The following is a 121,896-nucleotide window of genomic DNA, read 5'->3' on the forward strand; positions in this document are numbered from 1 at the left end:
GGTAAACTTATGATTTTTTATCATAATTTTTTAAATCAGTCATATTCTTGGGTGCTACAACAAAGATATGAAACATAATCATCTGCTGAGTCTTCCAGTATGCCCACTCCAGCATGCCCACTTCCCTGAGTCTCCTAATCCCCTCCTCTGTCATCTGCCACAGAAGTCATGGCATTTCATCTATGTTCAGCATGGGCCATCGCTTTTTCCATGTATCCTAATGGCAAGTTTTCACCATCTCTGAGGACTTTGCCAGGACAGCAAACTTTGATCTTGGGAGAATACTTCCAAATCAGTAAACTTTTTCCTATCCAATTTTATGTGTTCTGTTCCCTTGATCAAGCACCTGTCAAATCCAGGCCTATATATGTTCTCCAGGATCATCCTGGTACATGTTACCTAGGTCTTGCAGCTCCTTTGAGATATGTCCATTTCCTCCTTTATCAGTCCCAGCACATCCCTAGCTGAGGTGTACTGAGACTTGAGTTAGAGATTCAGTGGCTAGAAAGGCAGGTAGGGGAAGATCCTGACAGGGGCAGATCTTCTTTGTCTTTCAAAGGAGAAGATTTCACATTGTTTTCTAACACAGGGGGGTGTTAGCTTTTACTAGAAATGGGCGGACCTCTTCTGTAGATCCAAAAGCTTCAAAAGTGTCTGGGGAGTCGAAATCTTTGAGAACAGTCACCCAGATATCTCCATCCTACAGGTCAGGTTCTGAGGTCTTCCAAAACAGAGGCCTGACCTTGGCATAACATACCTGCCTTGATAGGGCATTTAATCTTCTTTGAAGTTCAGCAATCAGACTATTACTAAGTCCCAGCTTGGCCCTCAGCTTTGTTTGCCTTGCATTTGTAGAAGATGAGAGCTTTTTGTATGCACCTGAAGAGGCACCCTGGCTTTCACACCTGGCTTTCAAGTGTATATTACTTACACTCAGTGGTTTCTTTTCTTCCTGAAGAGTATCCGTGGTTCTTAGCAATAAGCAAGCAATCAATTTTTCCTTACATCTGCAAAATTTATCCAAAACTCTTAAATACTTGATACAGTGCATCTGCAAGTGCATTCCCTTCTGACAAACCTTCCCAATTCACCACTGATGAGTTGTAGCAAGTACCATGGGCTGTCTGTGCTCCACTCACCACCAGTAAGGGGTCCTCTTTACCAGACAGGCAGTGAGTCATCCAGTTTCAAAACCCCATTTGGTTTTTCAGACAACTCTTGCTAGCAACCACCATCGGTTAGGTTTTCTAGAAGTAGATGCTGAGATAGAGTTTGGGGTATAAGATGTTTAGGAGGGATCAATACCTGTGAAGGAAGGGTTGAGAGAGCAAATTAGGCAGAAGTTGAACTGTGATGTAGGCCTGACAAAGGCTTGGTCAACATGGTAAAGATCTCTGGAGCAAATATTACCAGTCAGAATGCAGCACTGATATGGTTCGGATTTGTGTCCCTGCCCAAATCTCATGTCAAATTGTAATCCCCAGTGTTGGAGGGGCCTGGTGGGAGATCATAGGGGCAGATTTTCCCCTTGCTGTTCTTGTTACATTGAATGAGCTATCACAAGATCTGCTTGTTTAAAAGTGCAAAGCACCCCTGCTTCTCTCTCTTCCTTCTTCTCCAGCCTTGTAAGACATGCCTGCTTCCCCTTCACCTTCTGCCATGATTGTAAGTTTCCTGAGGCCTCCCCAGGCATGCTTCCTGTATAGCTTGCAGAGCTGTGGTCCATTAAACCTTTTTTCTTAAAAATTACTCAGTTTCAGCCATTTCTTTATAACAGTGTGAGAATGGACTAATACAGAAAATTGTTAGTGGGAGTGAGGCATTGCTATAAAGATAACTGAAAATGTGGAAGCAGCTTTGGAACTGTGTAATGGGCAGAGGTTGGAACAGTTTGGAGAGCTCAGAAGAAGACAGGAAGAGGAGGGAAAGTTTGGAACTTCCTAGAGACTCTGCTAAATTGTTGTGACCAAAAATGCTGATAGTGATATGGACAATGAAGTCCAGGCTGAGGGGGTCTCTGATGAAGATGAGGAACTTATTGGGAACTGGAGCAAAAGTCACTTTTGTTATGCATTAGCAAAGAGACTGGCAGCATTGTGCCCCAACCTAGGGATCCATGGAGTTTTGAACTTGAGAGTGATGATTGAAGGTATCTGGCAAAAGAAATTCTAAGCAGCAAAGAATTCAGGAAGTAGCCTGCCTGCTTCTAAGAGCATTTGGTCATATGCATGAGCAAAGAGATGAACTGAAACTGAAACTCATATTTAAAAGAAAAACATAGCATAAGAGTTTAGAAAATTTGCAGCCTGACCATGTGGTAGAAAAGAAAAGCCCATCTTCTGGAGAAAAATTCAAGCCAGCTGCAAAAATTTGCATAATGAGGAGCTGAATGTTAATAGCCAAGACACTGGGGAAAATGCCTCAAAGGCATTTCAGAGACCTTCATGGCAGCCCCTACCATCACAGGCCCAGAGGCCTAGGAGGGAAGAATGGTTTTGTGGACGGAGTCCAGGGCCCTGCTGCCCTGTGTAACCTCAGGACACTGCTCCCTGAATCCCAGTTGCTCCAGCTCCAGCTATGGCTAAAAGGGTCCTAAATATGTCTCAGGCCACTGTTCCAGAGGATGCAAACTATCAGCTTTGGCTGCATCCACGTGGTGTTAAACCTGCAGGTGTGCAGAGGGCAAGAGTTGAGGTTTGGGAGCATCCACCTAGATTTCAGAGGATGTATGGAAATGCATGTCCAGGCAGAAGTCTGCTGCAGGGTCAAAGATCTCATGGAGAACCTCTACTAGCACAATGCACAGGGGAAATGTGTGGTTGGAGCCCCCACTCAGAGTCCCCACTGGAGCACTACCTAGTGGAGCTGCAAGAAGAGGGTCACCATCCTCCAGACCCCAGAATTGTAGATCCATGAGAAGCTTTCTCTGTGCACCTGAAAAAGCTACAGGGACTCAACACCAGCCATGATTGTGAGTTTCCTGGGGCTTCCCAAGCCATGCTTCCTTTATAGTCTGTGGAGCTGTGAGTCAATTAAACCTCTTTTCTTATAAGTAAACTGGTTTCTGGTATTTCTTTATAGCAGTATGAAAACAATACAGGGACCTCCCCCATTAGGGTGAAATGGCCAGGACTTTATTCCTCCACCTCAGTCACTCACCAGACACAGGCTGCCTTGGAAAAGATATGACCTTGGACGATGCAGTTCACTGAAGCTCAAGCAAATCCCAAAGAAGCTGACAGCTGGAGGTTTCTGTTGACTGCACTCCACCAGTTAGAAAGCAAATCCTTCCTGAAAGGTAGATCTGGGCCATGTATATCCATGTCCACCACCACAAGTATTAATTTTTTAAATTTTATTAAAAAATGAAAAGGCTGAGACAAATACTGAACTACACTGGATGCAAGACAGCATATTGAAATTGTGAATCTTCCAGAAAAACTTGGACATGTGGTCACCCTAGTTCTAAATATACCAATTTCTGGTTCTAGGTCCTCTACCCTGTCCCTCACCATGCAGAAGAAGCTGGCCTTATGCAAACATGCTTTATATCCTTTCCAGCCTTGCCAGATATATGGGAGGACACCTGACCCAAAAGAATGTTAAACCAAAAATTGCCAACAAAATACATTGTGTCCTGGGAGTCCTGGGACAATAATTGAGATCAGCTCATCGATTTCTCTCCCTCAGGAATTTTAACCAAGGAAATAACAAAAGAAAGGTGAGGTCAACAAAATGAAGCAGAAGTGAGACGATCTAATGTAGAAATTGAGCAAGAAAACCACGACAGACCATGTTCAAGCAGAAATTATGAGGGAAACAAAACTATGAATAAGCAGAAGTTAGGAGGAAGATTTAAAAAATTAGAGCAGAGGATCAAGGAGATGTTTGTTATCAAAATAGAGAGAAGCAGATGGACAAAGGCTAAATGAGTCAAATTAAGGGCAGGACACTCCTATTGCTTTGAGTGACTGTAGACCCAACTTCCCATTCCTGTTCTTCCAGAGGCCCAACTGCTTATTTCTAAGTGTGCATGAATCTTTCACCTCCAAGTATATTGATTCCCTCATCAAAAAGGTTACAAACTAGTGCTTCCCAAGCTTCTGTTACAAAATAATTCTCTGGTATTTGCATTAAAACCAAAGATCTCTATTCAGCCTCTCCATTTTTATTTAGAATAAATCTATGGTGTCATGAGGAAGTTTTGTCTTGTTAATATGGCCAAATTCTATACTCTTCTTTCTCATTCCCAAAACAGAAAATAACTCCAACTCTTTCAAAAGAGCTCATTCAGTGGCAATTCTTCCTATTTCATCTGTTATGGCTAGTCAGTTTTGCGCTTACTGAGGCATCTCCTGACCTAGAGACAACTGCACCCATGGCAAGAATACCAACAATGTTATGCTAGATCCCATGGCAAAAGGATAACAAAATTGGATTTTATGACTCCTTATCATTGATTCGCCCTCAACAACACCAATTCTGGGAAGTTCCGATAATACATTTCTGACTGCCTGACCTCATAATGTACAATAGATTCCCTTTCTAGTAAAAGGACTCAGCACCAGATTTCCGTATTTGAATTATATTTCTACACTGTCCTTACAAAAATATCATCCTCGGCCGGGCACGGTGGCTCACGCCTGTAATCCCAGCACTTTGGGAGGCCGAGGCGGGTGGATCATGAGGTCAGGAGATCGAGACCATCCTGGCTAACATGGTGAAACCCCGTCTCTACTAAAAATACAAAAAAACAATAGCCAGGCGTGGTGGCAGGCACGACTCAGGAGGCTGAGACAGGAGAATGGCGTGAACCCAGGAGGCAGAGCTTGCAGTGAGCTGAGATCGCACCACTGCACTCCAGCCTGGGCAACTGAGCAAGACTCCGTCTCAAAAAAAATATATATATATATATATATATTCTCAAGTATTTCAGGTCTAAGGAGCCATCTACTGTTTTAAGAACAAACTGCAATTAATGATCATTTCTCAAACCATAAAAGGCCCAATCAACTAAATTATATTCTCTTTGTCTCTCCCTGTCTCTCTTTCTCTGTCTTCCCCTTCCTTGGCCCCCTGCCTTGTTGTGGTGGTAGTGGTGATGGTGATAATAATGACTCTTTGTTCTCAAGAAATTATGCTGTGCCAAATTCAAGACAGTGTTTTTATTGTGGTTGTGTAAATATGAAAAATGCCTTATAGTTGTTTATTGAATTTTGAATTTTTTTATACACAAGAGTCATGCCCTGTTGGAAATGAGAAGCAAGTTTTCTCTTTGTTGCTTTTAACTGAAGAATATATTATAAGCTCTTTCTCTGGATACATTCTGAAACTGTAAAAACACTTTCAAAATAAAGGTCAGCCATGTGGTCTGTGCAATGTTAATTGCTAAGTGCTGAACTAGCACTGTAGTCACTCTTTGAAGTGGAGCCTGGCTGGGTTGACAGCCTAGGGTGGCTGTCCCATGCTTTCAGAGCAACAAAGGATGTTGCTTGGTCTCTTCAGAAAGAGGCTGCCAGGAAATGAAGTTTCACATGAGAAACTTGCTGCTGTAATGCATTTCAGGCTATTCTTTTCCCTTTGAAAGCCTAGGTGCAATGAGTGAAGAAATCTTTTCTTAAAAACTCCAAATAGGTCTTGAAGTACATGCATGTTCACTGAGGTAGTGATTTCCTCTCCTTCTAGTATCTTGTGCCCATATACAAGAAAAAGAATATGAGTAGTTAGTAAATTTTTTTAAATCATCTCATGTTTATTCCTGATGGACGATTGAAAAAGCTAAGGAAAGAAGAGATGCCTTGAGCTCATGTTAAATGCACTCTGGAAGAACAAAATGTAAAACCACTGATTTTCAATTAAAAGATAATGATTCCAGTGGGTGGTGGCAGTTAAGATGAAGTAAGATGCACCCTGCCTCATTCAATGAAGCAACTAAAAACCCTGCACAGAAGGCAGGGAGCAGTTATCTGGGGACTCTAAAAAGTAAATAATAGCAGGCTGGTTTGAGAGACAAAACAGAACCCAACGTAAGATCAATCCACTGGTGAGTTTTGTCCTCCTCTCCCGCTATTTTCTGACCTTAGATTCAAAAGCATCCCAAAACGCAGAACTCCACAGTAGGTGCAAATAGAAAGAGCTGCAAGAGAAGTCCTCTCGTTCTGGTCCAAAAAGCAGAAAAGGGAGCCTTTAAGGATCAGAGTGAAGAAAATCCCTTGGGGTGTTCTTTTCTGTTCTCTCTTATTGCTGCCGCCAGGCAATCCCCTGGAGCAAGAGACATAGAGGCAGTGGCAGCTGTGCAAGCACCTAAAACTGTAAGGGAAGAGAGCTCTTCTCTCTGGCCAGAACTTGGGTCCCAAAAGCATGGGGGAAATATATGTTGCTTTTTTTTTCCCATCTTCCCATGCCTTGGCTGTGGAAGCAGAGACAGTCACAAGAAGTGAACATAGGAGCAGAAAAACTGCATAATTTTCCCAGCCACAACCCTACACTACTTACACCTGTAATTCCAGGACTTCGGGAGGCCAAGGCTGGTGGATCACCTGAGGTCAAGAGTTCGAGACCAGACTGGCCAACATGGTGAAACCCCATCTCTACTAAAAATACAAAAATTGGTCAGGTGTGGTGGCACACACCTGTAATCCCAGCTACTTGGGGAGGTTAAGGCAAGAGAATCACTTGAATCCAGGAAGTGGAGGTTGCAGTGAGCCGAGATCAGGCCACTACACTCCAGCCTGGGCAACAGAGTGAGACGTGAAAGAAAGAAGGAGAGAGAGAAAGAGAGAACAGATTATTGGCGAACATAGTTATATGCAACTCTGCCATATAACTATGTTAACTAATTTTAATGTACTTGATTTAACAGTTTCTAGGGGGAGTGATTATAGATTTCTCTTCTGAGTAATTCTTCTATATTTTTGCCTTATGTTTTTTTTTTTTTTTTTTTTTGAGATGGAATCTCGCTTTGTCACCCAGGCTGGAGTGCAGTGGCACAATCCCAGCTCACTGCAAGCTCCGCCTCCCAGGCTCATGTCATTCTCCTGCCTCAGCTTCCTGAGTAGCTGGGACTACAGGTGCCCGCCACTACGCCCGGCTAATTTTTTTTTTTGTATTTTTAGTAGAGATGGCGTTTCACCGCGTTAGCCAGGATGGTCTCAATCTCCTGACCTCGTGATCCACCTGCCTCGGCCTCCCAAAGTGCTGGGATTACAGGCGTGAGCCATCATGCCGGGCCTGCCTTATGTATGTTAAGATTATGTTTCTAGGCACATATAGGTTGAGTAATTCCTACATCATCCAGGTAAAATATTCTTTTTTCATTATATTTTGACCCTTTTTACCTCTGTAAAGTTTGCTCCAGTTTGGATACTTGAAAGGACTCACCAGACTTCCTAGAATACAGATGGCTCCTGACTTACAGTGGTTCAACTTAATATTTTTTTTTACTTTATGGATGGTGTGAAAGTGATACACATTCAGTAGAAACTGTACTTTGAGTACCCATACTGTTTCTTACTGTAAATACAGTATTTAATAAGTTACATGAGATTTTTAACACTTTCTTACAAAAAGGCTTCATATTAGATTATTTTGCCCAACTGTAGATGTTAGTTTCTTTCTTTCAATACAGTATTCTGTTTCTTACTTTTTGTTTCTTACTTTCAATACAGTATTTAATGTTACATGAGATTTTTAACACTTTCTTATAAATAGGCTTCATATTAGATTATTTTGCCCAACTGTAGGCATTAGTAAGTGTTCTGAGTACATTTAAGGTAGGCTAGACTAAGCTATGATGTTTGGTAGGTTAGGTATAGTAAATGTATTTTCAACATACAATATTTTCAACTTAAAATAGGTTTATTGGGACATAACCCTATCATAAATTGAGGAGCATCTATATATGCCTGTAGGGCTTTTAAAGACAAAGAACACAGTGTAGCAAAAGAAAGTGATTGCAAGCAAGCTCCTCAGGGCCCAACTTTAACCACCAAGATGTGTGCAAGGAATTTTAGTTTCAGAGGAACTCAAAGAGAAGTTTTCAGTAGGGGGGCTTTAAGTCCTTCTGGCCACAATCAAACCAGCTTGTCACACCAGTTAAGCCAGCTGGAATTCATTGGTAAAGAAACTGACCTTCAGAGTCACTTTAGGAGTTTTGGACCTTAAACGACCCATCACAAATTCCACTGCCCTTATCTTGGCGAAAAGTCAAAAACCAGACATCCAATCATCCCCAGAGATAAACATGATGGTTTTTCTTTCCAGCTGTAAATTAATTCTATCTCCACAATCTCTGATATAGATTTTGCCTGAAAGTCTGTTTGGTGTGAAATTAATATTGCTCTACCACATTAGTCGTAGTTTGTTTTTTCCAAGTGTGCCTTTTTTCATTTCTTCACTCTCAAACTTTCTGTGTCATTACAGTTGTGCCTCTTATAAATGGCATATAGCTAGATATCATATAAATCAGTCTCAGTTTCTTTTCTTTAACTGGTAAATCCAATCTGTGAATATCACTCTATTAGAATATTCCTATCAACATTTTTCTGGTTTGTATCTAGCATTGTTGTCTTTGCTTCTTTTTCTTCTTTTTGCCTTCTATCACTTTAATAGAGGGTTTTTTCCTTTCTCTCTCCTTGCCATTTTTACCCTTTTCTGCTTTAAAAATTGCATATACTCTTTCTATTTAGTTGCTGATATTCCTAAAGTTTACTTACATACTTCATTTAACAAAGCATACCATCTATCAAAAACTATAAAGACCTAAGAAATCAAGAGACCTCACCTCTTGCATGTAATTGTTATAGACAGTTTGTATTTTTGTTCCACTTTATTTTTAAATCCTCCAAAATTAATCATTATTATTGTTATTTAGAGTCAATACTTATTAGTACTAGGTTAGACCATATTAATTTTTTTTTTGAGATGGAGTCTTGCTCTGTTGCCCAGGTTGGAGTACAGTGGTGCAATCTTGGCTCATTGCGACCTCCGCCACTGGGGTCAAGTGATTCTCCTGCCTCAGCCTCCCAAGTAGCTGGGACTACATGAAGCCCCCACCACACCTGGCTAATTTTTGTATTTTTAGTAGAGAAAGGGTCTCACCATGCTGACCAAACTCGTCTCGAACTCCTGACCTCAAGTGATCCATCCTCCTCGGCCTCCCAAAGTGCTGGGATTACAGGCGTAAGCCACCACACCTGGCCTAATTGCTGTTTTTATATTTCAAAATTAGCCAAATGTCAACAATTTTAAGTGACTCCACTTAATATTTACTTTGCATTTTACATCCCACTCCTTCCTTCTGTACTCAGTGCCCCACTTAAGAGTTATTTTTTGTTAGGGTCAGTGAATGTATTATTTTTTGTTAGAGTCAGTGAGCAGTAAAGCCTTTCAGATTTCATCTAAAAATAGCTTTATTTTCACTTTATTCTTACATGATATTTTAGATAGGTTAACAGTTATCTCCCTTCAGTCTTTTGAAGATATTATTTCATTGCTGTCTAGCCTCTACTGTTGCTGAGTATTGATAGTCTGTCAAATTGCCATTACTTTATAAATAATCTGTCGTTTGTCTCTCACCGTTTTTAAGATTTTTCATCTTGTCGTTGGTGTTCTGCAGTTTCTCTGATACATCAAAGCATGAGTTTATTTTTTTATTTTACACAGAATTAGTTGTGTTTATTCAAGCTAAGTTTCATATCTTTCATCAATTTTGAGAAATTGTCAGTCATTATTACTTTGAATAATGCTTCTTCCTTATTCTTTCTATCACCACTTTCTGGATCTTCTCACTCTACCCTCACATTTCTCATTCTTTTTTTTTTCCTCTTCAACCCTAAGTGCTATATTCTATTTAGCTTCCTTAGCTCTCTCTGATGCTACATCTAATCTGCTCTTTAATCCAAATTATTGCATTTTTAATTTCTATGACTGTATATTTTTATTTCTAGAAGATCTAGCTAAGGCAAGGCATGGTGGCTCATGCTTGTAATCCCAGAAGTTTGGGAGGCCAAGGCAGGTGGATTGCTTGAGTCCAGGAGTTCAAGATCAGCCTGACCAACATGACGGAATCCCATCTCAACTAAAAATACAAAAATTAGCTGGGTATGGTAGTGTGCACCTGTAGTCCCAGCTACTCAAGGGGCTGAGGCATGAGAATTACTGGAGCCTTTTGAGATTGAGGATGCTGTAAGCTGTGATCACACCACTGCACTTCAGCCTGGGTAACAGAATGAGACCCTATTCCTGTTTCCCCCCAAAAAAGATCTATCTAGTTATTTTTCACAATATTTATTTTCTATTTTTTACAATATTTATTTTCTTACCCTTTGCTTCAATTTATTTGTATACCAATAATCATATAAAACATGCTTATTTATTTCATGTGGTATGTTAGTCCAATTGTGTCGCTATAAAGGAATACCTGAGACGGGGCAATTTATAAAGAAAGAGGTTTATTTGGCTCACAGTCCTTCAGGCCATACAGTAAGCATCACAGCTGCATCTGCTCGGCTTCTAGTGAGGTCTCAGGAAATTTTTAGTCATGGCAGAAGGGAAAAGGAGCTGGCATGTCACATGGTGGAAGAGGAAGCAAGAGAGAGGAGGAGGTGCCAGGCTCTTTTAAACAACAAGCTCTCACATAAAGTAATAGAGTGAGAACTCACTCATTACCATGGGAAGGGCACCAAGCCATTCATGAGGGATCCACCCCCATAACCCAAATACCTCCCATTAAGCCCCACTTCCAACATTGGGATCACATTTCAACATGAGATTTGAAGGGGACAAATATCCAAACTATCTCATGTGTTTTTTTTTTACTGAGAACTCAACTATAAGCTTTTTAAAATAAGAGCTTTATGTATCTTTCATAAAAATATTTCTTCAAAAGTGTTTTACAGTCATTTCTTCCAGATGCTCCAGAGAGTTCACTAATCTAGGATTGTTTTTATATTAATTTGTTGGCTCAGGTCTCCCACACCACATGAGAACTATAAATTCTGACTAAACCTGGGCATAGTATAGAAATAAGGCTCAGAATTATCACAGCAGCCTTTTTTCTATACAGATCCCAAACCAGATAAAAGCTTTCTTGCAGCTTTATTGAAATACTGGGCAGCTTTTCTTCTCCCTTTTCCAAGAGAGACTGATATTTCAAAGTCCTTGTTTTATGCAGGGATCTAAGGGTTAGGCCCCAGCTTCCCAGCTTTGTGCAATTCTAACAACACATCTTCTGTCCAGGAGGGTGTGATAAAATTGTAGCCTCTCATTTCCAAAGCCTGTATTTGGGTCCTCCAACCACATGGGTAGCCAGAGACACAGCTCGTGCACTTTTCATTCCAATTATCTTTTCCCTATTCATTTCATTGGGAATTATATTTATTTGTTTTTAGCTTTGCTATGGATTTATTTTAATTTTTTGTTGTAGTTTTTCAAACATTTCTATGTGATGTAGTGAGTCCATGCTAGTATAATCAGCCAATTTAGTCCTACAGCTGTCTTCCTATCTGCTAGTTTGAATTTTTTACAATGTCAAACATCCCGTATACCAACCCCTTATATTTATAGGCTCAGCAATTGAAGCTCAAAAAAGTTAGGTGTCTTGCCAAATCATACCAAAATTTAGTAACAGAAACCAAATAAACCTACACAACTAGGTTTTTTCCTCAACCTACAAATTTAGTAATTATTGTCATGTAGATTAAAAGGCCAAGTTTCTATCCAGATGTTTCAAGGTAACATATTGAAGAAGCTGAGCACATTGGGAAGCTGTATTAATTTATACATATCACTAGCGTGCCAAGTAACATCGCTGTAGGGCAACTGACTGCAACTTGAAAATGAAAATGATAATGAGGCTTGGTTTGTAACCAACTTTTCAATAATTTTGATTTTCTTAACACTAAATATGAGATCCTTTGTTTAATTTTTTTCAACTTCTATTATCAATTTCAGTTTCTATTTAGTGTGAAAGCTAAGAAGAAAAAAGACAACCCTTTTTCATCAAGCATAATCATTCTATGAAATAAAATGCTCTCATAGAATATCATGTTAATTTTGCTTAAACTGATAAATAGGTTTTAGAACATCTGTTCACCATAATTAGGTCAACTGAATATCAAAACTACCAAATTTCTTTCCATTCTTTTATTCTATACCCATGAATGTACTAAGGCTTTCAGGACAAAAATGGGAGAGAGGGGTGGTTTTGTGTTGTTGTTGTTTTTATACTTTACACTTTTATTTTTTCACCCAGACAGAATATATAAAGTCCTACATGGGTGGTGACTCTGCATTCATTCATTTGATAACTCTGTATACATTATCTACTATATATCATTTGTTTTATAATCTGCCAATGTTAGAAATCTCTTTCGTCTTTAGTCACAATTAGATGGACACTTCAGACTCTAAGAGCCAGAAACAGGTATACCATCCCTTTATATCCTCTCCGACATAATGCCAAAAAAATACTCAAATGTTGGCTTGCCCTCTGCTATAGGTAGGATTGCTTACTGCCAGAGTTGTCTGGGTCCCCAACCTAGAAGAGCTCAACTGGTTATAAAAACAATGAGAGAGATTTGCTTAAAATCTTAGTCAAGCCATGTGGTCACAACCAGGTACAGTGCTTCAGGGACACAAGGCATTTTGGCAACATTAATTTTTGTTAGGTTAGGTTAGGTTAATGTTATGTCTCCTTGGGCAGACATGATGGGTCTATGTTCTAATCCTATTACAATATTTAGTAAAAGTTTAATGGTTATATCCTATCACAAATTTGTTACCTAATTTGAGGCACTAATGGATAGGGCTCTTATTTTCTTATTTTCCAGTAGATCAAAGTCAAGCCAGTACAACATACAAAAAAAAAATGCTAGGATTCAGCAAGATTTATATTTCTCCATTTTAGTGTTGTTTATCTTCTGGGAAAGGGACACACAAACCTTGGTTTAATAAGTTACAATAATAGGCAAATTAAAAATAATAAACAACAGTCACAGTCTGTTAATTATACCTGCTTCAGGGAAAACGGTAAAATTATTTCATGAGTGACTAAAAATCTTCAAGCTCTTATGAAGGATTTGACAAAAGATTCTCATAACCAGGGTAATCATAATTTATCATCACAACCAGGGGGGCTGTGGGAGTGAAGGGAGTTTATGCTGGGAACACTGGCATAAACTGGGACTATTCTGATCAAACCAGGACATAATCACTTTACTGTGCATTAAAACAAATAACTGGGTTTAAGATAGAGGCCCTGCCCTCACAGAACTCAAAGGCATAGGTCATTAGATGTCACCATGGTGCAATATGGTGAGTAATAAGATAAAGGAATTGTAAAGAAGGGGCTAAGGACCCAAAAACCCTGTGTTGGGGGTCAGGGGTAACACAAGAAAACCATGTGTCATCCAACAGTTCCAGAACTCTGTTTATTATCAGAATCACTTAGGGAATTTATTGGAGAATACAGATTCCTACCTGCCCCCATCCCCTGCGAGAGTCTCATTTAATGGGGGAATGGTATCCCAAGCAGAGGAAATAGCATATACAGAGAACCTGAGGGAGATGAACACCTAACCAATTCTGGGACTTGAAGGCATCACTTATAGTCTCAAAGCCTGGTTTACTCTTCGTATTTATGTCCTAATAGCATACATAACTATAATGTGGATACTCTGGATGTTACTAATATTAACAGGCAAGTGATTAAACTAGTAGTCAAATGATAATTCTTATTCTGAATTGTCCATAGACTACTGCTTTTATGTTAAGGATTTTATTTTCTTTTCCTTTAAAGCAGGCCTGTTGACTTACACATTCCAGTCTGACATGTAAAGAGCTTTGAACTTATCAATTCAGTTCTCAAAACAAGAAAAAAGCTGAACAAACTGAAAACTAACAACCCTTCTTTGATCCGAGAATTGAGCAAACAGGTCAAACTGCTGCTTGGAAAAGAGAGACAGACAGGCATATGCAGAGAATCACAGCTTGGCAGGAGCAAAAGCCTGCAGCTGGAGCCAATATCACTAGGAACACTTTAAACTAAAACTGACAAATTGCTCGAGACTCAATGGTAGACTAGCTTGAGAGTTAAAACTGCAAGGGATCCCAGGCTTAGGGAGAGCCCAACACAGGAAAAGGGGAAAAGTATCCATTTTTAAATATGCCCAGAGGTCTCTGTTCTCCTTAACAAGGTCTCCCCTCAAAGGAAATTTACCAGAGTCTAACTGACTAGAGTTTTACCAGAGCCTAGCCAACCTGGGAGAAGGGAAATAACATCCAGCCCTCTCCAGCCTGTCATGTGAGTTGAGAATACCCAACTCAAGTTCATTAAAAGACTGAGGCCTAATCACAGGCCTATAGAATGCCTTCCCCTCACAACCTTACCAACACATTAATAGGGCTCCTCTATAAAACAGAGGATTACCACTAAAAAACACTGCATGCCTCAGCCTCTGTATAAAGAGTCTCTAGGAAAACCCAAAGACAAGAGGGAACACAAAAACAGGGACACTAATGGAAATTGTAGCCCCTGACACCATAGCTACAGCAAACAATCAATACAGCCTAACTCTGTCTTGCTCTGTCACCCAGGCTGGACTTCAGTGGCTCAGTCTTAGCTCACTGCAGCCTCCAACTTCTGGGCTCTCAAGCAAGCCTCCCACTTCAGCTCCCAAGTAGCTGGGACTACAAGTGAGCACCACTATGCCTGGCTAATTATTTTTAATTTTTTGTAAACATGGGGTCTCATTATATTGTCTAGACTGGTCTTGAATTCCTGGCCTCAAGTGATCCTCCCACTGCAGCCTCCCAAAGTACTGGGAGTACAGGCATGAGCCACTGCACCCAGCCTGTTTTTATTATTCTTAGTTGATCTAACAGTTAACCGTTTATTCAAAATAATAGTAGCAACAATGCATTCAATGACTATAGCTTACAGATAAGTGAAATGAATAGCAGCAAAAAAATTATAAAGGACAGTAGAGAGGAATTGGTATATTCTATCATAAAGTACTTGCACTATTCATGGAGCAGTACAGTATTATTTGAAAGTGGAATTGAATTAGTTGTAAACATATACTGCAAACTGTAGGGCAACCGCTAAAAAAAGTATTAAAGAAGTATAATTGATATGCTAAAATGAGAGAGAAAATGAAATCATATAAAATGTTCAATTAAAACCATAGAAGGCAGAAAAAGTGAAAGGAAAAAAAAAGAAACAAAGAACAAGGAAATAGAGAACAGTTAAAATGTGGTCAGAAATTAATCCAACTATATCAAAAATCACTTCACATTTCAGTGGTCTAAACATACTACTTGAAAGAGAGACTGGCAAAGTGGATGGGAAAAGACCCAACTACAGATTGTCTACAGGAGCAGACTTGTAATAAACAATTAAAGTAAATCACTTCTCCATCAGTTGAATTCCTACCTGGTTTAAATAATATCTGTTGGTATTCACCTGAAAAAAAGGTCTAACATTACAAATATATAAAATTCCAAAATTAAAGCATAAAAATAATATCCTTTTTGTTTTTGGAACAAAAAGAGAACCATACTAAATATAAACATATTAAATTTATGATAAATCCAATGCAATCAAAAATAAGAAAAAGATGAATAGTTGCTATGTGGAGTTGCAATAATTCAGACCATTTGGCAAGATGGGTTTGAATATCCCTATGCTATTTTTCAAAGATTACAACTCCTTTACAAGTCTTTATAATGTAAAATAGTTTTTAATTCTCTATTTAAATAATCCAACAAAAGATATTCACTAAAATGTCACATGAAAGAATGATTAAGGCAAATTTTTTCCTGTTAACCCCACTCCAAAAAAGTACTGATATTATAAGAGGGGAAAATTGATAAAAAATATTAATGTTTATTTGCAAAAGTCTGTACTGTTGTCCAAGAGTGTGACTTTTAATTCTCTGCCACTGACTTTTTTTTTTATCTGCCACTGACTTATCTGATGATTTGCTGATTTGATACGTACACTAGCAGAAACTGAATTTTCATATTCTAGCACCCAAACCACATCTACTTTTCCCAAGCCAAAGGGACAGCATCACAGATTTCATAAATCAAACAGATGGAATGCTACCCAGGAGAACATAGCCACATGAGCACATAAGCACAAGGAGTTTGGCAATAATATATGAAAAAGCAAAGTTAAAAAAAGAGAGAAAGAGAGAGAAATCATCCAGCACACATTCACTATTTGTCTAAAACAAGTTTTCTATATCCTTTTAGTACAGAATCAATACAGAGTCATATAAAATCTCTAACAGCAAATATCATGCTGGGTTTCAAGCAAATCCTGCATCATGAGATCTGAACTGATAATGTGAGACTCATTATCCTTCCTGGGGAAAAAAAAAATGAAAAGTTCCCAAAAGTTGTATCCATCAGCTGAGTTAAGAATTGGCCTTTGCCTTCTTTCTTCTTCATTCCTCCGCCCCGATTCATTCCTTTTAGGAATATGTGGGTCATAAAATTTGTGTTAATAACTTCAAGCTGAAAGAAACTGATCTGTGATTAAGACCTATATTATAATTACTGTAGTTTAAGGCATAAATAAATCCCAGTCTACATGATGAAATTGCATATATTCATTCTTTCTAGAGCTAAGGAATAGAAATGCACGTAGTGGCTGTCCCTACCCTTTCAGATTTTACTGTGTAAAATTTTACTGCTTTAATTCATCCAGATTTTTATGGTCACTCATTTCAGGCTTTGGCATACCATGAAAGTTACACATAATTCCCTGAACAATAGTATAACTCCAGCCTGATTCCCACACATTAGTGGACTAGGATACTTCTGTGGCAGACTGCTGATCTAAGTGTTAGAGAAAAACATGTAAGCAATTAATTTCAATAAAGTGTTAAAAGTTCAAGGACATTATAATCAAAACCAATAGACTTTCCTAACCCAGCCCACTAAGGAACTTTGGTATGTCTCTTCCCCCACCACCGCTCAACCCTATTGTGCAGAAATAAGTCATCAGTGAGCACAGGGAACTAAGGAATCTGACAGGGATTCATAATCCATGGAAGCATGGGGGCTGTGAGAGAACTGGAGGATGAGAAGAATGGGAAAATAACTAGCTTTAAAAGTGGTCCTGTGAATTTTGAATTGGATCTCCATTAATGTTCTTTGAGAGGCATAAGTAAAGGTTTCAATTAATTTTAATTACATACTTTGAACTGATGAACGCTTTCTTTCTTTCTTTCTTTCTTCCTTTTTTTTTTTTTTTTTTTAGATAGGATCTGACTCTGTCACCCAAGCTGGAGTGCAATGGGGCAATTATGGCTCAGCCTCAATCTCCCAGGCTCAAGTGATCCTTCCACCTCAGCCTGCCAAGTAGCTGGGACCACAGGCATGTGTCACCACATCTAGCTAATTTTTTTATTTTTTTGTAGAGATGGGGGTCCCACCAAGTTGCCGAGGCTGATCTCAAACTCCTGGCTTCAACTGATCCTCCCCCATCAGCCCCCCAAAGTGCTGACGTTACAGGCATGAGCTACCATGCCCAGCCTGATCAACTCTTTCTTTGAATGTGGCAGCATGCTGAGACTGGGCAACATGGAGCCTTTGGAATTTACTCACATTACAAGAGAAATATATTTGGACATTGTCTAGGACATGGTAAAGAGAAAGGGTGGAGAGGAAAAGTCAAGAGGTATAGGCCAGGGTTTAACCATGAGGAGTAGTAGCTCTCAGTCACCAGGTTTCTTTTTCTCACTTTCTCTCTACAAAACCTCATATTTTAGTGGAAATGTTCTGGGGACACTATCAGGCTAGGAAGAAGCAAAGCCACATAGAAGGAAGGATAGTGGCACTGTTAAGTATAGGAGGGACTAACTATGCGTATTTGATTGTCCTAATATATCTCAACCAAAGCATGTGTAAGCGTGGCACGATATAGTCAGATTTTGTTCTTCCTATGAAAAAATAACCATTCTCTGTAAACTACCAGAAAATTTACCTGGTCTCATAGGAGAGATAAGAAGAAGCTAAAGTTCTGTGCCTAGAGGAAGCAAAAACTACTAAAATAGGATCCTAGGCATCAGTCTCAGCTGCATTTAATGGTACCAGGAAACTGAAATAATCCTCTTTCTTCTTTCTTTGACATGTTTTAGCAGCTCTACACCTTTCTGAAATTTAGCCCTTCCCACTTTTTTAGAAATGTATTTATCATGTGCAATATAATGTTTTAGAGTATATATACATTGTGGAATAGTTAAATCTAGCTAATTGACAACTGCATTACTTCACATACTTATCATTTTTGTGGTGAGAATGCTTAACATCCACTATTTTTGCATTTTTGAGAATGCAATATATGTTCATTAACTATAGTCACTATGCTGTACAATAGATCTCTTGAATGTATTCCTTCTATCTAATTATATTGATATATCCTTTAACATCTCCCTATCCTCCACTCCCCCTAAGCACCACAGCCTTGGGTAACCACCATTCTGCTGTCTACTACTATGAGTCCAACTTTTTTAGATTCTACGTATGAGTGAGATAATGTGGTATTTATCTTTCTATGGCTGGCTTATTTCACTTCATATAATGTTCTGTGGGTTCATACATGTTGTCACAAATGACGGAATTTTCTTCTTTTTATAGTGGAATAGTATTTCAGAGTATGTATATACCACATTTTCTTTCTCCATTTATGTGTTGATGAACACGAGTTGATTCTCTACCTTGGCTATTGTGAATAGTGCTGCCATAAACATGCAAGTGTAGATACTCTTCAACATACTGACTTTATTGCCTTAGTCATTTCTTTGAATAAGCTTTCTACCCCTTGCTCTTGCTCATCTCCTTCTTGAGTACCAATAATTCTTAGATTTGCTCTTTTGAGGTGGATTTCTTTATCTCGTAGGCAATCTTCATTCCTTTTCATTCTACTTTCTCCTCTGACTGCATTTTCAAATAGTTCACTTATTCTTTCCTCTATTTGATCCATTCCATTAGTTTTTTTTATTATTTCAACCCCTTTGTTAAATTTCTCCAATAAAATTCTGAATTGTTTTTCTGTGTTATCCTGGAGATCACTGAGTTTCCTTAAAACTATTTGAATTCTTAGTCATAGAGTTCAAATATTGCCATCTCTTTAGATTCAGTTGTGGGTTCCTTGCTTTGTCTGTTTGAGGAAGTCATGGTTCCCTATTTGCTGTTGTTTCTTGTGGATATACATCTATGTCTTTGCATTGAAAGATGAGTTATTTATTCCAGTCTTCTCTATCTGGCTCATGTTGGGGTTTATTGGGGTTTTTTTGTTTTGTTTGTTTTAACATGTCTGCTCAGAGTCCTTATATTTTACCTGGTGATTTGTTTTATTTTATTATTTATTTATTTATGTCTGCTAGGTTACTGCCTCTTTTTCAGCACTAGATAGCACATTAAACCCAAGTTTGCCTCAGTTCTAGTATACAATCAGAATGCTGCCCATCCAAATTGGGGGAGATTGCAAATCGGTTATCCCAGTAGTGTAGGAAGGCTGGCTAAGGGTCTCTGCTCAGGCAACCTGTGAAATGAACCTCCTATGGCGTGGTGCTGCTAGCAGTCACTCTGATTTGTCATCTCCTTTGGCCAAGTTACAGAGCAGAGTTTCTACAGCTGGGGTTGGTAGTCCCACTCCCTACTTTGTCTCTGGCTGTCCTCAGGGATATTTCTCCCTTCAGGCCCTCCCAGTGATTCCCACAGATTGAGACAGGAAAAGGTCTCCTGCCAAGGAACCCAGGTGGTGAGGGAGCTCATTGTTCACCTTGATCTTACTATATCCAATGTAGAAACCACGAGTCAGGAAAAATTTTTCCGAGTGCTGGTGCCAGGTAGGTTGGGGGGACAGGCACTGCAGATATGGAACTCCAATTCTTTCACCATCTGCTCAGATTTTTTTACCTCTCAGTGGCCCCAGGAACTGTTTCCTCATTAAATTCTGGGCTATTGCTGGTGATACACTCAGCTATGTATATTTGTTTTAGTTTTCTCAGGGGCAGTGAATCCAGCTTGCTTCTATGCCATCATTATAGAACCAGCAGCTCTTTATTTCATATCCTTTAGATAGACAGACATTGCTCGCCAGTAGCAAGATTTCTGGATCTTACGATAATTTTAATATTTTGAGGAATCACCATATTGTTTTCCATAGCTGCTGTACCATTTTACATTCCTAAGAACAGTGTGCAAGGGTTCCCTTTTCTCCACATCCTTGCCAAAACTTGTTATCTTTTGTCTTTTTTGTCATAGCCATTCTAATAGGAATGAGGTGATACCTCATTGTGGCTTCAACTTGCATTTCCCTGATGATTAGTTATGTTGAGCATTTTTTCATGTACCTGTTGGCCATTTATGTATCTTCTTTTGAGAAATGTCTTTTCAGGTCTTTTGCCCATTTTTAAATCAACTTACCTGTTTTCTTGCTATTGAGTTTCAGATTTTTATATATTTTGGATATTAACTCCTTAGCAGATTTATCATTTACAAATATTTTCTCCCATTCTCTCTGCTGATTCTTTACTGTGCAGAAGCTTTTTAGCTTGACGTAATCCCATTTGTCTGTTTTTACTTTGGTTGCCTATGTTTATGCAGTAATACCTGAAAAATCATTACCCAGATCAATGTCATGGAGTTTTTCCCCTATGTTTTCTTCTAGTATCATTGTTTCAGGTCTTAGCTTTTAACCCTTTAATTCATTTTGAGTTTATTTTTTATACAGTGTGAGATACTGGTCCAATATCATTCTTCTACATGTGGACATGTAGTTTTCCCAACACCATTTAATGAAGAGACGGTCCTTTCACCAACGTGTGTTTTTCCCCATTGTGTGTTCTTGGCACCTTCGTAACTCAGGGAAGTGGGCATGCTGTAGTGGATATAATGAAGGTAATTGGAAGACCCACCAGATGATTATGTTAAATACCTTTATTGCTAGCACAGAAGAATATGATTAATTTTTGACTGTGGTAAAATATGTATGACATAAATTTTAACATTTTAATCCCTTGTAACTGTAAAGTTCAGTGGCAGTAAGTAAATTCACATAGTTGTGCAACCATCATTACCCATCTGCAGAACTTTTTTATCTTCCCAATCTGAAACAGTGTACTCATTAAAAAAAAACTCACTAGTCTCCTTCCCATCCTCATTCTCTGAAAACCCTCCTTCTACCTCTGTCTCTATGAATTGGACTGCTCTAATTTGATTATCTCATGAGAGTAGAATGATATAATTTTTGTCCTTTGTGACTAGATTATTTCAATCCCGATAATATCTTCAAGATTCATCCACGTTGTAGTATGTGTCACAATTTCTGTCCTTTTTAAGGCTGAATAATATTTCATCATATGTAATAACACATTTTGTTGCCCATTTATCTTGGAGTTTTTTTGTTTTGTTCTTTTCTTGATATATTTGCTTAGAGAATCTTTATATTGATGGACAGTCAGATTGCTTTTGCCTTTTGGCTTTTGTGCATAACACTGCTATGAACACGAGTATACAAATATCTGTTTGAGACACTGCTTTAAATTCTTTTGGGTATATACTCAGAAATGAGTTTGCTCTATCATATGATAATTCCATTGTTTAGTTTTTTAAAAATTTTTAATCATGATAAAATGTAATGTAACGGGGGTGGAGCCAAGATGGCTGAATAGGAACAGCTCCTGTCTACAGCTCCCAGCATGAGGGATGCAGAAGACAGGTGATTTCTGCATTTCCAACTGAGGTACCGGATTGATCTCACTGGGGAGTGCCGGACAGTGGGTGCAGGACAGTGGGTACAGCGCACCATGCATGAGCCAAAGCAGGGCGAGGCATCACCTCACCCGGGAAGAGCAAGGGGTCAGGGAATTCCCTTTCCTAGTCAAAGAAAGGGGTGACAGACGGCACCTGGAAAATCAGGTCACTCCCATCCTAATACTGCGCTTTTCCAACAGGCTTAACAAACGGCACACCAGGAGATTATATCCCGCACCTGGCTCAGAGGGTACTATGCCCACAGAGCCTCGCTCATTGCTAGCACAGCAGTCTGAGATCAAACTGCAAGGCGGCAGCGAGGCTGGAGGAGGGGCGCCCGCCATTGCTCAGGCTTGAGTAGTAAACAAAGCAGCTGGGAAGCTCGAACTGGGTGGATCACACCACAGCTCAAGGAGACCTGCCTGCCTCTGTAGGCTCCACCTCTGGGGGCAGGGCACAGACAAACAAAAGGCAGCAGTAACCTCTGCAGACTTAAATGTCCCTGTCTGACAGCTTTGAAGAGAGTAGTGGTTCTCCCAACATGCAGCTGGAGATCTGACAGTGGGCAGACTGCCTCCTCAAGTGGGTCCCTGACCCCCAAGTAGCCTAACTGGGAGGCACCGCACCACTAGGGGTGGACTGACACCTCACACAGCCGGGTACTCCTCTGAGACAAAACTTCCAGAGGAATGATCAGGCAGCAGCATTTGCGGCTCACCAATATCTGCTGTTCTGTAGCCACCGCTGCTGATACCCAGGCAAACAGGGTCTGGAGTGGACCTCCAGCAAACTCCAACAGACCTGCAGCTGAGGGTCCTGACTGTTAGAAGGAAAACTAACAAAAGAAAGGACATCCACACCAAAAACCCATCTGTACATCACCATCATCAAAGAACAAATGTAGATAAAACCACAACGATGGGGAAAAAACAGAGCAGAAAAACTGGAAACTCTAAAAAGCAGAGCGCCTCTCCTCCTTCAAAGGAATGCAGCTCCTCACCAGCAACGGAACAAAGCTGGATGGAAAATGACTTTGACGAGTTGAGAGAAGAAGGCTTCAGAAGATCAAACTACTCCGAGCTAAAGGAGGAAGTTCAAACCAATGGCAAAGAAGTTAAAAACCTTGAAAAAAAATTAGATGAATGGCTAACTAGAATAACCAATGCACAGAAGCCCTTAAGGGACCTGATGGAGCTGAAAACCAAGGCACAAGAACTATGCGATGAATGCACAAGCCTCAGGAGCCGATGCGATGAACTGGAAGAAAGGGTATCCACAATGGAAAATGAAATGAATGAAATGAAGCGACAAGAGAAGTTTAGAGAAAAAAGAATAAAAAGAAATGAACAAAGACCCCAAGAAACATGGGACTATGTGAAAAGAACAAATCTACATCTGATTGGTGTACCTGAAAGTGACACAGAGAATGGAACCAAGTTGGAAAACACTCTGCAGGATATTATCCAGGAGAACTTCCCCAATCTAGCAAGGCAGGCCAACATTCAAATTCAGGAAATACAGAGAACGCCACAAAGATACTCCTCGAGAAGAGCAACTCCAAGACACATAATTGTCAGATTCACCAAAGTTGAAATGAAGGAAAAAATGTTAAGGGCAGCCAGAGAGAAAGGTCGGGTTACCCACAAAGGGAAGCCCATCCGACTAACAGCTGATCTCTTGGCAGAAACTCTACAAGCCAGAAGAGAGTAGGGGCCCATATTCAACATTCTTAAAGAAAAGAATTTTCAACCCAGAATTTCATATCCAGCCAAACTAAGCTTCATAAGTGAAGGAGAAATAAAATACTTTACAGACAAGCAAATGCTGAGAGATTTTGTCACCACCAGGCCTGCCCTAAAAGAGCTCCTGAAGGAAGCACTAAACATGGAAAGGAACAACCAGTATCAGCCACTGCAAAAACATGCCAAATTGTAAAGACCATCGAGGCTAGGAAGAAACTGCATCAACTAATGAGCAAAATAAACAGCTAACATCATAATGACAGGATCAAATTCACACATAACAATATTAACCTTAAATGTAAATGGGCTAAATGCTCCAATTAAAAGACACAGACTGGCAAATTGGATAAAGAGTCAAGACCCATCAGTGTGCTGTATTCAGGAAACCCATCTCATGTGCAGAGACACACATAGACTCAAAATAAAGGGACGTAGGAAGATCTACCAAGCAAATGAAAAACAAAAAAAGGCAGGGGTTGCAATCCTAGTCTCTGATAAAACAGACTTTAAACCAACAAAGATGAAAAGAGTCAAAGAAGGCCATTACATAATGGTAAACGGATCAATTCAACAAGAAGAACTAACTATCCTAAATATATATGCACCCAATACAGGAGCACCCAGATTCATAAAGCAAGTCCTTAGTGACCTACAAGGAGACTTAGACTCCCACACAATAATAATGGGAGATTTTAACACCCCACTGTCAACATTAGACAGATCAACGAGACAGAAAGTTAACAAGGATATCCAGGAATTGAACTCAGCTCTGCACAAAGTGGACCTAATTGACATCTACAGAACTCTCCACCCCAAATCAACAGAATATACATTCTTTTCAGCACCACACCACACCTGTTCCAAAATTGACCACATAGTTGGAAGTAAAGCTCTCCTCAGCAAATGTAAAAGAACAGAAATTATAACAAACTGTCTCTCAGACCACAGTGCAATCAAACTAGAACTCAGGATTAAGAAACTCACTCAAAACCGCTCAACTACATGGAAACTGTGCAACCTGCTCCTGAATGACTACTGGGTACATAACAAAATGAAGGCAGAAATAAAGATGTTGTTTGAAACCAACAAGAACAAAGACACAACAGACAGAATCTCTGGGACACATTGAAAGCAGTGTGTAGATGGAAATTTATAGCACTAAATGCCCACAAGAGAAAGCAGGAAAGATCTAAAATTGACACCCTAACATCACAATTAAAAGAACTAGAGAAGCAAGAGCAAACACATTCAAAAGCTAGCAGAAGGCTAGAAATAACTAAAATCAGAGCAGAACTGAAGGAAATAGAGACACAAAAAACCCTTCAAGAAATCAATGAATCCAGCAGCTGGTTTTTTGAAAAGATCAACAAAATTGATAGACCACTAGCAAGACTAATAAAGAAGAAAAGAGAGAAGAATCAAATAGACACAATAAAAAATGATAAAGGGGATATCACCACCGATCCCACAGAAATACAAACTACCAACAGAGAATACTATAAACACCTCTATGCAAATAAACTAGAAAATCTAGAAGAAATGGATAAATTCCTTGACACATACACCCTCCCAAGACTAAACCAAAAAGAAGTTGAGTCTCTGAATAGACCAATAACAGGCTCTGAAATTGAGGCAATAATTAATAGCTTACCAACCAAAAAAAGTCCAGGACCAGATGGATTCACAGCCAAATTCTACCAGAGGTACGAGGAGGAGCTGGTACCATTCCTTCTGAAACTATTCCAATCAATAGAAAAAGAGGGAATCCTCCCTAACTCATTTTATGAGGCCAGCATCATCCTGATACCAAAGTCTGGCAGAGATACAACAAAAAAGAGAATTTTAGACCAATATCCTTGATGAACATTGATGCAAAAATCCTCAATAAAATACTGGCAAACCGAATCCAGCAGCACATCAAACAGCTTCTCCACCATGATCAAGTGGGCTTCATCCCTTGGATGTAAAGGCTGGTTCAATATATGAAAATCAATAAATGTAATCCAGCATATAAACAGAACCAAAGACAAAAACCACATGATTATCTCAATAGATGCAGAAAAGGCCTTTGACAAAATTCAACAATCCTTCATGCTAAAAACTCTCAATAAATTAGGTATTGATTGGACGTATCTCAAAATAATAAAAGATATCTATGACAAACCCACAGCCAATATCATACTGAATGGACAAAAACTGGAAGCATTCCCTTTGAAAACTGGCGCAACACAGGGATGCCCTCTCTCACCACTCCTATTCAACATAGTGTTGGAAGTTCTGGCCAGGGCAATCAGGCAGGAGAAGGAAATAAAGGACATTCAATTAGGAAAACGGGAAGTCAAATTGTCCCTGTTTGCAGATGACATGATTGTATATCTAGAAAACCCCATCGTCTCAGCCCGAAATCTCCTTAAGCTGATAAGCAACTTCAGCAAAGTCTCAGGATACAAAATCAATGTGCAAAAATCACAAGCATTCTTATACACCAATAACAGACAGAGAGCCAAATCATGAGTGAACTCCCATTCACAATTGCTTCAAAGAGAATAAAATACCTAGGAATCCAACCTATAAGGGACTTGAAGGACTTCTTCAAGGGGAACTACAAACAACTGCTCAATGAAATAAAAGAGAATACAAACAAATGGAAGAACATTCCATGCTCACGGGTAGGAAGAATCAATATTGTGAAAATGGCCATACTGCCCAAGGTAATTTATAGATTCAATGCCATCCCCATCAAGCTACCAATGATTTTCTTCACAGAATTGGAAAAAAACTACTTTAAAGTTCATATGGAACCAAAAAAGAGCCCACATTGCCAAGTCAATCCTAAGCCAAAAGAACAAAGGTGGAAGCATCATGCTACCTGACTTCAGACTATACTACAAGGCTACAGTAACCAAAACAACATGGTACTGGTACCAAAACAGAGATATAGATCAATGGAACAGAACGGAGCCCTCAGAAATAATGCCACATATCTACAACTATCTGATCTTTGACAAACCTGACAAAAACAAGCAATGGGGAAAGGATTCCCTATTTAATAAATGGTACTGGGAAAACTGGCTGGCCATATGTAGAAAGCTGAAACTGGATCCCTTCCTTATATCTTATTCAAAAATTAATTCAAGATGGATTAAAGACTTACATGTTAGACCTAAAACCATAAAAAGCCTAGAAGAAAACCTAGGCAATACCATTCAGGACATAGGCGTGGGCAAGGACTTCATGTCTGAAACACCGAAAGCAATGGCAACAAAAGCCAAAATTGACAAATGGGATCTAATTAAACTAAAGAGCTTCTGCACAGCAAAAGAAACCACCATCAGAGGGAATAGGCAACCTACAGAATGGGAGAAAATTTTCGCAACCTACTCATCTGACAAAGGGCTAATATCCAGAATCTACAATGAACTCAAACAAATTTACAAGAAAAAACAAACAACCCCATCAAAAAGTGGGCAAACGATATGAACAGACACTTCTCGAAAGAACACATTTATGAAGCCAAAACACACATGAAAAAAGGCTCATCATCACTGGCCATCAGAGAAATGCAGATCAAAACCACAATGAGATACCATCTCACACCAGTTAGAATGGCCATCATCAAAAAGTCAGGAAACAACAGGTGCTGGAGAGGATGTGGAGAAATAGGAAGACTTTTACACTGTTGGTGGGACTATAAACTAGTTCAACCATTGTGGAAGTCAGCGTGGCGATTCCTCAGGGATCTGGAACTAGAAATAGCATTTGACCCAGCCATCCCATTACTGGGTATATACCCAAAGGATTATAAATCATGCTGCTACGAAGACACATGCACACATATGTTTATTGTGGTGCTGTTCAAAATAGCAAAGGCGTGGAACCACCCAAATGTCCAGCAATGATAGACTGGATTAAGAAAATGTGGCACATATACACCATGGAATACTATGCAGCCATAAAAAATGATGAGTTCATGTCCTTTGTAGGGACATGGATGAGGCTGGAAACCATCATTCTCAGCAAACTATCACAAGGACAAAAAACCAAACACTGCATGTTCTCACTCATAGGTGGGAACTGAACAATGAGAAGACATGGACACAGGAAGGGGAACATCACACACCGGGGACTGTTGTGGGGTGGGGGGAAGGGGGAGGGATCGCTTTAGGAGATATACCTAATGCTAAATGACAAGTTAATGGGTGCAGAACACCAACATGGCACATGTATACATATGTAACAAACCTGCACATTGTGCACATGTACCCTAAAATTTAAAGTATAATAATAATAAAATTTTTAAAAAATGTAATGTAACACATAATTGACCATCTTAACCATTTTTAAGTTTACAGTTCAATAATTTAAATACATTCATAATGTGCAACCATCACCATCATCCATCTTCATAACTCTCCTTGTCTTGTAAAACTAAAACCCCATACTCATTAACAATAACTCCCATTCCTCTTCTGCCCCACCTCCTGGAAATCATCCTTCTACTTTCTCTCTCTATGATTTTGACTACCTTAAGTTCATCATATAAGTGGAATGATACAGCATTTTTCCATTTGTGACTGATTTATTTCACTTAATATGTCCTCAAAGTTCATCCATGTTGTAGCATATGTCAGAATTTCCTTCCTTTTTCAGGCTGCATAATATTCCATGTATATACCACATTTTGCTTATCTGTTCATCCACTGATGGATACTTAAGTTGCTTCTATCTTTTAGCTGAATGTTTGTTATGAGCGTGAGTGTACAAATTATCTGTTTGAGGCCGTACTTTCATTTCTTTAGAGTATACACCCAGAAGTGAAATTGCCGGATCATGTGGTCATTTTAGTTTTAATTTCTTGAGAAACCACCAAACTGTCTCTACAGTGGCTGTATCAATTTATATTTCAACCAGCAGTGCGCCTAACTTCCAGTTTGCTTAATCTGTGGCCTCAGCCTCCCAAGTAGCTGGGACCACAAGCACATGCCACCATATCTGGCTATTTTTTTTTTCATTTGTAGAGATGGGGTCTCCCTATGTTATCTAGGCTTGTCTCAATCTCCTGGGCTTAAGCAGTCCTCCCACCTTGGCCACTCAAAATGCTGGGGTTCAAGCATGAGCCACAGTGCCCAGCCTTAAACTTTTTTTAATGGATTAGTCTTTTACATCATGTAGAAAACAGAAAGTGGAGTAACAAACTGTTGTTACAATAATACTAGCTTTTATAATTGCCCATGTCCTTGGCTTTTAAGTTTTAATGTCATGCATCTTAGTGTGGTTCTCTAGTAAATTTTTCATTTTAGTTACTATAATTTTCATCACCAGAATTTCTTTTGGTTTCTTTTTAGGTGTTTTCTCTTTATTTATATTTCTATTTTGTTCATACATCATTTTCTTGACTTTCTACACATATTCCTTAGCTCTTTGAGCATTCTTTAAGACAAAGATTTTAAAGTATTTCTTTAGTAGATTTGCCATCATGTCTTTTTATTGGTCAGTTTCTGTTGGTTTTTCTCTTTCCTTTGAGTGAGACATATTTTCCTGTTTCTTTGTATGCCATGTGACTTTTTGGTTGAAAACTGGACATTTGAATCTAATATTGTGGTAATTCTGGAAATTATACTGTGTCCTTTTCCCAGGGCTTGCTGCCTTTTGTTGTTTTTATTATTGTTGTAGGCTATCTATGTGCCAAGGATTAAACTTGTGAGGTATAAACTTCACTGAGGTGCTAACTTAAGGTCTTCTCAATTCTTTTCTGAGCCTGCACCTTTCTCTGGGCATGTGCAGTCACTTTCTAATTCTCCCTGTATATGCAATTGCTTTTTAATGTCCTAGTCTTTCATGTGTAGCTCCCAAACAGAGAAAAAAAATAAGCAGGGAAAAGGTACCAGCCCTTTAAATTCCCTGGAAGTTACTTCAGCCAGAGAGGGAGAGGCTTGCAACAATGTAGGGTGAGAGGAATGCAACCACAATGACTGCCTGCCTCTTTATCTGCATCTCTCTGATCAGAAGCAGCAATCAGCAATCAGAGCACAGATCCCCAACATGTGGAGCACGGGGTCCTTTTTGCCCACTCTGGCTCCTGCAAGTTGTGTGCAGGTTGCTTCAGAAGCACATGCATGTCTGCCTGCCATGTAGCTGAGGGGTAGAGAATGAGTAGTTGCAACCTTACTAAGCCAAAATTGACACAAATTAACTACAATTTACTATTTAAGCCTTCCCCAGAAAGTTGCGAGCCTTCAATAGACTTCAGACTTCCGAAATAGTTGCATCAGATGATTCTGCCAATACAATTGTTGTTAGGTAGAGAGACAGATTCCTGGTGCATCCTACTCAGCCATCTTCCCAGAACCCTCAGATTTCATGTATTTTCCGTTACATTTCCAGTTGTTGCCAAAATTCTTTTTTAATTTTACTTTTATGTTCTAGGATACATGTGCAGAATGTGCAGGTTTTTCACATGGGTATACATGTGCCATGGTGGTTGGCTGCACCTATCAACCCATCATCTAAGGTTTTAAGCCCTGTATGCATTAAGTATTTGTCTTAATGCTCTCCCACCCCTTGCCCCCGACCCCGGACAGGCCCTGGTGTGTGATGTTCCCCTCCCTGTGTCCATGTGTTCTCATTGTTCAACTCCCACTTATGAGTGAGAACATGCAGTGTTTGGTTTTCTGTTCCTGTGTTAGTATGCTGAGAATGATGGCTTCCAGCTTCATCCATGTCCCTGCAAAGGACATGAGCTCAACCTTTTTTTAAGGCTGCATAATATTCCATGGTATATATGTGCCACATTTTCTTTATCCAGTCTATCATTGATGGGCATTTGAGTTGGTTCCAAGTCTTTGCTATTGTAAATACTTTTGCAGTAAACATACGTGTGCATGTGTATTTATAGTAGAATGATTTATACTTCTTTGGGTATATACCCAGTAATGGGATTGCCGGGTCAAACGGTATTTCTGGTTCTAGATCCTTGAGGAATCACCACACTGTCTTCCACAATGGTTGAATTAATTTACACTCCCACCAACAGTGTAAACACATTCCTATTTCTCCACAGCCTAGCCAGCATCTGGGATTTCCTGATTTTTTAATAATCACCATTCTGACTGGCATGAGGTGGCATCTCATTGTGGTTTTGATTTGCATTTCTCTAATGACCAGTGATGATGAGCTTTTTTTCATGTTTATTGGCCACATAAATGTCTTCTTTTGAGAAGTATCTGTTCATATCCTTTGCCCACTTTTTGATGGGGTTATTTTTCTCTTCTAAATTTGTTTAAGTTCCCTGTAGAATCTGGATATTAGCCCTTTGTCAGATGGATAGATTGCAAAAATTTTCTCCCATTCTGTAGGTTGCCTGTTCTTTTTATTTTTATTTTGTTTTAATTTTTTTTTTTGAGACAGGGTCTCACTCTGTTGCCCAGGCTAGAGTGCAGTGGTGTGAAAACAGCTCACTGCAGCCTCAACCTCCTGGGCTCAAGTGATCCTCCCACCTCAGCCTCCCAAGTAGCTAGGACTATAGGCACACACTGCCACACTTGGCTAATTTTTCAAATTTCTTTAGAGACAAAGTCTCACCATGTTTCCCAGGCTGGTCTTGAACTCCTGGGCTCAGCCGATCATCCCACCTCAGCCTCTGAAAGTGCTGGGATTACAATTGTGAGCCACTGTGCCCAGCCCTTAATATATTTTTATTTTAGAAAGCAAAAATGAAAAATTAATTTTAATATTCATTTCCATTTTGCTTTTAGGAAAAAAAGCTAACAACAGATTTTACAGAACCTTTTAAAATTTTTCTTAAAAAGAAATGAAAAGCATACTACCTTACCATTCATGTTCTTTCTACTTTTAAACTTTGTCAGACTTTGATGTTTTAAATCGTTCATAAGCAAAACTGAGTCAAAGCACTATAATCAAGTTAATACCTGACTCCTTCTTGATATCAAGGGGTTTCTCTTGTGCAATTAGCCTCAACTGAAGTGGAGTCAGTAGGTGGGAATGGAGGTGTACAGCTCTTTGTTCACCCTGATTAGCAAGTTCCACTTCCCAACAGTTTCTTGAGAAACCCAGTAAATTATCAAGACCAGTCAAAGTTCTAGTCCATTCACATCAACATTAGTGGAATTCCTGTGCTCTAACCAAAAGAAACATATCAAATGATCTACAAGCATTTAAGGAAAGAGCCTCTACTGTCAACCACTCTTTTAAAGACCAACAGGATCAAGTGAAATGACAAAGCCAGCTCTTAGTCTGAGACGTCATCAAATGGGGCTAGCCATACAAATAGTACTTAATGATTGATCCTCCCTCTCTCTCCCTTCCTGCTTCCATCACTCTCCCGCCTACTATCTTTCTCAATCTGTGTGAGTTTCCGATGGCTACTGTAACAAGTTACCACAAAGCTAGTGGCTTAAAAAACACAAATGTACTATGTTACAGAAGACCAAAGTGGGTCTCACTGGGCTATAATCAATGTGTGATCAAGGCTGCATTCCTCCCGGAGCCTCTATGGCGAATCTGTTTCCTTGCCTTTTCCCACTTCCATATCTCATCTGGATTCTTTGGCTTGCAGCATTTTCTGCATCTTCAAATCAATGATCACAACACTTTGACCACTGCTTTCATCATCACATCTCCTTCTCTGACTCTGACAGACTCCTTGAACTCTCTCTTCTATTTTCAAGGACCCTTGTGATTACATTGGGCGCACCCAGATATCCAAAATAATCTCCCAATTATTAGCAACTATAATTTCATCTACAACTATAATATCCTTTTCCATGTAATTTAACATGATCACAGGTTGCAGAAATTAGCATGTAGACATATTTGAGGGGCTATTATTCTTCCTACCACATCATCTTTCTCCCTCTTAAGCCATTACAAGGCGAAAGTACTTTTTCAGGTCAAAAATAAGTCTAGGATTATGAAAATGTTCTAAAATTACATAGTGGTAAGAGTGGCACAACCTTGTGAAAATCCTAAAAAAAAAAAAAAACACTGGGTTGTATACTTTAAAAGGGTAAATTTTATGGTGCATGAATTATATTTCAATAACATACGTCTCAAAAAATACATTTTAAGTTGACTAAGTTCTATGCATCTTGCTGTTTGCTGTTCTATTGCTTTACCTATACCAAGAACTAATACTCACAGTTACTCCTTCTCTAACTTCCTCGAATTCAACTCTCTCCTGAGTTGGAATAAGATTATTGAATCCAAAAGTATATCAAATTCTAGAAAGATTAAAGAAGAAGCAGATAAGCAATAATACAGTGTGTCTTGGAACTACAGGGAGGTTTTAGCTAACTGACGCTTTCAGACCCAGGATCAAACTCAGTCACGCTCTAGCAGACCTTCTCACTGGGCTCTACGTAATTTAGAATAATCCCCAAGTAAATGAAACACATATTTGAAAATGTCTTGGGAAGGTATATGGAAAAGTTTGAATGGTACATGGTAGTAAATATACTGAAGGAGGAAATAGACACAGTTACCTATCAGCTGCAGCCATACCCCAAAATAAGCAAGTGAAAGTCCTATGTAGCCAGGAAGAATCTCAGGTGGGTTTAATGACACAAAATCATCAAGAAGATACAAGGAGGAAGAGAAGGAGAGGGAGAGGGAGGAGGAGGAGAAAAGGAGCCCAGGAGTTCTTTATCTGAGCCTACAGACTTAAATCAAGTAGACTCAACTAGTAGGCTTTATTCTGACAACAGAACCTGAGCATAGAAGGGAATGTTGATGCAAGTATCCTGGGGATGGCGAAGAGGGAGAGATAAATATTACGTAGATCAGAGGTTTAGAAAACTTATCACTATACACCTCAAAAATCTATACATAGAATATGTGTGGTAATTTGGAGCAAGTTCTCCCAGCTTCGTGTCTCTGGCATCAACTTGGTTAGAAGGAAGAAAATATTAGAAATATATAGGGAGCATAACAACGGAGAAGGTGCAGTGACAGACAACACTGAAAACTGAACCCTTGAACTGCCATTCATGTTGGGGTATCCACAGTAAAACAACCAACCAGTTACCCTGGCTGTCTCCCTTATCTGTCTACTCACCTTAGGGAAAATTCAAAACTGATGTTGAGGAAAATGGCATTTGTATCTATTAAAACTACTTTATTCACTCTGAAAAGTGCCTTTATTTTTCGGAAAATCTCATAACATTTATTAATCCTCCCACACTGCTGACATAAAAGACAAGCCTGGGATAAGCTTTTTTTTTTTTTTTTTTTTGCTTTGAGTTTGCATTTAAAAGAATATGATGATGGAAAGGAGATTTTAAGAATTTACAATGAACTCAGTAAGTTATTTACTGCTGAATTTTTCCTTCATTCTCACCAAGGGAGCACATTTATTATGTTTTCTCTGTGCATTTACATTTCTGAGAAGCCTCCAGAAATGGAAGTGGAGAATTAGTATATTTACTCTGCAGCCAGGAAGACTCTTCATTTTTCAAAAGCTCATAATACCAATGGAATACTTGAGTCAAATGTATTTCTTGGCTAGAGGTTGTGTCAGTCTAGCTTGATTTTTCAAACTGTGATTAATCCATTTCCACATTGCTCCTTCAGCTGGAGCAATTGCTCATTGTACATTGCCCCTAAAATCTCTGAAAACATAGGTTACAAATTTTCTAGTTTTAGATAGGGTGGGAAACCTCTTTGATGTTTTTGAGGTGAAAATTACCCATCAAAGAAGTGGAGTTAAGTATATATTCCAGAAAAAAATTATATCCTAGTAAATTATATCCTTTTTGGAAAAACAAAAACCAAAGATCTGGTAATTTAATGAATACATTTTATTTCAAACTAATTTTATCCCAGTCTCTCATAAATCCAAGGAAATGTTAAGACAATCAAACCAAAATTATCAGTAGGTTTATCACCCAAGTTGTGACTTACCCAAAACAAATTAGGAAACCCAAAATTGCTTCTGCATACAACATTTCTGCCCTATTCCACCTCCCCACCCAAAAAAAAAGCTCACACACGGTATCAATTGGTTAGTCTTTATGGATTGTAATAAAGCTTCATACAGTAAAATCTTATTATGGAATAACTTGCTGTCCCACAGATTTGAGGGACGACATGAAATATATAAGTCATTTCTTTCCCAAACACAAGTAGTTGGGTTTTAATGCAATTAGCCTAAGCTACAAACTGTCAGGAAAATAAAATAATAATCAGTTTCTCAAATAGGTTATCCAAAAGCAGGATTTCTCAACCTTGGCACTATTAACATTTGGGGCCAGATAATGCTACGTTGTGGGAGCTGTCCTGTGTATGGTGGGATGTTTAGCAGCATCCTTGGCTCCCACCCACTAGATGCCAATAAAACCTCCTCAAGTTGTGATAACCAAAAATGCATTCAGACATTACTATAAATCCTCCAAAGAGCAAAATCACCCTCTGTTCAGAACCAGCGATCTAAAGTAATTCAAATGTTAGGTCATTGATTAGGATCATCAACCCTACTGCTCTTCCTCCTTTGCCTACATGAATAACTGGAAGTACATTTTCTCATAGAGTAGTTTAAATGTTAAAGTATATTTTTGCAAAATGGCTTCCTAGACCTACACAGAGCCCAATTCCACACCCAATGGCAATTTCACAGGGCAAACACCTTCTAGATTGACGGTAAAATTACTTTGCTCAGCCGGGCGCAGTGGCTCCCGCCTATAATCCCAGCACTTTGGGAGGCCGAGGCGGGTGGATCACAAGGTCAGGCGTTCCAGACCAGCCTGGCCAACATAGTGAAACCCCATCTCTATTAAAAATACAAAAAATTAGCCAAGCGTGGTGGCGGGTGCCTGTAATCCCAGCTACTCAGGAGGCTGAGGCAAGAGAATTGCTTGAACCTGGGAGGCAGAGGTTGCAGTGAGCCGAGATCGCGCCACCGCACTCCAGCCTGAGTGACAATGCAAGACTCCATCTCAAAAAAAAAAAAAAAAATTGCTTTGCCCACAAATTGTTCAGTAATTCTTTCCTTTTCTCATGTAAGCCCACCTTTTCTATCAGGACAATCAACAAGCCTTTCTCCCTGTGATGGCTTTCAGAACCTTGGGCACCTCTTGCAAATCTCACCCCATACTCTTTCTTGGGCCAACACTGGTTGCCTTACTTTGTAAGCTGTACAGTTCCCCTCAGTTGATTAATATTCAAATTTTCTTGGGAGACACTTTTTCAGTAAAGGGTCTATTAAACACATCATATGTTGCAGTTTAGAGTTTTCTTTTGGTTAGTTTGGGGCTTCTGTAAAATATCTGTATCCTTTTCATTCATGACATACTTGTATATATACGTTATCAACCTAATATAACAACAGAGGGAGTGGCTCTAAAATTAGCTTATTCAGGAATAAATGACAAATTGCAATCCAGGAATACACATGCCATGGTGAACCATGGAGGGGGCGCAGGCCTCTAAGGAGGCAAAGGATGGCAATGGTTTTCAAAGGCAAAATGAGGAAGATTACATACATTATTTTGAAATAATTATCTTTGGCTACAAGGATCAATAACAAGGGTGGCATCAGTTCAAGGCTAACTAGACAGTTGTTGGGCAGATGCACTTCCAGAAGTAGTTGTTGTATAAAGTTGCAGTGGCCTTTGTGCAAGGTTGTGATTTTCAGAGTCTTTCTAATAGTTTTCATCATAGGAATGTGTGTGTGAAAGCCCCTCCTTTATGGCCTTCTGACTTCGTTTTGTTAGGGTTTGGCATAAGTGACTTCATTTTGATTCTAACAACTTTCATTGTGTGTGTGTGTGTGTGTGAATATATATCCTGAGATTGCAAAAAGATGTTTTTAAATAGTCTCAGATCTCCCTAAGCCTTTTTTTAATCTTTTTAGCTATTCCTTTCTTTTATTCTTACAAATAACTGCAATCTATACTAGTACTTTTTCTGAATTTCAGTTTTGCTATGATTTTTTTGTTTTCCCTTTCACTAGAATTGTCAGAGGTGTGTGAACCAGAGCAACTCCATCTTGAATAGGGGCTGGGTAAAAAAAGGCTGAGATGTACTGGACTGCACTCCTCATCTCTACTGAAAATACAAAAATTAGCTATCATGGTGGCGGGTCCCTGTAATCCCAGCTACTCAGGAGGCTGAGGCATGGTCTGAGGGGCAGGTGTGCTCCTTGGCTCCGCTTAAGCATGTGTGTCAATGGCTCTCAAGCATACCCCCATCTTTCAGTATTTCAGAGTCCACAGGGGCGAAAAAGGGGTCATTCTACTGTGACACAAGAGAGCTGTATGTAGGGCAACTGCCCTCTGTCAGCTGCCAGGGGACCTGTTAGCCATGGGAAGCAACACATACTATTGGAGCTGATCTTGCTCTATGTCTTCTCTGTGTGAGTAAAAGCACTGTCCCATCCAGTGCTTGACTGTGTTGTTTTCCTTGGTGACTCCAATGCCAAGTTGGACTTCTCTTCCTGGTGGTTGACATGGTGATGATCTTTGCTATCCTCCATGTAGTTGGTGTCCTCCCTGGCATTAGTAACTAGTGCATGGTGTTCTGCTCTGTACAAAGTGAAAGAAGGAATCCTGGGGCATGATTCAGCTGAAAGAATATGTCCGACATGGATGATCTAGAACTTCAAGGTTTATCTTCAAACAAACATACAGGTGTAGAGAAATAGGGCTTGCAGGAACCCTAGCAGCAGAGCTGTTATCAAACCTGGTCAGAAGAGATGAGGGAAGAAGGGTACTAGAACCCAAAAGGAGAAAGAGTTCGATAGAGAAGGCCACCGTGAGAGACGTAAGGATCTTAATTGAAAGAAACAGCCCTTGTAAGAAGAGGCCAGGAGAATATTAGCCTAACCTCACACTTTTTCTCCCATCCCCAGATGGGTGTCGGTCACACCCTACTGAAAGCCAGAGAGCCTAGGAACCCTGTTTAATTAATCATACTACAGATCAGCCTCCTAGGCTGATCCACAAGATGAATCTCTAGGAGAAAACAGAAGATATTTACATATATAGATATATATATAGATAGATATATAGATATATATATAGATATATAGAGATATATATCTATATCCTAATTGGCCTCCTTGCTTTTAACCTTCTTCCACCCCCACCTCTTTACAGCAATCAGAATGATTCTTCGAAATAAAATTTACTACCCTGATTAAAATGGACTGCCCTTCAGCCTGTCTCATTCCACTGAGAATTCCATAATGAACAATTTTCGTATCTTGCCCTTCAAGATTCTCTCTAAATAATTTGGATCCCACGCATCACTCCACCTCACCTAGTTTCACTTTTCCCCTTGCTTGCTATGCTCTAGTCATATTTATCTGTCAGTTTCTAGAAAATACCAACATTTCCACCCTTAAGTTAAGCCTTTACACTTGCTGATCCATCTTCTTGGGAAGCTCTTCCTTAACTTTTCATGCATCTAGCTATCCTATGGCCATCAAGTTTCTGCATAAATGTCACCTCCTCAGAAAAGACTTCCATGATCGCCCAATCGCAATGCTTGATTATTTCACTAATAACACAGTGGAATGTGCAATTATGTTATTTATTCACTTTTCTACTTGTCTATTGTTTGTCTTGCCTATTAGAACATAAGATCCAGCTGGGCGCAGTGGCTCACGCCTGTAATCCCAGCACTTTGGGAGACCAAGGTGGGCAGATCACCTGAGGTCAGGAGTTCAAGACCAGCCTGACCAACACGGCAAAACCCTGTCTCTACTAAAAATAAAAAATCAGCTGGGCATAGTGGTGCACACCTGTAATCCCAGCTACTCAGGAGGCTGAGGCAGGAGAATCGCTTGAACCGGGAGGCAGAGGTTGCAGTGAGCCAAGATCGTGCCATTGCACTCCAGCCTGGGCAACAAGAGTAAAACTCCATCTCAAAAAAAAAAAAAAAACAAAACCATAAGATCCACAAATCTAAGGAATCTTCCTATCTTGTTCACCAGTGTATCCCCAATTACTAGCATAGTGCATAAAGTAGGTATTCAGAAAACATTTGTTAAAGGAATGAGTGATTTCTAGTCAAAAGGGTCATCTTTAGTAACCCACCTTCATCTTTAATCAATCGTTTATTGATGTTACTAATTTCTTAGTGAGGTGCCTCTGTCACCATTGTGGTACTGATATTAAGTAGTCATCTGTTTAACAAAGATTCATTAGCAGTCATGGTGCCCTGGAAATTCTCAAAGACTAGGAAATGTAATACAGTTCTACAGGGGCTGTTTTTTGAGGGAAAGACTGAGTAAACCTAAGACTTCTGCTTGAGCATTTAAGAAGAAATAGAAGCAAGTCTCAGAAACATTGATCTTCAGTGAACCTCCTAAGAAAAAGAACAGAGGAATATTCTCAGGCTCAGAATACCTACCTGAGAACACAGAAATGGTGTATGTATTCTTTTGTTATTGTGAAAGCCCAGCCTCACACTAAACCACCATCACATTGTCAGGAAAAGGCTTTTATCATTCCTCTGACTCAAAAAAAAAGTGTGCAAAGGGGAAAAGGAAGTCTTCTTTCTACTGCAATATAGAAAACCAATTATAGAAAGTTGTGTAATTAGAGCTTCTACAGAGTCAACTTGTTTGGCCGACAATCACATAGATCCTAAGCAGTGGATGGTGATGAAAGTTTGGCCAAGGGGAACTATCTTAACCATGTACACAACTAACTGATTAGTAGTAGAATGAAGGTCTTCAGACAAATTCTTCATTTCACTTTTTAACCACATCACAATAAAACAATCTTAAAATAAAATGAATAACTTTTTAATATTTCATCATGCTTACTCCATACAAATGTACAAGCCTACATGGTACATAATATTGTCAGTAAAGAGGATACAGAGTTGGCTGGGTATGGTGGCTCATGCCTGTATTCCCAGCACTTTGGGAAGCCAAGGCGTGTGGATCACCTGAGGTCAGGAGTTCGAGATCAGCCTGGCCAACATGGTGAAACCCCATCTCTACTAAAAATAGAAAATTAGCCAGGCGTGGTGGCGGGTGCCTGTAATCCCAGCTACTTGGGAGGCTGAGGCAGAGAATCACTTGAAACCAGGAGGCAGAAGTTGAAGTGAGCTGAGATTGCACCACTGAACTCCAGCCTGGGCAAAAAGAGTGAAACTCTGTCTTAAAAAAAAAAAAAAAGGATACAGAATAAATCAGTTTTCCTCTCAGTTCCATTACATACAGAAAATTATTTAATAGACCCTTTAAGTATTCTGTGGACTTGTTTGTGTGCCAATCTGGGCAGATAAACTCTTAGCTCCGAACCCCAAGGTAATCCTAATTATGCCAAGCCTTTGAACACCTCTAAGAATGTGGCATCCCATACTGCAGCTGACAGTTCTAATGATAACCATCCAATACAGGTCAGTGAATATTTTTCAAAGCCTCTTGACCCAGTGCAGAGGAATGCTTAGTGCCTTTAAGGCAGAGGCATTTCCCAAAAGTCTGGAAAGAAAATTGGAAACCTTTGGTTTTCCATTTATTCCAGACAACGAAAGCAAATCCTGAAATCTTTTTATCTCTCTGCAAATGTCTACAATCTTCACAAAATATTCAGAGACTTGAGATTCATAAGGATGTAGGACTACATATGCCCTTTGGGCACTCCAACAGAAATTTCCTGACTAACTTTCCCAGCCTCGAATTTCTTCCAGAGGGACAGATGATCTCTTCTTCCTGACTTGATTACAGTCCAGTGTAAGCATTTGGGAAGAACACAATGCCATTCTTAAAGTTTTCAGTGGTCAAAAGTCAGCTTGTCCCAACTCTTCATTCATTCTCCATTTACTAAATCATTAATTCAGTTGGCTAGTCAGCAAGCACTTACTGAGAGCTGCTTTATGTGCATGAGGTTAGAGATATAGAAAATAATAGGCAACCTCCATTTAAATAGGAGAATTATAAACATCACACATGCAGCAAGGCCATAGAGAAGCATAGACATTGCTGTTGGTGCAGCCAATAGAGAGATCACTACAAATGGAGTAGACAAGGAAGATTTTATTGAAGAAAAAAAAAACATACCAGGGCTTAGCTTGGACAGGTGATAAATGCATGGATACAGAGAAAAAACAAAACAGATAAATAAAGTATGGAAGTGTACTAAGGCATGAATGCACTGCTAAACCTGCTGCAGAGGGTCCTGATAAGGGTGTAATGGAAGACAGCATTGGAAATGTGTGCTAGAACCAGACTGTGGAAATCCTTGAATGCCAATTTGGGCTTAATCTTCTAAATAACAGAGAAGTTCTAATGTTCTTGAGTAGAAGAATAATAGAATTATAACATATTAGAACTAGGGTTCTCAAAAATAATAAAAATAAAAAATAGAACTAACCACATGATTAAGCAATCCCATTTCTGGCTATATATCCAAAGAAATGAAATCAGTATGTGGAAGAGATATATGTACTCCCATATTTATTGCAGCATTATTTACAGCAGCCAAGATATGGAATCAATCTGTGTCCATTATCAGATGAATGGATTTTTAAAAATGTGCTATATATGTACACAATTGAATACTATTCAGCCTTACAAAAGAAGAAAATCATGTCACTTATAACAACATGGATGAACCTGGAGGACGATATGCTAAGTGAAATAAGCCTGGCACAGAAAAACAAATACTGCATGAGCTCACTTATATGTAAAATCTAAAAAAGTTGAACTCATAGAAGTAGTGTGGGATGGTGTATGGGGCGGCAGGGAGGAGGGGAGTGGGGAGATGTTAGTCAAAGGATACAAAATTTCAATTAGATAGGAAGAATAAGTTCAAGAAATCTATTGTACAACTTGGTGACTGTAGTTAATAACAATGTATTGTAGTCTTGGAAATTGCTAAAACAGATTTTAACTGTTCTCACCACAAAAAAAAAAAGGTGATAAGTATGTGAGGTAATGCATATGTTAATTAGCTCAATTCAGTCATTCCACAAATCATACATATTTCAAAACAACATGTTGTGCATGATAAATATATATAATTTTTTGTCAGTTAAAATCTTTTAAACAAAAAAATCAATTGGAATTGCACAATATAAAACGTAATAATATCTTTGAAATGGAAATGCCTTTAAAGATCTAAGTAGCACCTTTCGAAGACTAATGTGGAAATAATGCCTGGCTAGATTAGAAGACAGGGAGTCTAGAGGTGAGATGGTAAGTGACAGATGATAAGGGTTTAAACTTAGAGTGATGACTTCGAAAGTCAAGAGGAAGAGTCTAATATGGGAGATGTTATGAAGTACGAACTGACAGACTGATCACGATGTAAAAGGAAGAGAGAGGAATCTACAGTAACATCAGTTTCAACCCTTGGTGAACACAGCGATGATAGTACTCACCATTTAAAAAAAAAAAAAGTCTTTTTGTTTTGTTTTGTTTTTTTTTTTTTTTTTTTGAGACGGAGTCTCGCTCTGTCGCCCAGGCTGGAGTGCAGTGGCGCAGTCTCGGCTCACTGCAAGCTCCGCCTCCCGGGTTCACGCCATTCTCCTGCCTCAGCCTCTCCGAGTAGCTGGGACTACAGGCGCCCACCACCACGCCCGGCTAATTTTTTGTATTTTTAGTAGAGACGGGGTTTCACCGTGGTCTCGATCTCCTGACCTCGTGATCCGCCCGCCTCGGCCTCCCAAAGTGCTGGGATTACAAGCGTGAGCCACCGCGCCCGGCCGTCTTTTTGTGAGTAGGGGTGTGATGATGACAGTTTATGGTCAAGTTCAGCTGAGGTGAACAGAGGATCCAAGTGCATTTCCACCAAGTGGTTGGAGATTTATGACTAGAATTCAGAAGTGTTCAAAGCTAGGGATGTGGATTTGGAAGTCATTTGTATAGAGGAAGTTTCTGCCAATATTGAAACTATGGTCCTAGAACAGCTTCTGGCTTCTGAGAAGTCACAGATATTGTGGCTCTTTTATGTGGACACACAAGAAAATCATGCCCTATGTTTTTGTTATCCCAAGAGAGAGAAGAGTAGGCTGAGCATATTCCACTATTAGTATTTTTCATTAAAGAACACAATAAATATAATAAAGTCAATCTGTGTAATGTAAAACAATAAGGACTTCTTATTTGTCTTTGCATTCCCCATGGCTTGCACATAGTAAGTGGTTCCCAAAATACTTGTTGATTGAATTCAGATGAAAGCTAGCTTTTAAGATAATTAATATAACTAAAATAGTTATTGAGAACAGTTTACAATGCTCAGTTTTTATCCTAAGTAAGTACTGTTGGGAAATAGTAGAAAGCCCGAAGAAGCTGGAAAAGTTTGGGTTGTGTATTTCTCAATATGGAAGGAAAAAGATAAAAATTCTTCCTTTTGTGCCCTAATTAATCATTAGCAAAAATTTTAAAACCAAAATATCAACTTTTAATCATTATCATCATTGTTAATCTTCCCAAGCAGTACTTAGATTTGTGCCATAAAATTTAACATCTGCTTATATATTCTTTTCTTTATCCTCAAAATTATAGAAACAAAATTTTAGAACTGGAAAAACTTCAGTGCATGATAAAAATTTAGGATGCTAATAGTTGTTCAACATCCACTATATCTTAGCTCCTGGCCCCAAACTGCACATTTGTGAAGTCTATATTCCTTGCTTGTTTGAAATCTTCCAGGTTAGCAGAATGTTCAGTACATGGTTTTACTGAAGCCTCAAACTCCTGGGCTCAAGCAGTCCTCCCACCTCAGCCTCCTGAATAGCTGAGACTACAGGCACATGCCACCATGCCAGACTATTTTATTTTTTATTTTTTGTAGGGACAGGGGTCTTTCCATATTGCCCAGGCTGATCTCAAACTCCTGCTCTCAAGCAATCATCCCATCTCAGTCCCCAAAAGCACCAGGATTACAGGCATGAGCCCCCACACCTAGCCCAATACAATGATATTTAACAAGCACTTTTTTATTTGTGCACAGGTCCGCCAAGCAAGAATTTTATTTTATTTTATTTTATTTTATTTTTATTTTATTTTGTTTTTATTTTTAGACAGAGTCTCACTCTGTCACCCAGGCTGAAATGCAGTGGCACCATCTTGGCTCATTGTAACCTCTGCCTCTCAAGTTCAAACGATTCTCATGCCTCAGCCTCCCCAGTAGCTAGGATTACAGGTGCATGACCACGCCAACCTAACTTTTGTATTTTTAATAGAGATAGCATTTCACCATGTTGGCCAGGCAAAAGTGATCTGCCTGCCTCAGTCTCCCAAAGTGCTGGGATTACAGGTGTGAGCCACCATGCCTGGCCTGCCAAGCAAGACTTTAAACATACAAATGCCTTCCCTCAAAAAACAAAAAAACAAAAACTATATCTTGCTCAAATTAAGAGCTACAAAGCTTTTTTTGACATTAATCAAGTGATAGAAAAATACTGGTGTCAGTGAAGGTCCTAGGCTTTATGGAATAAGGTAGCAAGGTAAATGCTTTCTTTTTTTTTTTTATGAGAAGGAGTCTCGCTCTGTCGCCCAGGCTGGAGTGCAGTGGCGCAGTCTTGGCTCACTGCAACCTTCGCCACCCGGGTTCAAGCGATTCTCCTGCCTAAGCCTCCCAAGTAGCTGGGACTACAGGTGTACACCACCACACCTGGATAATTTTTGTATTTTTAGTAGAGACGGGGTTTCACCATGTTGGCTAGGATGGTCTCAATCTCCTAACCTCGTGATTTGCCCGCCTCTGCCTCCCAAAATGCTGGGATTACAGGCGTGAGCCACCATGCCTGGCCGTAAATGCTAACTTTCAAATAAAGCAAATAGTAAGTGAGTAGGCTTAAAACTAGTCATTTGGGCATTTTGCCCACGTACCCTCATTTATTATACATATGTTTGCATTTTTTTAGTTTACCAGTGTTCTCCCAGAGACCTACCTATAGATTTGTCTAGAAGTCAGACTGTAGGGGTAGTTTCAACAAGATGTCTTGATCCCTGTGTAAGGGACAACATGTGTAAACCTTGTATACATCTCTTTGTAATTTCACTTCTACATTTAAGGAGTGAAAAGACCAGCATCAGCATCAAGTTCTTGGTTTCCCAGAGGGATACTTCTGAGTCACAACAGCAAAACCAGCAGTTGTCCCAAGCACAAGGCTAGGATTCTCTCACCTTCCTCAGAGGAATCCATCACACAAAATGAAAGGCAGTTATATAAACATTCAGACTAAACATTCAATTGTCCTTCTGATTATGTTGAACACACACACACACACACACACACACACACAAAGTGTTCAGAGGGCATGGAAGCTTTTCAGGAAAGACTTGTAAATTTAACAAGCACAACTTCAAACAAAGCATTTCATATTAGACTGCAGAATCCAGTTAAGAATCAGCAAGATTAGTATTAATTTAATAAATAGTGCTGCTCTGCCCCTCTGTGGGAATATTGAGAAGTGCATGAGAAGATGCTCAGAATTCAGAATCAACTAATACAGATACCATTAGTTAGAGAAAGAGGCTAAGTACAAATAAAATCCAGAGGCTTCTCTTTTAATAAGAAATCCATGCCAAATATTTATATTTTCTGAGTATAGTGTCACTAGATGCAAAACGATAAGATATAAATGACTTGGAAAGTGATTTGCAAATGTCAGTTTTAAATTCATCCACTTTTAAAGTTGAATTTAATGTATCTATATACTCATTTTCTATTTCTTCCATGTGAAATGTCACTTGGTGGTGTATAAAACACGGTTACAAGTTTAAAAGTGAAACACAGGGATAACAGTAATAATTAACATTGATTGAGTGATTGCTATATGTCAGGCACCAGGCAAATATTAATTCTTTTAATCTTCATACACAACACTCTGAGGGAGACAGGAAACCTCATGGTACACAGGACACCTCAAAGACCTTTAGGTAAATACATAAGCCCGAGACCACTTCTCAAGTGAGAGTCAGAATCCAAGTCCAAGTATCCTACCTCCTAGTGCAGCAGTTATTTCACTTACACAACGATGTTTGGTTCATAGCCCTGAAGAGAAACCATTTACCATACTAACCTTGATTAAGAAATGTCTATCAAAACTGAATAAACAGAAAGTATTGCAACTGCATCTGACAATTACATGTTTTCTTCCTACTGTTTTTAATATTGAAAGAAAAAGATGCTGACAAAATTATAAAAAAGCATGACAATTATTTATTCCATTATATATTAAGCAGGCTCAGTTTAAAGTAAGTTGATTAGCATTAAAGTCTTATCTGAAGGCCCACAATGAACTTGAAGTGATCCTACTTTCCCAAAGTTTATGTATTTTCCCCCATGATCTAACATAATTAAATCCTGTTTCTAAAATCTGGACATCCATATGAGAGTTCCCAAGGAGTTCCTATGGCTTGGTCTTCACAAGGCATCTACTTTCTGCCTGGTTCTTATTTGTTTGCTTATTTATTTGTTTTTGGATTTTGTTTTGTTTAGTTTTTTTGCTTTGGTTTTTGTTTTGTCTAGTGTTTTTGTTTTTGTTTGGTTTTGTTTCTTTGGTCACTATGGAGCTAACACCAACCATCATTTAGATTTGTAAACTTCGATCTTGTGAACACGTTTTGAAAACTCCAGACTAAATTTTTATTTCTTCAGTAAGCTCCTGGAAATCAAGATATTTTATATTTTCAAAAATAAAATTCCTACCCCCAGACTGACTGTGCTCATGGCAGTTTACGACTACTACCAGGAATGAACAAATAAAAGGACTAGGATCAAGTTAACACCAACTTCATAGAACATAGTTTCAAACTTATAAGTGGGTTACAAAAAGTTAATTGGCCAGTCAATTGAATGGAAATTGCGATGGGTTTTCCCATTCATTTACTTATTTTTTTTCTATTTACATTATGGCTTACAAAATAATAAATAATTTTTTTTTTTTTTTTGAGACAGAGTTTTGCTCTTGTTGCCCAGGCTGGAGTGCAATGGCACTATCTCGGCTCACCACAACCTCTGCCTCCCAGGTTCAAGCAATTCTCCTGCCTCAGCCTCCCAAGTAGCTGAGATTACAGGCATGTGCCACCATGCCTGGCTAATTTTGTATTTTTAGTAGAGACGGGATTTCTCCATATTGGTGAGGCTGGTGTCGAACTCCCGACCTCAGGTGATCCGCCCGCCTCGGCATCCCAAAGTGCTGGGATTACAGGCACGAGCCACCGCGCCCAGCAATAATAAATAAATTTGCAAAAGCTTTTTTTTTCCCCAGATTGGGTCTTACTCTGTTACCCATGCTGGAGTGCAGTGACACGATCTCGACTAACTGCAGCCTCAACCACCGGTGCTCAAGCGATCCTCTCGCCTCAGCCTCCCAAGTAGTTGAGATTGCAGGTGCCTGCCACCGCGCCCATCTAATTTTTGTATTTTTAGTAGAGACGAGGTTTCGCCATGTTTGCCAGGGTGGTCTCGAACTCCTGACCTCAACTGACCCACACGCCTCAGCCTCCCAGAGTGCTGGGATTACGGGACCCACCGCGCCTGGCTAATTTGTTATTTTTCGTGGAGACGGGTTCTCATTATGTCGCCCAGGCTGGTCTCCAACCCCTTGGCCTCAAGCGATCCACTCGCCTCGGCTTCCTAAAGTACTAAGATTACAGGTTTGACCACCGCGCCCCGCTGGGTTTTCCCATTTAAAACCTAATAGTAATAGCATTTACTTTTAGTAAAGCTTGTTGTTGTCGTTACAAAATGTTTAATCATTAGGCCCCTCCCCCGGGCCCCACACCTTGAGGTTCTGCTCCGAACCTGCTCCTGCTCACCCCTCTGCCTGTGCCTGGAGCTAGGAAATCACAGGGACGTGGGACATGCCCACCCAGAGTCGGCCCCTTCTACAGGTACCTGCGCTGCCTAGCGTGCAGGGTGCGTAAGCAGGGAGGTGTCTGGTGGAGAGATGGAGGAAGCATGGTCAAGAGAGTTGCAGTGTCCGCACGCTGTGCACGAGCCCCTCGCTATGCGGTGCTGGGCAAAGCTGCCACTGGAACAGAAGGAAAAAGGGGGCGGCCCTGGACTTGGAGCTGCATTGGGAGTCAGCCCTCCCTGCAGAGCCACATTCAGAAATCCCCTGAGTCTGAAACATCTGAACCTAGCCTTCCAGATCCTTACTAAGGTATATGAGCTAGGAAGGAAGCCAGAACAGAATGTTTTAATCAAGTGTTAGCTAGATTTTTTAAAAGAAAGGATCAAACAAAACGGCAAAATACAGAACCAGGCAACCCACATTAGAAGCACTATTAACGACTAATATATGAAAATCTGTTCAACCTGGGGAAAATGGAATACAAATTAGTCAATAGGAAGCCCTTGGTCAGGCACGGTGGCTCACACCTGTAATCCCAGCACTTTAGGAGGCTGCAGCAGGCTGATCTCTTGACCCCAGGAGTTCGAGACCAGCCTGGGCAATATGGTGAGGCCCTTTCTCTACCAAATATTCAAAAAAAAACACACACACAAAACAAAACAAAACAAAAAAGCCGGGCATGGTGGTGCACACCTGTGGTCCCAGCTACTTGGGAGGCTGAGGTGGGAGGATCACCTGAGCCTGAGGGGCGGAGGTTGCAGTGAGCAAGATCACTGCCACTGCACTCCAGCCTAGGTGACAGAGCGAGACTGTCTCCCAGAAAAATAAAAAGAAAACTCACAATGAGATACCACCTCACACCCACTAGAATGGCTAGAACTAAAAAGACAGACAATAACAAGTGTTCATGAGGATACAGAGAAATTGAAACCCTTGCTGATGAGAATGTAAAATGGTACAGCCACTATGGAAAATTTGACAGTTTCTCAAAAAGTTTATATAGAGTTACTATGTACGGCAATTCCACTCCTAGAGAAACAAAAACATATGTCCACAAAAAAACTTACCCACAAATATTCATAGCAGCATTTTCATAGCAGCCAAAAAGTGGAAACAACCCAGATGTCCATTAACTGATGAATAGATAAACAAAATGTGATATATCCATTCAATGGAATATTATTCAGTACTAAAAAGGAATGAAGTACTGATATAAGCTACAACATGGATAAACCTTGAAAATGTATGCTAAGTGAAAGAAGCCAGAAACAAAAGACCATATGCTGTATGATTCTGCTTATGTGAAATGCCCAAAGTAGGCAACCCTGTAGAGACAGAAAGTAGATTAGTATTGCCTAGTGCCTGGAGACTCGCAGTTGGGAGAAAGTAGAGTGACTGCTAAGGGGTACATGGTTTCTTTTTGGAGTAAAGAAAGTATTCTAAAATTCGAGTGTGGCAATGATGGCACATCTCTGTGAACATACTAAAGACCAATGAATTGTATACTTTCAGCAGGTGGATTTTATGGTATGTGAATTATATTTCAATAAAGCTGTAATTTTTAAAAATGCATTATTGGTAATGGTACTGGATAACTGATGTCTCATATACCCATGGAAATACACAGCCTTTCAAGAGGGCAGTTTCTCTTTGAAAAGGTAAAATATACATATGCTTTGATATAGAAATTCCAAATCTAGATAGCTCTCCTGTTTGCACATATCTACACATAATTACAAAAATGTGTATAAAGATGTTAGTTGCAGGATGTAGTAATAGTTAAATATAGAAATCAACCCAAAGTCTCATCAGTAGGAGAGTGATTAAATAGATTATGGTACTTTCATGCTATTGTTAAAGAGTGAAATTTTGTGTCTTGTTTTGAAAAATAAATCTATGTAACACACCTGCATGTGTACCTCCTAAATCTAAACTAAAAGTTGAAATTTTTTAAAAACAATTTTAAAATTAAAAGATAAAATAAATATTTTAGAGACACAAAATTTTTAAACTTGGTTCAACTGACAAGAAGAAAAGGCTATCTACAATTCTGAGTCTAGATATTTTCCATTGCCTGGGAAGATAATTTACATAATGTATATATCAATGTATTATTTATAAGAAGATGAGTGAGATCATATTAATGGGTAAATTATCACAAAGTTAGTGAAAATTTTTAATCTCCTGAACAAATACAATTCCATGGAGCAAATTATAATTTCCTACAAAAAGTCTACTCTGTATTTACTTAAGCTTATCGGTTATAACCTTTAATAGCTGCTATCACACATTGAAATTTCAAAGAAACAGGCCAGGTGTGGTGGCTCATGCCTGTAATCTCAGCACTTTAGGAGTACTAAGTGGGAGGATCACTTGAGCTGGGGAGTTTGAGACCAGCTAGGGCACCATAGTGAGACCTCACCTCTACAAGGTCTACTTTTTAAAATAATAATTTTTAAAAATTAGCCAGGCATGGTGGTGCACACGTCCGGTCCTAGCTACCAAGGAGGCTGAGGCAGGAAAATCATTTGAGTCTAAGAGGTTGAAGCTGCAGTGAGTGGTGATTGTACCCTGCACTCCAGTTTGGGCAACAGAGTAAGGTCCCATCTCAAAAAATAAAAAATGAAAAAAACTAAATTAAACTACTAACCTTAAAGAATTTTTGGATGCAAATCTTGTCCACTATGTTCTTAGGATCACCAAATATAAGCATACTTTATCTTCCTTCATTTCCTTCCTTTTGGAAATTAACTTGATAAACAGCTTCATCCTTTTATTTTCTTCAAGATTTCTTATTATATACCATTGAGACTTGAAAACTATGGTTCTCTTTACTCTCATTTTAACCAAAGCTGAACTTTTGTTTATAATTTTTGATTTCCACCTAATGTGATATCATGCAACAATTTTTTTTTTTTTTTGAGACAGAGTCTCGCTCTGTTGCCCAGGCTGGAATGCAGTGGAGCAATCTCGGCTCACTGCAACCTCCACCTCCCGGGTTCAAGCAATTCTCCTCCCTCAGCCTCCCGAGTAGCTGGGATTACAGGTGCGTGCAACCACTCCTGGTTAATTTTTGTATTTTTAGTAGAGAGAGGGTTTTGCCATGTTCGCGAGACTGGTCTCGAACTCCTGACCTCAGATGATCCGCTTACCTTGGCCTCCGAAAGTGCCGGGATTACAGACATGAGCCACCATGCCCGGCCTCATGCAACAATTTATTTAAATTTTAACTAATCAATATCTTCAAAACACAGTATTAAGTGAAAAATGTGTGTGTGCTTAGATCTATGGAGGGGAAAGAAATTAAGAAGATACATAACTGGCCGGGCACGGTGGCTCACGCTTGTAATCCCAGCACTTTGGGAGGCCGAGGCGGGCAGATCACAAGGTCAGGAGATCGAGACCACGGTGAAACCCCGTCTCTACTAAAAATACAAAAAATTAGCCGGGCGTGGTGGCGGGCGCCTGTAGTCCCAGCTACTAGGAGAGGCTGAGGCAGGAGAATGGCGTGAACCCAGGGGGCGGAGCTTACAGTGAGCCGAGATTGCGCCACTGCACTCCAGCCTGGGCGACAGAGCGAGACCCTGCCTCAAGAAAAAAAATAAAAAAAAGAAGATACATAACTGGATTACATTTTTACTCATATATACCCAAATTGTTTGACTTTCTATAATGTACATTAACTCAAGAATTTTTTATATAATCTAAATAAGTAAATATGATGTAGCTGAATAGATTATCCTGAGAGCAGAGTTCCATGTGACCCAGGAAGAATAAGCAAAAGGACTCACTCACCCTGTCTAGAAATGACTGTCTTTTAACTCTCCAGATTTTTCATATTTTTAATGATAATACTTCTTCACCCAAATAAATATTCATCTGTAGAAATTAATGCAGTTAAAAACAAAACATGACATGGACAACTAAGGAAGAATGGTGCAAATTTTTTAGAGAAAAGTGTAACGGTGTAAAAGGGTATGTACGGATGAAGTTGAGCTCCCTCTCCCTTTTTCTGGTTTTCCCACCTGCTCCCCCTTCTCTTCTGAGCCAGAGACTACCTGACATTCCAAGTTCTACCACAGGCAGTAAGATTCTCACAAGCAGTGAAGGGTGTGCATGCACACACATGTCTTTTTATAAGACACTTATAGAGTAGTTACAATCAACACTTTCCTCCTAACTTTAAAATAACAAATTTTATTCATCCGATGTCAGAAAAACTGACATCCCACCCTTAGCCTCTCTATAGCATTCAGCTAAGCAAGTTTGCATACACAATCTAAAAAGAGACTAACATTCCTAAAAGCCTTGCATTCCAAGAAAAGCCATGAATGCTAGAACATTCTAGCTTCCTTTAACAAAACAGAGGCACATCTTATATTTTTTCTAAATCAAAACTGACTCAAATGTCATCTAACTAGAATTGTGGATTGCCATTTTTATAAGCTATAAATAGTTTGTTGTTTCAATTTAGTGAGCGAGTATTTCTGAAAGCTAGACTCCCTTGCAAACAATACAAGAGGTAATGGGGAGGGGGAGACACACAATATATACTTTTACATAATAAGCAATATTCTTTATATATATATACTTTAAGTTCTAGGGTACATGTGCACAACATTCAGGTTTGTTACATAGGTTTACATGTGCCATGTTGGTTTGCTGCACCCATCAACGCGTTATTTACATTAGGTATTTCTCCTGTTATCCTTCCCCAGCCCCCCACCCCCCAACAGGCCCCGGTGTGTGATGTTCCCCACCCTCTGTACATTTGTTATTGTTCAACTCCCACTTATGAGTGAGAACATGCAGTGTTTGGTATTCTGCCTTGTGATAGTTTGCTCAGAATGATGGTTTCCAGCTTCATCCATGTCCCTGCAAAGGACATGAACTCATCCTTTTTTATGACTGCATAGTATTCAATGGTGTATATGTGCCACATTTTCTTTATCTAGTCTATTATTGATGGACATTTGGGTTGGTTCCAAGTCTTTACTATTGTGAATAGTGCCATAATAAACGTATGTGTGCATGTGTCTTTATACTGGCATGATTTATAATCCCTTGGGTATTGACAGGTTTGTCAAAGATCAGATGGTTGTAGATGTGTGGTATTGTTTCTGAGGGCTGTGCTCTGTTCCATTGGTCTATATCTGTGTTTTGGTACCAGTACCATGCTGTTTTGGTTACTATAGCCTTGTAGTATAGTTTGAAGTCAGGTAGCATGATGCCTCCAGCTTTGTTCTTTTGGCTTAGGATTGACTTGGCAATGCGGGCTCTTTTTTGGTTCCATATGAACTTTAAAGTAGTTTTTTCCAATTCTGTGAAGAAAGTCATTGGTACCTTGGTCGGTATGGCATTGAATCTATACATTACATTGGGCAGTATGGCCATTTTCATGATATTGATTCTTCCTACCCATGAGCATGGAATATTCTTCCATTTGTTTGTATCCTCTTTTATTTCATTGAGCAGTGGTTTGTAGTTCTCCTTGAAGAGGCCCTTCATGTTCCTTGTAAGTTAGATTCCTAGGTATTTTATTCTCTTTGAAGCAATTGTGAATGGGAGTTCACTCATGATTTGGCTCTCTGTTTGTCTGTTCTTGGTGTATAGGAATGCTTGTGATTTTTGCACATTGATTTTGTCTCCTGAGACTTTGCTGACGTTGCCTATCAGCTTAAGGAGATTTTGGGCTGAGAGGATGGGGTTTTCTAGATATGCAATCATGTCATCTGCAAACAGGGACAACTTGACTTCCTCTTTTCCTAATTGAATGCCCTTTATTTCTTTCTCCTGCATGATTGCCCTGGCCAGAACTTCCAACACTATGTTGAATAGGAGTGATGAGAGAGGGCATCCCTGTCTGTGCCAGTTTTCAGCAGGACTGCTTCCAGTTTTTGCCCATTCAGTATGATATTGGCTGTGGGTTTGTCATAGATAGCTCTTATTATTTTGAGATACGTCCCATCAATACCTAATTTATTGAGAGTTTTTAGCATGAAGGGTTGTTGAATTTTGTCAAAGGCCTTTTCTGTATCTATTGAGATAATCGTATGGTTTTTGTCATTGGTTCTGTTTATATGCTGGATTACGTTTATTGATTTGTGTATGTTGAACCAGCCTTGCATCCCAGGGATGAAGCCCACTTGATCATAGTGGATAAGCTTCTTGATATGCTGCTGGATTCGGTTTGCCAGTATTTTACTGAGGATTTTTTGCATCGATGTTCATCAGGGATATTGGTCTAAAATTCTCTTTTTTAGTCCTGTCTCTGCCAGGCTTTGGTATCAGGATGATGCGGGCCTCATAAAATGAGTTAGCGAGGATTCCCTCTGTTTCTTTTGATTGGAATAGTTTCAGAAGGAAACGTACCAGCTCCTCCTTGTACCTCTGGTAGAATTCGGCTGTGAATCCATCTGATCCTGGACTTTTTTTGGTTGGTAAGCCATTAATTATTGCCTCAATTTCAGATCCTGTTATTGGTCTATTCAGAGATTCAACTTCTTCCTGGTTTAGTCTTGGGAGGGTATATGTCTTGAGGAATTTATCCATTTCTTCTAGATTTTCTAGTGTATTCGCGTAGAGGTGTTTGTAGTATTATCTGATGGTAGTTTGTATTTCTGTGGGATCGGTGGTGATATCCCCTTTATCATTTTTTGTTGCATCTATTTGATTCTTCTCTCTTTTCTTCTTTATTAGTCTTGCTAGCGGTCTATCAATTTTGTTGATCTTTTCAAAAAACCAGCTCCTGGATTCATTGGTTTTTTTAACGATTTTTTGTATCTCTGTCTCCTTCAGTTCTGCTCTCATCTTAGTTATTTCTTGCCTTCTGCTAGCTTTTGAATGTGTTTGCTCTTGCTTCTCTAGTTCTTTTAATTGTGATGTTAGGGTGTCAATTTTAGATCTTTCCTGCTTTCTCTTGTGGGCATTTAGTGCTATAAATTTCCCTCTACACACTGCATTGAATGTGTTCCAGAGATTCTGGTATGTTATATCTTTGTTCTCATTGGTTTCAAAGAACATCTTTATTTCTGCCTTCATTTCGTTATGTACCCAGTAGTCATTCAGGATCAGGTTGTTCAGTTTCCATGTAGTTGAGCAGTTTTGAGTGAGTTTCTTAATCCTGAGTTCTAGTTTGATTGCACTGTGGTCTGAGAGACAGTTTGTTATAATTTCTGTTAATTTGCATTTGCTGAGGAGTGCTTTACTTCCAACTAAGTGGTCGATTTTGGAATAAGTGCGATTTGGTGCTGAGAAGAATGTATATTCTGTTGATTTGGGGTGGAGAGTTCTGTAGATGTCTATTAGGTCTGCTTGGTGCAGAGCTGAGTTCAATTCCTGGATATCCTTGTTAACTTTCTGTCTCGTTGATCTGTCTAATGTTGACAGTGGGGTGTTAAAGTCTCCCATTATTATTGTGTGGGAGTCTAAGTCTCCTTGTAGGTCACTAAGGACTTGCTTTATGAATCTGGGTGCTCCTGTATATATGCTCCTGGGTGCATATATATTTAGGATAGTTAGTTCTTCTTGTTGAATGGATCCCTTTACCATTATGTAATGGCCTTCTTTGTCTCTTTTGATCTTTGTTGGTTTAAAGTCTGTTTTATCTGAGACTAGGATTGCAACCCCTGCCTTTTTTTGTTTTCCATTTGCTTGGTAGATCTTCCTTTATCCCTTTATTTTGAGCCTATGTGTGTCTCTGCATGCGAGATGAGTTTCCTGAATACAGCACACTGATGGGTCTTGACTCTTTATCCAATTTGCCAGTCTGTGTCTTTTAATTGGAGCACTTAGCCCATTTACATTTAAGGTTAATATTGTTATGTGTGAATTTGATCCTGTCATTGTGATGTTACCTGGTTATTTTGCTCGTTAATTGATGCAGTTTCTTCCTAGCCTCAATGGTCTTTACAATTTGGCATGTTTTTGCAGTGGCTGGTACCAGTTATTCCTTTCCATGTTTAGTGCTTCCTTCAGGAGCTCTTTTAGGGCAGGCCTGGTGGTGACAAAATCTCTCAGCATTTGCTTGTCTGTAAAGTATTTTATTTCTCCTTCACTTATGAAGCTTAGTTTGGCTGGATATGAAATTCTGGGTTGAAAATTCTTTTCTTTAAGAATGTTGAATATCGGCCCCCACTCTCTTCTGACTTGTAGAGTTGCTCCCGAGAGATCAGCTGTTAGTCTGATGGGCTTTCCTTTGTGGGTAACCCGACCTTTCTCTCTGGCTGCCCTTAACATTTTTTCTTCATTTCAACTTTGGTGAATCTGACAATTACGTGTCTTGGAGTTGCTCTTCTCAAAGAGTATCTTTGTGGCGTTCTCTGTATTTCCTGACTTTGAATGTTGGCCTGCCTTGCTAGATTAGGGAAGTTCTCCTGGATAATATACTGCAGAGTGTTTTCCAACTTGGTTCCATTCTCTGTGTCACTTTCAGGTACACCAATTGGACATAGATTTGTTCTTTCCACATAGTCCCATATTTCTTGGAGGCTTTGTTCATTTCTTTTTATTACTTTTTCTCAAAACTTCTCTTCTCCCTTCATTTCATTCATTTCATCTTCCATCACTGATACCCTTTCTTCCAGTTGATTGAATTGGCTACTGAGGCTTGTGCATTCATCACGTAGTTCTTGTACCTTGGTTTTCAGCTCCATCAGGTCCTTTAAGGACTTCTCTGCATTGGTTATTCTAGTTAGCCATTCGTCTAATTTTTTTTCTAGGTTTTTAACTTCTTTGCCATGGGTTTGAACTTCCTCCTTTAGCTCGGAGTAGTTTCATCGTCTGAAGCCTTCTTCTCTCAACTCATCAAAGTCATTCTCTGTCCAGCTTTGTTCCGTTGCTGGTGAGGAGCTGCATTCCTTTGGAGGAGGAGAGGCACTCTGATTTTTAGAGTTTCCAGTTTTTCTGCTCTGTTTTTTCCCCATCTTTGTGGTTTTATCTACCTTTGGTCTTTGTTGATGGTGATGTACAGATGGGATTTTGGTGTGGATGTCCTTTCTGTATGTTAGTTTTACTTCTAACAGTCAGGACCCTCAGCTGGAGGTCTATTGGAGTTTGCTGGAGGTCCATGCCAGACCCTGTTTGCCTGGATATCAGCACCAGAGGCTGCAGAACAGCAGATATTGGTGAACAGCAGATGTTGCTGCCTGATCGTTCCTCTGGAAGTTTTGTCTCAGAAGAGTACCGGCCGGGTGAGGTGTCAGTCTGCCCCTACTGGGGGGTGCCTCCCAGTTAGGCTACTCAGGGGTCAGGGACCCACTTGAGGAGGCAGTCTGTCCATTCTCAGATGTCCAGCTGCATGCTGGGAGAACCACTATTCTCTTCAAGGCTGGCTGACAGGGACATTTAAGTCTGCAGAGGATTCTACTGCCTTTTGTTTGGCTGTGCCCTGCCCCAAGAGGTGGAGTCTACAGAGGCAGGCAGGCCTCCTTGAGCTGCGGTGGACTCCACCCAGTTCGAGCTTCCTGGCTGCTTTGTTTACCTACTCAAGACTCGGCAATGGCGGGCGCCCCTCCCCCAGCCAGGCTGCCACCTTGCAGTTTGATCTGAGACTGCTGTGCTAGCAATGAGCAAGGCTCCATGGGCATAGGCCCCTCCGAGCCAGGCATGGGATATAATCTCCTGGTGTGGCATTTGCTAAGACCGTTGGAAAAGTGCAGTATTAGGGTGGGAGTGACCTGATTTTCCAGGTGCCGTCTGTCATCCTTTTCTTTGACTAGGAAAGGGAATTCCCTGACCCCTTGTGCTTCCCAGGTGAGGCGATACCTCGCCCTGCTTCGGCTCACACTCGGTGCGCTGCACCCACTGTCCTGCACCCACTTTCCGACACTCCCCAGTGAGGTGAACCCAGTACCTCAGTTGGAAATGCAGAAATCTCCCGTCTTCTGTGTCACTCACGCTGGGAGCTGTAGACTGGACAGCAGTTAGTGTTTAATAGGTACAGAGTTTCAGTTTTGCAAGATGAAAAAGTTCTGGAGCTCTGTTTCACAGCAATGTGAATATACTTAAAACTATAGTACTATATAATTGTATACTAATAAATGGTTAAGATGATAAATTTTATACTATGTGTATGTTAAAACAATTTAAAGTTTTCTTAAAATTAAAAAATTAAAAGGCAATAAAATCAAATTTCCTGGTTTTGGTAATATATAATTAAGTAAGATATTACCGGCTGGATGCAGTAGCTCACACCTGTGAGCTGAGGCAGGCAGATCACCTGAGTCCAGGAGTTTGAGACCAGCCTGGGCAACATGGCAAAACCCCATCTCAACAAAAAATACAAGAAATTAGCTGCACATGGTGGTGCACACCTGTAGTTCTAGCTACTCAGGAGGCTGAGGCAGCAAGGATTGCTTGAGCCCCAGAGGTGGAGGTTGCAATGAGCCACACATGATGATACCACTGCACCCCAGCCTGGATGACAAAGCATATTAAGACTCTGTCTCAAAAAAAAAAAAAAAGTTACCATTGTGGAAAGCTGGAGAATGGGTACTTACCATTGTGGGAAGCTGGAGAATGGTACTATGAATGTTGTCAGAATCAAAACAGGATCACTAATGTTAAGAAAACCCTGACAAATAGAACCAAGGAAGGCCATGAAAAGATGTTCTCATGCTTGTATGCTTGATAACAAATCTACAACAAAAAACACAACCTTGCACAAAGGCCATCACAACCTTACACAAAAAAAATTTTCTGCAATAATATCCTGCCCAGCGACTGCCTGTCCAACCTCAAACTAGTGTCACCCTTGGTATTTATCTTTTTAACCAAGGATAATTATTTCAAAACAATTATGAAATCCTCCTCATTTTTTCCTTTAAAAACCTTTGTCTTCCTTTACTGCCCCCCTCAAAATATGCAAGTAGTTTACTATGGCATGTGCATGACCATTTTAATGCTCTATTCCCAAAAAAATTTCTTTCAGAGAGCATCTTTCTGTTTGTTATTTAGGTTGACAGTGCACAGAATCTCCCTGTGCTGTGCTGTAACTTTTTATGAGTGTATAATTAGTTCCAAAGTAAAAGTCTTTAAAGTAATAAATACTCAAACATAATCACTTTCTAATTATTTTACTACAACTCTGCTATTATCTACGTTCTTGACATTATTTCTATTGTGTTTGCGTGGTGGACATACTATGTAATGGTGTGCTACTGTACATCTCCTCTCAACTTCGCTTTCAGTTGGCAGCTTGAAATCAGCCACAGTGGGAGGATGTATACCGCAGAAATCAGCACACACTACAAGTGTGATCTTCCTCCTACACAGCAGCCAGTTGTTAAGACTTTACCTGTGGCCCAGGTGCCCTCATGATTAAAATCAGGTTATCACTGAAGTTCTAGCTTGTGAGGGGATGAGAAATAAGTGGGGACTAACTGACTTTTGGCAGTTGCTTAGAAAGTTTAGAATTGAGGAATTACAATCTATAGATTCAATGTCAATCAAAATCCAAGCAAGTTATTTTGTGATTATCGACAAACTGATTCTTATGTTTATATGGAGACAAGAAAGACCCAGAATAGCCAACAAGATATTGAAGGAGAAGAAAAGTCAGCAGACTAACAGTATCCAACTTCGTTCAGGATTTACTATAAAGCTACATTAGTCAAGACAGTGTGCTACTGGAGAAAGAATAGACAGATCCATGGAATGGAGTGGAGAGCCCAGAAAAAGATTCACATAAATATAGCCAGCTGGTATTTTTTTCTTTGCTTACCTCTTCTACCTCCTCAACTGATCTTTGACAAAGAAGCAAAGGCAATACAATAGAGAAAAGAAATTCTTTTCAACAAATGGTGCTGTAACAACTGGACATCCACATGCAAAAGAAAAAAAAGAGTTTACACTCAGACCTTTCATCACTCACAAAAATTAACTCAAATTGGATTACAGACGAAAATGTAAAACACAAAGCTATAAAACCTCTGGAATATAACACAAGAGAAAATCTAGATGACCTTGGGTTTGGCAATGACATTTTAGCTACAACATCAAAGGCACAATCCTTGAAAGAAATAATTGATAAGCTGGAATTCATTAAAATTAAAAATTTCTACTCTGTGAAAGACACTGTCAAGAGAATAAAATGACAAACCACAGACTAGGAAAAAATATTTGCAAAAGACATCTCTGACAAGGGATTTTTATCCAGAATATACAAAGATCTCTTAAAACTCAACAAGAAAACAAACAACCCAATTAAAAATGGACAAAAGGGCCAGGTGCAGTGTCTCCCACCTGTAATCCCAGCACTTTGGGAGGCCGAGACGGGCGGATCACCTGAGGTCAGGAGTTCGAGACCAGCCTGGCCAACATGGTGAAACACCGTCTCTACTAAAAATACAAAAATTAGCCAGGCATAGTGGCACGTGCCTGTAATCCCAGCTACTCAGGAGGCTGAGGCAGAAGAATCACTTGAACCCAGGAGGCATAGGTTGCAGTAAGCTGAGATCATGCCACTGCACTCCAGCCTCAGCGACAGAGTGAGATTCCATCTCAAAAAAAGAAAAAAAAAAGAAAAGAAAAAAAGAAAATGGGCAAAAGGGCAAGGCGCAGTGGCTCATGCCTGTAATCCCAGCACTTTGGGAGGCCGAGGCGGGTGGATCACCTGAGGTCGGGAGTTCAAGACCAGCCTGACCAAAGTGGAGAAACCCCGTCTCTACTAAAAATACAAAAATTAACTGGGCATGGTGGCAGGTGCCTGTAACCCCAGCTACTCAGGAGGCTGAGGCGGGAGAAACGCTTGAACCTGGGAGGTGGAGATTACATGAGCCGAGATTGCACCACTGCATTCCAGCCTGGGTGACAGAGGGATACTCTGTCTCAAAAAAAAAAAAAAAAAAAAAAAGCCACTAACTATGAGAATGGCCAAAAACCAAAACACCAACACCACCAAATGCTGGTGAGGATGAGGAGCATCAGGAACTCTCATTCATTGCTGCTGAGAATACAAAATGGTACAGCCCCTTTGGAGGACAACTTGGCAGTTTCTTACAAAACTAGACCTACTCTTACAAAAAACAATGCGGCAATCATGCTCCTAGGTGCTTACTTAAATGAGTTGAAAACTTATGCCCACAGAAAAACCTGCACATGGATTTTTATAGCAGCTTTATTCAGAATTGCCAAAATCTGGAAGCAAACTAAGATGTCCTTCAGTAGGTGAATGAATAAATAAAATGTGATACATCCAGACAATGGAATATTATTCAGTGCTAAAAAGAAATGAGCATCAAAACACAAAAAGACCTGGAAGAATTTTAAATGCATATTGCTAAGTGAAAGAAGCCAACTGAAAAGGGTATATCTTTTTTAACTCCAGTTACTTGACATTCTGGAAAAGGCAAAACTATGTATGGAGACAGTAAAAAGATGAGTGGTTGCCAAGAGTTAGTGGGGAGGAAGGAATGAAAAAGTAGAGCCTAGAGGATTTTTAGAACAGTGAAACTGTCTGTATGATACTGTAACATGTTATTATATTTTGTCAAAACCCATACAACACCAAGAGTAAACTGTAACATAAAACTATGGACTTTGGGTGGTAATGATGTGTCAATGTAGCTTCATGGATTATAAGAAAGTACCAATTTGGTGCAGAATGTTGATAGTGGTGGAGGATGTACATAAAGTCCAGGAGAGGTATGTAGGAACTGTCTGTACTTTCCAGTCAATTTTGCTGTGAATCTAAAACTGCTCTAAAAAATAAAGGTTATTTTTAAAAAATTCATATAGAAATGCAAGTCAAGTAATCTTTAAAGGTTATTTTTTAAAATTCATATAGAAATGCAAGTCAAGTAATCTTTAAAGGTTGTTTTTTAAAATTCATATAGAAATGCAAGTAATATTTAAAAAGAACAACGTTGGAGGACTCACACTTCTGAGTTTCAAAAGTTAAGACTACAGGAATTAAGACACTGTGGTATGGACATAAGTATAAACACACAGGTCAACAAGATAGAATGGAGATTCCGGAATTAAAGCCTCGCATTTATAAAGTCAGTTGATTTTGACAAGGGTGCCAAGACAATAGGGAAAGACTAGTCTTTTCGAATGATACTGAAACAACTGGACAGCCACATGCAAAACAATGAAGTCGAACCTCAAGCAACATACAAAGACCTAACTCATAATAGATCAAAGATGTACATTTAAGACTTAAGATTATAAAAGGTTTTGAAGAAAATATAGGTATAAAACTCTGTTATTAAGTAATGGTTTCTTACATAGGATACCAAAAGCTGCTGAGATTGTAAAGCGGCTCAGCCACTTTGGAAAGGTTTCGCAGTTCCTCAAAACGTTAAATGCAGAGTAACCATATGACCAACTGAGTAACCATAAAAGCAAGTCCACTCCTAGGCATACAACTAAGAGAAATGAAAACATATATCCACACAAAAAATTGCCCACAAATGTTCATAGCATCATACATAATAGCTGAATGTGAAACAACCCCCAAGTCCCTCAACTGATGAATAGATAAACAAATGTGGCATATCTAAACAACAGAATATTATTTAGCAAGAAAAAAGAATGAAGTTACTGATATCACATCATGGATGCTAAATGAAAGAAGCCAGTCATAAAAGACCATATATCCTGCATTATTCCATTTATATAAAATATTCAGGATAGGCAAATCCATTAAAAGAGAACCATCATTCTCAGCAAACTAACACAGGAACAGAAAACGAGACACCACATGTTCTCACTGATAAGTGGGAGTTGAACAATGAGAACATATGGGCACAGGGAGGGGAACATCACACATTGGGTTGGGGGCAAGGGGAGGGATAGCATTAGGAGAAGTACCTAATGTAGATGATGGGTTGATGGATGCAGAAATCATCATGGCACATGTATACCTATGTAACAAACCTGCACATTCTGCACATGTATCCCAGAACTTAAAGTATAATAAAAAAAAATTTTTTAAAAAACAGAAAACAGATTAGTGATTGCCTAGGGCTGGGGATAGGTAGGTTTGAGAGGAAATGGGGAGTGACTCTTTATGGGTAAGTTGCAGAAATCTTTAAACTTCATTTTATCCCTAAATACTTAGTGATGCATCCCCTAAGAATAAAGACATTCTCCTATAAAACCACAACCAATTATCTACCCAGGAAAATTAACAAATCAATAATGTCATCTAATACACAATTTACATTCAAATCTCTCTAACTGTCCCAGAAATGTCTTTTATTAGCTTGTATAGCTGTTTTTTAATCCAAGATTTGATCATTGTTAGTACATTACATTACATTAAGTCTCTTTTGCCTCTTTTAATCTAGAACAGTTCTCATACCTTTTGGTGGTAGTGTTTGTAGTTTATGAAGTTGGTATTGGTGGTGATACTGATATTTCTCATGATATTGACTTTTTGTTTTAACAGTTCAGCCCAATGTTCTTATAAAATGCCCCACATTCTGGATTTGAGGGTTTATTAATATCTGATTGTTTCCCCATGATTAGATTCAGATTAAACATTCCTAGCAAGAATAATACCTAGATGATGTTGTGTATTTTATTGTATCACCATTAGTGATGCTATTTTTGTTAACATATTTAATGTGCTATCAGACCTCTTCACCATAAATGAAGTATATCTTTCCCCTTTGTAATTAATAAATTACTTGGAAGTGATACTTTGAGACCATGTCCCCCAAATTTTTCACCCGATGGTATTAGCATGCATTGATACTCCTTGCCTGAATCAATTTTTATGTTGTGAGTTGAAAAATAGATATTTTTTGCAAATCAAAACCACAATGAGATATTATCTCATGCCAGTTAGAATGGTGATGATTAAAAAGTCAGGAAAAAACAGATGCTGGAGAGGATGTGGAGAAATAGTAATGCTTTTACAGTGTTGGTGGGAGTGTAAATTAGTTCAACCATTGTGGAAGACAGTGTGGTGATTCCTCAAGAATCTAGAACTAGAAATACCATTTCACCCAGCGATCCCATTACTGGGTACATACCCAAAGGAGTATAAATCATGCTACTATAAAGACACATGCACACGTATGTTTATTGTGGCACTATTCACAATAGCAAAGACTTGGAACCAACCCAAATGTCCATCAATGATAGATTGGATTAAGAAAACGTGGCACATATACAACATGGAATACTATGCAGCCATAAAAAGAGAACAGGTTCATGTCCTTTGCACGGACATGGATGAAGCTGGAAACCATCATCCTCAGCAAACTACCACAAGGACAGAAAACCAAACACCACATGTTCTCACTCATAGGTGGGAATTGAACAATGATGGACAGAGGGCGGGGAACATCACACACCAGGGCCTGTTGGGGAGTGGGGGCTGGGGGAGGGATAGCATTAGGAGAAATACCTAATGTAAACGATGATTGATGGGTGCAGCACACCAACATGGCACATGTATACCTATGTAACAAACCTGCACATTGTGCACATGTACCCTTGAACTCATAGTATAATTTAAGAAAAAAGAGAAGAAAAATAGTTATTTTTTTCATTTGATCATTTCTTTTATGTTTACTAGTTGGAACTTTATTTTTAAAAAAAAGCATTTCTCTCTTTCATATCAATGTAGATTTACAGATTTATTTCTTTGTATATTATGACCATTATTAATTTCTTTCTCTTTTTGAGACAAGGTCTCACTCCATCACCCAGGCTGGAGTGCAGTGGTCTGATTTCGGCTCACTGCAACCTCCGCCTCTTGGGCTCAGACCATCCTCCGGCCTCAGCCCCCCAAGTAGCTGGGATTACAGGCGCATGCCAGCATGCCTGGCTAATTTTTGTATTTTTAGTAGAGACAGGGTTTTACCATGTTACCCAGGCTGGTGTCAAACTCCTGAGGTCAAGCAATCCACCCGCTTCAGCTTCCCAAAGTGCTGGGATTAAAAGCACTTATTTTTAACGCTTTTAAAATGCCCAGGCCATTATTAATCATTATTATGCTCATGTTGTCCCAAATTTGGCCAAAGGGAACCCGTTCAACCTAACTCCTATGTCTTTTTGACATAACCTCTCAGTCTTTGAGCACTTCCACTTCCCAGGCTACAACCACAGCAAGACGCTCTATACTCACCTTGAACTTTCCCTGCCCCACACCTGGAATCAGCCGTTTCTTTCACAGAAACTTAATGCCTTCTAGTAGAGAATGGTATTTAAAAACCAAGAGCTTAGTGTTATGTAGCATTTACTGTGACTAGGCCTGGACAGTAAGGAGAGCTAGATTTTCTTTTTTCAAAAAAAGTCATCAGTATAGACATACTTCTCAACTTTACGGGGGTTCTTTATCAACTTTTCCATATCACGTGTTTATCTCCCTTCTTCCATAATGAAAACCTTGATTCCCATTCAAACCAATATCTTTACTCATTTGGACTATCTACTATACAGACAAAAAATAATTTCACCATTACAACAACAACAAGGTTATGAAATAAAATTCAAAATTTATTTGCATTTGTTCCTTGTCCTTAGAATTTGTCCTAGTAAGGATATAGGGTCAGTATGCTGTGTTCAAAAGAAACTTGAATTATATTTTCTGTGTGTTTATGTTTTTAATATTTATACACTGTTTACTTCATTTGGTTCTCTTCGTGTTTGATTTTAGGGTCTGCTTTTCTATCTTCTTTATTTACTTTTAGATTATTAACTCCTGGGTGTTTCCAGTCTTTCTTCATCCCTATCCATAATAGAAGGCTCATGCCTGTAGTCCCAGCACTTTGGGAGGCCGAGGCAAGCGGATCACTTGAGGTCAGGAGTTCGAGACCAGCCTGGCCGACATGGTGAAACCCATCTCTACTAAAAATACAAAAGTAGCCAGGCATGGTGGCACATGCCTGTAATCCCAGCTACTCAGGAGGCTGAGGCACAAGAATCACTTGAACCTGGGAGGCGGAGGCTGCAATGAGCCAAGATCATGCCACTGCACTCCATCCTGGGCAACAGAGTGAGACTTTGTCTCAAAAATAATAATAATAATAATAATAATAATAATAATAATAAGAGAAGGTGCTAGTTTTGCCTGGCAATTTTTCTTTTTAAAGTTCTAAGGATGGTCCCAATGTACCATTTAGGATCTCTTGGGATCTTCTAATATACAATTATAAAGAAAGAGGGAGAGAAATAAATGCAAGAGGTGCATGGAAGGAAGTTAATCAGGTATGAGAGAGTTCCCTTTCCATTTAAAGAGAGAGGCACAGGCATAGCTGTAGTATATAAGAGAAGTAATTAAGAAAGAGTCTTCAAGCAACCAAAAATAGCTTCCACACGAGAGAAAAGGCCACTTCAGCTGAAAAGGGAGGCTCAGTAGGTTGGGAATTTGAGGTAGTGTGAGTCAGCCAAATTCTCCAACTTAGCTCATTCTAAATATTTAGATACCGCTCTTTCCTGATCAACATCCTGGCTTCCTCATAAGAGACTATATATAAGTCCATGAATTAAACCAATAAAATTTGGCAACCCTGAGGATCAAACACTATCTGGCCTACAGTTGTTTCAGTTCTTCAGCTGCAAGAATTTATGTCTTGCAAAATCTCTTACAGATTTTTGTAGCAGAGCCACAGAAGTTCCCTGGGTTTCTCTGATAACTCGAGCTAATAACTTAGAAATCTTGGCTTTTTTTTTTCGCCCCCAGGCTGGAGTACAATGGCCCCAACTCAGCTGACTGCAACCTCTGCGCCCAGGTTCAAGTGATTCTCGTGCCTCAGCCTCCCGAGTAGCTGGGACTACAGGCACCAGGCACCCACTACCACACCTAGCTAATTTTTGTATTTTTAGTAGAAACGGGGTTTCACTATATTGGCCAGCCTGTCTCGAACTCCTGACCTCAAGTGATCCACCCACCTCGGCCTCCCAAAGTGCTGGGATTACAGGTGTGAGACATGGCACCCAGCCTTGTTATTACTTTTTAAGATGTTCAGCAATATTAGAAGCAGTCACAACACCTGCGCAATCCTCAAATTCCATGCCTACCCTTTATATGATCCTATGGCAATAGGATTTGGAAACCCAAAGCCTTGCCTTCAATTGGCATGTCACTGCAGGTGATCAAATAAATGATTTAATTAGCTATTTTGAGCCAAGTGTGGTAGCATGGGCCTATCATCCCAATTACTTGGGAGGCTGAGTTGGAAGGGTCACTTTTGAGCCTAGGAGTTCAAGGCTGCAGTGAGCTATAATCTCCACTGCACTCCAGCCTGGGTGACAGAGGGAGACCTTGTCGCAAAAAAACAAACAAACAAACAAAAAACACATAGAACCAGAGAACCAGTCTATTGGTATGCTGCTAACACTGCCACTGAACACAGGAACTGCAGTTTGCACTGTCATCATCCCTGGTATTCAACATTGGATCCAAGGGTTGGCAACACAGACACTGTTGTGCTTGCCAACTTGATGCTGTTGCCACTGACACCAGAAAGAAATCTCCACTGTTCTTGTTTCTTTGTGTCATTAGTTTCAAATTCAAAATCCCAGATGAGTGCATCTGATCAGCAGAGCCTAAGTCAAGGGCCTACATCCCAGCTGGCAGAGGAGCTAGAATACTAGGTATCTGTTCATTTCAGCTTCTCTTTTGGGAGGCAACGAATCCCTCAAATAGGAAGGGAGTTCAAAAGCTGGATGTTGATAATTACAAATGTCCATTACACATATGCTCTGTGCAAATGCCACGGGATATAACATGTACACGGAGTTGTTTTTAGAAATACTTCATTTTGTTTTTGAGACAGGGTCTAGCTCTGTCACCAGGCTGGAGTCCAGTGGTGCTATCTCGGCTCGCTGCAACCTCTGCCTCCCGGGTTCAAGAGATTCTCCTGCCTCAGCCTGCTGAGTAGCTGGGATTACAGGCACACACCTCCACATTCAGCTAATTTTTGTATTTTTAGTAGAAACTGGGTTCCACCATGTTGGCCAGGATGGTCTCGATCTCCTGACCTCGTGATCTGCCCACCTCGGCCTCCCAAAGTCCTGGGATTACAGGCGTGAGCCACTGTGCCCGGCCAGCAATACTATTTTTAATGCATATAACACAGTGCCTGTCTCATAGTGAGCATTAAACAAATAGTTTAATGTTATCATAGTGCTTTCATAATTACTATCATAATCATGGTCATCATTATTACAAAACATCAACCTACAGGGATCAATGAAAAAGGATTAAATAAGGTAACAAAAGTCTCAGGTAAACTGTAGGGACCAATGACAAAGAGGACTAGATGGCTTCTCCGGATCCCATGGCACTATATAAGACCCTCCAGAAATTAAGTACCACCCCAGGGATGGGAGGGGGAAAACTCCAAATTGACTAAAAGTAAGTATCTTTCACCATAATGGATCAGAGACTCAAAACAGAAAAGTTGTTACAAAAAAACAAAAAGAGGTATATTTATTACACACTTGAATGGCAGGCTGATATTTGTAACCACTATACCAATTTTCAGTTGTACTGTACTGGTCAAGCAAGATGCCTGTTGGACCCTTTCAGGAAAGCTTCAGAGGACTTGCCACACACCCTGTCCCCTTCTATAAGTTTTTGTTTGTTTGTTTGTTTGTTTCTTTTTGAGACGGAGCCTCCCTCTGTCGCCCAGGCTGAAGTGCAATGGCACAATCTCGGCTCACTGCAACCTCTGCCTCCTACGTTCAAGCGATTCTCCCGCCTCAGCCTCCAAAGTAGCTGGGATTACAGGCACCCACCGTCATGCCTGGCTAATTTGTTTTGTTTTGTTTTGTTTTTGTAGAGACAGGGTTTCACAATGTTGGCCAGGCTGGTCTTGAACTCCTGACCTCAGGTGATCCGCCCGCCTCAGCCCTCCCAAAGCGCTGGGATTACAGGCATGAACCACCGCGCCCGGTCCCTTTCTATAAGCCTTTAAGAGGTCTGTACACACTGGCCACCATACCAGATTGCCTCACTGCAGTGAACACTGATCAGTCGTTTGCAGGGTGATCTGGCCCCTGAGGTTTATGCCTCAGGGGCCCCTGTCCTCAAAGTATGAACTCAAGTCACACAAAGACACAGAAACCATTAGTCTTAATGGCAGGAGAGAAAGTAGCTGAGTCAACAGCATAATGGTGGTAGGGTAGACTCTTTAATGGCTCTATCTTCCTCCCATCCTAGTATGCATGCCCCTTTGCAATGTGACCTTTCTCCTTCTCACATGCAGACATGAGCTCTATTTCTCAAAACCTTTCAACCTAGGCTGGCCTTTTAACTTGTGGTGGAATGTGGTGGAAGTGATGCTATGCAAGTTCTGAAGCCTACACCTCAAGAGATATTCCAGCATTTCTTTGACCTCTTGGATTGCTGCTCTGGGAACAGTAATCTGTGTAGAAGCTTAAGGTGAAAGACAACATGGAAAGAAACCAAACTGAGACAGAATAGGGACAGGGTTTGGCTTTAGCTCACCCCAAGAGCATTCTTTCATGATTCCCACTGATCACAGAATCCACACCACAACTTCACTGACACCATTTCCGCTAATAGTCGTATACAGAAAATAGCCAGTCTATATTGTTCTTTTGTGCACTTCTAATGTTTAACCATGCCTTTTACTTAAACAATTCCAGAAACTGGTTTAGATCTAAAATCGAACAAAGGTTGCAGAGTGTCTCACCTGGGAAAGGAATGCTGAACAATAATTGATGTACAGCTTCGTTGCCGCTGGCCAGACCACCAGGTGGCCCATTACTCAATATAAGCATTGCAACCAGATATGGGAACCTGCATACCCTGCCCCCACGTGTTCTGCCCAGCCCAGCCTTCGCACCCTACCCCGATGTCAATTCCCGCACTTTGCCTGATAAAATTAAAATTCCCTACAGGCTTTTGTCAGAGTCAGCTGGAGGATCCTTGCGCCTCTGTTGTTTCCCTTGTTTTCTTTCTTTTTTTTTTTTTGAGACGGAGTTTCGCTCTTGTTGCCCAGGCTGGAGTGCAATGGCGTTATCTCAGCTCACCGCAACCTCCGCCTCCTGGGTTCAAGCGATTCTCCTGCCTCAGCCTCCTGAGTAGCTGGGAAGCTGGGATTACAGGCATGCGCCACCATGCCAGGCTAATTTTGTATTTTTAGTAGTGGGTTCCTCCATCTTGGTCAGGCTGGTCTTGAACTCTCGACCTCAGGTGATCCACCCGCCTCGGCCTCCCAAAGTGCTGGAATTACAGGCATGAGCCACCGTGCCCAGGCTTTCCCTTGTTTTCAAGCACAAGCCCAGAAAAAAAAAAGGCTTGTCTGGGAAATCTGCTTGTCTCCCTGTTAATTTCCATTACATGGGGAGCCAAAGAGCCTGTGGTGTGTAACTAAACCATGCCAACTGTCCCAGCTAAATCCATCCCCCTGCAACCCCCTAGCTGAATGTAGCTGCATGAGTGAGCCCAGGTGAAATAAGTAGAACTGCCCAAATGACTCACAGAATCATAAGGAATAATAAATTGTAATTAAACTAAGTTTGGGATTGTTTATTACTGTGTGACCTCAATGTAAGGAAACAAGAGACTGAGGGGCCCTAGAGATTGGACTCCAGAGACCCCAGCTGACTGCAAGTACCAACCATGATACATCTGAGTGAGGTCATCTTGGACTTTCTAACCCCCAACAGAACAGTATGATAAAGCACCAGAAATGAGTGCAGCAAAGAAGGAGCTTTGCTTGGAATTACAGTTGCACCCACTATTCACAGAAAATAGAGGATGGTCAACAAAATACCTCCTGGTCTTGACTCAGTGTTGGAGAAACGAGTAAATATAGCCAAACTGCAACTACCTAATCAGTCCTTTCAGCACCTTGGCAAGGTCTAAGAATGCCTGGCTGCTTTTCCACAGTCATGAACACTGGCTATCAGTGACGGGGGATATATTGTGACCTACCTGTCAGTATCGACTCTAGATTTATTCCTTTCTAGTTTAATTCTGGGCGGCAAGATACCCAACCTGTCTTATATCTTGGGGTGACCAATAATACATAAGCAGAAGGTCTTGAAGGACTTCCGTAAAAGCTCTTTTTAAAAGGGACATAATGCTGAGATGACTTTTTGACATTTTGCTTCCCTCTCTTTTTGATTGCTGGGGGAATCTGAGAGCTGGAGCTGCATCAATCCATGCATCATGAAGTGACCTTGAGGATATAAAGGATGGTAGAGAAGAAAGATAGGAGCCTGAATTCTTGCTGATGTCATGAAGGTGACAAAAGAGCCCTGGATTGCCACCTTAGGGGGTTCTATAACTTGAAAGAAAAAAATAAGCCTTTATTATCCCATTTAAAGCTTTTGTTTTTTTGTTTTTGTATTATGTAGGCTAATTCTAACCTACATAAATGAAAAACACGCTTTTTTTTTTTTTTGGTAGACAGGGTCTCGCCTGCCACGCAGGTTGGAGTGCAGTGGCATGATCTTGGCTCAGTGCAACCTCTGCCTCCCAGGCTAAAGCAATCCTCCCACCACAGTCTCCCAGCACCTCAGCCTCCCAAGCAGCTGGAACTACAGGCGCACACCACCATACAGTCAATTTTTTTTTTTTTTCTATTTTTTGTAGAGATGAGGTTTCATCATGTTGCCCAGGCTGGTCTTGACTCCTGGGCTCAAGCGATCCTTCCACCTTGGTCTCCCAAAGTGTTGAGGTTACAGGTGTGAGCCCCCACACCTGGCAAGAATACATATAGTTTAAAATAAAGATTAAAATAAAGATTAAAGATCATCTTGATTTTCTCAGTGGCTTACTCAAGGAAATTATTTCAATGATAAACTAAGTTCCTTAAATGACCTGAACTTATCACTTCAGTTCTGAAATATAACATTTAATATTAAAGATAAGTCATTTCTCACATAGCCTCCTCAGATCAGTTCAATCAAGATGTGGTATTGGCTGGGTGCATGGCCCACGCCTGTAATCCCAGCACTTTGGGAGGCCGAGGGGAGCAGATCATCTGAGGTCAGGAGTTTGAGACTAGCCTGGCCAACATGGTGAAACCCTGTCTCTACTAAAAATTAAAAAAAAAAAAATTAGCTGGGAGTGGTGGTACACATCTGTAATCTCAGCTACTCAGGAGGCTGAGGCAGGAGAATTGCTTGAACCTGGGAGGCAGAGGTTGCAGTGAGCTGAGACGGTGCCATTGCACTCCAGCCTGGACAACAAGAGCGAGACTCAGTCTCAAAAAAAAAAAAAGTACTAGGAAAAAAAAGAGTAACATTTTAAAATCCTCTTAGGGTGGGAAAGGCTTATGAAATAAATTTAAGATGGATGTATTAACTATATAAACATTTTAAACACCATAAACAAAGGAGACAAATGACGAATTGGGAAAAAATTATGTGTTGCACATAAAGAGCCAATTTCCCTTCCCTCCCCACCTCAAAAAATATATATATTTTTAAAAATCACTAACAGGAAATAAAATTTTAAGAAAAACAACTTTCAAGGAAATGTGTCAAAACCCTACAACAATCTTTTTAGAGACTAAAAATGGAAGGCTGGGCACAGAGGCCGAGGCGGGTGTATCACCTGAGGTCAGGAGTGCAAGACCAGCCTGGCCAACATGGTGAAACCTAATCTCTACCAAAAATACAAAAATTAGCTGGGCGTGGTGGCACACGCCAGTAATCCCAGCTACTCGGGAGGCTGAGTGAGGCAGAATCGCTTGAACCCAGGAGGTGGAGGTTGCATTGAGCTGAGATCACACCACTGCACTGCAGCCTGGGCGAAACAGCGAGACTCTGTCTCAAAAAAAAGAATTTTTAAAAATAGAACCTTAGAAAGGCCAGGGTACATGATGAGACTAAACACAAAAGGTTGGTTGTCAGTCTACACGAAAACTCAGACCCTGACAAGTTCCCTTTCCTACTCTATATGACGTAGCCAGATTCGTGCACAACTTAAATATGTTTATTAATGTGTGCATACACATTTAGAACAGTCGGGTTTCAATTGGAAAAATGAATTCTAGGTAAAATGTTTGCAAGTCTTTATAATAAATATTCAGATGGAGTTTAAATAGCAAGGAAATACCAATGTATGGCTTCACATGGTCATCAAAGATTGTGTGACAAACCTACTTTCATCCCTTCCAAATATGGCCCAGAGTCCAGGGGCAATGTGGGCTGAACATAAAGCATTGTTTCTAAACCCCAAATGGTCAATTTCCTGTGTTCTTGGAAAATGTGAGAATTAGCTTAAAAATCTAATTTGGACCAATTTTAGCCTGGAAAGATATTTCAAAGTTAAAGCTAAATTTATAAACTCTCATTATTTGTCTTCAAAGACTAGTAACACCATTAAAACAATGCCATGTTCATATGTTGAGTCCTCCTTGGGAAGAAAAAGCAAGAAATGTCCAAAATTATAAACCCACCTTCACATATTCCAACAAATATATTTTTAAAATAACAAATCAAATGCAACATTCAGAGAGACATAAGCCATGCAACAATGTCTTTTATTATGTATGCAGTTTTAAAATTATTTCTTGAATCTCTCCGTACACAGGCAAAAGTAAGAGTGTTACTTAACATACTGGAACTTGTCTAACTTAATCATTGCCTAGAGAAGAGAAAATTATCCCCAAAACATGCTTAACCAGGAGGCCAATGCATCTGCCGACCTCCAAGAACATGGAGATGAACGTGATAGACCGACTGTCCACCATCTGAACCTTCATTCACTACCATTCGATAACCCTTATTCAGGCCCAGATCAGCAGCACATTTCTTGCCAACAATCATTAAGTGTCCAAGAAGCTGGAAAAGGAAAAAAAAAGTTTCTTAGGCATAGGCAATTTATTACTTCTTGCCATTAAATAACAAACTGTCAAGCTGAAATATCAAATCTTAAAACTCTCATTGAAACACACCCCTTTGAGCAAGTATTTGGAAACTCTTAATCCCAACAGAGCATAATCTACAACTGGAGACCCATTAAGATTAGGTATTTATCATTACTAATTTCAAGAAACAAATTAGAAATAAAATCTGCTGTTCAATTAAACTATTTTTTTTTTAAGAGACGGGGTCTTGCTCTGTCACTCAGGCTGGAGTGCAGTGGCACAATCTCAGCTCACTGCAGCCTCGACCTCCCAGGTTGAAGTGATCCTCCTGCCTCACCTACCCAAGGAGCTAGGGACTACAGGCACATGCCACCACACCCAGCTAATTTTTGTATTTTTTTTGTAGAGATGGGGCTTCTCCAATGTTGCCCAGGCTGGTCTCGAACTCCTGCGCTTGGGCAATCTGCCCAGCTTAATCTCCGAAGTGCTGGGATTACAGGCACAAGGCACTATGCCCAACCAAAAAAAAAATTTAATTATATTCCAAGTGGTGTTTAAGTTTTCTTAATAAAGCAAGACATCTTGCTTTCTTTATGACTTCCTTATGACCATTATGGATTTTCCTGTGAACACTTCCAGATCTATTGCATTGTCTGGGGACTTGTAGGATCCTGTGGCAAATACCTAGTCTCACTCTGTGTCATCCTGTTTGTTTTTTGGTTGTATCTACAGTCAATTTGTCTCTATTTACACATGGAGTCCACTTGTGTGTTGCCAGCTTTCTTCCCTAACAAAAGTTAAAGGGGAGAAGGTTGGCAAGAGAAAAGAACTTTAACTCCCATTTCACTGCTTACGCTTTGCCACTGTGAGAGAAAAAAGTTGGGAGGGTTAACTTCAACATTCTAAAAAGCTCTCAGGAAAGGGAACTCCTTTAATTCCTTTGGCAAGAAAACAGGGAAGGGAGACAGTCTTACATTTCTATTCCCACTACCTTAGGAAGCCCCAGGACAGTGGACTCCACTTACCTTACTCACGCAGTAAGGTCCCATTGCACAGATGGACAATGGACAAAAATTGTAAGTTGGGGAAATTATTATTTTTCAACTTTACAATGGTGTGGAAGCAATATGCATTCAGGAAAAACCATACTTCGAATTTTGATCCTTTTCCAGACTGGTGATATGCAGTAAAATACTCTTACATGAGATATTCAACACTGTTACAGAATAGGCTCTGTATTAGATGATTTTGCCCAAATGTAGGTTAATGTTAAGTGTTCTGAGCAAGTTTAAGGTAGACTAGGCTAGGCTATAATGTTCAGTAAGTTAGGTGTATTACATGTATTTTCAACAGACATACAATATTTTCAACTTATGATGGGTTTATCAGTATGTAACCCCATCTTAAGTTGATTAGCATCTATATAAAATTTTGTACAGCAGGTACCTATACTGGTCACAACATTTAATTATGAATTAGCACAGTTTTAAAGCTGGTTCAGTAAATGTTTCCTGGCAAACAACTGTCTTCTAAGTAAAAGAGATGACCTTAAAACACTAATTTAGAATGTTAACTGAGTAAAAATTAACATTTCATTATCCTTACAGAAAAGAGCTGCATTTGAGTAAGAAGCTCTGATCTTAAAATGTCATGACTGTCTAATTATACTAAATGTTAAAAATTTGTATTCTGGGGCTGGGCGTGGTGGCTCACAGCTGTAATCCCAGCACTTTGGGAGGCCAAGGCGGGCAGATCACCTGAGGTTGGGAGTTCAAGACTAGCCTGACCAACATGGAGAAAATCCCATCTCTACTAAAAATACAGAATTAGCCAGGCGTGATGGCACATGCCTGTAATCCCAGCTACTCAGGAGGCTGAGGCAGGGGAATCACTTGTACCCAGAATCGCTTGTGCCCGGGAGGCAGAGGTTGCGGTGAGCCGAGATCATGCCATTGCACTCCAGCCTGGGCAACAAGAATGAAACTCCGTCTCAAAAAAGAAAAAAATGTATTCTGAGGTTTTAATGTTACTGCATATAAGATGGTATTTTACCATTAAGTACTCGCTCTAATCTTTGAACTCTGTGATTTGTACAAATATATTGAATTAAAAATTAATGCCCTGAAGTTTCTAAGTTTCAGAAATAATATCTCACTTTAAAAAGGTATCCCCAAGTAAATACAACTGACCCTTGCACAACATGGGTTTGACCTGTGCGGGTCTACTCATATGCAAATTTTCTTCTGCTTCTGCCACCCCTTAGACAGCTACAGCTAGACCAACCCCTCGTCTTCCTCAGCCTACTCAACATGAAGATGACAGGGAGGAAGACCTTTATGATTCACTCCACTTAATGAATAGTAAATATATTTTCTCTTCCTTGTGATTTTCTTAATAACCTTTCCTCTAGCTTACTTTAAGAATATAATAGGCCAGGAATGGTGGCTCACACCTATAATCCCAGCACTTTGGGAGGCCAAGGAGGGTGGATCACAAGGTCAGGAGATCGAGACCATCCTGACTAACACGGTGAAACCCATCTCTACTAAAAATACAAAAAATTAGCCGGGCGTGGTGGCGGGCGCCTGTAGTCCCAGCTACTCGGGAGGCTGAGGCAGAAGAATGGTGTGAATCAGGGAGGCAGAGCTTGCAGTGAGCCGAGATCGTGCCACTGCACTCCAGCCTGGGCGACAAAGCAAAAAAAAAAAAAAAAAGATAATAGCAAGTGTTGATAGGGATATGGAGAAGATGGAACGCTCATCCATTGCTGGTGGGATACAAAATGATGCAGTAACTTTGGAAAACAGCTGGGCAATTGAAGTCCTAATGGTTTTTCTGGGTTTTCCTTAGTAATGACCTTAGGAAGATGAAAATGTGACAGCACTTTAAGGACAAAATTAATCTCACAATTTAAAAAGCAAGAAAATAAATCATGTTAGAAATGTACTTACACTTTCATCATCATCTTCTGCCGCAGAAATCTGGGATATATGTTTCTTGGGTATCACCAGAAAATGTGTTGGTGCCTGAGGGGAAATGTCATGGAAAGCAAGGCACTAGGGAAAAGGGAAATAAATAAATAAATAAAACTTTTAGTATATTGGTAGGATAAAACTTACTTCAACAAGTATTTACTGAGCAGTAACTACAGGGGGGCACTAGATGCCAAGAAAACAGAAGTGTACACATTACAAATGGTGCCGTGGTCCTTTCCATGGAAGCCTTTTTTTTTTTTTTTTTTTTTTGAGATGGAGTCTTACTCTGCCACCCAGGCTGGAGTGCAATGGCATGATCTCAGCTCACTGCAACCTCTGCCTCCTGGGTTCAAACGATTCTCTTGCCTCAGCCTCCCAAGTAGCTGGGATTACAGGCACGTGCCATCATGCCCAGCTAATTTTTGTGTTTTTGTAGAGACGGGGTTTCACCATGTTGTCCAGGCTGGTCTCGAACTCTTGACCTCAGGTGATCCACCCGGTTCGGCCTCCCAAGGTGCTGGAATTACAGGCGTGAGCCACTGCACTCAGACTCTATGGAAGTCTTATGGGAAGACCAACTTTAAATAAAGGTATAATCACCAAAGGTCACACATGTTACAAAGGAAAAGTAAAGGATAACACGAATGATTATTACAGGAAAAGCCTGATTTAGATTAAGTGTTTAGGGACAACTCTGAGGCAGTGACATTTAAACTGGGAGCCAATGAATGCATAGAAATTGGCCATGCTAATCCTTGTCTGCCTCTCCAGATCTCCTGCAGCTCTTCACATGGAACTGGCCTTCTGAGCTCTCTGCCCTCAGAGCTTTTTCAATGATCCTCTCCCCCTCCAAACCCCAACTTCCGTCTAACTTAAACTGCTAGTCATTCCGCCATTCCATTCCCAGCACATACATGATTTCTGAGAGAAAAAAGAAAAAACAGAAAAAAACCTCTGATTCCCCTCCCTGTCCCATTACTCCCAGGTCAGAGTCCTAGTTGTGCAATTTCCTGTTTTTTTTTTTCTTTATGATAGCAATAAGTTTTGTAACTACATATTTGTCTGATAGTTGATTAATATCTATTCTCACTTTACTCAACTATTTAAGAAATATACCTATCCTTTTGTGTAAAGCTGAAGAGTATATATATGATAGACTCTTCAGCATTTAGACTAATTATTTAACACAGTGTCTGTAAATACACATGTGACATGAATATTTTCGTATCTCTTGCTCACTGCTAAAGTGAAAGCTGTTTTAATAAAACCCATCCACACTTATTTGTCTCAGGAGTAATTCCACTGGGTACTCCCTACGAAATGCTGATTCATTTAGAATGCTTCCTGCTGTTATACAGTTGGACTTCGGTGGTTCAAATGTAAATTTTTCAACAACCATTTCTCAAAGGCAACTTCAAACTTTAAAAAATATTTTTTCTAAAACAAAGAATTTCCCCGGAGTAGAGACAAAGTATTTTTTTAAAAATTCACCTAGAGGAACCTAATTAAATCTTTGATAACGTTTTGAATCTAACTAAACGACACTAGTACAATGTTTTTCTTATATTTTATATTTCCTAAATTTAACTGTTTACAAAATTTGTTCTATCTAAATCAGCCAATCTGCCCAGCTTTATCTGAGATCCAATCCCAAAAATACAACTGTCCACTAAATAATTTACACAAGATATCTCAAAGTCACATCAACTGGGATTTCACCTACAAGAAGTCAACAAAAACTACAGTCTTAGTCTCTTGGCGTAAAATTACTTCCTGATGAATACAAAAAGAATCATTCGGCTGTTTGTAAGTCGAAAATGTTCAGCGGGAGAGGTCATCGGAAAGCAAATCCCAGACGCGGGCCCACTTCTTATCTCAGGAGATGGCCTCGCTAGACCAGGGTAGGCCTTGGGGTGGAGATAGGGATAGGGGTAGGGATGAGGGTGGCAAGCCGCACCCCGCGGAGGAAGCCGGCAGGCCCAGCCGGTCCGCGCACCTCCCAGCGCCCCTGGGGCCCTCGAGCACAATGCCTTGCTGAGCAGCGCCCAGGAACGCCCGGCCCTGGCAGGCCGGCTGTGCGCGGGAGATCGCGGAGATTGGGCCTGAGTAAGGGCGCGATCGGATTTCTCTCTGTCAGGCAGAGCGCTGGCGAGATTTCGAGATTCCTGATACAGGCAAGGACCGAGGCAGCCGGGGAGCCGGCGGGCTTCCACGCGGGGGCCCCAGTGCGCCCCGACACGCGCCCAGGCCCCGAGGTGCTGCACCCAGGGCGCCCGGCGGCCTGGCCCGCGCCCGGGGCAGATAACGAGTAACCGGAGCGCCGGCACGCGCCGGCAGGCCGCCTCGGAGTGCCCGGGCCCTGTCCGCTGGCTGGGGGCCCGCTGGGCCAGGGCGGCCAAGTCCCCTCCCGTCACCGCTGCACTCGCGACCCCTCCTCTCACTCCGCGAAAAACCCGAAGATCCGCGGACGATACCCCCGCCTCAGCAGGCGAGCGAGGTGGTGCCCAGTACCTACCTGGTCATCCTCAAAAATGATTTTGGCTGGTATTTCCTTGCGGATGATCTTCCCGAAGATCGTGTCGCCACCAGGCCGAGCGACCTGAGCCTTGGCAATCTCATCTGCCATCTCGGCCTCCCTCCCGCGTGGCGGCCAGAGGAGGGGCTCGGAAGGAGGGAGGAACCCGCGGAGCGTGCGGCGCGAGAGGGCGCAGCCAAGCCTGCGCAGGTGCCCCGGCTCTGGCGCCCCAGCTAATCTTGCGCGTGCGTACTGGCGACCTGGGCTGCGAGTGCGGCCAGCGCGTCGGAGCGCCGCAGAAACTGCGGCAGGGACCGGCTTGGGGAAGTTCCTGGTCTTGAGCTCCAAGGAGATTCCTAAGTCGTTTTTCTATCCTCCTTTCTTGTCTCCTGGGGAATGCAGTTACTGGTATAAACCCTTCGTCTCCCTATGGACGCTTGTAGGGAAAGTTGGATACTGTAACTGACAAGATTTGATAATTTAAGTGGTGCCGGCTGCAACTTAGCACTTACATTATTTAAGGTCTTGCTGCTGCAGCAGATTGTAAGTCCTCTCTTCCACAGATTTTTTTTCTCTCTCTACCAGTGGTTCTCAATCTTGACTACACATTAAGATCACTTGGGGAGCTTTTAAAAATCCCCGTGAACCTGGCTGCACCCCAGATCCATTAAATAAGAATCTTTGGAGATGAGCTCCAGGCATCAGTAGTTTGTAAACCTCCCTAGACTGCTCTGCAAATAATTTTTTCCAGCAGCAATCAACATAATGTATTAATAAAATGACCCACTTTAAAAAAACAAAACCTTCCTTAATCCCACATCCCCCCTCCATATCTTTGCTCGTTTTATAAAGAAGTTTTCTACATACCATGTCTGCTTTCTTATCTTTCATTTTTCAGTCCATTTCCCTCTTGTCAAGGTCACTAAGGACATCCATTTATAAAATCCTATAGACAATTCCAGTTATCATACTAGACCTCTAAGTGTACATATTAAGAAAAAGTATACCTCCTCAATGCCTTTTTTTTTTTTAAGATAGATTCTTGCTCCGTCGCCCAGGCTCGACTGCAGTGGCACAATCTCGGCTCATTGCAACCTCTGCCTCCCGAGTTCAAGCGATTCTCATGCCTCAGCCTCCCAAGTAGCTAGGACTACAGGCGCGCACCACCACACCCAGCTAATTTTTGTATTTTTAGTAGAGACAGGGTTTCCCCATGCTGGCCAGGCTGTTCTCAAACTTCTGACCTCAGGTATTCCACCCGCCTCAGCCTCCCAAACTGCTGGGATTACAGGTGTGAGCTCAACTGCCTTTTATGATTACACTACTACCCTGTCTTGGCAAAATTATTGAATGTGGTTCCCTTTAATCTCAAAAGTGTCCATTTGGTACTTTTGCTATCAAAGACATTACTGGGAAAATTGGTAAAATCTAAATAATGCCTATAAATTAGATAATAGTTTTGAAGTCATGTTAATTTCCTTTCATAACCACAGAAAAATTGTGAAAATCAGTTGGTCTAGGGTGGGGCCGTACAAGTTAGGTTTCTAACTTTCCAGGTGATACAGTTGCTGCTGGCCCTGGAACCATACTTTAAGAACTACTGATACAAGGGAATGTCTTTGTAGGAAAAACCCACTGAAGTATTTAAGGCTATGGGTATCATGTCTGCAACTTACTTTCAAATAGTTCAGAGAAAAAGTGTCTGTCTATAGGTAAGTAGAGAAATAGAAAAGGATAAAGCAATTACAATAAAATGTTAACATTTGGAGAATCTGAGTGAAAGGCATATGCAAATTCTATGTATTATTCTTGCAACTTTTATGTGTCTGAAATTGTCAAAATAAAAAAATGTGTGTTGGTTTGGATAATAAATAATATGGTCAGCTTTCATTCCATCTGAAGGCTTTACCATCTATAGAGTAGTGACTCTCAAGTATTTGTCTCTTGACCTACCTCTTCCCTTAATTCCAGACTGGTCTGTGATATACATTACAGCCTATTGACCACCTCCGCTTAGATGGCTACCAGGCACTGCGATTTTATTTTGACTCCCTCTACAACAAACAAACCAAAACCTCCTTTTGCAGGATTCTGTATCTGCTGTATCACCATTCACCCAGTTACTCCAGCCAAAAAGCCTTGAAATCATCCTTAAATCTTCTCTCTGTACTTTCAACACATATCACTAAGGATCTAATCACTTCTTATCTCCTCTACCTCCACTACTCTAATCCAAGCTACTAACGTCTCTTTCCTGGAGTACTTTGAAAGGCTTCTAGTTGGATAACCTATCTGCTTCCATTGCAGTTAATTTGCCACATAGCACCCAAAATGATCTTTATAAATCATAATGTCACTCTCCTGCTGGTAATATGCTAGTGTATAACATCACAATAAAATCCAACATCCTTACCTTGGCTTATAGGGCCCTGTGTGATCAGGCCCATTGCTGCTGCTTCTACCTCATTTATTTCCGTTTCAACCTTATTGACTGGCATCACGCAAACTCAGTGTGCTAGGCAGAAGATGCCCATGTCCTAATCCCTGGAGCCTGTGAATATGTTACTTTACATGGTAAGTGGGATTTTGTGGATGTGATTAAGCTAAGGATCTTGGAATAGGGAGGTTCCTGCATTATCTAGATGGGCCCAAAGTAATCACAACAGCCCTTGTAAGTGAAAGAGACACAGAAAAGTGAGGGTAAGAGAAGGAGATGTGACCACAGAGGCAGAGGTGAGAGTCTGAGATTTGAAAATGCTCCGCCGGGTGTGGTGACTCACAACTGTAATCCCAGCACTTTGGGAGGCCGAGGTGGGCGATCATGAGGTCAGGCGTTTGAGACCAGCCCAGGCAACATGGTGAAACCCTGCCTCTACTAAAAATACCAAAAATATCTGGGCATGGTGGCAGGCGTCTGTAATCCCAGCTACTCGGGAGGCTGAGGCAGGAGAATTGTTTGAACCCGGGAGGCGGAGGTTGCAGTGAGCCGAGATCGCGCCATTGCAGCCTTGGCAACAGGGTAAAACTCTGTCTCAAAAAAAGAAAAAAAAAAAAAAAGCTCCATTATTGGCTTTGAAAATGGAAGGAGTTGGGCCGGGCGCAGTGGCTCATGCCTGTAATCCCAGCACTTTGGGAGGCCAAAGCAGGTGGATCACGAGGTCAGGAGATTGAGACCATCCTGGCTAACACGGTCAAACCCCGTCTTTACTAAAAATACAAAAAATTCGCCAGGCGTGGTGGCAGGCGCCTGTAGTCCCAGATAATCAGGAGGCTGAGGCAGGAGAACGGCGTGAACACGGGAGGCGGAGCTTGCAGTGAGCTGAGATCCTGCCACTGCACTCCAGCCTGGGCGACAGTAGGAGACTGCTTTTCAAAAAAAAAAAAAAAAAAAAAAGAAACAAGAAAAAGAAAATGGAAGGAGCCAAAAACAGGTAGCATTTTGTAAGTCAGAAGTCCAAATTGAGTTTCACTGAGCTAAAATCAAGTGTTGGCAAGGGTGCATTCCTTCTGGATGCTCTAGGGAAGAAATCATTCCCTCACCTTTTCCAATTTCTAGAGGAGGCTTGCTTGGTTTGTGGCCCCTTCCTCCATCTTCCTCCATCTTCAAAGCCAGCAGCAGAACATCTTCAAACTTCTCCCTGACTCTGCTTCCTTCTTTCACTTATAAGGATCCTTGTGATTACACTGAGTCCACCAGACAATCCAGGATAATCTTCCCATCTCAAAATACTTAATTTAATGACATCCTCAAAGCCTCTTGTCATATATAACATAGTCAGAGCTTCCGGAATCTGAACACAGACATCTTCTGGAGGCCATTATTCTGCCTACTACATAGCTCTATGAACTTACATGATGAACATGCTGGAATTTCCTGTTCAGTTCTGCGACTTATACTTTGAGATGCAAACTTTAAAAAGACAATGAAATTTCAGAACCTTCCAAATTTATTAAGCCAAGGGGGCAAAGTTAAGCCTTGAAAACTGAGTCACGTAATACAGCTGTTTTTCTTCTCTGGTGCATGAGTATTGTTGCTTCCCGACCTTCGTGTTGAGATGTTATACATTAATCAGACTCCCTATTCTTCATTTCAAACCTAGACTACATAATATTAGAGCTGTAGACCCTTGTGATTGTTACTTTTTTACAATAGAATATTAAGCAACCACCTTAGAGTGTAATCAATACTAGGCAATCAGATCTTAAATCTGGATGTTATCCATTGTTTGGAAAATGTTGTAATTCTGTTCGGCATCTCCATCTTGTCTTATATAAACCATCTTCAATTTTCCTTACACTGGAAGCACTGATCACCATTCTTTGGTGTCTACATGTTCCCATATGACTGCCCTCACACTTTACAGTTGAATAAACCTTTTTAACTGGATCCTTAGCCTTTTGATTATTTTGGGGTGACAAGACAAACCAGGCCATGTTCCCAGAACAACTAGAATAGTGAAGAGCCCACCTCCTATGTGGAACAGTTAAAGGAGACATGCAGATTTATTTAAGAAAAGAGGAGCCACAGAACTGAATAATTCTGTCATTATAGAACTGTTTTAAAATATCAGCAGATGAGGGACTTTAGTTAACTGAATGCAGGACAGTAGCTAGCAAGAAATCATCACAATAAGTTATGAATTTTCAGGAAGCTGCACTATGAGTCTACACTGAAAATGGGGGAGCGGGGACGGGGCATCTTTTAAATCACTGTCAGCATTCAGAAGGCACAATGCAAGGCCCAAGATCATCTAGTTTATTGTTTCTCAGATAAAAGACAATATCCAGTATACTTGATTTAATCGCTTCATTACGTTAAATGTTCTGCAAATCGAATGCATCTTAATTTTAAAAAAATCGATTATCTTGTTATTCTCAGAATGACTTGCAATAATTCCTTAAAATAACATAGATTACAGAGAAGGAAAAGGGCCTTGGAAATCCATTGGTCCAGATCTTTCATTTTTAATAAGAAGTCAATTTTACCTAAAAGTTAACCTGAAAGGCTATACGGGTAGGGAAAGAGAACAATTATGCAGTAGGAACAATAGGAAAAGGTTGTGGCGCGTTAGTAACGTGACTACAGAGTTGTTTCTGGATGCTTGCAAGGTCATAAGTTAAAACGCACTTAAATACTTATGATTGTTTCTAATTATGATGCTGCTGATTAATTACCCATTTCTGACCTCCTTATCAGCAAAACCAAGGAGTAGAGAGAGTTGAAGAGGCAAAATGTAAAGGGTAAGACTAAGCTTTACGGTCAGGCACAGCGGATTTGCATCCCAGATCTCCATTTACTAGCTGTGCGAACTTCAGCAAGTAATTTAACCTCACCTTCTGAGGAAATGAATGAGAGAATATACGCATAAAATTTATAGGAGTCAGTGTTCCAATCAATGCCCGCTACAGTTGTTAGGACTTGGCTTTTATTTATGCACATTTTTAAAGAGATAGTCGCAACTGGGAAACGTTAAAATAAAGGTTCTTTTACAGACGCGGGTGCCGACTCCATCCACTAAATACAAACCCAGTCCGCCTAGCAGAGGATCCCTGCGCCGGAAGTGATTGTGCCCCTAACTAACATGGCGTCCAGGTGATTTCCGTTCTCTTCTGGCCAGTAATTGGGCTCTGCGGCTCCTCGCGATTTTACCAGTTCCCATCCGTTTAGCAAACGCCTTTCGCAAACGCCCGTTTAGCAAACACCTCCTCCGTCCTTTGGGGGAGGGCGGGGCTAAAAGGGAGATGCTGCCTGGTGATTGGTTGTGTCGCGTTAGTAACGCGGCTACAGGGAGTTGAACAGTTCAGTCTTTGATTGGTTGCTGAGAGGCGGGGCTACTCGACTGCTCCGGAGGTAGCGGCCGCGGTGAGGAGAGCCATGGGACAGGCAGTCAAGGTGACGGGGCCCGGGAAGGGGAGGGTATAGTGCCGTCGGGGAGGGCATGTTCGCGACCTTGAGAAAACTGTCTGGAGTCTCTGGAGGCTGGGGCTCCGGACCCTTTACGGAGGATGTGGCTGTTACCCCAAAGAAGCCAGATGACCAACTCCGAGGGGCAGTTGAGGGTTTGTGCAGGTGCGGAGGAGAGCGGGAGGCACCAGTGTGGTTCCTACTTCTTGATACTAACTTGGTACGCAGTGTTTATCCATGATACAAATCCGCGACTTGAGTTCTGCCCTCGTTTCATCTTCAGACCGAGTATTTGTCTGAGGGACCCATTTCACATCCCTGGGAAGTATAGGAGACGCCAAAGGCTGACCTGAGCAACAGCAGTTCAATAAGGTGGAAGTTTATTCAGACAAACAGAAGGTGCACAGAAGTCTAGCAGCCAAGGAAACCGAATCCCAGCAAAATTACTTGTCAAAAGTAACATAGCAAGACAGAGCAGGGACTGGTGAGACCTGAGCTCACTGAATGAGCTTGGGATGTGGTGGCTGTGCTCGGATCATCTCTCTGAGTACCTACCTCGTCTCAGATTCATTTATTACTCCCAAGCATGATGCACGTTCCTGCCCGGCGCACGATTCTCATTGGCAGCCATCCTTTAACGTTTGACATCAGCATGGCCAATTGGGATCTGTGGTTGTCATTGGCTGAAACATAAACATGGGGAAATGGCCTGCTATAATATGGTGAAGAAAAGCAGTGTTTACATCTAGTCAATAATAGGGAACCACCAAGCAGTCCTCATGTACTTTTGTACGTAATGTCACAGCACCAATAGAAACAGAATTGCTCAGGGTTATTCATTCAAAAATTTCTTTGAATGTCCATAGTAGCTATTATTATAGCCAACAACCAACATTTAGCCTATATTGTCTAAGCATAGTGGATGCAACAATAAGCTGAACATCCTTGCCTTCATAAATAAATCTAGCAGGTGGGGAGACCTTAAACAGTTACTTAATTACAGTTGTAATAAATGCTTTGATTTGAAACTACAGTGTTTTGTGAGCATATAACTAGGATTTCACATACGATCTCTCAAGGGGCTGGGTGCAGTGGCTCACACCTGTAATCCTAGCACTTTGGGAGGCCGAGGCAGGAGGACCACATGAGGTCAAGAGTTCGAGACCAGCCTGGGAAACATGGTGAAACCCCATCTCTACTAAAGATACAAAAATTAGCTGGGCATAGGGGTGACTGCCTGTAATCCCGCTACTCGGGAGGCTGAGGCACAAGAGTTTGTTGAACCTGGGAGGTGGAGGTTGCAGTGAGCCGAGACTGCGCCACTACACTCTAGCCTGGGTGACAGAGCAAAACTTCATCTCAAAAAATAAGTAAATAAATAAATAATCTCTCAAGGAAGTTCAGACCTGACGTTTGATTAGAAATTAGCTAGAGGAAAGAAAAAAGCATTCCAGAAAGGGCAACTAGCACATGGAAAGTCCTTGAAGTGGGGATTTGGTTGGAAAACTTGGATACAAATGGAATTAAGTAGGATTAATTCCAAAAACACTTTTGGTAGAGCCTACAGTGTATAGAAGGCACGTATGCTACATGTGGGAAGATACAAAGGTGACCAGTCCAACAAGGGTGACAACAAGACCCTATGTCCAAAAAAATATATATGGGAAAGTGAAACCTAGCACAGAAATTATAACCCTTAAAATTAATCCATTATTCAAGAAAATTGAGGCAAAAAGGCTGTTACTTGTCCAAGCTTACCTTAAGTGACAATCTCAGATTCAAACTCATCTAACTATAAAGAATCCACTTTTCATCTACACTGCCTGAATTGTCCAATCAGTATAAGTAAATGAGGAAGAGAATACAGTCTGTGACGTGGCTTTCTGCATTTTAATAAAAGTTTATCTGCTCCAAGGTAATGTTAACTCCAATAGTGCTATGGCAATAATGATAACATTTTCTTACACTAGTCCTCTTAAATTAGGGTCGCTAATTTGTTGTACTAATGTTGTACTTTAAATAGCATGTAAAACCATTAGGTTTACTTACTTCTCATTTTTTTAATCCCATGCAACATGTCTTCTCTGCTCTTGCAGTATTAAAGTGCCTGGGATTCTATGATGCTTGCAAAGTCCATATTTTTACCAACAATCTCTTCAAGGGAATCCAGGCTTTTACTATCAAGCACCTCAGAATTATTCCAGCCTCTGCACATTACTCAATTCCAAAGCCACTTCCACGTTTTTAGATACAGGCATACCTAGGTGATGCTGCGGGTTTGGTTCAAGCCCACAACAACAAAGTATATATTGCAGTGAAGCGAGTAACACAAGTTTTTTGGTCCCAGTGCATATAAAAGTTATGTTTGCACTATAATGTAGTCTGTTAAGTGTGCAGTAGTATTATGTCTTTAGAAAGGACATACGTTGGCTGGGAAAGGTGGCTCACGCCTGTAATCCCAGCACTTTGGGAGGCCCAGGTGGGCGGATCACGAGGTCAGGAGTTCGAGACCAATCTGGCCAACACAGTGAAACCCCATCTCTACTAAAAATACAAAAATTAGCTAGGCTTGGTGGCACGTGTCTGTAATCCCAGCTATTTGGGAGGCTGAGGCAGGAGAATCCCTTGAACCCAGGAGGCAGAGGGTGCAGTGAGCGGAGTTCGCACCATTGCATTCCAGCCTGGGCAACAAGAGCGAAATTCCATCTCAAAAAAATAAAAAGGAAGTACGTACCTTAAATAAAAAACACTTATTTGCTACAAAATCCTAACAATTATTTGAGCTTTCAGAAAGTTGTAATCTTTTTGCTGATGAATGATTTTGTCTCGATGTTGATGGCTGCTAATTGATCAGATTGGTGGTTGCTAAGGGTTAAGATGACTGTGACAGTTTCTTAAAATAAGACTACAGTAAAGTTGACCACATTGATTGACTGTCTCATACACGAAAGATTTATCTGTAGCATGCAATGCTGTTTGATAGCATTTTACCCACAGTAGAGCATCTTTCAAATTGGATTCAATCCTATTAACCCCAGCCACTACTTTATCAACTGAGTTTATATAATATTCTAAATCCTTTGTTGTTATTTCAACAATGTTTACAGCATCTTCACCGGGAGTGAAGTGATGTGAGTGATGGTCTTCATAAACTCAAGAATCCACTTTCTTTGCTCATCCATAAGAAGCAACTCCTCATGCATTTAAGTTTTATCGAGATTGCAGCAATTCAGTCACATCTTAAGGCTCCGCTTCTTATCCTAGTTTCACTTGCACTTTCCACATATCTGCAGTTAATTCCTCCACTGAAGTCTTGAACCCCTCAAAGTCATCCATGAGTGTTCAAATAAGTTTCTTCCAAATGCCTGTTATTGTTGCTATTTTGACCTCCTCTCTTGAATTCTCTGAATGGCATCTAGAATGGTGAATCCTTCCCAAGAGGTTTTCAATTTACTTTGCCTAAATTCATTAGAGGAATCACTATCTATGGCAGCTATAGCCTTATGAGTCTTTTAAATAAGACTTAGAAGTCTGGCTCACGCCTCTAATCCCAGCACTATGGGAGGCTGAGGTGGGCAGATTGCCTGAGTCAGGAATTCAAGACCAGCCTGGGCAACATGGCAAAACCTGTCTCTACAAAAAGTACAAAAATTAGCTCAATGTGGTGGCATGAGCCTGTGCTCCCAGCAACTTTAGAGGCTGAGGTGGGAGAATCGCTTGAGCCCAGGAGATCGAGGCTTCAGTAAGCCATGATCGTACCACTGCACTCGAACCTGGGTGACAGAACAAGGCCCTGTCTCAAAAAAAAAGGACTTGAAAGCCAAAATTACTACTTGACCTTGACCTGTGGGGCTGCAAAATGGATGTTGTATTGGCAGTCGTGAAAACAGTATTAATTTCCTTTTACATCTCCATCAGAGCTCTTGGGTGATGAGGTGTGTTGTCAGTGAGCAGTAATATTTTGAAAGGAATCTTTTTTTTTCTGAGCAGATCTCAACAGTGGGCTTAAAATATCAGTGAACCATGCTTTAAACAGATGTGCTTTGTTGATTTGTAGAGCACAGGTAGAGTAGATTTAGCATAATTCTTAAGGGTCCTAGGATTTTGGAATGACAAATTGTCATTGGCTTCAACTCAAAGTCACCAGCTGCAATCTCTTTTTTTTTTTTTTTTTTTTTTTGGTGACGGAGTTTCTCTATTGTTGCCCAGGGTGGTGTGCAGTGGTGCAATCTCGGCTCACCGCAACCCCCGCCTCCCGGGGTTCAAGTGATTCACCTGCCTCAGCCTCCCGAGTGGCTGGGATTGCAGGCATGTGCTGCCATGCCTGGCTAATTTTGTATTTTTAGTAGAGATGGGGTTTCTCTATGTTGGTCAGGCTGGTCTCAAACTCCCGACTTCAGGTGATCTGCCTGCCGTGACCTCCCAAAGTGCTAGGATTACAGGCATGAGCAACCGCGCTCGGCCTTTTTTGGGTGTGTTTGTTTGTTTGTTTTGTTTTGTTTTGAGACAGGGTCTCACTCTGTCACCCAGCCTGGAGTGCAGTGGCGTCATCTTGGCTTGCCGCAACCTCTGCCTCCCAAGCTCAAGAGATCCTCCCACCTCAGCCTCCCGACTAGCTGGGACTACAAGCACCCTCCACCATGCCTGGCTAATTTTTTTATTTTTTGTAGAGACAGGGTTTGGCCATGTTGCCCAGGCTGGTTTTTTTTGTTTTGTTTTGTTTTGTTTTATTTTAGACGGAATCTCACTCTGTCACCCAGGCTGGAGTGCAGTGGCACCATCTCGACTCACTGCAAGCGCCACCTCCCAGGTTCAAGCAATTCTCCTGCCTCAACCTCCTGAGTAGCTGGGATTACAGATGCCCACCACTACGCCCAGCTAATTTTTTGTATTTTTTAGTAGAGACAAGGTTTCACCATGTTGGCCAGGCTGGTCTTGAACTCCTGAGCTCAAGCGATCCACCCACCTCAACTTCCCAAAGGGCTGAGATTACAGGCGTGAGCCACTGCATCCAGCCTGTATTAGCTTATTAAGAGCTAATTAAGCTCTTATTAATAAGGATATTTCACATTTCACTTCCCCGTTCATGAGTTCATGGACATTTAGGTTATTTCTACTTTTTCACTATTATGAATAATACTACCATGAACATTAGCATACATGTTTTTGTGTGAACATGTTTTCATTTGTCTTGAGTATATACCTAGTAGTAGAATTTCTGGGTCATAAGATAACTGTAGGTTTAACTTTTTTTAGCAGCTGCCAAACTGTTTCCCAAAGCAGCTGTACCATTTTAAATGCCAAACATTGTATAAGAATTCCTATTTTTCCATGTCCTTGTCAACTCTTTTTATTGACTGTCTTTTTTATGGTAGCCATTCTACTGGGATGAAATGGTATCTGATTGAGGTTTAGATTTGTATTTCCGGATGGCACATGACATTGAACATCTTTTCATGGCTTATTGGCCATTTATGGGTTTTGTTTTGTTTTGTTTTCGAGAAATATCTATTCAAATCCTTTGACTTTTTATTTTTCTTAATTTTATTTTAGATTCAGAGAGTGCATATGCAGGTTTATTACATGGGTAAATTACATAATGGTGAGGTTTGGGCTTCTAGTGAACCCATCACCCAAATAATGAATATTGTACCCAGTAGGTAATTTTTCCACCCTCAACCCCTTCCTATCCTCCTCCCTTTTGGAGTCCCCAGTGTCTATTATTTCCATCGTTCTGTCCATGTATACCCTTTGTTTAGCACCTACTTATAAGTGAGAATATGCAGTACTTGGTTTTCTGTTTCTGAGTTATTTCATTTAGGATAATGGTCTCCAGCAGCTGCTGCAAAGGACATGATTTCATTCTTTTTTAGTATTCCATGATGTATATATACCACCTTTTCTCATTTGTGTCCTAAAAAGCAAACATCTGCCCTCACAGTTCTACTAGCACCTAGTAGTTTAACATCTTTGATGTTAGTTATTATTGCTATAAAAATTACCCACAGCTGAGCCCTTTAAGTACATTATATGATTGTCTTTTTTCCCAATTCTTCATCTTTAAATTAATAACTGCCTTTTAAAAATTATTACTTTTTAAAAATATCCCCCTAGATATCTATTCCCAAATTCTAGGCAAAACCAGTCTACCAGTTTCATTTTTCCTAGCAATACCTTTTCTGGAGCAATTCAGTCTTTTGCTATAGTCCTGCCTAGTTGCTTTCTAGGCTGGCTGCACAAATGTTGACTAGCATTTGTCCTTCCCCATGATCTTTGCCTCTCCCATGTTAGACCACCTGTCTCCTGGATTCCCATGTCTTTTCCTTTTGTGGTTCATTTCCTTATTTTGGTGGAGCATATTCTTCTGTAGCTTTCCAATAAAGTGTGTACGACAGATAAGAGACTTTGCATGTCTGAAAATATGTATTTGCCCATGTCTTTGAGTGATAGTTTGAGTATCTATGGTGTTCTAAAGCAGACATTTTTTCAAAACTTGAATATGTTATTCCATTGTCTTCTTACAGTGGTGCTATTTAGAAATCAGGTACCATTCTGATTTTTTCCATCCTTTACGTGTGAAATATTTATTCTTTGAGATTTTTCTCATTATCAGCATTGCACTGAACTTACATCATGCTGTGCTGTTATGAGTTTTATGTTGGGCTCTTGGTGGAACCCTTTCTATCTTGTAATTCATGTGCCTTACTTGGTGAAATTTGTTTTCTTCCCTTTTACCCAAATATTAAGTGAAAATTTTAAAATTTCTTCCCTCCCTTTTCTCTTTTCTCTCTTGTTGGCCCTTCTGCTAATCTAGCTGTTGGGCCTTCTCCCTTAATTTTCTTATCTTTCCTCTCCTCAATTTCTGTTTCTGAACTTTTATTCTACATTCTGGGCAATTTTTCTCAACTTAATCCTTACTTTCACCTGTTTGATAGCCAAGAGGTTTTGGGAGTTTTTGGAATGTTTCTTTTTAAATTTACTATAGCTTTTCATTGATGTTATTCCATCTCTGCAATAACATGTTTCTGAGGAAGTTTTTTATGGCTGCTTGGTTTTTTTTTTTAAGTTTTTTTGCTGTGTTTCTTATTTCTGTTTTCATGTCTGCCTTTGATGTTACAGGTTTTCTAATATATGTAAAACACTTAAAATGGTGTCTAGCACACAGTATGCTTAGTAAATGTTAGATATTATTTGTAGAATAGACTGGAGGACAGGAAGGTGTGGTCGCAAAGTGACAAACCTTTGTAAGTAGTCTAAGAGATGAGGAGTGCCTGAACGTAAGTGGTTTTGTTGATAGAGAATAAAAGAAAGATTACAGAGACATTCCTAAAGTTTCCACAACAAGAGTAAGGTAGAATAAAAGGATGACCTACAGATTTCTGGCTTCAGAAACTTGGTGCCCTCCAATAAGTAAAATAGAGAAGACTGGAGGAAGAGCAGTATTGAGAGAACAATATTTTTTTTTTTTTTTTTGAGACGGAGTCTCGCTGTCGCCCAGGTTGGAGTGCAGTGGCGCGATCTCGGCTCACTGCAAGCTCCGCCTCCCGGGTTCACGCCATTCTCCTGCCTCAGCCTCCCGAGTAGCTGGGACTACAGGCACCCGCCACCTCACCCAGCTAATTTTTTGTATTTTTAGTAGAGACGAGGTTTCACCGTGTTAGCCAGGATGGTCTCGATCTCCTGACCTCGTGATTCGCCCGCCTCAGCCTTCCAAAGTGCTGGGATTACAGGCGTGAGCCACCGCGCCCGGCGGGAGAACAATATTGAGTACCTTTTTGGACTTGAGAAGTGTGAAGTGACCTCAGCCTATCACTAAAGCCTCTTCACAATCTGTCTTTTACCAAAATGCCAGCCTCTTCTCTCTTTTTTTAATATAGACTCAGAATATTCATAAGCCTCAACATTTCACTTATCTTTTATGAAATAGCAATTAAAAGGGCCAGGCGCAGTGGCTCACGGCTGTAATCCCAGCACTTTGGGAGGCCAAGGCGGTGGACCACGAGGTCAGGAGTTCAAAACCAGCCCAGCCAACACGGTGAAACCCCGTGTCTACTAAAGATACAAAAAATTAGCTGGGCGTGGTGGCGTGCACCTGTAATCTCAGCTACTTGGGAGGTTGAGGCAGGAGAATCGCTTGAACTCAGGAGGCGGAGGTTGCAGTGAGCCGAAATCGTGTCATTGCACCCCAGCCTGGGTGACAAGGTGAGACTCCGTTTCAAAAAAAAAAAAAAAAAAGAATAGCAATTAAATTTGTCTAAATTGTCTAAAACATCTTCCTTCTGTGGCCTCTTTTAAGATGCAATAAATTTATAATTTTGTATATGTGTGTGTATGATATTAAGAGCAGATTAAAACTTCAATAGGTTAAGAAAAATGAGAACAGATACATACCATACTGGTAAAGTAGCAGACTGGTTTTTAGCATGAGGATTATTAACTTTTTTTTGAGACAGAGTCTGGCTGTGTCCCCCAGGCTGGAGTGCAGTGGCACCATCTCGGCTCACTGCAAGCTCCGCCTCCCGGGTTCACGCCATTCTCCTGCCTCAGCCTCCCGAGTAGCTGGGACTACAGGCGCCTGCCACCACGCCCTGCTAATTTCTTTTTTTTGTATTTTTAGTAGAGACAGGGTTTCACTATGTTGGCCAGGATGGTCTCGAACTCCTGACCTCATGATCCGCCCACCTCGGCCTCCCAAAGTGCTAGGATTACAGGCTTGAGCCACTGCGCCCGGCCAAGATTATTAACTTTTTAACCATCCTTATATTGTTTTATTTCTTTCAAAGAACTTTGTATTATTTTTGTAAATAAGGCTAAAAATGTTTTTAATGTAGAGATAAATAATCAGAGGAAAGTTATTTTGGCAAGTCCTGGTTTTCACCAACTATTTTTAAAAATAGTCTATGAAACAAACAGAAAAGGAATACTGTTTAATCCTTGTAATACAATTTGTGTAAAATGTGAGATGTTTTCCTTTTGAAGTCTGAATGCTGATTTTCTTTTTCTTTTCTTTTTTTTTTTTTTTTTGAGACAAGGTCTTGCTCTGTCACCCAGGCTGGAGTGTAGTAGTGCAGTCAGAGCTCATTGAGCCTCAACTTCCTGGACTCAAGCAATCCTCCCACCTCTGCTGCCCAAGTAGCTAGGACCACAGGTGCACACCACCATGGCCTAATTTTTAAAAAATATTTTGGCCAGGTGCAGGGGCTCACTCCTGTAATCCTAGCACTTTGGGAGACCAAGGAGGGTGGATCCCCTGAGGTCAGGAGTTGGAGACCAGCTGGGACAACATGGTGAAACCTTGTCTCTACTAAAAATACAAAAATTAGCCGGGCTTGGTGGCAAGTGCTTGTAATCCCAGCTACTCGGGAGGCTGAGGCAGGAGAATCGCTTGAACCCAGGGGGCGGAGGTTGTGGTGAGTCAAGATCATGCCACTGCACTCCAGCCTGGGTGACACAGTAAGACTCCATGTTCAAAAAAAATTTTTTTTTTGTAGAAATGGGGGTCTCACCATATCGCCCAGGGTCTCGAACTCCTGGGCTAAAGCAGTCCTGCTACCTCAACTTCCCAAAGTGCTGGAATTACAGGCATGAGCCACTGTGCCCAGCCTTGAATTCTGATTTTCTTAACAGGTTTTACAGCTCTTTAAAACACTGCACAGGACCAGACAACAAGTTTTTAAAAATGATGCCAGAGCATTAGAAGGTAAGTATGTTCTTTACCCGTTTGGAGCCAGTCTACTTTTTAGATGACTACTAATCTATCTGAGAAACCCTGTGTGGTCAAGACCCATCTTAGGGAATGACCTTCACTACGTCTCTCTAATATCTTTTATAAAGATTAGTTTATATTGCACTTATTTGAGAAATATCTAGTTAAAGAAAAATTTTTAAAGATCAAGTCTTCATAAAGAGTTGGTCAAAAAAAAAAGGCAAGGGACCAGAGTTTCAGTGTTTATCATTGCTTGCCTTATATTCAAGCCATTGAACTTTCTGTTACATAATCAAATTTTCACACTCTCTAGGACCAGATATTACCATGTTGTTAATGTCTTATGTCAGTCTAAAAGAGCAGCTATGAAAGAGAATCCATCCCAAATGATTCCAAATTCAGTATCTCCCTGTTTTAATTAGTTTCCATTTTATCTGGAAGTCACAGGCTCTGAAATTTAGGTTCTGTGTTATTCATGTTCAGTTCCAGTCCTCATACATTTCTAAACCTCCTTAAGAGTGCACCTAGGTAAAGTGTCCCCACTGTTTCCAGGGATTTAAGTTTTTGTAACTCATCAAAAATAATTTCTGAACGAATAAGATATGTGTATTGTATTATATGTACTTTACATGAATTCCTGATTTAATTCTTGTAACATTTCTGTAAGATAGTTGCTATTATAATTCCTATTTTTACAAATGAGAAAATTGACAAAACGTGAAAATATCTATCCCACATCATAGTTAGTAAAAGGTGGACCTGGGATTTAGTCTAAGCAGTCTGATTCAAAAGTCCAAACTCTAAACCACCTCACGTATTGAAATATATGCAACATAGGCTGGGCTTGGTTGCTCACACCTTTAATCCCAGCACTTTGGGAGGCCGAGGCAGGCGGATTACTTGAGGTCAGGAGTTAGAGACCAGCCTGGCCAACATGTTGAAACCCCGCCTCTACTAAAAATACAAAAATTAGCCAGGCATGGTGGCACACACCTGTAATCCCTTGAGGCAGGAGAATTGCTTGAACCCAGAGGCGGAGGTTGCAGTGAGCCAAGCTCACACCACCACACTCCAACCTGGGCAACAAAGCAAGACTCCATCTGAAAAAAAAAAAAAAAAAAAAAAAAAAAAATATATATATATATATATATATATGTACACACACACACACATATATAAACATATATGTGTATATATATATAAACATGTATATATATATACACACACACAACATAGAAGGAAGTTTTTATGGTAATTATCAACATGGAATATTTTTGTTGCTTTAAATGTTTTAAGTGGAATAGTTATAAGAACAGCTAACAATTTGTTGCATATTTGCTATGCACTTTATATGGATTGTTCCATTAAACGCTCACAGCAGCACAATAAGGCCAGTGAGATTCTACCAAAGTATGCTGCTGTAATGATATCAAATTCTCAGTGGTATATGTAAACAAAAGTTTTATTTGTCACTCACTTTATATGTCAGCCAAGACACTTAAAATTTTACATATATGTACACATATATCCTGTTTGCTGCCAATCTTTGTGTATGTGTGTATGTAGTTTAACATACTTGTATGTATTGAATTTTACCATCTTAAAAAAGCATTTTAATAGAAATCCTTAGATTTGTAAAAATAAAACATTAAGTTAGATTTATTGTAATTCAATAGCTATAGGTATACAAATGAATTTGAGAGTAAAAATCAGTGGAAGAAAAAATATTAGAGTGCCAAAGGTTTATAGTAGGTTTACCTACAAACTTGTCACCCTGTCAAAAGCTGTCCAAAGACTTCATTAATAAATTTCTTATTCTTATGCTTTGTTTTTCATGAGGGCAATTTCTATACTAGAGAAGTAGCCATTCATAGTGAATAACGTGTAAATTATTGAGATAGGAATTATAGATTACAAAAGCAAATAACTATATGTATTTTTCTCTTTGTAGCAGCCAGAATAAAGATAAATGAAGAATTCAAAAATAATAAAAATGAAACTTCTCCTAAGAAAATAGAAGAGGTACAGTAATTTTTTCAGTTATAGTAAAACTTACACAGTGATCTTGTCAAAGAGGAAATGATGAAGATAGAGGTGTTATGTAAAATAAAAACCATTACTTGATAGTTAAGGCCATCACAACTGTAGATAACCTTCACTTATTCGGTATGGCTCACCTCCTCAGGGTCATCTGCCAACACCAAAATACAGCAAGGCACCCCATGAACAGAACATGGAAATAGCCATGATCAAAGCCAGAACAGCTGAACAAACCCAGAAACCTACAGAAATTCTATCTTCACTTAAAGCAAGTGACTGGAACTAAAGAGAATGAGTGTTGTAGTAACTCAGAACTACAGAGGAAACTTCTACTCTTAACTGAACTAAGCAGTTAGATATTTATTTTTAATCCCATCTTGGCAATGACAAACAGCCACAGTATGAACTATTCTTGCTTTGCTTTCTGTATTTGCATTTTGGTCACTTGCTCTGGTTGAAGACACTATACAGACACTACTTTCTCAGCTCCCTAATACTCCTAGTAAAAGTTCATTGAAAAAAATGCACAATTTTTCTTTTCCTATATATTATGTATTCTGGCATATACATATTATGTCTGTCCTCAGCTTCCTATGTCTAACTATATAAAGGTAAGGAAAGGACCCTTAGGAAGAAAACAAAACAAAAAAATGGAAAATAATTTTCAAGATAGTTATGGTTCCAAGAATTGATTCCTTTAAAAGGAATCCTTTTTAAAGGAAGGTACAAACTAGAGAAATTCTTCCATGTTTATAGAATTTCCAGATGTTTAAAAAAAAAAAACTGATAAAAAATACATTTATATTTAGTAGAGAAAATGCTATTTTTGAAATAGTAAATACCTGTAATAATGGAGCTCATGAGACAAAATGAGATAGCCTAAGTATTCCCTCTCTATAAAATAAACAAAAAGGGAAAGATTTTGCTGAAACATGATAGGGCAGATAGGGAATATGTAATTTTTATTCATGGCAGAAATTAAAATGACAGTATAATCAACTCATGACTTGAAGGGAGGTTAAAAGGTATATGAGGAAGTTTGTACTGTTTGCTATTCAGTAGACTAATTCATAACAATATGATAATTTTTTAATTTTGAAATTATGATTAAAGACTTTTAAATTGAGGTCTGTTTATATCAAGTAAACTGGGAAAATGAACTACAATCTCCCAAATTAATTTTACTTATAGAGCATTAATTTAACATTAAGCAATCTAGAAATTCCATATTTGTTATATACAAATGTATATTTTGTACTTTCTACAACTGAAAAATATTAAGATTTTAGTAATTTTTAAATAATTGCATTGTTAATTAGAGGGTTGATAGAGTCTTGGCACTAAAAGGAGTCTCAGGCATCCTGTCTAGACCAGCAGTTCTCAAACTTGGTCATCTCAAAGAACCTTTACACTCTTACAAATTGAGGACCCCAAAAAGCTTTGTTTATATCATTATTTACCACATTAGAAATGTAAACTGAGAATTTTTAAAAATATATATTGATTAATTCATTTTAAAATAACAATTTTATTATATGTTAAAAAGTAACATGATATTTATGAAAAATAACTTTTAAAAAATTTAGTGAGAAGAGTGGTATTGGTTTTTTTGTTTTTGTTTTGTTTTTGTTTTTGTTTTCATTTTATTTTATTATTATTATACTTTAAGTTTTAGGGTACATGTGCACAATGTGCAGGTTTGTTATATATGTATACATGTGCCATGTTGGTGTGCTGCACCCATTAAGTCATCATTTAGCATTAGGTATATCTCCTAATGCTATCCCTCTTCCCTCCCCCCACCCCTTCCTGTGTCCATGTGTTCTCATTGTTCAATTCCCACCTATGAGTGAGAACATGCGGTGTTTGGTTTTTTGTCCTTGTGACAGTTTACTGAGAATGATGATTTCCAGTTTCATCCATGTCCCTACAAAGGACAGGAACTCATCATTTTTTATGGCTGCATAGTATTCCATGGTGTATATGTGCCACATTTTCTTAATCCAGTCTATCGTTGTTGGACATTTGGGTTGCTTCCAAGTCTTTGCTATTGTGAATAGTGCCGCAGTAAACATACATGTGCATGTGTCTTTATAGCAGCATGATTTATAGTCCTTTGGGTATATACCCAGTAATGGGATGGCTGGGTCAAATGGTATTTCTAGTTCTAGATCCCTGAGGAATCGCCACACTGACTTCCACAATGGTTGAACTAGTTTACAGTCCCACCAACAGTGTAAAAGTGTTCCTATTTCTCCACATCCTCTCCAGCACCTGTTGTTTCCTGACTTTTTAATGATCACCATTCTAACTGGTGTGAGATGGTATCTCATTGTTGTTTTGATTTGCATTTCTCTAATGGCCAGTGATGATAGGCATTTTTGCATGTGTTTTTTGGCTGCATAAATATCTTCTTTTGAGAAGTGTCTGTTCATGTCCTTTGCCCACTTTTTGATGGGGTTGTTTGTTTTTTTCTTGTATATTTGTTTGAGTTCATTGTAGATTCTGGATATTAGCCCTTTGTCAGATGAGTAGGTTGTGAAAATTTTCTCCCATTTTGTTTTGAGATGGAGTTTCACTCTTGTTGCCCAGGCTGGAGTGCAGTGGCATGATCCCAGTTCACTGCAACCTCCACCTCTGGGTTCAAGCAATTCTCATGCCTCATCCTCCTCAGTAGCTGGGATTACAGGTGCATGCTACCACACCCAGCTAATTTTTGTATTTTTAGTAGAGACGGGTTTCACCATGTTGGCCAGGCTAGTCTTGAACTCCTGACCTCAGGTGATCCACCCACCTCAGCCTCCCAAAGTGCTGGGATTATAGGCGTGAGCCACTGTGCCCAGCCCCCTGCAATATGTTTTTTAGGTTGAAGTATATGAAGAAAATTCAGCCTCACACAGATTTGTAGTTGGAAAAGAGTAGAACAGTTAGATAATTGTGATTTTTTTTCTTTTCTTTATTTTTTTAGGTAGAGAGGAGGTCTTGCTTTGTTGCCCAGGCTGGTTTCAAACTCCTGGCTTCAAGCAATCCTCCTGCCTTAGCCTCCCAAAGTTCTGGGATTACAGGCATAAGCCACATAATTGTGAATATTTTTTAATACTGCGCCTTGACATGAGGTAATTTCTGTTTTTTTTTTTTTTGAGACGGAGTCTCACTGTGTCACCCAGTTAAAGGTTAGTTCCAATGTGCAACTCTGTTATCTGTCAGACCAGTGGAATTTTTTTGGAGGGGGGGTGGTTCCAGGATTCATGCAGACCACCTCCTCGTCATCTCCTCTGGACCCCCCTAATCCCTTATTCCTCAACTAGCCTTGTTTCCAGCCTTATATCTAGGACTTGACTCAGTTTATGTACCTCCAATGGCTGAGGAGACCCATTATTTTCTCCTTCTCTGCCCTGCTAAGCCCCTTCCCAGGTGTCAGGAGATGAGGCTTTGCTTCCCCACAGCTCTCTCCATGGCAGTTAATTCCAGCTCCCTCCTTTTTATGCTCAGACCAAAAACCTTGGTGCTTTCTTGACTGCTATTCTTCTCTCACACTTATATCCAGTCTGATAGCAAATCCTGTTGACTTAAATCTCAAAATATTAATATATACAGAACTCAACTACTTCTTATCCTCCCTGTCATTATGTCCGAGTCCAAGCCACCATCATCTCTCTTGTTACAACAGCCTCCTAATGGGCCTCCAGCTTCCAGCCACACTCCCTACAGCCTATTCTCAGTACTTTTAAAAACAGAATAAACTTTAAAAAAAAGAAAAAAAAAAGGCATATCTCAGCACTCTGCTACTCATAACCCCATGACTCTTCATCTCATTCAAGAAAAATCTAAAGTGCCTAACATGACCTACAAGACTGTCTGTCATCTAACCTTTGTTACCTTGCCACCTCAACTTGAACCACATCCCCCTCACTCTTCCCATCTCAGCCCCTTCTTTGAGGGTCCTTGAATTTACCAAAAAATTTCTTCACTTAGGGTTTTTATGCTGTTGCCTCTTCTTGGGATATTCTCTCACATGCCCTCAAAGCTTCATTTAGGTAGACCGATGAACTTTAATTGATATTTCCCTGTGAATGGATTTTTTACCCATGCATGATTTTGTAACATCATGCAGTGATGATTTAGAAAATATGGGTTCATTAAATACTACAGATATTCCAGATGTTGACATAGTTCATTACATATTTTAAAATTATATCTATCAATACTAGTATCCATCTCATCAGAAAAATCTTTAAGGCTGGGCATGGTGGCTCACACCTATAATCCCAACACTTCAGGAGGCTGAAGTGGGAGGGTCACTTGAGCTCAGAAGTTCAAGGCTGCAGTGAGTTATGATTACACCACTGCACTCCAGCCTGGGTGACAAAGCAAGACCTTGTCTCAAAAACAAAGCGAGAGAAAAATGTTTAAGTATTGTGAAGCTATCAAGCTTACCCTGGCAGATACAAGTTCTCCAGAATTCTGATATTTGCTTGAAAGCTTCAGTTTTGTCATTGTCAACAAATACTGTCAGTTGTTTTCTTTGAAGTGACACACTCTACTTTTCTAAGAAAATAAGAAAATATCTGCCAAATAGCTAAGTCTGAATAATCTTAATTTGTCAGTGGTTCTGTAAAGGTAAAAAATGGTATTTTGATGGAGAAATCTCTACTGCTCACAACTCAAACCATGCAGAAAGCTGTAGTGTTTTGAAAGTAATTTTGACCTCACAGATCCCTGAAAGGGTCTCAGGGTCTCTCAAGTACATGTTATTTGATGAGGTCTGAAACTCAGAGTAGGTGATTAACCCAAGGCCATACACTTAATGATACAGCCAAAGTTGGAGTTCAAGTGTTCTGAACATCTAACTCTATAAAAGAAAGATTCAACTGCCCTCCCAAAAATGTGCATTTTAAACACACTTAAAAATACACATTGTAACAAAAAATACTCTAAATCTGTTTTGGAAGAAAATATAGAATTGATAGATAAAAGTTAAAACTATATGCATATCTGAGCTTTCTATACTAGTTGGAATAGTTATAAAAAGTTAAAAGCAGTACAGTAGTCCCCCTTTATCGTTGGGGGATACATTTTAAGATCCTCAGTGGATGCCTCAAATCTCTGATAGTACCAAATCCTATATACTATGTTTTTATTATATATACTTTCCTATGATATAGTTTAATTTATAAATTAGACAGAGTACTCTTGTGCTTTGGAGCCATTATTAAGTAAAATAAGAGTTACTTGAATATAAGCATTGCAGTGTGGCAACAGTCAATCTTGATAGCCAAGATGGCTACTAAGTGACCACAGGTGGACAGTGTATACAATATGGATATGCTGGACAAATAAATGATTCACATCCCAGACAGCCTGGAGCAGATGGCATGAGATTTCATCATGCTACTCAGAGTGACATGTGATTAAAAACTTATACATTATTTATTTTGGGAATTTTCTATTTAATATTTTCAGACCGCAGTTGACCACAGGTAACTGAAACTGCAGATAAGGAGAAACTACTGTATTACTTGAAAAGAAATTATAGTAAAACTATCGTTTTCAAAAACAGTACATTCATATGAAACACCTAAAGGACTTACTCTATGTGTTTGGTTTTCTTAACAGCTAATGAAAATAGGTTCTGATGTTGAATTATTACTCAGAACATCTGTTATACAAGGTATTCACACAGACCACAATACACTGAGTAAGTAAAATTAAAGAAAAATGATTTCTAACTGCAATGTGTTTTAAAATATTGAATAATTATAGCACATGTAATGCTGAGTGGTAAAACAGCTTGATTTTGCCAGACAATGTGGTATACAGCATATATATTTTACAAGGTTATATAGTCTATAAGACTGAATTATAAAACTTTGTTTTGCCACATTTGTTTCCTTTTAATTAATTTTTATTTTTTTATCTTGTTATATTTCAAAACTAATTACGAAGACAGTACAACTATATATTTTTATCATATTTATTTACAGTTCTTAATTTTTCTGGCATCATTTATCACTTACCTAGACTATTTCTTTACCTTTTACTCTATAATGAGTTTTGTTTTTCGTTTTTTTGTTGTTTTTTGGGGTTTTTTGAGATGGAGTCTCACTCTGTCCCCTAGGCTGGAGTGCAGTAGTGCAATCTTGGCTTGCTGTAACCTCCTCCTCCTTGGTTCAAGTGTTTCTCATGCCTCAGCCTCCCAACTAGCTAGGACTACAGGCACACACCACCCATGCCCAGCTAATTTTTGTATTTTTAGTAGAAACAGGGTTTTACTTTGTTGGCCAGGCTGGTCTCAAACTCCTGACCTCAGGTGATCCACCTGCCTCAGCCTCCCAAAGTGCTGGGATTACATGCATGAGCCATTGCACCTGGCCTATAATTAGTTATTTTAATTCAGAAGATTTAGGATTATAGGAAATGGGGATATAGTTGAGGATCCTCCATTATACCTCGAGACTCCAGATGGTGCTTCAGCAAAATCTCATTTCACATAATATTTTGTTTTTATTCTCTAAAGTATCTTTGGGGACAGTAACAACAAAAAGATGACATTCAAAATTGTTGGCCAGGTGCAGTGGCTCGTTACTGTAATCCCAGCACTTTGGGAGGCCAAGGCAGGAGTCTAGAATGGGCCCAGGAGTTCAAGACCAGCCTGGGCAATATGACAAAACCCCGCCTCTACAAAAAATACAAAAGTTATCAGGATGCAGTGGTGCACACCTGTAATTCCAGCTAGTAGGGAGGCTGAGGTGGGAGGATCACTTCAGCCCAGGAGGTTGAGGCCTTAGTGAGCCACGAGTATGCCACTGTACTCCAGCCTGGGTGACAGAGTAAGACCCTGCCTCAAAAAAACAGTGGCTGTGATCTCGGCTCACTGCAACCTCCGTCTCCCAGGTTCAAGTGATTCTCCTGCCTCAGCCCCTCAAGTAGCTGGGATTACAGGAGCTTGCCACCACGCCCAGCTAATTTTTGTATTTTTAGTAGAGACAAGGTTTCACCACGTTGGCCAGGCTGGTCTGGAATTCCTGACCTCAGGTGATCCACTTGCCTCGGCCTCCCAAAATGCTGGGTTTACAGGTGTGAGCCCCTGCACCTGGCTGATCTAAGTTATGTTTATAAGGGCAGAAAACATAATTAATCCTAAATTTAAGATGTGTAGTCACCAGCGTTTATCTTAATAATGATCTTTGGAGTTTCTGTGTAGTATAGCCAACATTTTATACAGGTAATCACAGATATATATTATTTTTATCATATGAATAAAGTTTTAGGTTATTTTAATAACTAAATTTAGTATCTATTTCAAATGCCTGGTTTTAGATATAACAGTACTGAATATCGTTTAGATTTCTTTTTATCCTTTGGTTTTATGTATATTTTAATTTTCCCACAGAATTAAATATTTTGACTCTTTTATGAATATTAATATGTATTGCCTTAATAATAGCCTCATTCTTTCTGTGTGTGTGTATATATATGTATACACACATATATATACATATATATACACATATATATATATACATAAATATGTGTATAGGTCCAAAATGTAAGAAATTTGATTCCTTAATCTCTCTTTCTAAAAGTTACTTTAAGCAAAATTCCTTCAAATATTTTAGCAGTGTCTACACTGTCACATAGAAATGACAAGAATAAAAATTCTGCTTCTTGTTTAGAAAATGGAGAGTTGTGATTATGTGTTTCTAAAAAATATCATATAATGTCTCAAAATGAAAGATAATAGAAATTGAAAGTAATAAAATGAAACTTCATTTGGAAGAGTAATCACCTTGTATGCATGAATTCTAAATCCATCTGTCTTTTTATTCCATTCAAATAATATCTACAGTGGAAATTAAATTTTGAATCCCAGCAGGAACTCTTTATCTTAAATAATTTCTCATTTTTAATTTTTTTTTAAAAATCACTTCCAGACATCTCTCAAAAGGAGACACACAAATGGCCAACAAGTATATGAAAAAATACACAACATCACTCATCAGGGAAATGAAAATTAAAACCACAATGAAATATCATCTCACCCCAGATAGAATGACTATTGTCAAAAAGACAAAAAATAACAAATGCTGACAAGGATGTGGAGAAAGGAGAATTCTTATACACTCTTGGTGGGAATGTAAATTAGGATAGCCATTATAGAAAACAGTATAGAGGTTCCTCAAAAACTAAGCATAGAACTATTGCAAGATCTAGTAATTCCTCTCCTGGGTATGTATCCAAAGGGAAGGAAATCACTGTATCCAAGAAATAGCTGCATTCTCATGTTTATCTTGGCACTATTCACAATAGCCAAGCTATGGAATCAACCTAAGAATCCATTGACAGATGATTAAAAAAATGTGGTGTGTATATATATATACACACACACATACACACGCACAATGGAATATTATTCAGCCATAAAAAGAAGGAAATCTTGTCATTTGTGACAACATACATGAACCTGGAAGACATTATGTTAAGTGAAATAAGCCAGGCACAGAAAGACAAATATTGCATGTTCTCACTCATGTGGAACCTAAAAGAATTCAACTTGCAGAAACAGAGCACAGATAATGGTTACTAGAGGCCAGGAAGGGTCAGAGGGGGATAGCTAGAGGTTGGTTAATGGGTCCAAAATTGCAATTAGCTAGGAGGAATAAGTTCTAGTGTTCTATAGCACTGTAGGGTAACTGTAATTAACAATTTATTGTATATTTTCAAATAGCTGGAAGAGCAAATTTTGAATATTCCTAACACAAAGAAATGATCAATAAGGTCATAGATATGCTAATTACCCTGATTTGATCATCACACATATACATGCATTGAACTATCACGGTACCCCTTAAATATGCATATTTAGTATGTATCAATTAAAAATAAAAGGAAAACATTTACTTCCTTTATCCTTGCCGGTGAATTCAAGGTTCTTTATTACAAGCATAATTTCATCATTTGAAATAATTCCTTATTTTTAAAATCTTTAAAAAATATTTTGGAAACTATTTTTCTTTCCAAATATTTTCTACTCTATTTTTTGTATTATCTCAGGTGCCTGAATTTGTATAAATCATAATTTTTTATTCGTATCATTCATCATTGGTCTAGCATAGCCTTTAACTATGAGTTAGAAAAATACTCAGGTTATTCATTATTCTATACTTGCTTTCTGTTGATTATTAACATTTGTCAAAACCCTCTTTCTAATGTGGATATTAGTCTCCTGGCTTCAGTGTTGGCCTTTGGCAAACATATATATTTTCATTCATACAAATTTATGATAAAGATGGTCCCAAGAAAACCCAGGACTTCAGGTCATCATTTTTTATGGTACTTAGTTTTTTAATAGGATCCATATTTTTTAACTTCCTCTCTGGCATATATGTAAGAAAAAATAGGGAAGTACTTCTAAACGAATGATACAGTTAAAAAAACAAAAAGCTCTAAGAAGCTGTTCTTTAGATGTATTTTAAACTTCTGCCTTTGGTTTATTTAGAATTGTCATTGTCTAAAACTATCTTACGGTTTGTGTTCTAAGACATGTTAATGTGACTCAACAAACATTGAATCGCTGTTATGCTAGATGCCAGGGATAGAACAATGGGCAAGACAGATGTGGTTCCTATCCAGTGGAACTTAGAGTGCTGTGTAAAAGACAGGCAATTAAATGTACAGCTGCAGTTCTTGCAATGCCAGGATAGGAGGCAGAGATTGCTGAGGCACATAAGCAGAGCTACAGATCCAAACTTGATGAGTTAGGGACAGGTTCTTGGAAGAAAATACTTTTGTGTTACAGTTTCCCTAATTTGAAGTCATCATTTATAAAAATAATATACACAATGTGCTTGAAATATTTAGAAGTGTTTCTGGAACTTCAGTGTGAAATATTTTAAGGTCCTTTAAATTATTTGGATTCAAAATATCTCTGTGATTGTCACACTATTCTAAACTATGCTATTCATAATAATTTATTTTAAAATATTTACCTAAATTTGTATTTTGGTCCAAAATTGAGATAAAGACTTTATTTCAAGGAATTGCTTTTTGGCCAGGTGCCGTGGCTCATGCCTGTAATCCCAACACTTGGTGGGAGGCTGAGGCAGGTGGATCAACTGAGGTCAGAAGTTAGAGACCAGCCTGATCAACATGGAGAAACCTCATCTCTACTAAAAATACAGAATTAGCCGGGCATGGTGGCACACGCCTGTAGTCCCAGCTACTCAGGAGGCTGAGGCAGGAAAATCGCTGGAACCCGGGAGGCGGAGGTTGCAGTGAGCCGAGATTGCGCCATTGCACTCCAGCCTGGGCAACAAGAGCAAAACTCTGTCTCAAAAAAAAAAAAAAAAAAAGAGAAATTGCTTTTTACTGATATACTTAATATGACCAGAGTAGATACGGCGTTTCAGGGGCCTAAAGTACGGGAAATAAACCACGATCTCAATGCAGTTCCTTTTTAAAGATCTGGCAACATCAACAAACTAAGGCTGTTATAGTACTCAGTATCTAATGTGGAAAGCAAAGTCAGGGATTTTATAATCTATAAGACAAAATTATAATAAAAACAGTATATAGCATATAAATATACTTGGGGTGCATTTGACGTAATTAAAGTGTTAACAGTTAATGAATACAGAAGAATTAAGTTGTAAAATATCTTTTGATACCAAAGATTATCCAATAAGGTGAATTGGGTAAAGAAATAGAACAGCGGATATTTGACAGGTTTTCTGGTAATTTACTACTCTTCGAATAACCCTGCTTTGTTTCAAGAATTTGCATCTGCCTGAATTCTAAATCCTAAGACAGAATCTAGAAAATTTAAGTTCCTCGGTTTCCTTTGTAGCTCAGGCACAGGCGTTTGATAGGTGAAGGACACTCACTTGTATTCAGCACAGAATCTGTTTTGCTGGCAGGAGTAGCATCAGTGGTTTCAGGATCAGGTTCCTCATGGAGAAGAGAAGTAGCATTGGTATGGTGGCAAGAGCAGACATAGTAAGGTTGAGTTTCTGGCAACATCCGAAGTGTAGCATCTTGTGTTCCATGAGGGTAAAAATGGCGGTATTTTTTTCTGGCACCCCACTAGAGAGCAGCAGTTTTTATCATTAGCCTGTTTCTGTGGTATGGCTTTGGTCATTGTTCCTGGAAGCTTAGTCTCAAGCCTGCCTGGTTCTGGACAATTTGAAACAAGCTGTTTAATGCCTCTCCAGCTTCTAAGCAGCCAGAGGCTGCTTCTGTGACTAGTAACCAACAGTTAAAGCTTTTATAGTCCACTTCCTGGTGATATGAGTTAGACAAAATAAAATTGGCTGGGTGCGGTGTCTCACACGTGTTATCCCAGCACTTTGGGAAGCTGAGGTGGGCAGATCACCTGAGGTCAGGAGTTTGAGACCAGCCCCCTGGCCAACATGGTGAAACCCCGTCTCTACTGAAAAAATATAAAAATTAGCTGGGCATGGTGGTGGGCGCCTGTAATCCCAGCTACTCAGGAGGCTGAGGCAGGAGAATTGCTTGAACCTGGGAGGCGGAGGTTGCAGTGAGCCGAGATCACAGCCACTGCCCTCCAGCCTGGGTGACAGACAGGGCAAGGTTCCGTCTCAAAAAATAATAATAATAAATAAGTAAAATTGAAAAAGAGGATGAATGCAGATTAAGCTAGCCCACAAAGCAGAGACAGAAAGAAGTATTACTTTGCTAAAAGGCACGCTTCTGTCTATAGCCTAGAGTCGAATTGATCAAGAATCCCATAATTTAGAGCCTTGAAGAGTTAAAAATGCTAATTGTTCTTATCCACTAAAACTAAAGCCAATATAAGCAGGGAAATTCTGAGCTGTAACATGAAATAAGATCGATGCCTCAAGACTTTCTCATTCTTGCAGACAAAGATTAGATACATGATTCATTTACTGACTGGAGCTTACTATTCTTCATTGCTTTAAGAAGTGGCCACTAAGGTAAGGGTTAGGGAGATGGGCAGAACGTAGAGGCTGCTACCAAAGGATGACAGTCTTCATGCTTATTTTTCTGTGGCTACTTGTGCACGGAAATGACTGGAAACCAATTTGAAGCTTATAAAGTTTTTGAGTGAATTTTATTGCCAAGAAACCCCAGGCCTGGGTAGCTGTTTTCACCTCTTAAGGCCACCCCTGGGCCCCTAAACTCCTATCACCAGGAAGTGGACTATGAAAGCTTTTAAAGCCCCAAAGAAGGGCATCTTCCCCAATATCTCCACCTTAGAACAATGAGGCTCAGCAGGACCTAATGGAAACACTAGCAGTGTAACCAAACATCCTTGGTTTCAGTCTGGATGAGACCTGAGGGGACAGGTAGTGCGTGGATGTATGCTACAGATGGAAAGAAGGATGTATATGCATTTTGCATAGCCAAAGGGGTGGTGCTTGTTGCCTCTCCAGTATCTATTCTCCTGTTCTTTTTTTTTTTTTTTTTTTTTTTTTTGAGATAGAGTGTCCTTCTGTCGCTCAGGCTGGAGTGCAGTGGCATGATCTCGGCTCACTACAACCTCAGCCTCCCGGGTTCAAGCGATTCTCATGCCTCACACCTCCTGAATAGCTGGGACCACAGCTCAAGCAATCCAACCGCCTCGGCCTCCTAAAGTACTAGGAGTATAGGTGTGAGCCACTGTGCTTGGCTTCTCCTGTTCTTTTTTACTAATTGAAAAATTGTGTTCAGGGTGCAATGTACCAAGCAAAAAAAAAGTTATTTTCCAGACCATGTGACACCTTTCTGGTCTATATAAACCCTGTCTATTGGGTGTTACTTCCAAGAAAGTCATTGTTTTCGTGTTTAAAAGGAATAGGCTGAGCTGGCACTCTCCTTTTGCCCTTTTCTCTTCTCTCTTCTTCCCATCTGGAGTGCAGATGTGATATGACAGCAGCAGTGAAGACAAAACCACTCATGGAAGGTAGCAGAACAGGAAGAGAGAAAGAGCCTAGGTCCTTAGTATCACTAAGGACAAGCACTAGCCCAGAACTGCCTTAATCTGTATTTCTTTTTTTTTTTTCGAGACGGAGTCTAACTCTGTCGCCCAGGCTGAAGTACAGTGGCACGATCTTGGCTCACTGCAACCTCTGCCTTTGGGTTCAAGCAATTCTCCTGCCTCAGCCTCCCTAGTAGCTGGTGCCTGCCACCACGCTCAGCTAATTTTTGTATTTTTAGTAGAGACGGGGTTTCACTGTGTTGGCCAGGCTGGTCTCGAACTCCTGACCTTGTGATCCACCCACCTCGGCCTCCCAAAGTGCTGTGATGACAAGCATGAGCCACCATGCCTGTCCTTTAATCTGTATTTCTTGATAATGTGAGAAAAATTAAATCTCTTACTTATTTAAACCAGCTTGTTGGACTTTGGTTATTCAGCGCTGAACATACTCTAAAATGATATGGGTATATTTAACCATTTATTTTTCCATTCTCCCATAAAAGTCTTGTTCCACTTTTGTAACTCGTGACATTATACTGTAATTTGTTGTTTGTCTAGCTGTCTTTTCCATTAGATTGTGAGCTCCTTGAAGCTGAAGAGACTATTATATATATATTCACCTTCATATCTTAATTTCTTAATGTAATGTCTAGCATGAAATAGGCACATATAGGTTTGATAAATGAAACAAGTTATTGCCATTGTTAACAAGTTAAAACATACACTACAATTTATTCTCTGATGAACTCTCCATAGGTTTGGTAAAAACAAGTGAGATATAAACAATGGTTGAATAATACTTATTTAACTGGTTTTCATTTCAGTAAGCCAAATTTATCATCTGGCTAATAAGAGCACTATTTTTAGTCTGACCAGTTCTTTTTTAATTAAGTGAAATATTCAGTTTGCCTTTTGGGTTAAATTTGTTTTAGTGTTGTCTTCTTTTTTTTTTTTTTTTTGAGAGAGAGAGCCTGTTTCCCAGGCTGGAGTGCAGTAGCATAATTATTGCTCACTGTAACCTCAAACTCCTGGGCTCAAGCAATCCTCCTGCCTCAGCCTCTTGAGTAGCTAGGAATACAGGTGTGCACCACCATGCCTAGCTAATTTTTAAACAATTTTTTGTAGAGACAGAGTCTCGCTATGTTTCCCAAGCTGGTCTCAAAGTCCTGGCATCAAGCAATCTTCCCACCTCAGCTTCCCAAAGTGCCAGCATTACAGGCATGAGCCGCTGCGCCTGGCCAGTGTGTGTGTGTGTGTGTGTGTGTGTGTGCGCGCAAATATATATACATTTTTAAAACCTTTTTATTTTGAAATAATTCAGATTTATAAAAAAAGTGCACAAGTTGAAGGGTATGAGAATTTCCTTTACCCAGATTCTACAAATGCTAACATTTTACCATATTTGCCTTATTGTGTTTCCCTTATTTTTTTTTCCTGAACTTTCTGAGAGTAAGTTGCAGACATAATGCCTATTTACCCCAAAATGAACATTTTTAGAATTATGACAGCCCATTTGGGTCTAGATGTTCTGGAGAAATACTTTAGAGCATATTTATTTAAGATACTGCAATGTGTATTTCCTAAATGTACAAGGACATTCTCTAATGTAACTGCAATATAATGACCAAAACCAGGGTATTAACATTGATGAAATGCTATCATTTAAATCTTCCCATTTGTCCTAATAATGTATTTTATGGCAAAAGGAAAAAAAATTCCCTGTGGACCAGTATCCTATTGGGGATCACACATTGCATGTAGTCATCATGTCTCTTTAGTTATCGTTAATCTAGAGCAGTCCTTCGTCTTTCTTCGTCTTTCATGTCCATGATGTTTTAAAAAGTATAGGCAGGTTATTTTATAGAAGGTCGTGCAAGCATTTTTTGATTGATAGCTCATCTAGGTTCAGCTCTTCTGGAGAAAGGAAGAAGAAATCATGTATCTCCTCAAAAATTTGGAACTTTTTTTTTTTTTTTGAGATGGACTCTCACTGTGTCCCCCAGGCTGGAGTGCAGTGGCATCATCTCGGCTCACTGCAACCTCCGCCTCCCATGTTCAAGCAATTCTTGTGCCTCAGCCTCCTGAGTAGCTGGGATTACAGGCATGCACCACCACACCTAGCTGATTTTTTTTTTTTTTTTTTTGGATTTTTAGTCGAGATGGGGTTTCACCATGTTAGTCAGCCTAGTTTCCATCTCCAGACCTCAAATGATCATCCCGCCTTAGCCTCCCAAAGTTCTGGGATTACAGCCGTGAGTCACCACGCCCAGCCAAAAATTTGTATCTGAAGAGCTTTATCTTGACTCCAGCAAGATGTCTTACCTAGGACTCAACAGGTTTTTGTTGTTGTTTTATGATATTTCTCAATGTGGGCACTACTGGCATTTTTGACAAGACAGTTCTTCACTATGCCAGACTGTCCCACACATTACAGAAGGTTTAGCATCCCTGGCTCCTGCCCACTAAATTCCAGTAGCATTCTCCAGTTGATATGACCACACAAAACACCCTCTTTTAAGAACGATTGTTATTTAAAATTTAGAATCTTTAAATTAGGAGACCAGTCTTGCTTTTCATATGGTAGATAGTGTAAGCAAAATTTCCAATTGTTTTCATTATCAGTAATTGGTAATTAAATGGCCAATAGTAGAAGTTTTAGCTGAATTCTCTTCAGTTATTTAATTTGCTATATTTAATGATAAAGGGTTAAGTGGATCATATATGCTTTTATATAATCTGAAATGAGAATGCTGTTCTAGAGTCAAGGATGCCACCTTAGATATCAACTGAAATAAAATATCCCTGAAAGATTTATCTTAAAACTAGATATTTTACTATTTTAAATTTTAGGGGGAAATGAGTGTCCTTGCATTTAATTCTAATTTTAGTGATGTTAATTATTCTCTGTTTTTTTTTTTTCTTTCAGAACTGGTCCCTAGGAAAGACCTTCTTGTAGAAAATGTGCCATATTGTGATGCACCAATTCAGAAGCAATGAGTTTTCTAGAATACAACAAGTCTTTGTACTTTTTAACTTTAAAATCTACAACTCTGGCAAAAGTCCTGGAAATGCGGACGTTTTCCCTGAACTGGCATATTGAAAATGAATGAATTACAGAATAGCTTCATATTTAAATTTCATGTTAAAAGGTCATTACTGAGAACTAAAGAACATAATTAAGTATTTCTAAAGGAAATTAGATAAGAAAACATTTCATTTTCATTGAAAATCAAATTTCATAAAGCAAAATGAACGCTTAGGGAGATATATTCACTCTTTGACCTTGATGAGTATTTGGTCTTACCATAGCTATTTGAGAATGTGGTGCTTTTACAAATTGGCAAGTTTTCCTGCCATGTGAAATGCAATTACTACATTTAAATTATTAGATTAAAATGGTATTTAGTCCTGAAAAATATTAAATTGGTCAAAAAAATCACAGTGTATGCCAGCTCTCTACAGAAAGTGGCCTTTGTTTTCTAAAGCACTGGGATTATTTCTGTAGCTAATATATAATTGTACAGTTTCTTTTTAGAGATAGGGAGTATCTCTGTGTTCTTATGAAGACATTTTTTATCAGTTTTCTGGAAATAGATGAATAAAATATTATAGTCACCTAGGGTCACTATGGAATGAAGAAATCCTAGTTTAAAGAGGAAATAGTGGCCCTTGATCAAACTATTTAATATGGCCTTAGTAGAATTAGCTGTATTTAGACAAAGTTAGACTTTACTGCGAAATGTAATGGGTGGCTACATTCTCTTCGTTTTAATTAATGAAACTTAAATGGCTTCTCTTCTTCCACATGTCCTGTCCTTGACAAGATGGGCAGTATCACAAAAGGTCCTGGCATTCTACCATCTAACACTAGGAACTGTAAAATCCTGTTTAATATTCTTCTTGTTTCTCTTTTATCTGTGTATCTTTGCCATTCTATTTTCTCAGTGAATAGTATGTTTTCTCCCATCCACTGATAAATTCTCTCATTTGATGATGATACAGGGTTTTTAATTTTTGCAAGATTCTCAATGAAAGCATTGTTATGTATCTAGAAATTATACCTAGAGAAAAATGAAAGTTGTTTCAAATTTGAAATTTGCCCTTTTAAGGGAATGCTGAATGTCATCACAGTATATAATCACTATATAAATGTGCTGACTTAGTTATTTTAGTGTCTATATGACATATTTTGAGGAAAGTTGGCTGACGTTATTTAAATTTAATATATATTCTATATTTTAGTGTTATTGAATATTTTATCACTGAGCATTTTTTCTTTAACCTGAATTCCTTGGTTCCATTTTTCATTCATATTGATTTAAATAACTCCAGATTTCTTTCTTATAGTCATTATTAGTAGCAGATGAGATTAATAATTCACATGGTTATTAAAGATAGTGGCTTAGAGATTTTAAGATATATTGATATAGGCCCGGGCGCTGTGGCTCACACCTGTAATCCCAGCACTTTAGGAGGCCGAGGTGGGCGGATCACAAGGTCAGGAGTTCAAGACCAGCCTGGCCAATATGGTGAAACCCCGTCTCTACTAAAAACACAAAAATTAGCCAGGTGTGGTGGCGGGCACCTGTAGTCCCAGCTACTCGGGAGGCTGAGGCAGGCAAATCGCTTGAACCTGGGAGGCGGAGGTTGCAGTGAACCGAGGTTGTGCCACTGCACTCCAGCCTGGCAGACAGAGTGAGACTGTGTCTCAAAAAAAAAAAGATATATTGATATAGATAGGTAGATATGATATTGTACTTTCATGCCATAAGACTACACAATAAAGTTCCTGAAAGTTTCTGGCTGGGTGCAGTGGCTCACGCCTGTAATCCCAGCAGTTTGGGAGGCCGAGGCAGGCAGATCACCTGAGGTCAAGAGTTCTAGACCAGCCTGACCAACATGGAGAAACCCCGTCTCTACTAAAAAAAATACAAAATTAGCCAGGCTTGGTGGCATATGCCTGTAATCCCAGCTACTTGGGAGACTGAAGCAGGAGAGTCACTTGAACCTGGGAGACGGAGGTTGCAGTGAGCCGAGATCGCACCATTGCACTCCAGCCTGGGCAACAAGAGTGAAACTCCGTCTCAAAAATAAATAAATAAAGTTCCTGTGAAGTATATAAACATGTCAACAACAGGCTTGACTGTCACAAAATTCTGAAAGATGTGGCACTCTGTTCTTATATAGCATATGCTAATTTATTTATTTTTTGAGATTGAGTTTTGCTGTGTCACCCAGGTTGGAGTGCAGTGGCATGATCATGGCCCACTAAAGCCTTGACCCCTGGGGCTCAGCAATTCTCCCAACTAAGCCTCCCAAATAGCTGAGACTAGAGGTATGCGCCACCACACCTAGCTATTTTTTTTAATTTTTAGTAAGGACAGGGTCTCACTATGTTGGCCAGGCTGATCTCAAATTCCTGAGCTCAGGTGATCCTCCCACCTCAGCCTCCCAAAGTGCTGGGATTACAGGTGTAAGCCACTGCACCCTGCCTATTCTTATAATCATATATTTATATTTCAAATGGATTTTAACTGGTTATTTAATAGTTTAATTAGATAAAGTAATTCATGGCTGGGCGTGGTGGCTCACACCTGTAATCCCAGCACTTTGGCAGGCTGAGGCAGGTGGATCACCTAAGGTCGGGAGTTCAAGACCAGCCCGACCAACATGGAGAAACCCCATCTCTATTAAAAATGCAAAATTAGCAGGACGTGATGGCGCACACCTATAATCCCAGTGAGTCAGGAGGCTGAGGCAGGAGAATTACTTGAGCCAGGGAAGTGGAGGTTGCGGTGAGCTAAGATCGCACCGCTGCACTCCAGCCTGAGAGAACAAGATTCCATCTCAAAAAAAGAAAAAAGAAAACTTTTTTACACATGGGTATCTCACCATGTTGCCCAGGCTGGAGTGCAGTAGCTATTCATAGGCACAGTCATAGCACACTACAGCCTAGAATTTCTGACCTCAAGCGATCATCCTGCCTCAGCCTCCTAAGTAGCTAGGACTACAGGTGCATACCACCATAACCAGCTTTAATTAAATGTTTTTTATTTGGTTTTTTTTTTAAGTTTTCTGTATGCACACAAGGGGTTGCCCAAATATAATTTTGCTTTGACTATTGAGATCTAGTGAAAGTGGGGTATATGAATTCTAATTGCAAATATCCAGGCTCAGAGGCCCAGCAGGACTTTCTAACACAATCTTTTAGTGGAAGTTAGAAATGGTATATAGCAGGAGAGTCAGATTTGAGAAGCATATGTAGATTCGAAACTGGGGGAATATGGCAGGTAGTTGCCATAGGTCAAGAAAAAAATAAAGATTCCAGTTCTGAAGGTGAGTGTTCTGAAGCCAAAGTGGATACATGCAAAATTAACAGTTTTACTGCGTATCAGTTGTCACCAGTTGGAAATGGAAAACAGATCCTATTTATAATTGCAAACGAAACTGTAAAATAGACTTTTAAAACAAGCTATAACACTTAAAAAGGAGAGATATACTGTGTTCCTAGATAGGACAATTGAAAATTCTGGAGATGACAGTTTTTCAAAAATTTATTGAGGCCAGGTGCGGTGGCTCACCCCTGTAATCCCAGCACTTTGGGAGGCCGAGGTGGGCAGATCACCTGAGGTTGGGAGTTCGAGACCAGCCTGACCAACATGGAGAAACCCCGTCTCTACTAAAAATACAAAATTAGCCAGGTGTGGTGCTGCATTCCTGTAATCCCAGCTACTCGGGAGGCTGAGGCACGAGAATCTCTTGAACCCGGGAGGCAGAGGTTGCAGTGAGCCGAGATCGCACCATTGCACTCCAGCCTGGGCAACCAGAGCGAAACTCCGTCTCAAAAAAAGAAAAAACATTTATTGAAATCCCAACAAATTGACAAATATATCCACATAAAAATATAAAACTTCTGTATTCTGTGAAAGCTACTATAAATAAAGTTTAGAGAGTTATTTGCCACCTATGTCATGATTGAAATAGTTAATTGATCCTGTGAATCAATTAGCAAAACATAACTGAATGGAAAGATGGGCAAATGATACAAATAAGAAATTCACAAAAGACGAAATACTAAGTCTCTCTAGTGATGAGAGAAATGTAAATTAAAATGAAACATGTTTGTTCATCAAGTTGTCACAAGTTAAAGAAACAATCATATCCAATATTTGTAAAGGTTGTAAGACTGTAAGGAAATAGGCACTGTCATATCATTTTTAAAGGAATATAAATTATAGGGCCTTTTGTTTCTTTGGGGTTTTTTTTGTTGTTTTTTTTTTTAGAGACAAGGTCTCTCCATGTTCTCTCAGCTGAACTCGAACTTCTGGACTCAAGCAACATCATTAATAGCTGAGAGTAGAGACTCCCAACATCATTAATAGCTGAAAGTAGAGACTCGAGCCACCACACCTGACTATAGGGCCTTTTTGGAAGGAAAATTGACATCATCAAAATTTTAAATATATTCAGTCTATTTCTCAAAAACTCACAAGAATACTAATAAATGTGTACTCAGATATATGTACAGAATTGCTGTAACATTATAATTTTAAACAATTTAAAACAGACTAAGTTTCCAAAGTTAGGGTACAATGAAAGAAAAGGTGGCTTATTTATACTCTGGAATATTTTCCAAGAGTTGAAAAGGATGAGGATACACACGCACACACACACATACACACACACACACACAGATTGGGTATCCCTAATCCAGAAATTCAAATGCTCCAAAGTCCAAAACTTTCTGACTCACCAACGTGACTGATGCTCATAGGAAATGGCCACTGAAAGATTTCAGATTTTCAGATTTGGAATGCTCAACCAGTAAGTATATAATGCAAATAAGCCAAAATACAAAAAAAAAAAATGAAATCTGAAACACTTCTGATCCCAAGCATTTCAGAAAAGGGATATTCATTGTGTGTATGTGTGTATGTGTGTGTGTGTGCACGCGTAAGCAGGTGTTGCTAGAAATTCACTTATATATAAGAAAATGATTTTTGTATACATATTTGCATATATATGTACAAATGGGTAGAAACGATATATGATAAATGTTAGTAGTTAATTGGGGAGGAAAATAGATTTAGGGAAGGAAGCAGTAAATGAGAACTTTTATTCTATTTACTCCTGCACGTTTAAATATTGTTTACAGTGAGTGTATCAACATGTAAGTGTTAAAAGATGATAAGCTACTAGTGATTTTTAATATAAAATTAATTATTAAATATTTTAAATATTAGCAAATAATATAGCACACTCATGAACCTAATTCCCACGTTTGATAGTTGTTGCATTTTGCCATATTTGTTTAAAGGTCTAAGTCATAAAGTCTTATAAAGCTAAACCCCACCCTTCTCTTTCTCCTCTCTCTCCAGGAATAATTACTGTTTTATAGTTTGTGGATATCATTCCCATACTTGTGTTTATACTTTTACCAAGTGTTTATGTATTCAAGAAACAGTTGTTTTGTGATTTTAAAATGTAAATGAATGGTGTTATGCTCCATGTATTCTGCAACTTTTCATCATACATTAGGTCGTGGCGATTTAGCCATAATTTGGCATGAATTTAGGTCTTTTATGTTTTATTCCATTGTAAGAATAAACAAGTTTGTTTATTCATGTCTCTGTTGATGAGTGATAGTATTGTCTCCAGTTTTTTTATGTTGCAAACCAATTTGCAAAAAACTCCAGCACATAGATTTTTACACCCATGAAAAAGTTTACCTGGACATACACCAAGGAGCAGAACTGTTGAGTTGTAGGGTATGTGCATACTCAGCTTTTCCAGAAATTCCTAAATTGCTCTTTAAAATAGTTGTGCCAGTTTACATTCCAATCGACAGTGTGTGAAAGTTCCCATTTCCCCACATCCTCACTGTTATGTATGATTTTTCTCATTGTCAAACTAGTGGATATAAAATGGTATATTGTTTTAATTTGCATTTCTTAATTACTGGGGAGGCAGATCGTCTTGTCGTATGTTTATTGGCCATTATGGTTTCCCATTATGAATGTGTGTCTATATCTTTTGTCCTCTTTTCTCTATTGGGTTGTCTGGGTTTTTCTAACCAATCCTTTATATATTCTGGATACTAGTGCTTTGTTAATTATCTTTTTCCAATATGTTGCTTGTCTTTTAGTTTATGATAAACTTGACTGGGCTAAGGGATGCCCATATAGCTGGTAAATATTATTTCTGGGGTGTCTGTGAGGGTGTTTCTAGAAGAGATTAGCATTTCACTTGGTAGTCTCAGTAAAGAATGTCACTCTCACCAATGTGGGTGGGCATTATCCAATTTTTTGAAGTCCAGACTAGAATCAAACGGATGAGGAAAGGCAAATTTGCTCTCTGCTTGAACTAAGACATCTATCTGCTGATATCACTGCTCCTGGTTCTCAGGCTTTCAGGCTAAGACCAGGACTTACATTGTCAGCTCCCAGTTCTCAGGCCTTTGGACTCAAGCTAAATTACACCACCAGTTTTCCTGGTTCTTCAGCTTGCACATGGAAGATTGTTAAACTTCTTAGCTTCTGTAACTGTGTGAGCCAATAGCTTTAATGGATTTCCTCTCAGTCAATACGTAGGTATAAATAGACATATATCCTATTGATTCTCTTTCTCTGGAGACCTTGACTAATACCTATGTTGAAAACAGAGTAGGTTTGTGAAGACAGAGGAGTTCTGGACATGTCTTGATTGAGATGTTTATTAGATATCGAAGTGGAGATGTTAAAAGGACATTGGATATAATATCTGGAGTTCAGTACGTGATCTGAGCTGGAGATATAAATTTCAGATTTATTAGCATAGATAAAATACTTAAAATCATGACATTGGGTGATATCAACAAATCTGTTGTAGATAAGAAGAAAGGTCAAAACTTAATTCCTGGGGTGCTCTGGTGTTAACAGATTAAGGGAACAAGGAGCAACAAACACAAGAGACAGAAAAGGTAAGGTAAGGATGAATGAAAGGTAGGATTAAAACGAGGAGAATGTAGAGCGAAAGTTGGCAAACTATAGCTCACAGAGGCCAAATCTGACTTGCTGCCTTTTGTTTACATACTGTCTATGGCTGTTTTCACACTGTAGTCAGTACAGGCAGAGTTGAGTAATTGCAAAAGAGATTATAAGGTCCTCAAAGTTTAGAGTTGCTATCTGGCCCTTTACAGAAAAAGTTGGCTAATCTCTGGTATAGAGTCCTGGAAACCAAGTTTCATTGAAGAGGAAATGATACCCTTTGCCAAATGCTACTGAGAGGCCAAGTAAGATTTAGATTAAAACTTGCCTGTTGGATTTAGCAACATGGAGGTAACTGATGACTTTGGCAAGACAGTTTCAGTGAAACAACTGGAGAAATACTGAAGGCTCATGTTGATTCTCCCCCAAATTGATGTCTACATTGACTGTAATTGCAATTAAAATTCCACTAAGATTTAAGGAACTAGTAAAACTCAAAAATGTATGAGGAATAATAAAGGTCCATAAATAGCTAAATCAGTCATAACAAAGATTAAAATTAGGTCTCCATATCCAAAAAACTTTGATCCATACCTCATACCACACCCAAAAATTAAATAAAAATCAATATTTAGAACTAAATGTAAAACCTATGTGAACCCCCAAAATTTGAGACAGGTCTCAGTTAATTTAAAAAGTTCATTTTGCCAAGGTTGAGTATGCGTGCTCATGACACAACCTCAGGAAGTCCTGAGGCTCTGTGCCCAAGGTAGTCAGGACAAAACTTGGTTTTATACATTTTAGGGAGACATGAGACATCAATTCCTGAGAGACAAAGGCAGCATTCTTTTGAGTTTCTGATTAGCCTTTCCAAAAGAGGCAATCAGATAAACATTTATCTCAGTTAGCAGAGGGATGACTTTGAATAGGATGGGAGGCAGGTTTGCCCTAAGCAGTTCCCAGCTTGAATTTTCCCTTTAGCTTAGTGATTTTGGGGGCCCAAAATATTTTCCTTTCACACCTAAAACTGCAAAACTACTTGAAGTAAACAAGAGAAAAATCTTTGTGACCTTTTTTAGGAAAATATTTTTTAGATACAACGCTAAAAGCATAATATATTTTTAAAAAACTAGCTGAACTTCATAAAAATCTTCTGCTCTTTAAAAGTAACTGTTAAGAGAATGAAAACACAAGCCACAGACTTGGAGAAAATATTTATAAATTGTGTATCTGATAACTTTTACCCACAATATATAAAGAACTTTCAATAATAAGAAAACAACCCAATTTTAAAAACAGATAAATATTTGAACAGACACTTCCTCCAAAAAGATACTTAAGTGGAAAATAAGCATATGAAAAGTTGTTCAACATCATTAGTCATTGGAAATTAAAAATTACAATGAAATACTACTATATACCTATTAGAATGGCCAATATTAGAATGGCTGACCATACCAAATGTCGGCAAGTCTTATGCCTCAGCCTCCTTAGTAGCTGGGATTACAGACATGTGTCACCACACCTGGCTAATTTTTGTATTTTTAGTAGAGATGGGTTTCACCATATTGTCCAGACTCATCTCAAACTCCTGACCTCAAGTGATCCATCTACCTCGGCCTCCCAAAGTGCTCAGATTACAGGCATGAGCCACCACGCCTGGCCTGGAAGTTTCATAAATTGGTTATGGGAATGTAAAATAGCAGAACAACTTTGGAAAACTGTTCACCTTCTTCCCTTTTTTTTTTTTTCTTCTGAGACAGAGTCTTGCTTTGTCACCCAGGCTGGAGAGCAGTGGCACAATCTCAGCTCACTGCAACCTCCACCTCCCGGGATTAAGCAATTCTCCTGCCTCAGCCTCCTGAGTAGCTGGGATTACAGGCGCATGCCACCACGCCAGGCTAATTTTTATTTTTATTTTTATTTTTTGTATTTTTAGTAGAGACAGAGTTTCACCATGTTGGCCAGGCTGATCTCGAACTTCTGACCTCATGATCTGCCCGCCTTGGCCTCCTAAAGTGCTGGGATTACAGGCGTAAATCACCGTGCCCGGCTGTTTAGTTTCTTAAAAAGTTAAACACATACCTCACATATAATCCAAATTTTCTACTCCTAGTATTTACCTAAGAAAAATGAAATAATTTTATTTACAAAGATTTATAGTAGCTTTATTTGAAATGGCCAGAAACTGGAAACAACCCAAATATCATCAACAGATGAAGGGATAAATTGTGATATATCCATACAAATCCAAACGACGGAATACTTCTGAGGAATAAAAAGAAACGGCAATAGCTACATGCAATGTCATGGATGAATGTCAAGATACTTATCCTGAGTGAAAGAAACCAGACCAAAGAAAAAGGTGTATATTGTATGACTCCCATTTATATGAAATTTTAGAAACTACAAACTAATTCATAGTGTTACTGGCAGGTGCCCTGGATTCTTGCAGTCCCCCAGTATAGAAATCAAGAGAGAACACCAAACATAGCAGCAAAGGAAACTTTATTCAGCTTGTGCACAAGGAGCCAGCACCATGAAAGCAAAAGGAATGGGCTGCCTCCTGAGGGTAGCGTGTGGATTAGTTTTAATGAGTCTCTCTATAGGGAAGGGTTGGGTCAGGGCATGTATGGGAGGGTTTTTTCTAGCACTTGCACAGTGGCTCTACATGCTTCTTCATACATCCTATGTAGCATTAGCATTTTAAATCTTCATGCTCTGGGTGTGATTGTGAGCACTGAAATGAAGAAGGGGTAACTGTAGGCTGGAGATGAAGTCTAACTGCGCATGCAGAGCCCTGGGGAA

The 121,896-nt window shown here is 39.7% G+C and overlaps 2 protein-coding genes across 2 annotated transcripts; one reads left to right on the top strand and one right to left on the bottom strand.

Annotated features, from left to right (window-relative positions):
- Window positions 1–72,696: 72,696 nt before the first annotated feature.
- On the bottom strand, window positions 72,697–78,933 carry HINT1 (histidine triad nucleotide binding protein 1). The gene is made up of 3 exons (XM_004093150.3): window positions 78,536–78,933; window positions 75,997–76,101; window positions 72,697–73,019 (listed from the first exon to the last, which is right to left on the bottom strand). Exons 1-3 carry the CDS (start codon window positions 78,644–78,646, stop codon window positions 72,855–72,857), a joined length of 381 nt encoding a protein of 126 aa, XP_004093198.2. The 5' UTR covers window positions 78,647–78,933; the 3' UTR covers window positions 72,697–72,854.
- A 5,268-nt stretch (window positions 78,934–84,201) lies between these two features.
- On the top strand, window positions 84,202–113,844 carry LYRM7 (LYR motif containing 7). The gene is made up of 5 exons (XM_030818426.1): window positions 84,202–84,428; window positions 94,068–94,140; window positions 96,098–96,168; window positions 101,803–101,884; window positions 112,050–113,844. Exons 1-5 carry the CDS (start codon window positions 84,411–84,413, stop codon window positions 112,118–112,120), a joined length of 315 nt encoding a protein of 104 aa, XP_030674286.1. The 5' UTR covers window positions 84,202–84,410; the 3' UTR covers window positions 112,121–113,844.
- Window positions 113,845–121,896: the final 8,052 nt, after the last annotated feature.

This window comes from Nomascus leucogenys, chromosome 2, assembly GCF_006542625.1.
Source record: "Nomascus leucogenys isolate Asia chromosome 2, Asia_NLE_v1, whole genome shotgun sequence".
In the NCBI taxonomy this organism is placed as follows: Eukaryota; Metazoa; Chordata; class Mammalia; order Primates; family Hylobatidae; genus Nomascus; species Nomascus leucogenys.

Bases quoted from the DNA above. Each gene is read 5' to 3' on its own strand.
- HINT1 (XM_004093150.3), bottom strand. From the start codon at position 78,646: ATGGCAGATGAGATTGCCAAGGCTCAGGTCGCTCGGCCTGGTGGCGAC. The intron at 76,102-78,535 runs GTAGGTACTGGG...CCTTTTCCCTAG, and splicing joins TCATTTTTGAGGATGACCAG to TGCCTTGCTTTCCATGACAT. The intron at 73,020-75,996 runs GTAAGTACATTT...TTCCTTTTCCAG, and splicing joins CAGAAGATGATGATGAAAGT to CTTCTTGGACACTTAATGAT.
- LYRM7 (XM_030818426.1), top strand. The intron at 96,169-101,802 runs GTACAGTAATTT...TTTTCTTAACAG, and splicing joins CTCCTAAGAAAATAGAAGAG to CTAATGAAAATAGGTTCTGA. The intron at 101,885-112,049 runs GTAAGTAAAATT...TTTTTCTTTCAG, and splicing joins CACAGACCACAATACACTGA to AACTGGTCCCTAGGAAAGAC.